General features: G+C 36.7%; 1 protein-coding gene across 8 annotated transcripts; it reads left to right on the plus strand.

Annotated features, from left to right (window-relative positions):
• Positions 1–18,314: 18,314 nt before the first annotated feature.
• On the plus strand, positions 18,315–98,023 carry TBC1D32 (TBC1 domain family member 32). Of its 8 annotated transcripts, none has more exons than XM_032683090.1 (35): positions 18,343–18,434; positions 19,366–19,448; positions 20,607–20,762; positions 23,640–23,801; positions 24,987–25,164; positions 25,759–25,830; positions 26,981–27,106; positions 27,986–28,064; positions 28,190–28,290; positions 28,377–28,438; positions 28,928–29,072; positions 29,774–29,833; positions 31,615–31,714; positions 31,984–32,121; positions 33,485–33,577; positions 33,824–33,966; positions 37,955–38,079; positions 39,203–39,404; positions 42,722–42,804; positions 44,878–45,016; positions 45,723–45,810; positions 47,300–47,418; positions 48,051–48,167; positions 51,501–51,589; positions 61,673–61,795; positions 63,089–63,197; positions 64,035–64,128; positions 74,157–74,282; positions 80,749–80,832; positions 89,511–89,580; positions 90,369–90,484; positions 91,427–91,581; positions 92,961–93,101; positions 94,880–95,068; positions 97,334–98,023. In XM_032683090.1, the coding sequence occupies exons 3-35, from the start codon at positions 20,608–20,610 to the stop codon at positions 97,451–97,453; spliced, it is 3,903 nt and encodes a 1,300-aa protein (XP_032538981.1). In that variant the 5' UTR covers positions 18,343–18,434; positions 19,366–19,448; position 20,607; the 3' UTR covers positions 97,454–98,023. The 8 variants fall into 8 exon arrangements, with proteins under 8 accessions (XP_032538979.1, XP_032538985.1, XP_032538987.1 ...); XM_032683089.1 differs by lacking the exon at positions 18,343–18,434 and adding an exon at positions 18,457–19,008; XM_032683092.1 differs by lacking the exon at positions 18,343–18,434 and adding an exon at positions 18,457–18,782.
• The last annotated feature ends 46,156 nt before the right edge of the window (positions 98,024–144,179 follow it).

Raw genomic sequence — 144,179 nt, forward strand, 5'->3', positions numbered from 1 at the left:
GGACACAAGTTACATGAGGGCAGGTTTCATCTTGATATAAGGAAAAAATTTTTCACAGTGAGAACAATTAGTCACTGGAACAATCTCCCCAGGCATGTGGTGGAGTCTCCATCACTGGAGAGGGTGCTGATATCATCAGGGCTCCCTTTCACATGAAAGTTTGGATCAGATTAACTTCCTGTGTCTCTTCCAACTTAGGCTGTTCAATTATTCTGTGATGCAATCTACACAAAGGTTTTTGTTAAAACTTAGCCATGAGTTTGTGCTGGTTTTGTTTTTTTTTGTTGGTGTTTGGTTGGTTGGTTGATTTTTGTTTGGGATTTTTTTTGGCAGGTGGTTGGTGTTTGGGTGGGGTTGTTTTGTTTTGTTGGGGTTTTTGTTGGTTTTTGTTTTTAATGCAGGAATTCCATCCAGCCTGAAACTGAGAAGCACATGGGACAATTTACCATTTGCTTGCCTGAACAAGAGAACATCAGAGATCTCTCCAAAATGTTTTATTATCTCCTTTATCTCATCCTCTTTACAATTCTCTTGGACTCTAAATCAGAGTTGATAAACTATTTGAGGATTTGGTTCTGACATGAATGATTGTTTTCTGTCTTGGCTACAACTCATAGTCAGTGCTGAAAAAGAGGCTTTTGTGCCACACATTGCCATTCTTTGTGTGACTTCTGGCTGTCTAAAATAGCAAAATTATCAATGTTCCAGTGACCTCTTTTTTCCTTGATGAAGGATCATGCTGATTTTCTAAACTAAATTACTTTGAACATTTAAGTTGGCAGGGATAAAGCAGGGGAAAAATTCCACAGTTGAGAAATCACAGTAAAATGAGAGGAAAGGATTATAAAATATCAACCAACAAAATGTAATTTGTGTATTAAAGTTGGATAGATTGTTTACTATCTTCATTTGACGTAACTTTAAAGCACATTTCCAGCACATGACCCACAAGGATTTAAAACCATATGAAATTCTAGTTATCAGAAAAAAATAGATGACCCCAGAGGATATTCTGATTTAGTTTTAAAGGCTGGAAAAATTGCATCTTGAGGTCAGAAGTAGCTGGAAATACCCCCAATATTTACAGAGAAAAGATCTCGTGAAAATTTAGCCCAAACCTCATGAAAACCTGGGTGTACATAGTCAGGCGATACAAACTAAGAAGAAAATTAGGAGTTCCAAGCTTTGCAAATTAATGTCTTCAATAGCTCATTAAAAATAATGATGCATGATGCCCACCTTGTTACACAAATTTACCAGTCAAATATTGAAATCTGAATAGGACATTTTGGCTAATAGGCTAAGAATTTTTAAATTACTTTTAATAAGCAGAAAACATTACTAAATGAAGAAGAAGTTCAATGAAGAGTAACAGAAATGTTCAGAAGGTTGGGACAAATTATAAGCTAAAATTAAAAGTGCTGAATACATAAAACTTAGCAAAGGTTTACTGAGGGGCAATGTAACCAGTCACAGATATTTTTTAAAAAACATTAACCTCAATATGATATGGATAAAGTAATGCTGGAAACATCAGTGTAAAAGTGCAGATGAATTATATGAATCAGTTGGCCTCTGACTTAAAAAAAAAAAAAAAGATTTTTTTGTGAAAAGGGAGGGAAAATTAATAATACTACCATCACTGGGAAGGTAATTACATTTCAAATAGCTAAAGAAACAAGTCAAGAAAGAGTTTCTCACTGTTGCTGTAGTTACCACTGACTATAACAGTGAGCAAGTGTTTCAGGGAATGAGGGTGAGCCATGGTGTTCCCTTGACTTGCTGGATAAGATTGCTACAGAAAGATATTCTGACCAAAACAACCGTGGTCTCACAGCCATTATCCAAACCTCTCTAAATTTATTGGAGTCTTTCCACTGACTTAAATAGACTCTGACATTCTCTCATAGTGAAATGAACTTATGGCTAGCACCCAAAGTTCAAGAAAGCCCAGGGGACAAAGTCTTGACCTCTCTCTGTCTAACAAGGAAAAAAAAAAAAAAAAAGGAAAAAAAAAGAAAAAAAAAAAAAAGAACAGTAGGGGAAGAGGGCAGGGCAGGTAGAACTTATAAAGGAGAATAGCAACTTCGGGGCTATCTCCACCATGGAGAAAATTATAAGGAAGGGAAGGGTGATCATAGGAACCTGGGTCAAGGAAGAGCGAGGAAGAATAGCCTGGTACAGAGAGGGAATAATACAGTTGGCAGCCCTGTCATGGAGCTCTAATAAGAGCTGCAGGGATTTAAGGTCCTTCAAGTACCTCTCCCACTTTCCTATTCCCATTGCAAATTCAAATAAAACTGAAAGCAAAAAAGCAAAGGATACAAAGATGAAAGGTTTTGCATTGATGGCAAGAGAAAATAAATAGGCCAATTATGAGGAAAAAAAAGTAATGCAAATCACAGACATATAAAATGCAGTGTCCTGTATTCATAAGTTAATGCTGAAGAGAATGTTTTTGCTGAGAAAAACACTTTCTGGTTAAAGTGAAGAATAGATAATCAGAAAAGATGATTAGCTTATGGGAATGGTATAAATGGTCCTATATTACTCAAGGGATTCCACCAGCTTGGATGAAGCAGAATGGATGTCCTTAGAAAGAGATTATGAGAAGAGATGGGAAGAAACAGAACACCCACATCAGAAAACTGGTGAAATCCATATTAACAATAAGCTTTCATTAACAATATTTTAGCCTAAAACTGCACTAAGAGTGCCTTAAAATTTGTCTTCCTTGGAGATGGCAAGCAGATCAGCTCTAACCATTTCTGAGGGCACAGTCCCTCACTCAGGCAAGTGTCATGGTCCAGATGGAAGGTGCTAGTCAGGGCTTTCACCAGCAGTGATTTCAGTGGAAGAGTTTTGCCTCCATCCCCATGCCAGCAAGTCCAAGCACTAATATTTATTCAAATAGGATAAACAGCAGAAACAATTTTTGAAGAAATAGAAATTCAGTTTATTAGGACTGTGGAAACTCAGTGCCAGATATTTGAAAGTATAATCAAACCACTTAAGTCCAGCCATAACATTTAGATTTTGTTTAATCCTAATGTATTTTTGTAACTGATTTTTGATGAATCAGCCTTTTAAAAATCTTTACATAAACTGTTCTTTGAATTTATATGCAAATATTATCCTTTATAAACCTAAATACTGGCATATATTCCTACAACAGTTTACAAGTATGATTGGTAACTACCTTTCAGATTATTGCTAGATTTTTTGATGGTAAATACCATCCAAAGAGAGGAAAATGCTACCTTTTGGGATATCACTAGAATAAACAGCCTTGAAGATCACAAAATTCCCTCTGCTAACATGTTGGCAAGAAGCTAATCTGAACATGGTGGGTTAGCTCGATTTTGTTCAGATTGTTTGTTTAGCATATGCAATGAGAACAGTTTGGGAAATAACCTACATTATAAATGAGGTACTTCAAAGACTGCTAGAGTGTCACATTTTCATGTTCCTTGTTGGCCAAAATGGCCACTCTTACCTGAAACTGAAGTGAGTTACTGGATTAGCACCAAATTCAAAACAAGCAACAATGCAATTTCTTAAAGACTTACTGAGCTTTCATACCAGGTCAAGTACATTTAGGATGAGATGAGACCAGGAAAGTGACTGTGGACATCCTTCTGCTTATGAAACAAGGATTTCCTACTCTTTTCTGTTCTGTGGAGAAGATTATTCTGGGAAGTATTGGAAAACATCTGAAAGACAACACAGTCATCAGTCACAGCCAGCACAGCTTCACGAGGGGAAAGTCCTCCTTATCCAACCTGATTTCCTTTTATGACAAGGTAACCCACCAGGTTGATCAAGGGAAGCCAGTTGATGTAATCTTTTTGGACTCTAGTAAAGCTTTTAATATAGCCTATCATAGTATCCTTCTGGACAAAATGTCCAGCCCACAGCTGGATAAACGTATCATGTGATGGGTGAGCAATTGGCTCACGGGTCGAGCACAGAGGGTAATAGTGAATGGGGTGACATCAGACTGGTGACCTGTCACTAGTGGGGTTCCACAGGCCTCCATCTTAGGCCCTGTTCTCTTCAGCATCTTCATAAATGACTTGAATACAGGACTGGAAGGGATACTATGCAAGTTTGCAGATGACACAAAACTGGGAGGAGCTGCTGACTCCCTCAAAGGCAGGGAGGCCCTGCAGAAAGACCTCGACAAATTCAAGGACTGGGCAATCACCAACCATAGGAAGTTCAACAAGAGAAAGTGCTGGATTCTGCACCTGGGATGAGGCAACCCTGGATGTACATACACACTGGGGAATGAGATGCTGGAAAGCAGTGTCGTGGAAAGGGACCTGAGGGTCTTGGTCGATGGCAAGTTGAATATGAGTCAGCAGTGCCCTGGCAGCCAGGAGGGCCAACTGTGTCCTGGGGGGCATCAGGCAAAGCATCGCCAGCTGGTCGAGGGAGGGGATTGTCCCGCGCTGCTCTGCACTGGTGTGGCCTCACCTTGAATATTGTGTGCATTTTTGGGCACCTCAATATAAGAAAGATATTAAGCTCTTAGAGAGCATCTACAGGAGGGCAATGAAGATGGGGAAGGGCCTTAAGGGGAAGTCATATGAGGAGCAGCTGAGGTCACTTGGTCTGTTCAGCCTGGAGAAGAGGAGACTGAGGGGAAACCTCATCATAGTCTACAACTTCCTTGTGAGGGGAAGAGGAGGGGCAGGCACTGATCTCTTCTCTGTGATGACCAGTAACAGAGCCCGAAGGAATGGCCTGAAGTTGTGTCAGGGGAGGTTTAGTTTGGATATTAGAAAAGGTTCTTCCCCAAAAGGCTGTGCAGGGCTGATTTGGACTTGATGGTCCTTATGGGTCCCTTCCAACTCAGCATAATCTGTGATTGCTAGAAAAAGGAAAGAACCTTTCATCTTCTTATGTGCCATGTGTTGCTCTTACTGCAACGTATGCTTTTTAAACTTCCTAAGAAATTGCTTCTACCTACTCATATGGAAGCTTCCATACTTACATAATTTCTCTTGTGCTGCGGGTGTCTTCATCCCTGTCCAGTAGTCTGGAACAGTCAAAAAAGTCAGACAGACTACAGTGCAAAAGTCACAGTCTGAATTAACAGGATGAGCAAACAGACAAAGATTTGGCATAGCTAGCTTTACACATGGTAAAGGGCCCAAAGATGTCTTGTTAGACCAAAAAGTCTCTAATATCACCTTTTAAGAGGAGCAGAGATTGAAACTTCATCTTGTGTCACCTCAGATTTCCAACAGGTCTTCCCAACTAGTTAAAGCTATCATTTTACTGAAACATCTATAATATTCATGCTGTATTTTGTTGCAGTCTATAATTACCTGGTCATACAGAAGCTGTCAGGTCTACTCAACTTTGTTTATATATTTTTCATAGTAAAGAATCACAAAACACTCCCTCTGAGTAAAACATCCTGCTTAACATACAGAAACATATAAAACCCCTCCAACAACATATTGCTACATTATATACAATACTGCAGCTCTAACATCATCTCACACCATTTTCAGTTAGTACATCCTATATAAACACCCTCAAACATCGCATTTGAAATGCAAACATATAGGATAAGACATAATGAAATAATTTACTATGTATCTATCCAGCACAATGCAACATAAAGACAAAGCAATATTAAGTGTTGCTTAAACAGGCATTATAAATAGTTGGGATTTAAGGAGTCAGACATTTTAAAGAGTTCAGACGATACTAAAAATTAGACAGCAAATGTAACAAGGTTTACCTGGGGAGACTTTTAGTTCTTTCTACATATGTTCTTTAAATGTACTTTGTCCCTTGGTGGTGCAGAAGCAAATTAGCAACATGTGAAAACTACTAAGGAAACAGAAGGTATACATTAATTTCATACCTAATTATTAATTAATTTGCTCAGGTTCTACCAGAATAATCAGTACTTGAACAGGTTCACTTGTTCCCAATGATCTGCTGCAGTGTCTCTGCTTAAAATTCCAGGGGGGCACAGTTGTAGCAGGCTGAAGAGTAACGATTGCAGGGAGCTGGAGCCTGGCCTGGGCCCTCCTTTAATGGGACCTGCACCACATGCTCTTATAGTACCAGGAATGACTAGGTCACTAATGCTAGGGTAGACAGATGTGATTTCTTTCTGATAGTTCCATTACACTAGCATAAAACTGAAGTGGAGAATGATGCAGGTGAAATAGCTCCACTGATCTTGTATTGCTGTAAGACTGTAACAGTGTTAAGACAGTCTGTGTTATTCATACTGGAAAAATTATTCAGGACAAATTAATCTGCATAATGTATTATGAACCAAAACTTTGGTGCCCTGATACAAACAATATGTAGTGTTGGGAGATGACAGGTTCAACTAACTTATTAAATAAAACACAAATTACCTTTGACAGACAAATGATATGAAAGGCTGACAGAAATTTTTCTTCATGCTGCCTCTCTTTCAGATAAAAATTCTAAAACACAACATATATAAGCACTTCCTTGTACATTTGATCCAGATTGCCTTTCACTCCCTTCTGTACTCCATGCAGGTTTTAATTTGCTGTAATATTTGTCTGACAAAAAGTCTTAAAATTATATAAAATAAGAGACAATTTGAATACTTACATGAAGATACAAACATTTTCTACTTCCTAACCCTATTACGTTATCCTAGGCGTCAGAAATTGATGTAAGAACCATCATTGACCTAGAGAAAGAGGCACATGTGAAAAATGGAAAACTCTTCGGATGAGATTCAGCAGGAACTCTGGTATAAACAGAACTTTGTAAACTTTATACCCCAAAGCGAAAATTAGGGTGCAGCCTCCTGTTTGACTTTGAAGATCCCAAATGCCTGCACACTTCTTCACACTTCAGTCTCACAGTGCTCACTGACACTATCTAGCTCAGCCCTAGAAACTGGGAACTCAAACCCTCTCCTAGGAGAATTTTATAATTGGTGAGAAGTAGGCTAGGCTGAGCAGGACTTTCCTCTTCTTCTGAGGATTTGTGAAGGAGGACAGGATTTGCCAAAGAGGGAGAAAAAGCCCACAAGGGGGAGCTTGGCTCTGCAGAAACACTAGGGCACTTGGATAGGAGTGAGTTGTGGGACTGTATCTACTGTCAGAAATTATCATGCATTTTATACTAAACAGTTACTGGACTTAATAAAAAGAAAAGTACCAACACTCCCACATCAGTACATAACCACAATGCTCCAGTAAAGCTTCATCCCTGTATAAGATTTTCAGCTACAGGAATTTGCAATTCTTTTGGGAAAGGAATGCATTCCTTCCCTTCCCTGTGGAGCCCACAATATGGATTGCTGAAAAAGGAAGGTTTGGGGTCCCTCAGGCTGGAGGATGTCTAATATGCAGATCTACTATTGCTAATCTCTCCTAAGGCAGACACAGGGCAGACTCTGAAAAGACACCAGGAGCTTTGCCTAGCTTATTCAAGCAGTCTTGATGGGCACTTACCCTCAGGAGAGAATATGGACTCTGGATACCAAAAGTAGAGAGAGGCATGTACCCACACCCCTGAATAAGGCACCTAAGATCCAGAGAATGATTTGAAGGACAATCCTTCATTTTGTATCTTCTATCTGAATCCTCCTTGTTCAGTATATCAAGGAAGGCAAAAAATGACCAGATTGGTCAAAGACCCATCCAATGTGGCCTTGAACACTTCCAGGGATGGGGCATCACCACCTTCCCACTGAATAATTTCTATCTAATTTAAATTTACCTAATGTAAATGCAAATTTATTTAGTCTCTAAATTTCCCCTTTTATATAATTATTTCAGTCCATGATGGATAGGAATTGGAATGTCCTGATTAAAATGGAAAAAAAAAAAAAAAACTGCAGAGGGATGAATAAGAGAAAGAATAAATGGTTCAGTTCCGCAAAGTGAAATTCTTGACATCCATTGCATTCAGAAACAACTGAGAATGTGCAATAACCCTCAGGAGTGATCTTCAAATAACCTCTGTAGCAAAGCACTACAAACATAAGCTAATTTTAAAAAAACAAGTGTAAAAGCCATAAAGTTCTAGCAGAGCTTATTTACTGCTTTATACCAAGATCTATGCTTGTATAAAATTTCATGAAATTGCACCTAATTTACCATGGATTATTTCTTGAATAAAAAGTAGGAAGAAAGTGACTAATAATTTCCCTATATTTTTATATTATTTTCATCACCATAGGTAACCCACCTATAATAAAAAATGCAGCAGATCTGTTTTGTAATGCTATGTTTATTGTATTGAGTTATATGCAATACAATACATATCAATACTGTATGGTGCATAAGCAATAAAATAAAGAGTATAAAGCACAATGGCATTACAATTATTTAGTGTTATAAACACTATAAAGCATCAGAGTAGCTAGTAAAATTATGCTGAAAACTAAGCAGGAATGTATTTTTAAAGTTTTTAGAGAACTTTGCCAAGTACTACTAAGCTGTGAATATATCCTCCTTAAAACTTAAAACCACCTCCACTGGTGTAATTTGAGATAGATCCATTAGCATAAATCAAGTTAATCAACATACACCATCCTAGAGTCTACATCCACAAGGATTCTTCCCTTCAGCTACTTCATTATTCTCCAGTGCAAGCCCAAGAACCTGAGTTAAGCAAAAAAGAGTGCACCAAAGGAAGAATGACTTTAAAATAGTAATTATCACATTATTAGCACACTTTGCATGCTACAGGAGTGCTCCAAGGATTCAGAACAGAGTAATGTCTCCAATCAAGCCATTACAAATTCACAAAACCCATTTGACAGATGAGAAAGGGATGAGGATTACACTCAGCCATATCAAAACAGGATATACTCCCATTTTCTTTGACTGTAAATCCAAGTTATGAGGTTCCAACACCCATCATCAAGAACTGACTTCTCCCACTTCAGAATCACAGCTCTTTCCCCTTCAGCAGCACTGACTTGCACACTGCAGGTCTGGTGTAGTAAATAAGACTATTTACAAGTCTGGAAAAAAGATACCTTCTGAATCAAGGGACCTAAGTCCTACCTTGTGGATTTAAATAAGCTTCTGACTCAGGAGAACAGGGACTCACTGTGTGTTTTTTCTGGCAGTTGCCCCAAACAGGTGCAATTTATAAGTGCAATTACTTGGATGGAGAAGGTGGTTCTCTGGAAAAAAAGAATGGAAGAGATGAGTTTTCTGAACAGAATAAGAGAACAGGGATCTGGAGAGGCTGGATTGATGGGCCAAGGCCAGTAGTATGAGGTTCAACAAGGTCAACTGCTGACTCCTACACTTGGGTCAGAACAACCCCATGCAGTGGTACAGGCTGAGGTAAGACTGGCTGGAAAGGTGCCTGGCAGAAAAGGCCTTGGGAGTGCTGGTCAACAGCTGCTGAATATGAGCCAGCAGTGTGCCCAGGTGGCCAAGAAGGCCAGTAACATCCTGGTTGGTATAAAAAATAGTATGACCAGCAGGATTAGGGCAGTGATTGTCCCTCCGTATTCGGCACTGGTGAGGCCACATCTCAAGTACTGTGTCCAGTTCTGGGCCCCCTTAATTCAGGAAGGACATTGAAGTGCTGGAGCTGGTCCAGAGAAGGGCAATGAAGCTGGTGAAGGGTGTGGAGCACACGTCCTATGAGGAGCAGCTGAGAGAGCTGGGGTTGTTTAGCCTGGAGAAAAGAAGGCTCAGAGGAGACCTTATCACTCTCTACAATTATGTGAAAGGAGATTGTAGCCAGGTGGGTGTCAGCCTCTTCTCCTAGGCAACTAGCAACAGGACAAGAGGACATAGTCTCAAGCTGTGCCAGGGGAGGTTCAGGCTGGACATCAGAAGGAATTTCTTCACAGTAAGGGATGTTAAAGATTGGAATGAGTTGCCCAGGGAGGCGGTGGAGTCACCGTCCATGGAGTGTTCAAGAAATGACTTAGTGCCATGGTCTAGTTGCCAAGGTGGTGATGGGTCAAAGGCTGAACTTGATGGTCTTAGAGGTCTTTTCCAACATAAATGATTCTGTGATTCATGTCAGATAAATGTATTTGCAGATTTCCAGAATCACATTCATCCTTATCACTAAAATTCACTGAATTATGCTGAGATGAAGGTGACATATTGACTGTAATAACGCAAAACTGTAACATATATTTTTTTACTACTCCAAAGAAATTAGATTCATTATCTTAAGAAATGTCTGTTTGTTACCAATAGGATTCCATGGTGTGACAGATTCTGTTACACAACAATCTTAAATTCAGTTTTCATTTAAAGACCGTTCTTTGTGGATGAACACATTCAGGACTGTTTTTCTTCACCTATTTTTCTTTATGTCAGAAATCATATTTGTTCAGAGAAGCTCCAAAAACTTTTCTTGGATGTAAAATTCTCTTAGGATCACAGACATTATCTAAGCAAAATAAAAGAAAAAGTAAAAACAAGTGTTTTCTGGAGTTTAAATAAACAGTGTTGTTACCAAGCAATGCTTTTACTATTTCTTTAAAACATCACTTTGATGTTTGAGGAGGTCACAGTTTGCTAGGACACAAAATATTTGAAAAACAAAGCACACAGTTCATGTTGCTGAAAGTACACAGAGGAATAAAGCACTGCAAAGGATGGGCCAAATTCTGTCTTACAAAGAGTACAGCTTTAAATAAGCAGCAAAGAGCATGATTTGCTTACTTTTCAAGCGTTTTACAACATACCAAAAATGAACACAACAAAGTTTTCTGTGCGTCACATCTGGCTAGATTAATCAGTACTTCTAGAAGAAACTCTTACAAGCAGACTATAACTTATATTAACAAGAGAATATAAAGCAACAGCTTACATAGCAAATGTCTCAAGTATTTGACTCCCTGCAAATATTAAGATTACAGACAGCGCTTGGTTGATGATGCAGGAAGGAAACTGTATTGTGTTTGATGCTGGGATTCAGAACTATAGCAGGATAAGCCATTGTGTAAGGAAAACTGTAGTATATCTGGATGGATACAATTTTCAGAAGACAGATGGGAAACAGAGGTTAGAGAAGGTATGGCGGCTTAACACAAAACCACTTACGCAGGCTTTGCGGTATATATGGTATAATAAAGGAAGCGATAGCAATGACATATTTTAGGGAAATCCAAGAGGGACAAAAATGCAAAAAAGGAATAGCAGTCAGTATTTGCAACAGAATAGCACATCACCAGCTCAGAGGAGCTGATGAATGAATTCTGAAATGTCAACGTGGCAGGTGCAGGAATTAACGCTAATCCTGGGAGGAAATCTGAAGGAAGTGTCCTCAGCGATACTGTACAAAAGATGAACATAAAATTGAGCAATTATAAAGATATTCAACCTCAGGATATCAAAGTACTGGTTTTCAATGTGTGGTGGTTTCAGAGCCCCAAAAATCCAATTTCTAATCTCCAAGTCCCAAACCCCCCCTTCCCCCCACAATTTGTTTCAGTGTGAGAGAGTTTTCCAGACATAACACAACTCAGTATGGGGGGAAGGGAATTATATTCCAATTTATTACTACACAACAAATACTATAATACATTATATACAACAATTCTAATTATCTCTCCTATGGTAAAAACAATATATATGTACAGATCAAATCCCTCCTTTCCCTCCAAATATAAGTTCAGAAGAAAAGAAGAGAATCACTTTCAAGACAGCACAATCTTTTCTCTTCCAAGCAGCAGGTTCACTCCATCGTAGTTGGAAAATATCTCTCTCTCTCTTCATTACCACACAGGAGTTTCCTCTCACCCCTTGGCCCTTCGGCTCCAGCCAAAGGTCTCTCTCTCATGGACTGAAATAGCAGGGACAGGCTTGCCTCACCACGTCATATCACAAAGTGCAGGGCATCTTCATGACAGTCCCTTCCTCAGGAGATTCAAGTTCCTCCTGAGTCAAAACGTTCAGGGCTGTTCAGTTCAGTTTTTGCCCCAAGCGTTCTAACAGAGCTCCTTTGCTCCGTCTCAAACTGCCAGCATGGCAGAGGGGGAAAGGAAAGCCTCTTCCCCCCCGCATTCCTCCTGGCCGGCCCAGTCCAGCTCCAGGACATCCCTGCATTTCAGGACTCCCTTCAAGTGGAAGTCCACCTCCTCCTCTTCCGAAAAAGAGGTCTCCAAAGGTTTGGGGAAAGTAAAGTCAGGTCTCACCCCAAACAGTCTCTGTTGAGCTTAGTCCTCTCTCTCTCTGTCGGATAGCTCTGTGTCTCTCGGCTTGGTTCCATGCCATCTCTGCTGCTTGTTATCTTTTTTGGCTTTCAGCCACAACTCTCTGTTCAGTGCTGCTCTGCTGAACACTGTTCCGAGTTCCTGCAGCCCCTAGCCGGGGATAGGGGCCTTGGCCCCCAGTGGGGCTCCTGGCCCCTCTCTCCTCGTGACCTAAAACATGGTTGCTTCTCTTCCAACTACCTCATCTCCTTTCTTTTCCAGCCTGTTGCAATATGTTGATTTTCATAGGAGCGAAAACACAGCTCTGATTGGCTCCACACCAAGAACACCACCCCCCTGGAGTTGACCACTTCCCAACTCCAGGGGAAAACTCTTTTTACTCACGACACAAGGTAGCACAGAATGTCCTTACCAATGGGTAAGCACAAGAAGAAAGACTTACAATCCTAAGGCACAGGAATATTGATGTACAACTACTAAAAAGGCCACCAGGTTTGCTGAGCAAACTCCCTAGGAAGCACGGTGCAATAAATTCTGTCAGCATAATGTAAAATTATAGCTTTTGTATTCCATTCATATTTGGGAGGGGAGATTACTTTTTTAAAAAACTGCAGTTCCTTCCTTACTTTTCTCTAAGGATGAGACATTCAGGTCTGAAAGTATGAGAGGATTTGGGAAGTCCATTTGAACCAGTGAAGACTCACAGGGAAGCCTCTGCCTAAATTTTGCACCTCCTTTGGCAGCACGGCCATTGGCAGCAATGCAATTCACAGAATTGCAGAATGGGTAAGGTTAGAAGTGACCACTGAAAGTCATCTGGTCCAACCTCCCTGCTCAAGTAGGGACCCCTAGAGCACATTTCACAGGATTGCATCCAGACAGTTCTTGAATATCTCCAGTGAGGGAGACTCCACGACTTGGCAACCTGTTCCAGTGCTTGGTCACCTGCACAGTAAAGACCTTCTTCTTCTTCATATGCAGGTGAAAATTCTGTGTTTCCATTTTTTCTCATTGCCTGTTATCCTACTGGTTGGCAGCACTGAGAAGAGCATGGTTGCCTCCTCTTGACACTCTCCCTTCAGATATTTTTATATATTGATGAGTTTCTCTCTCAGGTATCTCTTCTTTACGACGAACAGGCCCAACTTCATCAGCCTTTCTTCATAAGTGAGGTGCTCCCATCCTCTAATCACCTTCATAGCCCTCTGCTGGACCTGCTACAGGAGCTCCATGTCTCTCTTGTACTGAGAAGCCCTTTCTCAGAGTGGTGTTTCTGGGGCAGCAGTACCAATACTTGGGCCCTTGTCCTCGATGCACTGTGGGAGCAGACCTGGAGCTGACAGAAGGCTTGCAGGCATGAGAGTCTGGAGTGCAAGACAAAGGGAAGGAGAGCCCTGCTGCAGAGATGTCTTTGCATGCTTACATGATCCTCCATTCAGATTGCATGTGGGATCTGCAAATCCCTGTGCAGACAACTGCTAGCAAAATGAAAGGAGAAGAGAGTTCTCTAAATTGTTCCTATTTCTAATGTTGTTGTAACTGCCTTACCTCAGCAGCAAAAAACATTTCACAATAGTGCAGTGTACTACATCTAAGGCAAAACGAGAGGTGTTATAGATTCTCTTTCAATTAAAACCCTGCAATGCTAGTTAGAGATAGTTGTCCTGAGTGACTCCAGCAGTGATTTTAAATGATTAAGATCAAATGGAGGAATGGAACTGAAAGGAACCCTACAGATAGACTATAATCTTCCTTCACTGATCACACATACTATTTGCAGTGTTTAGAAGTGCTAATGTAATGCCCACAAAGATCTAACAGTTCACTTCAGAAAATGTGTATGGTACAGACTTCACTAAAACTAATGAAGTGGATAATTTTAACTGCAAGCAATGGTAAATTATCAGTTAAAAACATTTAATACTTTGGGAATATTCTTTTAGCTTCCAATTTTTTATTGGGCAAAAGAATAAGCAATTCTATCACCCCAGGTCAACATAATTTCTTTCATATTCTGTGGTGATATTGTACATTATATGTCTACAACCACAATATCTATGTCATCAAAGCTTGATTTTAGTATAATGGTCATAAATACAAATACATTTACATTGAAATAAATGCTGTATTACAGGTCAATAGGTTCAAAAGTCAGACATCCACACAACTTCTGAATATTGCTGCCACCTTCAGGAAACACGTGATAAAAAAAGGCCAAAATATTATGTAGAAAAGAAATGGCAAATAAATTGGAGATTTATGATGCCACTTGGTTATTGTATTGTACTTCTGTAAAGTTAATTTTCATAATAGTATATAAAGATAATTGTACTATTCTCAATTACCAATAAAGACATAAGTGCAGTGTTAAGAGATTTACCTAAGAACAGTCAGAGCCAGTGACACATATGTCCTTATCTCCTTGAAGTTTCACCAAGAGAGAGCTGTGGATAAGAAAATTATATTACTGGCATTTGGATATATTGTCAATGAAGCTTATTTTGTCTCTGATTCTTTGAGGGAGTTACTTAGCATTGCAGTAAAGATTTTATTACTTGCACTGAACCTCAATTCCAGTGGTTACTTTTCCAACCACAAGCAGAGCATCTATTGAAAACTGCATCATAAAATACAGATGGAAAAAATCAGTGTCTATATATTCACTAAGTTAAATCTTTAATCAATAACATTCCTGATTGTTAGTGGACAGGCTGTTATCAAGTGGGTGCTTTACAATGTTATGTGAGAGTCCTATCGATTTCCTGCCAGTTTCTCACTTCTCAGAAAAAAGAGAGCAGGAATAGCAATGTAAGCTCTTCAGTCTTTTTGGAATGTCAGCATAACTGAAGTTTAATTACCAAATAAGCAAACTGACCAAATTTTATTTTTTGATTCCTGTTAGAGCTTACATGCATCTCATATCAGTTGAGCTCTTAATAGGAACATACAAAGTCATCTGATGTAACTTTAGACTAAAGTCATGACACTTTTTTCCATGTTACGGAACTGATATAAATTCTCTATGGATGTGTTTTAACACAAGTCTTCCAAGTGCAGCTGATAGTATGAAGTGATCCAGCCTGCAAACCTCATGACGATTTACTCACCAATTCCTTAGTGTTTGTTTAAACAGAAACATCTAGCAATGGGCTAGTATTTCCCCAGAGTGCACAGGGAGGAAAGGACAGATGGTCTCCAAAACAGAAAATTTCCTTTGGAGATTATTTAAAAAGATTTTCCCATCAGCAGTAATATTTTAAGCAGTTTCCTCTTGGATATTTATGATTAGATTATGATCTAGTAAAGTCTCAAAACATGTTCATTGTTCCTCCAGATTTGAGAAACTCCCATGATGCGAGAGGGCAACAAATGCCACAGTGGTCATAAAAGGGTTGATGAATTGTCTTCATCTTTTACTTGGAGGCTTAAGAACTGCTTAAGGGATGTCAGAGGATGCAGAAAGGTGGTATAGACTTCTTGTGCTACCTCCAGAACCAGAATTCACACTTACTTCTCCTTTCTGAACATCAATCTCAGTCCTAGTCTGTGAAACTAAAGTGAGGTTACCTTGGCTCCTTCTGGTCTTAGTTTAGCTCTGAAATGGGAGTACAAAAAGTTGCTTTGGTTTTGTTTTGGGTTTTTTTTTGGTCAAGTGTAGTTTGCCCTCCTCTTTAGTTCTTTGATATACACTCCTTTGAAAACTGTATCAGCCAAGGCAAGGCTTCAAGTGGGATTTCAATACATACTGCTTATGCTAAATTATTCTATTAGATACTAGAACCCAATTCCTTTAGTAGGTCCTACATACGGAGTTGCTGAAAGTCTTAGATAAACATTCTTGGAGAAACCAATGGCTGTCCACTAACTACATAAAATCAAAATCTCTCCAGACCTTTTAGTGTAATCCAAAAAAGGGTGGGTTTGTAGGCAGTTACAATGAAGAAAAAGAGAAGAGTCAGAACAGAGCAGATGGAGAGGAAAGAAATTACATCCCTAGTGTAATGACATGAGCACCAAGATCAGCTGTTTCCACTTCTACCATTAGCTGTAAAGAAGATTCCTTAATTTTCCACAGTTTTCTCCTCTCTGATCTGCCACACTGCAGGAACATTTTAAATTTACAGAAATTTGTAATAAACTGGTAATTCAAATACTGGGACATGTTCAAGGTATGGGGAGAGAATCTTTTAAATTAAATTACACTTCTCTATAACACTTTAATTACATTCCTATAATGTTTCACAGTTTGGAACTCTGCTTATATCATATGCTACACATTCTAAGAACTTGTGCATTTCTTGTTTCCTCTAAGTTTCTAAAATTATGGAAATCAGCACTAAGACTTTCTAGCAATGTTGAAATCTTAAGAAGACTTATTTTTATCTCATGCCTTCCTGAGCTGAGGTTAGGAGCCAGGTTTTCCTGTTTGGACAACTGGGAGTGAACATTTGGAATATTTTTACCAATGAGAAGGATGTCTTAGTGTAAGATAGAGTGGAATTTCACCAATGTGAAATCCACATGAGCAATTTTACAGTGACTGAAACCTCTCTCATATGACTGACCTCCATCTGTGTAAACATAATGCATTTCAGAATAGTGTTGTTCACTCTGCAGTATCACCCTCACAGAGTATCTGCCTGGCTGCATTGTAATGGTCATTGCAAATGGCATCTGAGCCAGCTTTGCTCGTGAGAAAGGGCCCCAGCTTACAACTGCTGAAAACATGTGGCTAACGAATCTGGGTGAAATACAGAAGGTGAAAGAGGGTAGAAAGGAATGGAAGGATTTCAGAAACACCACAGGTACCATGAGGACATCTTGCTGTTATGCCACTACAAGTGCAATTTTTCTTATAGGGTGTTTTATAAGATAGGAAGGGCATGTTAAACTACAGGCTCTTTGACTAAAGACTGAACACCATGTACATTGCATTTCTTTATTCCATATCAGCTACGAAACTGAGATGTTATTGCTTGAATCAGCACTTGTGAAGTGATAGAGAAATTAGAAGTGTTGTACCACAGCACCTGTAAGTAGGTATGAGGACAGAAAAGAAGCAAATGACACTGTTTCTTGGGAAAGAAGTGCCTGGCATGGATGAGGAATAAGATGCTGTCACTTGTAGCCCATTCCAAACAGTGACTTTATAGAAGATGGAGAGACTGCATGGGCAAGCTGACAGGACTCTGGTGAGTGTACTGAAGATCTTGCAAGCAGCAGTCAGCAGACAATTTTTCCAGTTTTGTTTCGTGGGTACCTGAGGGCCCTGGCCACTTCAAAGCACTGAAGAGATCAGTGTTAAAGGTACCACAACAATTCTGTTGTAAGTGATCAAAATCCTGTTGCTGAGGAACAAGCAGTAAGACAGGTTTATGTTGCAATTCCTGAATCATCACTTTTTGGCGGAAATACTGCCATTTACATGCTTGGCCCCAGCATGCCAGCAGTTCTACTGTGCAAGTGGATCCCCACACTGAGGTAGAGCTCTGTTAACTGAAAGGGCTACAGATCCATTTAGAGGAACATATCACCATGGAGGATTAGCATTACGTGGAAGATTAACATTAAAGGAATATGTCATTGTGGAAGCTTAGCATTACTGACGTTATCAGAATCATTAGAAAAATGTAGGAGCCAAGGATAATAATGTGCAATGTATCACCTTACATGAAAGCACTGACAAACTCATTATGAGTTTTTATTTTAACTAAATTCTGGATTTTTGTATCTGAACTAATAGGAAATGATTCCAAATCAAACTGCTGTTGCTGTTTTGTGTTATGCACTTATTTGTTGAACAGAAAAAAATACTATTTGCTCTTTTTTTGGTAATATTTCCTTTGTCACAGGAGGATATGAAGAGTTATAGAGCACCGAAAAACACCTCGCCATTCACTATTTTATTTATTGTTACAATCTGCTTCCCTGCTGATAAAAACTGGGAATAACAGCATGACTGTATTCCTTCGATTTCAGCGGAAAACCTGGGGGCCACCACGGGCTGGACAGACAGGAGCCCTGACACACCAACCTGAAGACAGGGAGGTCCATGTTATCAGCAACTGAATGTGTGGGGAGCACCTTATGGATAAACGCATCCCAGAACCACAACTTTACCGGGCCCCTCAAAGCCACACGCCGCAGCAGCAGCGCCCTCCCACCCCCGGCGGCGGGAGCGGGCGGGCTGCGGCCTCTCGCGATGTTACCAGGGGTCCTGCGAGACTCGGAAGCGGCCGCCGCCGTTGCCAAGGGCTGCCACCGCCGCGAGGTGATTCCCGCCGGGAAGGGGGCAGGGAGCCGGGCAGGGAGCCGGGCAGGGCCAGGGAGCCGGGCAGGGGCGCGCAAGGCGACACCCCGGAGTCTGGGCGGAACCAGGAGTGCGGGGCTCCCGGGGCCGGGGGAGCGCGGCGCGGACGGCGGACAGCCGAGGCGCCCGGACAGAGCCCGACCGCGCCGTCAGCGACGGCGTGACAGGAGCACCTGGCCAGGTTTAGCTTGTGCCGACGCTTTTGAAAGAGACCAGCTGCTCTGCTCGTACGTGGGTGGCCCTAAGAATGCTGGTTGCTGCCCAGAACTGGTGCGCAGCTGAGTGGCGGGCGATAAAGCTCGAGAGGGGGTAGGAATTCTCTCGCACTGCTCGTATTCTGGGAAGTGCTGTCCTTGGTTTGTTGCTAAAATTGCCACTTCTTTTTTTTCGTTGTCCTACTCAAGCAAAGGCTTGTGTAAGGATAAACGGGTCGCTTCTGGATCGTCCCGTGGGCTGGAGGGCGGGATTTGCAGTTGTGCGGCAGTGCCGGCAAAATGAGTTTGACCTTGAAAAGTCTACCTAAACTGGGTTTTGGGTAAGGTTTTTTTTTAGGGAGAAAACCATAATTTAAACGTTGCCAGGAAACTGAATGGGGGAATATGCCCACTGGGAAAAAAAAAAAAAAAAAACAAACAAAAAAACCCAAAAAAACCAAAGCAAAGCAAACACCAGAAAACCAAACACAACAAACCACAAACCTTTACAAATGTAAGATAAGTATCTCTGTTAGTGATTACATAAGTCAGGAGTTTTTAAAGAAGATATTCTCTTGATTTGTCTCCATGAACAATTTCAGTGGGGCTTTGCACCGACTGCCTTCTACTACCTGGATAATTTGACCTTTTAAAAATGCCTATTTATACCAGAATACTAAGTGATTTTTTTACCCCAGGGGATTAGGATATTATCCAATATTAAGGTTTATATAGACTATATCCTGAGATTCTAATTTATAAGAGGACAGCAAATCAGGAGTAAGTATATTACAAGGGATTTACAGTGTTTTGTTTGTTTGTTCTGAATTTAGTTTAATGCTGTTTTTGGTAAGATGATTGAGTTAATATTGAATTATGTTTGATCAAAATAAAATGTTCAGCAACTGCTCTGTTTATTACAGAGAACTGCTAACTTGGTGAACTGTTACTTTTCATAAGAGGTAACTCCACCAGCTGGTGCTATATGGCTTTGGGTTGTTTTTTGGGTTTTTTTAGGGGGTTGTGTGTTAATACTGTTTAAGTTTGAAGCTGTGATTGACTGTATTGTCTCTTCCAAGTGTGTGTATTGTTTATTCACAGGTGCTTAGAAAGTCTTTGATTTTTTAATTAAAAAAAGTCAAAGGTCTCTACTAGAAACATATAAGTTAGGACTCCCACTGAGGGTTGAAAGTATTCATTGGCATATAAAGATGTTTAAGCCCTTAATTTTGGTTAATTAATTACTCAAGATCAAAATCAAGCTTTTGTCTTTTTTTTTTTGCAACCCTTGAGAATTTAACTGATTGTCTTCTGGACTTGACAGATGTTTCCATTTTCTCACTGCTTCTGCTCCTCCCAGTTTTTCCCAGTAGATGAAGTTTAATTTGACAGAACTCTGTCAGGTCACTGCAGATGATTACCACAGGGAAGTTAAACAGATCTGATAATTCCACCTGCCCTTTCAGAAGCTGACAGCACTTTCTGTCATGGACACAGCAACAGCTCTGAATAGAGGGATCCAAAAATCAGAACTGGATGAGAAGTAGCTGAGAGACTTGTAGAGTTTTCTTATTAATATACAGTTATTATGCCTGTAAAACTCTGCCTCCTTTTTATTTTTTTAGCATACAGTGTAGTCTTGTGACTATTTGATGGACAAGTCCTCAAGCAACTACAAATTCGAGTATTCAGACTTCTCTTAATGTGATATTTCTTTTAAGAATATTGTGCTACAATTTCAGGATTTTCATTAAAACTGATTTGATTATTTTGTTTTGTGTGAAGTTTTCCTCTGTGATCGTGTCTTTTGGTAGAAAATCTCGTTGTTGATAACAGGAAAAAATTGATAATTTAAGGGAATTTTGCTTTTCTTAGCATCTTGAGGGGAGGAAAGCCCCTGAACTATGAGCTCTTGTTCTTCTTTTGTTTGTTTTCTACAGATGTCTCACTTTACAAGTGAAGATGAAGCTCTATTACAGTCTATGCTTAGACAGTTGCTGCAGAGCGTAAAGGAAAAAATCACTGGAGCCCCATCAGTAGAATGTGCAGAAGAGATTCTCCTGCATTTGGAGGAAACGGATGAGAATTTTCACAAGTAAAATATTTTTACTGTTTTTAGTTTTTTGAAGAAGGTGATATGTGCTAAACTGTATTATTCGTGGGAAACGTCTGCAATTCATATTGCTTTACAAATATGTATGTATTTATATATACAGATATTCCTGTCAATAATCAACTCTCAGATGATGCTAATTTAGAGAATAAAATTAATTTTGCCATTTTTCTGGTTTGCATTTTTTCCTCCACTCTTGGTAGTATATCTTAACTGTAACAGTAATTTATGAGCTGTTTATGAGAGAGGAATTTACAAAACTACCTAGCAGTCAATTGATGCATGTAGACATATAATCTACTAAATGTGCACATGAAGAGGAGCAAGAAGAAATCCTCACTGAAGGCTATCAGTGTTTTTGACACTTGCTAGGCAGTATAATCTTGTTTTTCAAAATAAAGTAAATTTTCAGAAGGTTGTTTGGCTTTCATATTTGATTGTTCTGTCTGGCGTATATTACTGAACATGTTTATTTTATCATGTATATCATGAACATGTTTGTCTTATCTTGAACTAATCATGAACTGAACATGTTTATCTTATCTTGTTATTCTTTTAATTTATTTTTAAATAAAGCAGAAATGTATCCCCATCATACTTCTGTTAAATCAGACTTGACAGTATGACCTCACTTACATGGGATCTAGATTTCTGGAGCGCACACTCCTCTTTACTTTCTGTGATGTTCTGACTTGTTTATTTTTTTACTACATCAGGGATTTTCAATATGCATTTTATGACAAGCCAAGAGACTATCGAGCTGAAATGATGTTGAAGACATTTTAATAAGGCCCAGAACTCTGCGATGTGACGGCTTCTGAAAAAGCTCGTTCCCTGACAGTTTTTTTCAGAAGTGGCACTACCTTCATCCTCTTAAATTTATGTAGTCTTTAACATTGCTTTGTCAGTGGTAGAAGTTAGGTAAAAGTAAATAAATTAAATAGAGCTAGGGATTATCTAAAATTTCACTATAATTTTAAACCTTTGAAACTTGTGTGCATTCTGAAGATTCTTTAAAATGTATTTTAGCTCAATTTTAATTTGTATTACAAATTGTATTGGGTGATGCTTTTGTTGGCACTCTTGTGAATTTTGAGCACCAGGTTCCTGGGTGACAAGCATGGAGTAAAAGGACTTGGTTATAAACACATCAAAGATGATGCTAATTGAAAGTTACGTGTAATTTTGAAAGAAAAACATTTTTCTTTAAAAGAAGATATGTAAAATAAAAAAGCTCAAGCAACAAAAAACCTATGAAATTACTTCTGTCAATATTTCTTCTGAGAACGTAATAGGAGAATAGCTGGGTTGAAGGAGTAAATTCTACAGCTGGTGGAAACAATGCCTACATAGCTTTTTACTTTAGAACAGTGAAACCATGACATCTATTACTTTTTTCTTATATGTTTATATTCTTATATGGAGGTCCTAAAGATATTTGCTTTTTATGAGGAAGGTTTTATGTTACATTTAATGGAAAATCAGATGATGCTTTAAATGCAGACCATGAGCATTACTCTCTGATGCTGGAATATTTCTGGGGGTATTCGTGTCTCGTTCATCCCCCACAGCAGTGCAGATTGATTTTCACGGAAGGTCAGAGAAGTTCTATGGCGCTTTCTTAGTGAGGCCATTAAGAAACTTTCTCCTTGACCCTTAACCCATCCACCAAGTCTGCAAGCTCCTTATTAGTACTGTGTGCTTTTGGTCTGTCCAATACTCTAGTTCAGCTTAGCATTTTGATCAGCACTGTTTCTGCCTCATGCTTATTTTGACTCAGTAATTTTACCAGATTTTGAGGCCTTACTTTATCCTTTGTTCCCACTTTGATGTAGAAAAGACAGAAATTGAAGATCCTCAGAAAACTAATAAAAAGGAAAATTGAATTGAGGATTTTAAACTATATAAATAGCATATTTTCTGTTAGAGGTTTTTTAACACCAACCCTCATCGTGCTTCCTTTGTAAGCCCCACTAGATAAGTCTGACTTGATTCTGCATGTGAAGAAGTAGATCTGTCATTGCTGTAATACTGAATTGTTACAAAATATTTTTAAGGAGGAAGAATGATATAGAAGATCTAGACTAGGACATCAAGAAGACATAAACTTAGTGGCATGAATAATTATGTGATTGCTCTGTATTTCAGAGTGAAGCAGTCACTGCAAAAACATATACCCTGTTGCAATACCTATAGCTAATACCGAGATGGAGGACTCAGGGAGAGTCTTTAGTTGGAAATCCCATTCTGATTATTCATTCTTGTTTTCACAAGTTTCTGTGAGCATCTGATCATAAGAGTCCATAAGAGTGCTAATTTCCTTACGTAATCACAGATGGCAGTTTTGTCAGTTTGACTGAGATCTTTTGCATACTGTTATGACGTAGAATTTCATAAGCCTTAGATGTGCTTATCTGCTCTAATTTATAAACTGAGTTTTCTGTGTTTCTTTTAATCTTGTGTGCATAACACGTAAATAATAATACCAGAGAGTTATACTGTAGGACAGTGATACGTTCAGGATGTTCCAAATAATGTTTCCTTTGGAATTTTAAGTTTGAAATTTCTTGATATTCTGTGATTTTTGTCTACAAAACCTTACTCTTTTTTCTGAGTGGACTTTTACTATTTGGTATTGTTTCTTCCTGCAATATGCTGGTAATTACCATATTGAAGAAAATCAGACTTTAATGTGTTTTTATTCACTGTTGAAGTGTACTTCTATGTAAGTCATAACCTTTGCCTTGAAGTAACAGGTCTGCTAAGAGAGGAGATAGTGAATGCTGATATCATGTTGAAAATGTTTCATGGTGAAGTCAAGGGTACCTGTTACATTATAATTTTGTGTATTTCTTGCAGCTATGAGTTTGTGAAATACCTTAGACAATATATAAAAAATACCGTGGGACCTGTGATTGAAGAAGAAACAGAAAAATATACTACTTCTCAAAATCAGAGTGAAATATCTGGCTATGACACACTTGTCCAACATCTTACTAAGAAGACCCGTGAATCAAAAGAGTGAGTATATACATGTAATTCACAACTCTCTTTCTTCTTGGTCCTAGTCATCCTTTCTCTTTTCCATAACTCATTTTGAAAAAATAAAATCTGAACCAGTAATAATTCTGAAATGGTAACAAAAGTCAGTGCTAAGCAGTTCAGATATTCCCAGCTTACATTGCAATTTGTCACACTTAGTCTCACGCTGGAATTAAGGTTATGAACTATTTCATAAAAACACTGATAGCAAATATGTGAAGTTTTTGTGGCATTTAAGATTTTAACATCGGTGGTCATTTTTATGTGTTGCAGAGGAAGAAAACAAAAAACCAAGGCTTTTACTTTCACCTGGAAAATAGATCTTGGGGTGACTGTTTTTCAAATTACGCTGTTTGTATCATATTGTTTCAAGGATCAGGACCTTAGAGTTCTTGTGCTCATTAAAATTGGTAGAAGAAACTCCAGTGAACTAAATATGTCTGTATCTCATATTTTTAATTTTACAGGAGGATATTAAAGCACAATATGATAATTCATATTTTTGATGACTGGAATAAGTAAAAGTAGCCTTAAAGTAAACAAATAATTTGAAATAAAATATCAACATTTTACAATAGGGTGTTTTCCTGAAGCATTTTTTATTTTGAATTGTGTCCCTGTGGATATTATTCAATTTATGTAAGTTAGAAAACCCCTGGTTTTGTTGAAAGAAAATTATTTTGTGTGCATGTCCTCTACTCAAGATCTTGAATCAGGATGATGAGTTCTCTTCTACTGAGTCTGCTTGGGGCTTATAGCAGAAGAAAAATTGGATTTTGAAACTAGAAGAAACATAAACAGTAACAAAAATGAAAACTGTCCTGTTTTCTCAGGGACAGATCCTCCCTTTTGGTGGATTTACATTGTTCTTTCTTAACATCCCAGAACAGAATTATACTAGTGGTATTTCATTGAATGGTTTTAGAAGGACAAAAAAAAGGAATTTTATTATAATTTTAAGATACAGTTATCTGAAACATTTAAAGTACATACATATTTTGTTGCGCATTTTGGATTTGCAGTTGGTATTCATTAATTTCTGTAAATTCAGTGAGTTTAGGTCCAATTAGCTTTATGTCATACTCAGTTATTTATGATTTAGCAATTTTTTTTTACATAGTGATTTTTATGTCCTTTAATATTAAAATCATCTTTGCTTTGAAGATACCGAGAAATGATGCATGCTTTGAAGAATGTCATGATGGTTGTGGTAGAATCTTTGATTAACAAATTTGAAGAAGATCGGATGCATAATAAAGAGCTGGATAGTAAAACAAAGAAAGAACGTCAGAGTGGCTATTTTACAGACAACTGTTCTGACAGTGACTCCTCGTTCAACCAAGTACAGTGTGTTTTCTCTCTTTGTTATGAAATAAGCATGGTACTGCTAAATTGAGTGGAGATTGAGAACAGCCCTAGAAAAAGATTCATTCTTCCTATCTTCCAAGTTACCTTTCTTTCACTTGCCAACTAACCTTTAGGCAGCATGTGCTAGATGGGGTTAATATGATGGCCATCTGCTTTGAAGTACCTGTCCAAGTATTGATAGCAAAAGATAAAATAACGGTAAATGCACTATGTTATCTAACTTTTTGTTCTTTTAGTTTAGGAACCAAGTTACATGCAGTTCATTTCCAGATTACTGCACTATGCTATATTGCTTATTGAATAAATTATTGTAAAGGATTTTATGAAGATACAGGAAACTTCGAGTAAAGCAAAGCAAAATGTGTAATGCTGATTTCACTGTGGTAAATTTAAGTTTGGGCAAACAGCAGAAAACATTTTGAATGTTGACTTTATTGTTAATTTACTAAAAATGTTGAAGTTCTAATTATTAAAAGTAAATTAGATATCAGGAAGACTGATGATTTTAATCTTCTGCTGTTCAGTTTAATAAAATATACTGATGATCATTTTATAATGTGTGTTGCAGAGTTATGCGTTCATGAGTCAAGAACAATTGCAGCTACTCGCAGAGAGGCTTGACCCTATTCAGCCTAAGGAAGTGAGTTTAAAAGCAGAAATGAAATGTTAATACAAATGAATGTTTATGGCATGTTGGAGAACGGGCTCTATGTACATAAAAGTTACTGTGTTAATAAGTGGAAACTTTGTTGTTTCATGTATCTTGGCTTCAGTGCAGCAATTACTCTGCAGTGCAGTACTTCATTGTTTGTACCTGTGTGGTTCAAAAAGTAGTGTTGCAGCAGGTATCTATTTTTTTTAGAAGTTTATGTACTATAGACTTGCATTTTTAATTTGGAAAAAGTTGTTCTGTGAGAAATAAAGTTTGTCCTGTATATGTGTCCCTTGCCGTTCTTGGTAACTTCCATACTACCCTTTGAGTTACCCCTATCACAAGAGAGAGATGCCTGCTGATTTGCCAACGAGCTACTGCCAGATGGAATGCATAAAGTCCAAGTTAGGTTTGCTTTCCTGTCAGTGGCAGTATTAATTTGTGTCTCTAACCAGCAATCAGCAACAGCTGCTGCTACTTTAGAAGCTTGGAGAGATACCAGTTTGAGCGTGCTGTCTCAGTACGTTTTGTTTGGGATTGTCTGGCAGTTGAAAAAAGCATAGTAGGTAGGAACTGGTATAAACATTGTGATTGAGTTTTGTTAGAAAGCCAGGTGAAAAGTCCGATGCTATTAAATATTGTTAAAATTTCCTGTAGTTTGTTTTAGTAAGATGAAATAAATTACTAGAGATTACAGTTGTCTGTGAATAGAACCGTGAAAAGTTACTTAAAAATATTTAGAATACAATACTGATGAAAATTCAGCGGTAAAAAGTAATGTCTAATAAGGGGAAGTGTCCACTTCCCTTAACTGACAGATTTAGAGAGCTATATTCCCTGATAACAAAATATTTGATTACAAGAAGAAAGTAGAACATAAACCTTGCATCCAGTATTGAAAACCTATTTAAACTGGTTTTGTTGCTTCTCCAAGTACATGCTTTTTCCCCTCAGTGATGTAGTGTTTTGTCTAAAAGACCATAAAAAATATAGCAGAAGATAAATATTCTAGAATTCCTTATCTATTCTACAACCAGGTTCTGTTCCTTCTTTCGTTCCTATAAATTATATTGTGAATTATGTATTTGAGAGGTTGCTCTGAATGGATTTGTCGTGTTTGTCTTTTTGACCACTTCAGGTTCGACAAGAAGCATTGCAGATGCTGTGCTTTGCCCCCCCCTCTGATATACTGAGCTCTGAGAATTGGCCAAATCTGCGTAAGCATCTGACGATTTCTCTGTCGGATCCTGATGCAACGTTCAGTGTAAGCAAATGTTTTCTATATGGTTATGAGATATGTACCCATAGTAAAGAGTAATGAAGAGGTGTAAGAAGCTACATATGTATTACAAGTAGTCCAGCAGGGTTCCAAGGCATTTTATTATTTGTGTATGGGTCACATAAACTATTTTTTAAGTGAAAGAACTACATGATTCCAGTAAGCCTTGGTTTAAAGGATTGCAACAGGTTTTTGATAGAATATTTAGGCACTCATTTCCATATCTTTTAATGGGAATGAAGAGGTTTGATTTTCTTATAGCAAAATGACATGTAAAAAATTGACAAAACTATTCTGTAATAGTTCATGTTAATATTTTCTGTTTAAGTCAGGCTTATGCTCTGTGATGATGAGAAAATGATACATAGTAATATTACACAGGCACTGCTAACGAAAAAAATGGCAGCTGCTTAAGCTGCTTTTAGATTATTTATTATGTCAATTAAAATTAGTTTCTTCTCTTTGAATTTTAAAATAATTACAAAATAGATAGGAAAGTTGCCCCAGCTGCTGTCATATGTTTCTCTTTCAGCTTAGTTCTACAGTTTCTTTTAAAACAGTGCTAATTACAAGTTTCTGAGGCGTAATGAAAGAGTAGAATAGTGTCCCTTAAGCTACTTCTTTGTATCTCAGCGAGGCTTTGCATTGGTGCTGTCAGTTAAAGTATTTGAGTAAAATTTCCTTTGGACTGCGGATATTTCTGTGATCCCCAATTGTATATTTTTATAAAACATATTTAGCATCTCTACAGATGTCTGAGTCATATGTAATATTAAGAATAATGCCAATACATATTAATTATTTTGCAATTGTAGTACACAGTTACATGAGTATTTAATACATTGCTTGCTTTTCCACCCTTAGGAGAAAATTCTTAGGTTCTATGCAAAAACCTTTTCTTCTTCACCATTTAATATGACAAGAGAAGTCTATACAAGTTTAGGTATGTGCATTTAATTATATTTCAGACTTCATGACTCATGTAATTCCTGAAAATCAGTATAATACAGTCTGCTTTGTCACTGTTGTCATGGAGGTAAAGTGTTTTTTTCTTTATTTCTTTTTTAGCAAGACACTTGGAGTTGTACTTTCTTTCTGGAGAATACTCTCTTCGTATTTCAGCTGGTCTGGATGTATCTAACACAGATATAAATAGTTTACTTAAAAAGGTATAAATGAACTTTCTGTACCTTTTTTATCATTACTGAAACATCATGCAATACTTATTTTTTAATTTTAATAATTATGTTTTCAGGTTCGCCTTTTAAATGAGTACCAAAAGGAAGCACCGTCTTCCTGGATTCGGCATCCAGAAAAGTATGTTACCTTCAAAACCATGTAACTGTTTCTTAATTTAATAATTTTTGACGTATAATTAGATGCATGTAATTTTAGCAAAGTGTTGATTACAGGATGCACGATGGCTGGTCAGTGACAATAGGGGAAATAAAAATAGAGAGTGGGAAAATTAGAATAGGGAAGTTGCATAGTAGTCATATTAAGCTGCTTACTTAGCTTTTGAAGTGTTCTATGTACTTCTGAGCAAAAAAATAATGTGGATGTTTTAAAAGTAACAAGAGTAATATTTAGCACTTACAAAAGATGTAATAATTTAGGAGATTATACATGCATGATAGTTTTATTTATGGTACTACAAAGAATTAATATCCCTACAAGATAAAGTTAATATTGTTGATATTTATGATTTATCTGAACAAGGATTTACAAGAAGTTTGTCCTGAATATTACTGGTGGAAAGACTTAAATTTTTGGTTTCTGTCCATTTTTTCCTATTTGTGTCATAAGGTACATGGAAGATGTAGTGGAGAGTACCTTGTCACTTTTGTCAGTAAAACACGAGCCTAATCATCCTGCCTGTCCAGATTTTTTGGGTCCCGTGTACTTCTTGGCTCTGCTAGATATCAAAGCAGTATGGTTTAAAAAGTGGACGGTAAGCAAAAAATCCCCAACTCAACAACTTGTTCATGTCTAAGATGTATTTTGACAAGTCTGAGTTATGACATCACAGACCTGTTGTGTCCTATAACAACTTATACCAAGAACTGTAATTAAGAAAGTCTGAGGTTTTTTTAGACATTTATTTCCACTGCTTTTTAATATTACTCTGTCCCTCAATTTCTGTTCAGTTACTAGTTTTCACAGAATTTCTGAGTATTTCTTGTGCTTTCAGTCCCTTTGGTATAATTGACTGACAGCCATCAAAGGATACAAGTAGTTTTCTGGAAGAAGTGATGAGCAGGAAAGTACAGTTATATATGACACACTGCACACAACTTGCTAACTTCCAGTGGACACTGGAGCTTTTTGCAGCCTACCATGTGTAAACTTAGGATTTACATGGGAATGTCAAAACACGTAGTTTAGCATTTCAGTAGTTATTGGTTTTCTGTTTTACTGAATGTTCTACTACACTTTTTTCTAATGTAATTTTTTTTGTCATCTGAAACGAACTGCAAACAAAAGTCTCAGTTGAGTATAATACTGATTTGCATGAGCTGGAGTTCAATACATTGAGTATGTATTGTGCACAGGATCCCTAATAGAAAAGAATCAGAGATCAAAATGTCTACTTTTTTGTTTAAAAAGCAAAGCACGTTTGCAGTTGACATTACATCTTCTTTGTCATTTAAGCATGCATATTACAGCAGAAGAGTGGTACTTAGGCTTTTGGAAAAGAAATATAAATCCTTGGTAAGTACTTCTCTTAATTGATTATATATTCTCTTTATTGATTATATATTCTATATATATTTTATAAATAAAATAAAATTTATTGATAGAACAAGGAGTAATGGCTTCAAACTGTAAGAGGGTAGATTTAAATTAGTTATTAGGAAGAACTGCTTTGCTGTGACGGTGAGGAGGTACTGGAACAGGTTACCCAGAGAAACTGTAAATGTCCCATCCCTAGCAGTGTTCAAGGGCAGGTTGGATGGGGCTTTGAGCAACCTGGTCTAGTGAACAGTGTCCCTGTCCCTGCTCATGTGACGGTTTGGAACTAGATGATTCCTTCTGTCCCAGACCATTCTATGATTATATGATTTAGCAAGGCAAATTTACTTGCAACTTACTCTTCTTTTACGCAGTGTGGTTGGAACAAATGTTTTTCCTTTTATTCTGTCCCATATTTGTCTTTCCTTAAATGAATGATTGCAAATGCAGAGAAGGGTATGTGACCAGCATATTTATATCAGGTGTTTAAGTAGGATTATTATTTGTTTGTTTGTTATGTTGTATTCATATTTAGAATTATTAGAATTAGAGTTATTTCAAAAAATGCATAAAAATGGGAAATGGTGCATGAAAAAATATCATAAATACTCTGCTCTATTCGGATTTTTGATGGAAAGAGACTAAGAAAGCCACAATTGTGTTCTTTGAGTTGTGATATGAAGCACTAAGGATTCAAAATGTCAGCAAGATAAATCAAAATGGGAAAATATATTCAGTAATATAGATGTTAATCCTGTGAAATATTTTGTATGGGCAGATCTCTACACTGGGATGGAAATGACTTTTTTTTTCAATAAGACGAATATGGATACGAGATCCGTTCATATAGACAGGACTTTACCTATGTTTTGTAAAATCTTTTAATACAAATGAAATATAATGTAAAACATATGGGACTGATAAAACCTTAAGATGGGAGAAAAGGATACAGACAACTATAAAAGATCTTTATTTTGTTTATCTGTATGCATAGAACAGAGCATAGAATAAAGTATGTTCCATGCAACAAAGAGTTTATAATAGAAAGTCTATGAGCAGAGTAGTCTGATCTAATATATAAGCACAGGGTAAACATCTGATTAAGTCTGGGGTTTTTTCTTATTGTGCTTGTCTGTATATTTTACTTACAGTTGTGAATAAATCTTGGCAGCTGGAAACTGTAATAAATTTAAGTGTTCTTCTCAGATCATAAGAAAACAGAAAAAATGAACTTAATGCCAACTGGAACTAGAATAATATGCTTTGTGTTTCCTTGCTAAAACCATGCTTATAATTTTTAAACTTTTATATACCTTGGTAAGATTATAATGGTATGATAATGATACACCTCTTCTGCGAAGATAAGTGATATCACTGTCAACACCCAGCAACCAAACTTACAGTTCAGCGAGTGTATTCAAGACAGAGTTTTTCTCTGTGGAAAATGAAAATCTTCCATAGTAATGACAATATGGAAATCACAGATTGCCGTTGGCTTCTCAAACCACTTGCATATTCTCTGTACTCTTTTTCATAGATTGTCTTAATGCTTGTCATGTGATGATAATAATAATGTTAGTGTATTTTTAATACCCTTTAAAATTTTGCCTCCTGGTGGCTAATCCATCCAAAGCACCGAAATATGAGGTCATTAAAGTGGATATTTAAGTTCTTGTGTTAAAGGACAGTACTTGCGTAAAGAGAGAATGAGTTTATTGTAAAATATCAAGTAGTTTATTATTTTGTGCTTTATTCCACAGATTAATGCAGCTGTCCAGCAATGTCTTGATTATTTTGAATTTTGCAAGGCAGAAGTTAATAAAAGTTCCAGAGTCAGTGGCTTCTTCCAGCAGCACTGCAGTGAGTATCTTTGTATGTCTCACACAATATGCATATATATCCACATTCTTTAGGTCTTTGAGCGTGCTCCCTCGAGAGGAAGACATTGCGTCCATTGTTTTTCTTCCCAAAATCTTATATGACTGTCTTTTGAGAGGACACTAGTAGCAGTGGTTAGTTACTTAAGCTGTCTTTATATACGAAATGATCCACTTGTGTTGCAGGTAGTAACTAGGTACTGTGAAGGAAACTAAGAGTAAATTTCTAATTTTTTTGCTTTATTGTTAAAGGTGATAAGCAGAATATTTCTTACACTGGACAAGAATTGCAGTACATCTATTTTGTTCATTCACTGTGCCTCTTAGGAAGATTGTTGATCTATAAGGAAGGCCAGAATCTCTTTCCAGTACAGCTGAAAAATAGAAAAGGTAAGGGGAAGGTTGAGGAAAATGGAACCTGTTGAGAAACACTTCATCCATAGTTGATATATGTTTTCATTCCAATGTTGTGGACACTGTAGAACAACATTCTGTTCAATTTTGTGCCTGGAAACTTTCATAAAGATGGTATAGGTAATTTTGAGCACCTGCGTAGTTTTTTAATCTTTGATGGATGTGGCTGAGTAGATCGTTTATGTATTTAGTTTTAATTTATTTATATTAATATATTTAATATATTAATTTCATGTTGAAGGGCAGTTGAATCAGTGTGTAAGTGTGCGTAATATTTCTGTCAAACCAGTTGATGTAATTGGTTGGAAGAGAGACATGTCCAGGGACCAAAACTGTTTTTCAGGTGTCAAACAAAATCAGGATTTCAAGCTAATTGCAAATTGAAAACAAGTGCTCTGAGTTTAACCTATTAATTAAGATAAAATAATGGTAGAAGAATAGTTTGGTACCCATGGAGCAGAAGTGTTAATAAGGACAGAAGATATGAGATGGAAGAGCCCTCAGACATCCAAAAAGTCTACAGAGAGTGATACGTTGTGCAAGTGTGTGAGGGCACCTGTAGTATTCCATTACTTTAGTATCTCTATTACTTCAGTGTAGAATTGAAAACTTTACTGGACACTAATTCTGAGCCTTCCCTTTTGTCCCTCTGGTTTGAGGATCAGGACTTGATACATCCAGTGTAGAGCACTTATAAGAAACATCTACTCATATAGTGTTTTTGTCGTTTATGGATTATCTGTATAATACCGTTCAAGCAGGGATCCGTGGATGGTGGTTGCTGCTTTTCCTCCCCTACAAACATAACAATCTTGCTGTTTTCTTAATAGTGTCCTTCTCAACTTCATAGATAGCAACTATTTATTCACAAGTTGTCTGATTTATTAGCATTATTAGATTAAACCTGGAGCAATAGTTCCCAACTTGCATTTAGCTACATTTGTTGGGTTTGTTTCAGATCTGAGAAGGAGTTGTCTGTCAGCCTGTCTTTTTTCCAGTTGTTTCAGCTAATCTAAAAGTAAGATAATGCTTTTTTTCTATGGCCACCTATATTGACCATTCTCAAATATTGGCTGACATTTGTTTCAGTGAAAGACATTGTAAAATTTCACTTGGCAAAACTGAGAGCCAAGATCAAGGCTTGTAAGTTGATCATGAAATACAATAGAGTCCCAGGGACATGCGTGTCCTTTGCTTTATTACTCGCACATAGCTGATTTCCTCAATACAGCAAAGCATTCTTTGCATATATTCACAAAATATATTTTATTTGGAAAATTAAAGTTATACTTCAATTTGCAGATTAATTTCCTGTGATTTGTTTTTTTTTTTTTAATAGATAGTGTATCCATAACCGATATGTTGGTATTATTTACTCAGCTTATTTATTACTCTCCAAGTTACCCAAAGACAGCTTTGACAGCACATACAGGTAAATACTTTTTTTTTCATTATATGCTAATACGTATAATTATAATGAACCATGGGATAACTTATTTTGCAATTTTTAATTTGTGTCTGTTATTTGTACAGATTTTTCTTTTCCTTTCCTTTCTTACCCTTCCTTCCTCCGTGTTAAATCAGTGTTTAACGAAATTGTAGTTCAGAAGCAACTACATAAATCATATAGATATTTGTGTAAGTTAAAATATAAATAAATATTTCTTGTGTTCACCAGACAGTTATTCTCCAGAAGGTCTTGTTATGGAGATTCTTCAGGTTTTTTGTGATCAAACAGGATGTGTGGCTGAATGTTTATATACAGATGCAGTGATAGATGCCCTACTTCACCCTGTTCAAAGTTTGCTGAGTGGCACAGAGGTTTGTAGTAATTTTCCAAGAAATTTTTACATCTATAGAATATTACCATTTTTCTGTGTTAGATTTATTTACTCACGTGGTATGGTAGCTTCTGTGGTATTTTTTGCATTAGCTATTGTGGTATCCATTAACTAGCTTAAGCTGTCATTATGATTGATCTGACAAACTTGGTTTTCTTCAAGTCTTGTGAATGGTAGCAAAATTTATACTGTAGTGAGACTGTACAAAAATATTGCTTAATTTTTTTTATTGGTTTTGGTTTTTCTTCTGTCATTTGCAATATTTCTTGGATAAATATTTGCTTTACCTGCTATTTGAAAGGCAACCTATTTTTATTTTTAGATTCAGTTGGCAATTTGAAGTTAAGTGTTCTCAATAAGTATTATATGTAAAATATTTAATTCTTTATGGGAAACTACTATTTTCTGAATTGATAGAAGGAAGAGGGTTTTTTTTTTTTGTTCTTTTTTTTAAACTCTTCTGTAAGAATTATGAAAATATTGGGAAACATTGTCTGTCTGTAGGTGGTTCAAAATCTAGTTATAGTCTCAGTCTGTCCTGTTGCTTTTGTTTTGACTGAGATGATTTAATTGATCTAGGTGACTGTAAGTCTCAAGACAGGCTGTGGGTCTGAAATGCCCATGGAGGAGCCTGAGGTGTCTTACATGAAAAGGCTTTGGCAGAAATTATTGGCTAAGAATTTTCGAATTTACGTCCTAAAACTCAGTTTAGGTCCTGAACTTAAATATCTAATCTACGTTCTTAAAGCTGAATTTTGTCAGTATCCTTCTGCTGACTTTTTCAGTGCAGTTTATTTTCCAGAACAGATTATTCATATTAAATCCTGAAAATATTTTTACCCATACAGAAATATTCCAGTGCTCTTTCAAAGTGTAAACAACCAGTTACAAGTATATATTTTAAAGTATGTATTTCTCTAAATCTTAAAACCATAGTCCTGTAAAAACTTGATCATGCCAATAACTTAACTCTTCTGTGGGCTCTTCTGTACTGAATACAGTAGCATTACTTATACATTTTATATAAGGCTAACTATGGATGCTTTTGCAAGACTAACACTTAATGTTGTGTAGTTTTTACTGTACATAGCAAAAACATAGTGGAAATTTTTTTAAGGACAAAAAATGACCAAGTCTGTATGTGCTTTGAACATTGATGGCTAAATCTGAAAACAGTACTAAGGCAATACTTCATTGATTTGCTGTCATGGAGGCCTGTGTAATACCCCTGGCAATCTTTGTGGTCACATGATATTCTAAAGTGTATACAACTCTCTGTCTTCTTTATTATACATTAGTAGTTAAAAATAAATTATCTCAACAAATAACATCTTCCCTTTTTTTTTTGTTATTTCTGCTTTGCTCAGCTATCTCTCTTAAGTAGCTGAACTCTTAACAAATTGTAAACCCTCCTATGACTTTGTAACTGGTCTAATAAAAAACCAGCTCATGTCCAGGAATATTTATTGCAATGTAGCTGCAGGAGGCTTGTGTATGTGTTGTGAATCTGGAATGTATCATATTCGTTCTAGTGAAAGTGCAAATTGTTTGTATTACATCTGGCAAACCAATAGCTAAAAAAGATAGAAAAAGAGAGAATTACCCTCTTTCTCTTTTACAAGAATTTGAACTGGTTTTGTTTCCCAGCAAAGCCATTGCCACTTCTTAGACACCCAGTAATCCTAGTTATGGACCATGCATGTCTCAAAGGGAAGGCTAAGGCCATGCACGCTTCTTTCTTCAGCTGGAGTTGGGGAGTGGGTAGCTCTGGACTTGCATGTGGGGCTCCTTGGTTTTATGGTGGGCCTAATGAGCAACCACAATGCTGTTATTTTACATTTGGGTTCTGAGTTCACTTGGATAAGTGCAAGCCTTACTTGCCTTTCAAGCAAAGTTGTATTGTATATCTGTAGGAGAGAGGGGAGGAGAAACTCAGTGAGCAGGAGTTGTCAGAAGGATCAGTTTGTGGACAGCAATATTGACCTTTTGGACTCTGCAACCTCTGAGTTGCTGCTGAAGCATACCTGGTGCAGAAGATTGCATTCACATTTTAAATAAACAAAGTATGATAGTTTTGGTGGTTTGTTTTTTTTTTTATTTACAGATTTTTTTGGTGTTTCATGGAGAAAGTAAAATAATAACAGACTTGAAGGAATAGTGACAGCCCAAAATGTTCTTTTCTTAGGATCCTGAAGAATTATACCCACTGACCTGAAAATAAAAGGTCAGGGAGATTTTTAACTGTCTGTCATTGAAAATTTGAACTGAAAAGAACAAGTCAAAATTGTATCTTTCTCTTGGGTTGCCTTGACCCACCAGGATTAATAGTACATTCCTTAGATTTTAAAGTAGGAAGGCTATTTATTTTTCTTCTATGCACTATATAAAATATAAAGCTACCTATAAGAGAAGAAGTAGGAGCTGGATTGAATGGTATTTTAAAATAATTTCTCTTGTGAGACCAGCTGTCATTCATGATTAACAAAACAGTGGAAAAGATTTAAGCAGTTGAACTTTAACTTCAGCAGAGTTGTGCTTTATTGCCTATTCTGACATACTAAATATTTAACAAGTGTTACTGGAAACAGTAGTCTCACCTAGCTCTCTATTGCCTAAAATTCATCTCACTGTTGACTTGATGTTATTGTCCTGGGTGTCGATAGGGGAAAGCTACCACACAGAACTTCTCACTTTGCAAACTGTCCTCCTCCTTTTTTAGCATGTTTATGCATAAATGCTAGGAATTTGTAGTGTTTCTCAGTCCCTGGGTGAGAAGGGATGCTCTGGGTATCTTGATTGTATTACTGAGGCATATGGACAGGAACAGTTTTGCCCAGCACCTTTAGGACACTGCATTAAGTCATACAGAACTACAGCTGCTGTCAGGCCCTTGGCACATCTCTACCCTGTTCTCTTTCCCTGCCTGTACTATTTTGTGGCAGCAGTGAAGCCCACTGTCCCATTGGTCTGAACCTTGACCTTCAGACATGGTTTGCTTCACCTCAGTCCTACTTTTTCACTGTAAATCCAGTTGCATGGTGATCATTGGCTGTGTTTGATACTGGTCACTGTGTCTGGAGTTGACTCCAACTCACCAGCTTGTTTTCCTGGCTTAACCTTGGATCTCCCTCATCACTGTACAGGGAATCTGAACTGGTAGGTGCACCAGGTTACTATCACTGGACCTTACTGGGGTATGGTGGGACTGCCTGCTCATCTGATGGTGAGCAAGGCCTTTGCCTGCCTTCTTACCATGTTCAGCTCCTGGCTTCTTGTCCCTTGCAGAGCTTCCTGACAGGTTCTTCATGGAGCACCCAGTTCTGCTTGTGTACCTATGGAGTATTGACATCACTTACTAATAAGCAATGGCAAATTTAACATTAATTTGGGCAGTATATTCATTAGTCATGATAACCATACCAATTAGTCTGAATACCGGTGTTAAATGTTCAAGTCTGCTTGATTACAGCGTGTTTGTCATACAGTGCTGTGAAGTGAATAAGAAATTGATAGAGGACTATTTCTTTACCCCAGTGAGGAGGCTTTCCTCAAGCAAGGTGGGCATAGAAGATCTTTTTGGGAACTGGAATTCCATTTCTAGCCAAAGAGTTGCCAGTACATCAAGGAGGGAGTTAGCATGTTTCTCACCTTGATTCCACTATTGTTCTTACACCTTTAAATGGCATACCAAGAGCCTTTCCACATTCATGGTGGGAAGGGCAAAAAAGTTTAGAAATGTCTGTTCTTTGTATCTGTGCAGTCATTGAACTTCTGCTAAAATAATTAAAAGTGGCATTTGGGATGCAGATTTCTGTGATGGCATTTGAACATAGGCTGTTTACTTACTATGTTTAAGCCATTAAGAAATCATCAGAAAGGTGACCTTCAGATACCTAAGACAGACTTGAAAAAACGGCTTTCACAAAAACATTAAAATTAAAACTTCCTTTTTTCTCTCTTCCAAATAGGTGTGTATAAATTGTCTCGAAGCCACTTTGTTTGATGTAGCTGACATTTTGGCAAGGATTACTGCTTCAGAAGATGTTCTTTCTCTTCTTCTGTATGGGGAAAATGAAAAAAATTCCAAAGATAGGTAAGAGTGCATTAATGAATGGCATTAGTGAGCACTTCTATGAATTACATTATTCTTATAGACTCATTTTCTCTTTTTTCATTTATCTATAATGTGATAAATTTTATTTATGTTAGGAGTAATGTATCTGATTCTAAAGTAAAGTACTAAGTGTTTTGGAGAATGTATTATGAGGGTATTTATGTGTAGAACTGGATGAAATGACAATGTAAAGAAATACTTATAATAAGGGAGATTTCCATGTTTTACTTATTTTTCTAATTCATGTGAGAACTTTGCTTTCTCTGAATGTAATTCCAGAAAATTCATGGTGCTACTGTTCAGACCAATGGCCTCTCTTCTCCATTTTTCTTTGATTTTAGAATAAATATTAAAATAAATCAAATTTATTGAAAGAATAGATTTAATGTAGCATTCACTTCTCAGTATAGCTAGTAGAGACAGATCCTTTATAAGAAGCTCACATGTGTAATGTTGTGCCTCATTTAGGATCAGTGTGATCCTATGGGTTGTATATTGTTGGCTGATGCTAAAACTTGAAACAGCAATAAAATTGAGATGAGCCTTTGAAAATAGCTAAGCTGCAGGTCCTGAAGATGTTTGGAGTGTATGTCTTCTAAGTGGAGAAGTCTCAGAATTATGTTTTTAAGGGGGTGGTAGTAAGATAGCATTTTGGAGAAAGAGTTATCCTTGGCGTTACAAATGTAGAATACTTGAGAAGGACATCTTGGATAGGAAAAAGTAAGAAAAAGGACAAATTTTATCTTGTAGTGATATATGTAACACTGATTAAGCAGAAGGAAAAATGATTGTCTGGTTACTCTTCAGAATTGGACTCCTCTAAAACACAGAGTCTGTGTAGTTCATGGTCATGTGGGCTGGATGGAAGACAATGGATGTATTTTTGCATTGTGTAGACCTATTAGCCAAAGTAAAATCACTTGCTGTACATTTCTTCTGACTGGTGTAGCAAGTTATAGTTTTTCTCTCCATAGTGGGTCATAGTCTCTTTCTGTATTTTCTTTTGCCGTAGAAAAATTTAAAGTAGTTTAGTCAGAGGGTTTGCTTCAAGGCTTATTGATTACTGCAAAACAACATTTTAAATGTGTTATTTTATTTCTAGTCCTACAGCTGCTCATGTAATTGTTCAGTTCACAAAGAAACTTCTTCATGATGACCTTTCTCTTTTATCTGGATCTGAGCTTTTGCCAGTTGTTAAAGGAGCTTTCATTTTTATATGTCGTCAAATGTACAGAACTTGTGAAGGCCTGCAGATGTTAATTCCTTATGGCTTACATGAATCTATTGCAGAGGCCTGGAGAAAGGTAAATCTTGCTTTTGGATTGGGAAAACTAGAAGAAATCTTACAGTAAGAGGTTCGACTTGTGTAATAGTTGTTCTTTGCTTCAGGTTGAGTATATTTAAGTAGTGAGATAGTACTTGAAAATGTAAAAATTAAGTTCTCCTTTTCAAATTTTCCTTCTGTATGTAAACCTAACAGAAGCTTGATTTGAGAATTCTATGTCTTCAGATTAAAAGAGGAATTCTAAAAATGCATCAGTAGACCTGTCATTCACTGTGCTTGGTGCTTGTGGTCACTTGATGTCATGATAACCACTGTCCACCAGAGATCTTGTTGTCACTCTTGGTTTGGGATATTTTGAAAGGAAAGACTACTGAGATTGTGCTCTTACTAATTTTTGGTAAACTAGTTGGTTACAGTGACAATTATGGAGAAGAAAATGTAGATTCCAAATATTTGATTTAAACAGTTATGTGCCATAGAATTATCCTCAAAAGAGACCATAATGCAAAGTGCCAGGCAGGAGTTCTTGTCTTACCTGTGTACAGATATCTTATGAAGTGTAGACTCTGTCTTTCATCTTCAGTTTGATTGCTAGTCCAGTGCTTTTTCTGCAGGCAAGAAAGAACTTGAATGGAACAGTTCTGTGTATTCTGCTTTCTGTTATCACAGAATCACAGAATGGGTAATAGTGGAAGGGACCACAGGGGCTTATCTTGTCCACCCTTCCTGCTCAAGCAGGGTCATCCTAAAGCATATGGCACAGGATTCTGCCCAGGCAGTTCTTGAATAGTGGCGGAAATTCCACAACCACTCTCTGTTCCAGTGCGTGGTCACCTGCACAGTAAAGAAGTTCATCCTCATATTCAGGTGGAACTACTGTACATCAGTTTCTGCCCGTTGCCTCTTGACCTATTGCTTGGCACCACTGAGAAGAGCCTGGTTCCATCCTCTTGGCACCCTCCCTTCAGATACTTATGTACAGCCTCTTCTTGAGACTGAACAGGCCCAACTCCCTCAGCCTTTCCTCATAAGAGAGATGCTTCAGTCCCCATATCATCTTCAGTTCAGTTATGAATTTACTGAACAAGGTGTATGGATCTCTGCCTTATTCATTGTACTTTTCTATTTTCATTGTTCCAATAGTCATATGCAGTGTGAAAATTCTTATGTATTATAAAAGTTTACTTCAGATGAAGAAATGACAGCAGTTCCTTCAAATGCAGTTTTCAAAAAGTTCACAGAGAAGCAAATTTAATAAAAATGTTTGAATCTAAAATAACACTGGCACCATTTAGGTAAAAGTAGCAAACAAATCCTCAGCTTTGGCTTCCAGCTAAACTGAAAGCATATTTAAACTATAGGTATTAGGACTCTTAGTGGAAGACCACTGCATTGTTCATACTGAAAAATGGAACCATGGTTTTTTTTCCTCTGGTGACTGTAAAGTATTTTCTTAGAGAAGGATCAGACCAAACTGGGACAAAAAATTGGCTAAAAGACTAAGTTGTTCTTTTTTTTCTGGAGGCAAGGAAGCAGGAGGGAAAATGAATGCAAGGTAAAGAGAATGGAACAGCTGTTTTTCCTGTCAAATGTTGTATGCTTTTATTATGATTAGACATTTTAAAAATACAATCACAGTGTAAACTGAAGCAGAAAATATCAGAAAAATAGAACATAAATGGAAGAGACTTAAATCACCAGCTTGTGGATATTTCTCACTGCTTCAAATATGAATATTGTCACATAGGCATACATTTTTATTGTAAATAAATATATTATTAATTAGAATCGTAATTATATTGCAGTAGACTATGTTTTTCATCAAAGAACGTTGGTTTTGAAACTTATATTCTTCCTTACATTGAAAACTGGAGGTTTTTCTCTTGAATTAAGGAATTTAGTTCATTCGAATCATGCTGTAATTTACCTAACTCATCAATCTGTTCATCTTTTTATGCTTTCCTATTGTGTAACTAGTCAGTCTTGAACTAAACCGTTGCTCTATTTAATGTTTATCGCAGGCAGACTGTTAAAAGCTTTTGATGGGCATTTCCAGTTATTTGCTCTAAAACGCATTTACACATATACAAAAGACTTCTTTGGACATTAAAATCCTTTATTATGATACAGAACATTATTTAGAGGAATTGTCTTGACACATACAAGATATGTAGACTGAATGTGTTGAATTAAAAAAAAAACAAAAAACATTTAACTGACAAAATGCCATTTCTATCCATCACTTTGGTGGTCAAATTGAGACTGAAGTATCAACATAGTCAGAACTTCAGGAATCAACAAGATAGTTCAGGAAAGTTCCATTTTCAACTCCATCATGCTAAAGTTATTTTCTGTCATTGTTCAATTTTAAAACACCTGCAGTTTATAAAATATTCTACCATTTATAGGATAGCAAAAATGGTGGACTTTGATAGACTCTTTCCAAGCAGTAGTGTCAATTTTTAAATGGCTACACTGATAATTTGTTTTCTTTTCATTTACGTGTCTCTTGAAGTTTTAAGACTGACAGAGAAACAATTTTTTTCTTGGCAGATTCTGATGAAATTCTGGGACAGAATTTATACAGCTGATAATAAAAGGGGAGCAACAGATCTAGTACGACTAGTTTAATAGAGGAATCTTTTGTGGATTTATTATGTCATGTTTATAAGACAGTAAATTAAGGACTGCTAACTTTCATTTGAATTGTGAAATTTGTTTTTTATCCCTAGAAACATAAAACAACTTAAATAATTAATTTAAAATATACAATGTCTTTCACACCAGGTATTTTCAAGTATTATTTAAACTATAAGCTCCATCAAATATAGAAATATGTATATATATTTATGTCTGTAGCTCTATCTCCATACCAATATAGATAAATTTATATAATTTATAAATAAATAAAAAGTGGCAGAAGTAGTCAATAAATTTGATGTTGCATTGTTGACTCCAGAGACTGTTATTTCCATTACCTGTGACAGAAATAGGGTAAGGAGTTGTGTTTGATTTTTTCTTTTTTTCTTTTAAATACCAGTTTTTGCTTTGGGAATCTCCAGATGGGAAGTAAAGAGATTTTATTTAAGAATTGTAATAAACATTTTAAAAATGTACTAGCTTTAAAATTGTTTATACCCAAGGAAGAAGGAGAAAATAAGCTTGTCTGGAATAAAAAATATAGTGGAATAGTGTGTTCTGTGCCAAAGACTAAACTAAAACCTGATCACTGTTATTTTTTTCTTTAATATATAACAAGAGAATTAGCAAGATCTGGAGTTTAAAAATGGTGTAAATAAACAGTAAGGAGGTACTTATTTATTTTTTATTTTACAGACAAATTTGCTTTCAGAAAGAGTATCTACTCCTGTAGCTGGTGCGGACTCAACTTCATCAATAAGTCTGGAGTCAAAAAACATGTAAGTTTATGCTTAATTTATGCCCAGGTACAAGTGTGAGCAGACACTGCTTCTTTAACCACAATTGAGACATCTTGTAACCCGAAGTCTTTGTTTTAGTTTGATCCCAGATGGCAACTAAATACCACACAGCTGCTCACATCCCAGCGGGATGGGGAGGAGAATTGGGGGAAAAAAAAGGAAATGAAAGTTCATGGATTGAGTGATATGAACAGTCTAATATTGAAACAAAGTAAAATTTGGTAATACTAATAATAGTAATACTACTAATGATAATAATAACAATAATAGTAATGAAAAGGAGAAATAACATACAAGAGAAACGAGTGACGCATAACACAATTGCTCACCACTCTCCGACTGATACTCAGCTCATCACCAAACAGTGATTGTCCCCTCCTGGCCAAATCCCCCCAGTTTATATACTGAACATGATGTCCTGTGGTATGGAAAGGGATCTTTGGCCAATTCAGCTCAACTGTTCTGTACTCTCTCATGGCTTCTTGTGCACCTGCTCTCCTGCAGAGCATGGAAAACTAGAAACTCCGTGACTTGGATAAGACTACTTGGCAACAACTAAAAACATCAGTTTTAGCAACATCATTCTCATCCTAAATCCAAAACACAGCACTGTACCAGCTACTAAGAAGGAAATGCACTCTTTTCCAGCCAAAACCAGGACAGTCTTTTTGTGAAAATAATAGTGGTAGGTAGAGGGATTGAAATCATCCTAGCGTAGGTCTCAGTAGAGTTACAAAATTGTTCCTGACCTTTGAGGAATTTCTTAGCTTAGAGAGTGGTATAAAATTGTCTTATAGTTGATTCTCTTTGACTACAGAATTTGTTTTGAGGAAAATGTGAATTGGAAAGCATAGAACAGAACAGCTGTCAGTTTATCTTAGGGCTTTGATGTGCTGCTAATTTAAAATGCTGTTCTGCTGAATCATATTTACACCTTTGAAGTATTATGTAGTAAGATTGGCCAATGTTGGTGTTAGTGCAGAAACTAGTTAGTTAAGTAGATTCTTACATATACTTCACCATAGATTTAATGTATAATTTATAAAGACACCTCAACAGTTATTAGTGATACAACAGTGATAGCATGTGGACTGGTTATAGCAATTCAAATCTAGTAGCAAAAAGAGATCTATGGATACAGAGCTCTGACTCTACCATTAACATAAGCAACAATGTCTTCCTAGCTAAGTTTTTCATTTAACTATGGAACAAGACATGTTGATAATTTTCTGGGAGTAATCTTTGCTTCTGAACATGACACACAGGAATTCTGCAGAAGTAGTGATTAAATTTTGAGGTGATGGGTCACTGCTATTGGAGAAACTGCATACTGCTTGCTGATGTGTATCTCAAAAATGGGAAATGAGAATCCAGTAAGCAAATGCTTTTAAAAAAGCAGGATCACAACAGTCTAGTGATACCTGCAGGAGTGGTACCTAGTCATAGGTGATATAATTGCTTCACTTTTCTTTGTAGAGCAGAAGGTATTACCATAGTTTATCCTTGCAGTTGCTATTCTTCCTACCATGTGTGTAGAAAATATTTTCCATATACTGCTCTTAATACGTGAGGCTATTATGTAAATATTAAACGCCTTTCTTCATAATTCTGTACTAATCTCTAGCAGGAACCTTTAGCTCCTCAAATGTGAGTTTCTCATGGTGTTTTTACATTGCTGAGAAATTCTGTGCCTGCTTTGCCAACTTGTAACTCCACATTAATACCTGAAGACTGTATAGAGTCAGATAGTAAGTCATACATATGTTTAAGGATGGCATAGGTCTTTTGGGTTCCCCATTACATCATCTTTCTATTCTGTGTTCCTACCTAATAGTTTCGCCAAGATGAGTGTGAGTGTTTGCACAAAATACAGTCTCATATATATTATCTTTTTTACAAATGCTTTTTTAAAACTAACATAAATTTATAAAATAACCATAGAGTTCAGTGAGTGAAGTACTGTTGTTTTTCAAAATTAGAAATTGTATGTTTTCTTTTTTTCCCATGCTTTTATACATATAATTTTTAATTACTATTTTGTTACTCTTGCAGTTTGTTATGGGAAGAGACTTTGTTAGATGCCTTGCTAAATTTTTCTTTGACACCCAAAGGATTATTTCTGCTTCATAGTACAGGTGCCATGAATGACTGTGTGAACTTTATGTTCAGCAGTTTATTAAAAAAACTCCAGGTAAGCATTACCGAGTGTGCATGATTTTTCTTTATTTTTTAAATACTACGATAAAAGAAAGAAGAAAGAAAATAAATCTGGAAACCATGTTGTTACTTACTTTTTGCAAAAATGAATGTGAAATGTAGCTTATAATCTTTGATATTGGTGTCACACTGAATCTAAGTTTGTTGGATGTTGCTCGTCTTTACAATTCCAGACATATATTTAGTTTCTCAGACTTTTTATTGTAAAGTTTGAAATGCTAGGAAAGATATTTTTTCTTTTTTTTTTTTCTTCTAAGTGCAGATTTTTCTAGACCAAGCAGGCAGGTGATGCTGAAATCTAGATATGCTAGACAGTACTTAAAATATAACAAAAAAATCAGATAATATGCATTTTTAGGGCAAAAAGGTAATGTCACAGACATCCTACTGAATGTGTGCAAAAACCATTATAATACTAATGGTTTTATTTGCTGGTGTTACATGTCTCAACCAGAGTCTTTGCATTTAAATTTTTAAAAGATACTTGATAAAGATGTTTGGTTTGGAGTCTGACGCTAGTAGGTGTGCAGAGGGTAATATCTATGAGCTGTTCAAGTTTAATCATGGAATGGATTAAATTCTGTAAACAAGTGTAGGAAAAATCAATATTTAAGAGATCATTTCAGAGTTTCATGTCTTCTGAGTAACTAACACTGTGCTTTTATATTTGTTATCAACAGACAAATGAATATGAAGAGCTTGGTAATCAGGTGATTGTTACACAAATGGCAACAACACCAATGGGTGCAGTAGCTCTACAGAGTTCAGGTAGATTGAAGAATGATGTTATTATGAATAGTTACATGCTGTAGTCTTGTATATTAGAAAAGTGAGAAAGATGTTAAAAAAGATAAACTGAGTGGAATAATTACACAGTATTAACAAAGACTGCTTAAATGTCTGTTAATTTCTTCTTAATTGAAATTTATTCTCTCCAACTTTCAAGTCATTCATTAATCTTGATGCCACATTTGGGGGTTTGTTTTATTTTTTCTTCTGAAATGATGCAAGATCTTTACTTCATTGGTTTGGATTTCCAGAAATTTCCTGTATGTGTGTGAAGACATTTATACTGCTTAAAAATAAGTTAGGAATAATTTGCAAGTGCTTCTTATTGATCTGCAGATCAGAATTAATAACTGTTGATGTCTTTAATTTGTGTGTACATTTCCATGGTTATTGACTGCTCAGAGAGTGAGGAACTTCAAAGGCCTGAATGTCATTGGTGCACTTACACAGTAGTGAGATGTAAATGAAAATGTCTGAATTGGCAATTGTTATATGTCAACCCATAGCACAAAGTCCCTTCAGGTTCAATCTCAGATTACTCAACTGTTACCATATCAGCAGTCCAAGTAGTCATTATATTAAAAGTAGAATCTCATCAATAAAATAAAGGTACTGTCGTAAGTTGCTAAGGAAATTCATGAGGTACAAAAGTTGAAAATCTTCTCTCCGAGTATGTAGAAGTGACTGGTGTGTAACTAAGATGACTTGACTGAAAGACTGTCAGAAAGGCAGGCAAATTCTGCTAGTCAAGGAAACTGATTGTTAGTTGCGTATTATTTATGCCTCTGGGATTTTTCAGAAAGCAGGGAGCAGATCTACTTGAGGAGTTACCCATCTACCCTGTTTAAGGTTCTCAGCCAAATTGCTTCTTACGGGCCTTGGCGTCAAAGACAAATGATAGACCAAACAGCATTGATTTTCAGCCCTGAGAGGTTGTGTGATGTATGTAAAGTTTCTGTTAAGCCTGTAACTTACCTTTGAAGATTTCAGAGTTAGATGGCTATCTTTCCTCTTCTCTTTAAATATTTAATATTTTAAATTCAACTAGTAGTGCTTCTCCTAAATTATTTTTTTTTGTCCTTTTCTTTGTGGTATGTTTTAATTTATTAATGAATTATAGTAAATCAGTATTTTTAGAACTATAGAGACAGTACTAGCTAGGCCTTGATCTGTTGCAGTTAACTTGTTAAAGAAGGTCAGCAGCTCATTTATATGGACAATAAATATCGTCCTAATCTAATGTAGTAGTCTTTGGAAACTGTTGCTGTAGATTTTAGATTGAATATAAGCAGACCACTGTAGAAAAGTAGTTTTAACTAAAGGATTGAGAATAGCAGGGAGAGTAACCCTCAGGCAGTCTGCCTTATGAAATTTTAGTCTGCAGTGTGGAGAATTTTGAGAATCTGAGAAGTGTAGTGTAAAATGTTTTTAATATTAAATTGATAATTAGAACAAAAATTTTCTTTAGGCTTTATAAAGGCACTTGTAACTGAATTGTGGTCTCTTTTGGAGTGTGGAAAAGATGATTTAAGGATTACCCAACCCAAATCTGCTCCAGTTGACCCTATTGACCAAAGCTGTCAGAAGGTGAGAAATTACTTAATCTTATTATTTGGTCTTATTTAATCATAGAAAAAAAAAACAGTGCTGTGTTTCAGATAGGATGATACATATCTTTCTGTAAATTTTTGTTGCATCTAATCCTACTTCTTGGCACATGTGTCAAAGCCGGTGTAATACACTGATCAAATGATGATTGAAAGGATACTTGTGTTGCTTGACAGGTCACAATGCCAGGCATTCACTGTAAATTAATGAATGACAATCATGACATCACTAAAAGTCTTAAAGACTGACCATCAGTTCATGTATCTGATTACTGTAGTACAATCAGGAAGAGTGATGTGTTTTAGAGTATTCTGTGTGATTTTAGAATTACGTGATGAAATACTATAATTTTCAAAATTGCTATACAACGTCATAAATAATACATATATGTAGCATATAATAATACATATTTCACCGACACTACTGCCCTTTTAGATTATACAGATGCCTGCCAGGGTACACAGTCTTATTTTGAGCAACTCTGTTTATGTCAAGTTCAACCTGTAAAGGATAAAAACAGACAATCTAAATGGGAAATAATTGCTAATATATACTTAATTATACTTAACTGTTTAATATTCTCTTTTGTCCCTCCTTTTTTCTTTCTCTAGTCTTTTTTGTCTCTGATAAACTTGCTCACTTACCCTGCAGTTTTTGAGCTCCTGAGTAAACGAAATATGCCAAATAAACCAGTGTATTCATTCCGTGAAGTACCCTCAGAGGTTATTGTAAGTATTTTGAAAGAAAAATAAATACTTCTGTGAAGACATATTTCCTAAAAAAAGTTATTTTTTTGTAATAGAATAAGTTATTTTCTCTTCTTATTGAGAGATTTTGAATTTTTCTGCATTTTGTATTATATACAGCATGAGGGCAGTATATGCACATATCACTTCATGTTAACTTAAATTTTCATTTTGAAATCCTAAAGGTAATATAAAATTTGATGCCTAATTTAAAGGTCATCTTTTCTGGCTTGTGCTAGAATTGTGTTTTTCCATGGGAAAAAAAGTGGCATACATAAACCCCTCTGTATGTGCATGCAGTTACATGCTGGAAAATGTGTATACTTGTATTTCATACAATATTGCTCTATCACACTATCCATGAATTCAAACAGAATTTAAAAAACCTACAAAACCAAAGTACAAAACCCCCATACCTTCAGCTTTTTTTAATAACACATGATTCACACACACACACACAAAATCAGTAATTGGAAAGCTAGTGATAAAGGCATATTTCAGAAAAAAGGTTTCACAGTTTCTGTATTTAGCATCATTTTGTATTTGATCATCCAACCACAGTCCATTAGGGGTTTTTTTCTCATATACAAAGCGCAGACAGGTTTAATTTGTGACCTTGAGTAGCAATTAAAATCAGATTTTTTTTCTAATGAGCTAGCACTTCAAATTGCTGGTATGCTGAAGTGTCTGTTTAGCACAAACTCTGGATTGGTGGTAGCTTAAATTGTTTAGACAGAGTATATCACAATAGAGTATGTTATGTTTGGAAGGGATTTTTGAGTTCTTCTTTGTAATGTTGTTTTGATGATTTCAGGAGGAAATGGGATGATAAATTTCATTTTTCCAATCTACTCAATGTTGGTATGTCCACCAATGGATAGTTCTGTGCAGTCATGAAGTTTTTTGAGCTACTGGGATCAAGGGAGATAGATGTATGTTGAAGGTGATAAATATTTGAAAGCTTTCAAATTGTGGTAGATCTTAAGTAATGATTTTTGTGACTTTTGAAAGCCAGTGTTGTTTTCATTTCTGAGGCACTTCAGTATTTTTATGGAAATCTCTAGTTTCCAGACATACCAATACCAATACAATTGCTCAAAGTTCCCTGAGCAGTTACAGATGTTTTTGATGGGTTTGTCTCACTTAACTACTGTGGAGCAGTGGGTTTTGTAAGTCTAAGATAGACATCCAAGATTATGTAGTTAACAAAAAATAAATCATCAGATTGTCTAATGTTACTTGAACATATAATGGCTAAGTAGACTAAGTACTCAGAAAACTTCTGCAGTTAAGCAGAAATAGAGGTTTGCTATAGAACCATGTTTTTGGGCAGTGATTGCAGAAAGTGAAAGATAAAAGATTTTGACCTGATGTAACTACGATCAGAAAGCAAAGTAAAAGCAATTTCTATGCCACTGGAAGATTTGATTGGAAGACCTAATTATTCTGTGGGCTTCATTTTTTCCTCTGTTTCTGAATCATGTCACATTGCCACAGAATCTGACTTGTTTATGCTGAACTGTATGTGATAATGCACAGAACATAATCATCTTTGTATGCCCTTTATTTCTTAAATGCACAGGATTTAAACATTTGTTCCTCCTTTATGTTTTTATCTGACTAGTTGCATCATTAACTGAACAGATTATTAGTTGAGCTTTTACTATTTTCAACTGTTGACTAAAACCAGGTTTTTATTTTGTGCCCTTTAGAAAATTTTTCCTAATACATTCAAGATCTCTCTTTACTGTATTTGGCATGTAAAGATATTTTAGAAAATACAGTACATAAATCAGAGTCCTGCCTGCCTTCAGTCTTGCTTTGAGGGTATCTGCTGTACATGTGTTCAAGGGAATCTAGCTTGGAAGGTACCCTTCAGATCTGTAGCTTTGAAAGACATTAAAACAGGTGATCTTTTTTTCACTGATTATGGAGAATCTTGTATTTAGAATAGTTTATCTTAGATGTTCAAAGTAGATGACATCTGACCTGTAATATTTAATAACTCATCTGTAGCTAAGCAGTACAGATCTATCTGCACATTTTTCTGGTGGGACAGTGTGTTAGATCTCATTCATAATATTCCTTCCTAAAATCTCAAAACAGAGTTTGGTCTCCTTTCTTAGTAGTCCTCTCACTGTGTTTGCTCTTTCCATTTTTTTGCAGGCTCCAAGCTTTGATGTATACATGAGAGAAGGAGGTTGTTGCTAGAGAAATATCCCCTAGCATTTAAGTCTTTGTATGTGCAAATATCTAAAAAAGTCTTAAACCCCAAACAAATCAATTGCTTACATTAACAATTTTATGAACAGCCTTGGGGGCCAAGTTGAACTATTTTAGTGTGAATGATATATGTGGAAAAATCTGTCTCCCTCACCGCCCCCCCCAAAAATATGCTTTCACCATATTTTAAATGAGAATGCATTTTATGAAGCCAGTTTACTTGGACAAGTTCTAGACCTGTTTTTCTACTATTTTCAGTTTTACTTGTGATTTTTACTTTTCTCTGTTGAAAAGCAGGGCTTTGGTTGACTTCATGAAAGTATGGATGTTAACTTTTCTCTCATATTATATTGAAATAACTCATTGATCTAACTAGTTAAATAATAACTCTCTCTGCTGTCTCTGAAACTGTACTTAAATATGGAGGAAATAAATGTTTTGATTTAATCCAGATTAAATAAAGCTCATAAGGGGCTTGTTGTTTGTGTCTTCTGAGCATAGCACAACAATCTGTTTCTGAGGGAACATCAGTGAATGTTTTTGTGCATTTCTTAGTCATTTAATGAAATTATTTCTTAGAAGCAGTTTGGATATGCAGTGAACCAGAGGGGAAGATAATTAGATTGGATTTGTGGAAGAAGTGGGAAGCAGCCACAGGTCACTGTCTGTTACATGAGATACTCTAGGATAAGGGGTGTAAGCCTCAACATCTGAGCCAAGCCTTGCTACATTGAGAATAAATGGCTGTGTCATGCAGCATATAGTACTAACCAGCGTTAGAAAGGGTATTATATTAAAGAATTTGCTGTTCAACATTTTTGTTGTGGTTTAATACTAAAGAACTAGGATAGTTGATATGCAACGATCTTTTTGTATGCTTAGTGAATTATATTTTTTAACAGATTTCTTTTTTTCCTAACCTTATGCATAGTTTCTTTTGGCCATTGACTTTTGAGTGGAAAACACCTCTTCTTACAGAAATAATTTCAATAGGTATTTCAATAATGGTTTTCATTTAACAGTAAACATCCCTATGAAACTATTATATGCATAAAATATACTTGTTTTTTCTCCTTTCTCTTCCTTTGGCAGGATATCATTGACAGGCTTATAATTTTAAATTCAGAAGCTAAAATTCATTCCTTATTCAGTTATGAACAATCCCATATATTTGGTCTGAGGTAAGTTGCTTGGCTTTTTTTATTCTCTGATCACATTAACTAAATAGGATATAACATGCTTGGATGTGTTACTTCTGACAAGATAATATTGTTTGGGTTTTATTATGTATGAAGGTGAAATTCCCCTCTTTTTTTAGCATAAGATTAAATGAAAAATGACCTGCAGAATGAGAACAGTGATGAATTCAGTCTTATTACCTGTAAATGGTTATATTGTAATATGAGAAGCAGTGGTAGAAATTGCATGTTATTTTGCCTACTTGATTATAAAAAGCGTGTTGTACATCCACTGTAGTGTATAAAAGAAAAATCATACCAAAATGCTAAAATAAACAAATTACTGTGTTTATATCAGAGTTTGATTTATGTAGTCTCCCTGTACTTAAAATTATTTTTTTAAGTCTTTGTTTAATTATCACCAATTTCATCAAAACTTATTTTGAGGAGAGTACCATTTGATCCCAAATATTTCTAGAACCTGAAGGTACACTTAAAATATGCTCACACTGTCATGCTCATGTTTTGTAATATTAAGTGCTTTATAATATTTTAACATTGTGTTGCCTTAAGAGACCACAGAAAACAGGACTCCGAGCCAACTTAGTGTATAAGATAAGATAAAATGAGTAGGTCCTTTAATTTCAGGCCTGAGGCCCACAGGAATACACGTGACACGTCTCCCGTGTCCACGGGATTCCACAATTTAAGGTGTTGTCCCATCCAATCCCAGATTTATCCGCCCCCCAGCACCTCCCCCTGGCACACCCCTCTGGAAATTGAGGCAGGGGGCTCTGGGACCCCCTCTTCCTCATCCTCCTCTTCATCAAAGCACGTTCAGTTCTTAGAGCTTCTCCAAAGTTCTGGGTTTGAAGGTCACTTTGCCTGTGTGATATCTTATTGTCCAGGTCAGGGTGCAGATGTTGTTAAACAGAATAAAGGCCTACCTTGAAGGAAGTCTAAACAAGCTAACAGAATTTTGAGGAGTGATATGGAATGGGGTAACAGTGTTGGGTAAATGTGTAAACTACTGTGCTAAGGGTAATAATACAGCTACTTCTAAAATCTACAAAAAGCTAAAAGTCCAAAAATCCATAGGCATCAATTGAAAGTAGTTTCTGCATTTTTATTCTGTTTTCCAAAGATGAATATATAAATCCTTGCATTCACTTTTTTTTTAGGAACATATTTTTTGCAACTGAAATAAAAGATCATATTGGAGTGTACTTCATAGTATGGAAAACTTTGATAACCTTGCTTGAGCAGTTGATTAAGTCCTGCAACATTAGCTTTCTGCAGCTGTATTTATACTTTGATATCACAGTAAAATTATTTCATACTATGTATGAATAACCGTAAGATACAGTATAATTTGCTGATAAGGATGAACATGGAGGAGACGAACAATGGCAGAGTTTGGAGTTGGGAGATAAATGATTTTGCCATATGAATCAGAATTTATAAGTGCTGCTTTGGAGGAAATCATTAGTTTATAGAGGAATGAGAAGTCCTAAGATGAAATTTGAAAAATAAAATACTGGTTTTCATTTAGAATTAGACTGACTCCATAAAAAGATTGACAGAACTTCCATTGATTTAATCAGGATTAAGAGAAAGTGAGATGGTTTTCAGTTTAAAATAACAGGTGGTTGAGCAGCACCAAACCTGACAGAGTTCAAGAGGCGTTTGGACATTGCTCTCAGGTACATGGTGTGATTATTGGGGTTATCCTGTGCAGGACCAGGAGTTGGACTCAGTGATTCTTGTGAGTCCCTTCCAACTCAGGATTTACAGTATTAAGACTTGCAAGAAACCCTAGCCTGTATTATCTGAACATGAGAGATACAACGTTCATTTTACAGTTCCGTGATCTTTTGTGTGGATGCTACTGACTGCAGACATCTGTAAAACAAACCTTCCCTTGTGTAGTTGGTTTGCTCCTTGACCGAATTCCATCAAGAATACCAAGTTCAGCAGCAGTTAGATCCAATAATTTTAGATGCTAATGCTCTGAAAATTTAGATATTAGAAAGAACAAAAGATCTACATTTCTCTTTGCTGCTATGTAGAAATAAAATATATAGGTGTTTTTGGTAACTGCAGCATTGAAAAACAGAATGATTTTGTGAAATATTTGTCTAGAAACATTTCTTCTAGACTTATTACCAATAGTACAACCAAAGCCACGTTCCTTTAATTGTTCACAGATTTACACAGCCATATACTTTCTCTTTGTACATGTTCCTCACCCAGAGCTGAGTGCTGAACTTCATATCTCTTTAACTTACAGGTTATATTCCAAAGGTCCTGCTTTTCTTGTTCAAAACAATTACAGATTTACCTTTGTGAATGTCAAACCTGCAATTCAAAATGACATTTTTCTTCATGTGCATGCTGAGCTTTAGTGACTTAAAATTATTTTATTAGTTCTTTAATTACATATAAAACTTAAAATATATAGATATTTCCGCAGTCTGTTTCATCCAGAATGCACAGGTGTATCTATTTATGTTTGTAGTGTTAATGCTGCATTTTCAAAGGCAAATGTAGGGAAGCTAGATATGATTTGCAAAGCCAGTATCTCTCAGTGCATTCATACAGACTAGGGCCTGTGTGATCAAGGTAAAATACTCAGTTCCACAGTAATTTGTGTATAGAAAGATTTTCAAACTGTCAGTTCAACTTTCAACTGCAAAGAAGATTTATGGTATTTAGAATAGAGAAGTCTCACAGTCGACTTGTATTGGTTGATAAAAGAACACTGAAAGCTGTCTCAACCACTGTTTTGTACAGGCTGAAAATCTGGATGCACAGGAACTAATGCAAAAATTCTCAGTGCTTTTTCTGGTTTAGAAGATCATGAACTTAAATTGCCATCAGAGCACAAATCCTAGAGAAAGGAAAATGACAGCAGTAATGAAAGTAAATTTTTAACATACTAAACACAGAGAATTTTCTTAATTTAATGATCTGCTTTATTTCTTTGCTACAAGTGTTCCCATTGATCTGATCTTAGAAGGTATTGCATGTGAGAAATAACAATTTTCTTAAAATCTGACACTAGAAGTCTTAACCACTTCCCTTTCAAGACCAAGTTCTTTGAATTTCTGTAACTTATATTAACAAAGGAATTAAGAAAACAGCAGTAACATACTTTTTCTTTCAGATTTATGATTTTATATGTCATCAAGGCAGCTTAGCTAGTATTGCAGTACAGTGAATACATCCACGAGTTTTGAGTTTTTACAGCCTACCAAGAAACTATATGCATAATATATATATTTTCAAAGCTTCTGCCTAAAGCCTGATTCAGGCATTTGCATACTGCTGTTCTTTCTATTCAGAAAATGAGTTTTCTGTGATTGTTAGTGACACCGTGTTGTTGGCAGGATTGAAGTGTGCAGAGTAACAGATTTGTACCTTTGATAATCAACCTTCTGTCTCTAAAAAATATCAATACTCCAAAATAAATTCAAAGATAATCTTTCAATGCTGGCTTGAATAAAAAGCAGAAGGAGAAACAGTGTTACTGGAAATATGCATAGACTGTGGGCAGTGGGAGGGGATCAGAGTAGGCAGCTTTGCAAAAATTTTCTTTATTTAACAGAGTGCTTTCTTAACATACACTGTTCCTGGAAATTATTTTTTCCTTTTTTTCTTTTTTTTTCATGCATATGAGATAATATGACAGTAATAGGCATCAGAATACTTTGAAGAGGAAGACTAGACCCTTTCTTTCTTTGCCTATCTTATATACATACATATGCCACTGTCGAATTTGTGTTTTTCTTTTTTTTTTCTCCCAGTGGCTTACTTTGGCCATAAATCAATAAAACTCCTAAATATTGTGAGATCAAAAGGTCTTTTTTATGTACATTCTGAAATGGAAGAATCTTTGTTAACCACACCCTTGTTCAGTGAGACACCACCTGCTAGTGGCTGTCAAGCAGCAAGGACAGCACTCTGTTCAAGAATTTGGCTTTCTGCAGGGAGATACTTGGAAGACTCTGAGGGTAAATCCTGTTCTTTCAGATATGCAAATTGTGACTGTTTTCTTTGTCATACAAAATACCACGGTGAATATATTTTTTATTTATAATGCTAGTTTTCTTGCTTACTGAATGGGTGCAGAAGATAATAAAAATGCATTTTGTCTGTTTCTGTTGCTCTACAAAACTACTAGAGAAAGATTTAGGAAAGAAAGTTTAAGTAGCTTATATTAAACTGACATAAAAATCAATCGGTCTCTTGAAATTTGCCTCAAAGCAGTATGTCTTAGTAAAAATTTCATCTAGTGCACTCCAATGAAATCCAGATGAATGAATTAAATCCTGCAGGAGCTGGGAAATGAAAAAGAGTGTGAAAGGCCAAAGATAACTTTGTGGGTTTAGGAAATACAGATAACAAACACCCTTGTGTTCTTTTCCTTTCTTTTTTTCAACTGCATTTTAAACACCACACCTTATATATAATTGAATTGTAATAATTAGATATATTCCGTGTATGAAATAGTTTGTTCCCTTAACTGTACTTATATGTATTGTTAATTAAGAGAAGGTGCGATTTTAATGATTATAATACAATGGGAGAGCATTAATTGTCTTGTTTTCTAAAGGTAGAAGACATGAATCCTGATCATTCTTTTTCTTCAGTTCAACATGCTGTTTAAATTTAATCTCTCTTTCCCTTTCTCTTTATTAAAAAGCATTCTGAGTAGCAGAATCTAAAGGTAAAAGAGGACAGGGTCTGTATTGCTAGTGATTATTGGTGATGGCGTTTTGCAACAGGAGTATGTGGGCAGCTTCCACATCATCTGTGATCATGTAGTTATACAGTTAATTCATTTTTTTGTGAGTTTATATGTTAATAGTAGTTTGTTAGGGTTATTTATTTAAAACAATTTATTATTAATAAAATAGAAACATCAGATTCTGTGATCGGATTATGTCACTTACTTTTCTTAACTTCACTGAGGGAAATCCAAAACACTTTTCTTTGGAGTCCTCTAGGCTGTAAGTGATGCTCATGGAAAGCATTTTTGTTTAGCTAGGGCAACACTTACAGTTGGCAGTCACATTACATGTGATTTCTAGGTACATGGGGTAACTAAAGTGGTGTGGTGCTCTCTTGAAAATCTTTTCATGTGGAAAACATCTTAAGGAATACATCAGTCCCTGAGTTTTCTTACTGGGAGAAATGTGACTGCCCTGAGGTAGTAACTTCCAGTGCCCCAGACGTTGGAGGTGTAGCTTCTATATCCAGAAGATCTCGTATTTTTTTCAAAACTGTGCTTTGCCTTCAATGGAACAATTACAAGTCTTGATCCTTTAGCAAGACCAAGTGTAGAGACATCTCCTCTCTGCTCGTTACTGATACCTTTTGTTCAGTCTGCAAAGGCAGCTTGCAAAGGCCGTTTGCATTCCAATGCTGACTAGGTAGCTTTTACCTTCCTTGGGGTTTTTTTGGTAGTCCTTTGCCTTTCTCTGCATGTTTGGCACTTGATAGTAATTGCCACTTGCTATTTGGATCCATGTTCTTCTTGAAGCTCAGGTTGTTACTCAAAGCAGTATAATAGAGAATAAATCAGTTGGTAATGTAGGTTCTGATGTTAAACATTTTGAGGCTGTCTCCCATGATGACAATACTGGAATTGTTTAATGAAAGTTTTGCTTTGGCTTTCACTGTTGGTATATATACTTATTTAGGAAGAAGGAGATCCTGCTGCTGCAAAGAAGTTCCAGTCCTTGTTTTATTCCATTTAAGTTTTTAATCTTTATTCCTGCAAGAGAAAAGAAAAATCTTACCTTGTCCCACAGCTGGGGGAGAGCTCTCTAAAAATGTCATGCTGTATATTTTGCAGTGGCCTTAATCAGCCATGCCCGTATCTACAGAAGGCAGTAACTGCAAGCCAAAAGTAAACCTTTCACTAAGGACCAATTTAACATTTCAGGATCACATCACAGGAACACCTTGCAGGCAGCATAGACGTAAGAATTTCATGTTTAGTTAGCCATTGTGCGTTTTATGAACACATACATTACAGAGATTGTAGTATAGTTTATTTTGGATGTGCTAGTTTATTTTTTTCCGTATGGTGGATGGACTGCTGATTATAGCATGAAATTTTATCTTCTTTTGGTGAACTCTGTACTGGATGTGAATGAGTTAATTTTTTTAATAGCATTCTGCATAGGTGCTGTGTTTTGAATTTGTGACTAAAACAGTATTGATACTACACTGGTGTTTCCACTGACACTGTGCAAGGAACTGCTCAGGACTTACTTTTTTTTCCCACTCCCCAGCAAGTAGGCTAGGGATCTGCAAGAGGTTGGGAACAAACACGGCTGGGACAGCTGACCTGAGTTGACCAGATGGATGTTCTATGTCATATTATATCCCCCTCAGTAATAAAAACCGGGGGTTTATGGTTTGAAGGTAACCATTGCTCAGAGAGTGTCTAGACATTGGTGTGCTTGTGGAAGGTGAGGAGTGAATGAGCAGCTGGGTGGGTGCTTAGTTGCTGACTGGTGTCAACCCACTGCAGACTTATTCAAGAGCAGTATCTTGCGTCTTTCACCTCCAGCTGAGCATTTGCTGATATCCTTAAAGTGAGAACAGAGCATCAGGTTGACTTTGGAAAGAACTTATATTATGAAAGTAAGGAAGATTGATGTATTGGAGTCTAGTGGGAACTGCAGAAAAATAAAATTGGGTTTACCATAATAAAGGTGGTGTTTGAGAGAGACATGATTTGATATTAGGGGAAAAAAAAGACAACTTGAGAAAATGGGAATTCTTTAAAAGGAACTCAGAGAAAAAATACTGAGAAGTTTGATAATAAGCTGTCCTCATAATATGTGTTTGTAGCAACTCGGAGAAAATCATGGGCAGTTTAATTATATTATTTTAAGGTGAAAAATTTTAAAAGAGGCAACATAAAAAGTGGCAAGGTGTATATACTGTCTGGTTTATATTCCATGAAGGACTTCTGTTCTGTTGTAATTAAGGGGGTCATTATGATTCCACCTACCAAAACCAAGGAGATAGTTGGTTTGTGGAGGTACACAAGTACTAGCCAGAATGCTTTTTTTTTAGATTAGGTGTTTCTACAGTGATGTATAAATTGTGAAATTGTAGTTGATAGAGTAGAATGCAGGGAGCACCTTCCAAGAAAGACAGGGATAGGGCAGGAAATGCAGAATTCAGAACAAAATTACTTTTTGCTACCATATATGATATGTATTTTAATATTTTTTAATTTATTTAAAATTACAGTTCTATAAAAGACTGCTTCCAGATAATCTTTTGTTTTATCTACATTACACTTTGTTCCTGGCAATATGGTATATCTTATTAGTAGTGTTCCCAGAAGTATATAATCAGATTTGCAAGGGAGAGGAAAGATTGTGTAGTACAACTGCTGTACAATGTGTAGTGCAAGTGCTCTGCTCAGAGTGACTTCAACTAGAGAGCATGACTCAGTGCTCTGTCCAGTCTGGTTTAGAATACTGCCAAGGCTGGTGATCCTGCAGCATCTCTGGGCAATTTGTTCCAGTGTTTTGCCATTGTCACAGTATGTTAAAATGGAATTTCCTGTCTTTCAGTTCATACCCCTTGCATCTAGTCCTTTCACTGGCTATCACTGAGAAGTCTGACTCCATTTACAAGCTTTCCTGTCAGATACTTATACACACTGACAGGATCTCCCCTGAGGATCCTCTTCTCCAGGCTGAGCAGTCACAGCTCTCTCAGCCCCTATGTCAAATGGCTCAAACCCTTTATCATCTTCTTGGCCTTTTGCTGGACCTTCTCCATTGCATTGATGCTTTTACTGGGGAGCCCAGAACTGGACCCAGCGCTCCAAGCTGTAACCTTACCTGTACCAGCAGAGGTGCAGGGTCACCTCCCTCACATGACCTTTTGGCAGCACTCTTTGTTACACAGCACAGGATGCCACTGACCTTCAAGGGCATGTTGCTGGCTCGTGTTCAACCTGTTGTCCACCAGGAGCCCCCAGGTTCTTGTCTTCAAAGATGCTTTCTAACTGATCAGTCCCAGCCTGTACTGTTGCTTGCGGTCCTTCCGAGGTCCAAGACCTTTTATCAAAGCTTGTCTTCCAATTTTTAGCAGTATTCAAGTTGAGAATTCTATCTTCTGCATCCAAACAAAATTTTAAAATATATCTCAAAAAGATATGCTTTGATTTTATTGTATTATATGTGTAAAGGTTTTATACATTTTCATAAGCATGCACTCTGTATAGGTGGAATATTGAGATGAGGAGTCTGATCCAATTCTCAAGTTTCAAATGTAATGAAAAAGAACCAAAAAAGAAAAAAGTCCACAGCCATATTCAAGTATTTTTACAAATATACACACAATATGACATTTTTTTTAGTTGCAAACTTTAGTCTATACATTTATGACTTTAGAAGGCACAATAATGGAATATTACCTTTAACTAAGTATATGTACTTCAGTGATAACATTTTTAAATGGATTTTTCTGCGTAGGTGAAAATTTCATTTGAATTCCTAAGCAGCAGCTGCTCATGTTAGATCTTGTGTATTTTACCATTTATCCTACCACTATCCCATCTATCTAGTTTTATTTGTTTATGTTTGGTTGGGTTGGGTTTTTTTGCTCTGCCTTGTCTACCAGAGGAGATGTTATAAGGCATTCTCAGCCACCAGTCTTCTTCCAGGTGGTTTTTAACTGCTGGAAACACATCTTTGCCATTTATTATACTTAAGAGAAGAAATTATCCATCTTCATAATGGTTTCAGTGCTATTTTCTGGATTTTTTCCTCTATATAATAATAATAATAATAATTATAGTTGAGCTGTCATTTCTTCTTCTGTGATTTAGAAAAGTACTGGAAATAAATCAATGTCACAAAATAGTTAATGTATAATAAATAAAACCTGAAAAAGACTGAAACTGAGCAGGTCAAGTTGTATTAAAAAACAACAGGAAAAAAAAAGACATATTTTCATCTTGACTTTATCCTTGACCACAATTGTCTGAATTTGTAGGTGTTAAATTATTGAGAGAATGGCTTGTGAATTTTTGCTGTTGTTAGGAGAAGCATATTGGAATTGCAGGGAAGAAAATAAGCATTGACTAACAGACTACAAATTTAAAATAGTATGTATTTTCCAGTTCATATCAAGTCTTATGTGAATGCAAAATATAACGCTGATCAGAATTAATTTGTTGTGTGTTATAACTGTCATAAAACAGGAAATAAAACAGTAAAAAGAATGTTTAGTCATAGTATTTTTCTTGAACAGGAAGCCCTCAATGAAATTATTCTGTTGTGGTCTTAGAGAGAATAGATTAGTTAAAAAAAATTACATGATTTGGATTGCTCTGTGTCAGATTTATATGAAAGTACGTTGGAGTACTTTTACCATTAAGTTGTCCTGAAGTAAAAGAAAATTGTATATAATATACTGTCATACTGTGCTCTTGTGATTATTAATTTAATTCACCATTGTTTTACTTTCTCTGGAAAAAAACAAACACAGAAGATTTGTTGGTTTTGTTACACATTAAATCTTTTATTGCTTTTGAACTGTGTTAAATTGGATTATACAGAGGGGCTTAAAAACCTATTTTCTCAAGGAAAGATTTTTTTTTCTTTCTACCTTCCTTCCCCTTCAGACAACCTGATTCTAAGTTGCCTTACCAGCCTATTATTATATAATTTCCTTACATTTCACATGGAATGTCTTACTAAGTCTGCATCACTTTTGTTACTCTGTGATATAAAATCAAAAGCAGACCAAACTGACCAGTGGATATTTTCTCTGGTTGTTCAATGCACACAAAAAATCTGTTGGAAACCATTCCCTGCTTGCTTAAGGTCGTGCCACTTGAGTGGCTAAAAAGGATATAAAAGTGTGTTCCTGACCTAGTTCTGTCTGGGTATTTTTCAGATACTTCAGGTTGGGTTTTTTTGTTGATTTTTTTTTTCCCCTTCCTTTCTATTGTGAGATCTCATAAACACGTTCACCTCTGTCTTATTGTGCATTACTGGATTCCTGACTGATGTGCTGTTGTTTCAATGTGTCCTTCTGCAGGTTGTTAAATGTGCTGTGCTGTGAGCTCAATACCCTTTTACTCTTGGAGACTCAGTATAAAGTGTCACAAGTTTTACTAACTGCTCAGGAGGAAAATGTCACAGAAGCTTCAGAAGGACCAGGGTAAGAACTGACTGATGTAAATGTTATTTTAACTGTCAAACTCTTCTCCTGAGAACAAATACATGAATGCCTTAGTGGCTTCAAACATAAAAATGCTTTCACTTAAAATGGCTACTAATGTGCGCAGGTTTCCTTGTGCAGGTTTGTCAGCAGTCTTAAATTATGAAAAGATACAATGGTCTTCTCTTTCTCCCATGTCCACACCAGAAGTATAAGAAATAAAAAAGCAAATATTTTTCTACTTTTGATTTGTATTAATCTTAGTTGTTTCTTAAACAAAAAATGTGCATAACTTGCATATGTAAATATGCCTTCTAATTCTGTATTGTTTTTTAATGTTATGTATTTATTATAAAATTAGAATATTGCTTTAATGTTTATTAATTAAAGGCATCATCTGTACTTTGGGGTTTTTTTGAGAGGGTGTTTTTTTTGTTGTTGTTGTTGTTGTGGTTTGGTTTTGGCTTTTTTATTTATTTATAACTTAGTTGACTCTCCAACTTCTGTGACTTTCCATTGCTGTCTTCTAAGTAAAATTACACAGCACATCCTTTCAAAAGGAAAAGTATATTTTTGGGTCAGAAGTGGACAGTCATTTAGTTACAGACATTTTTTCCTTTCTCACAGCATGCCAAGTGTTAAGAATTTTCCTCTTGCTGTTTGTTGTATGTGACCATTACAGAATGTAAATCAATCGGTATAGGTGAAGTCTCCACAGATACAGATCATAGTTATTTACCATTTGAGGGTGAAACCTACTATTTCCGTACTGAGGCAAAAGTTTTATTAAGAACCCTGGTGTATAAAAACTGGATGTTATATCTTTTAAAAAATTTTGTGTCTTGGCCTGCACAATGACTTCAGACAGCAAGTTGGCTGTCTTTTAAGTTGTGAATAACTCTACATATTTGTGACAGCAGAAGTATACTGGTAGGCCAAATAAGGAACAAATTTTGATGGTCCATTAACTGTCTTTACCCTAATTACTGAACACGTGGACATAACAAAGCTTGTAAATTTTCTACTCTTATGTGTCCAGTAATTGCTCAGATGTTTCTAATCAGTAATACGTGGTGAATACAAAGTTAGAATAATGCTCAGAGACAAAATACTTCATGTTTCCCTTTATTTCCTTATGTCTATGTGTATTCCTGTTTGCCTTTTAAGTCCAGTGTCTTTCTCAAAGTATTCTTTCATATAAAAGTTTTTTGAATTAAATAGTCAGTAAATCAAATTCTAATTTTTGGAGTTTTTTATGTTTCTCTTAGTTTTGTTTGGGTTTTTTTTCCACAGAGTTTTTATAATTGATGGTCTGTCAGTGGAGAGAAACCACATTCTTGTAAGGATAAATCTGATTGGAGGACCACAGGAAAGGATTTTGCCTTTGAGAGCACTAGATAAGGTTAGAACCTAAAGTTTAGCAATTTCTCTTTGCTTAACTCCTGACTTCATTAATTGAACATTTTTGCTGATAATTCAGCGTGTGAAAAATTACTTAACATTAAGAAATACCAGACCACCTTTAGCTTTATAAAGTGTTAACATTTAAAGAAGTGATATACTGAAAAAATTGTTCCCACTATCTGGGGATTGGCATGTACCTAGGCCATACTGCATTCAGATGACAAGTGTATTTTGCTCCATTCTGATGTTACTTTTAAGCAAATACAGTTTGTATTTTTTTTTGCTTTTATATTTCTGTGGATTTTTTTATTAGCTTTCTGTTTGTCTTCCTTTTATTTTATATTTTTTTGATGCTTGGATTTTTATATGCAGTATCTAATACCTGGAGCTTTCATCAATGCTCTAACTTAGAGTGTTTGTTAAGCAACACCTTTAAGTGTTCTAGTTCTCACTGGCTGTCAGTCTCATAAAGATGAAATGAAAATTACTATCAGCACAACCAAGACACCTAGATCAGTGTATGAAATTGGAAATACAGTTTTGTGGTTTGTGGGGTTTTTTAAATTTTTATAAAAATTACAGTTTCCTCTGTAGTTGAAATAAAAGCTGTAAAATTTAAACTGTCAGTGGTATATATCATAAAAAACTCTGGCTCAAATACTTTTTGGATTTTGTATTTTTTTTTTAAGTTATGGCACATCTCTTTGCAAATTGTAATATCAAATGTAATTTTGATGCATAGGTAGTAATTCTGGGAACTGCACCTTTGTGTGTTAATTGCGCAAAAGCTATCAATTCTTCTCCTAAAGTAATTTATTTTTGGTCCTGTTTCTAGGGCAGTGATCCGTATCCTTGGCCAATGTTTTCATCGTTGCCTTTGCCAAAGTGCTATCTTGCAGGAATTCCTAGGAAAGCTGAATTCAGACAAGGTACACACAAAGCATGTAAGCAGTGTAGATGTCACACAAGCATCTTGGTCAATTTTAAAATTTCCTTTTCCTTCCTCCTTACCCCTCCACTCCCCCCCTCACATCCCACGGATTATAATCTATTTAAGTACTTAAGTATATTTTATTGTTGGCTGCATTTCGAGCTAAATAAATTGGTTTGGTTTTGCTTGTCTGGTTTTGTGCAAGTGTCAATCTGCAAAGCTCTGTTTAGTAATCTAATTCTTATGCAAACGTCAAGATTAACCTTTTGGCTAGTGTCAGGTGGGTGACTCATAAGGTACATTTGTATCATCCCTCTAGTAACTGAAGCAAGACAGTATGGTTAAGCTACAGATTTTTTTTTACACTATTTTCGTGATTCACTTCCCCATGTTTACAAAGCTTGGTGGTGTGTGAAATAGACAGCTTTTAGGATAGTTGGTTTCCACATTGAACATCAATTTGGAATGTGAGCAGACTGAAGAATCCTTTGAAGAAGTGACTAGTCACAGCAGTTTAATTCACACAGAGAAACCTGTTTAAGGTTTTAGTTTGCATAGACAATGCAAAGGGATCTGATGAATAGTTTAGTAAATAAATAATTCATTATATTTGTTCATGTTTACTGTATCCTTGAGATGTACTTATTGGAAATTATTTGCTAATTTCCTTAGCAGAGACAGATTTTCAGAAGTGGTAGAAATTCTGTATTAACTGTAGAAGACAAAACAGTCTGTTTGTAAATCTCTAGGAAAAAATAACTTGAAAAGGTGACTCCCTGCTCCCACAAGGGGAAAGGCTACGTAATTATAAAAGAAGGGAGTTTTCTATATCTTTTCTAGGCTTCCCAAGGCAATATTCATAAGACAACAATCAGATAAAAAGTGGGTGCCCAGTTGTTTTAAATATGTCTTCAGGGAGGCAGTAGTATCTCTCTTGGGTTGGAAAAGCATATCATGTTGTATCCCTCAGAACTTCTCTGTTCTCTTGTTCAGAGCAATTCTCTTGCTCATCATTACATAGTGGCATAGTGGAATAACGATTACAGTTGTCCCTTTTGCAGATGACAACCAGCTAGGAAAACTTGGGTAAAACTTTGATTAACAGTAAGTTTGCTGAAATAAAGTTTCAAGGGTTTGCAAATGAATTTGATGAATAATTGAAATAATGGTATCAAAGAAGTATTTCAATTTGAAGTGGCATTTTTGGTATTAAAAGTATCTTAAGTAAAAGATTATATAACTGCAAAATGAACAGAACATTTGGTTTCAGAGTCAAAATATTTTGTGTTTGTTATTTGAAAAAAGGAAAACAAATATTGAAAGTGTTCTGTTTCAGTACTCCAAAATCACGAAACTGTGAACATATGATTTGCCAGACTGAAGCTTTCGGTATGCGTACGTTATTTTGAAAGAAAGTGTTGGAATAAATAGACCAAAAATGAAAAGAATAAAATTCATAAATCACTATTCCACTGCTTGGGAAAACAGACATCAAGAGCAAGAGTAGAAAATGGAGAATGTCTGAACTGTATTCTTCAGCACTACAATATGGCAGTGATAGAAGTGCTCTTTCACAAGAGAGGTTAAAAATATGATTATGATAAAGATCTGTATGTTACATTTATACAAGATAGAAGAGTGTATTTACACAACTTCTTTGGGGTTTTCAATATTCAGAATTCATATTGTGTGTTACTTGCACAGCTTGCTCAGAGGTTTAAAAACAGGTTAGAAAAACACTTGTTAAATTTTAATTCTGCCTCAGTGCAAGGAGATGGACAGGGTTCACACGGACTTACGCAAGAATTCTGCAGCCATGAAAAAACACTTGTACATCGTATGAGGAGGAATGCATGACTGCTTCATCGTGTCTGTCATCAAGGATGGAAAGCCAGCACAATGTTTCTGTGGTTCCCTGAACCTGTCTGTGTTCAGATTTAACGCTGCAGTGTTCCGTTATGTAACCTGTGCGGTATCATTCCTGTCCTCTTTTTTGGGCTTTTCTAGGACACGAATAATTAAGTCTACTAGTTTCTTATCACTATTAAAGAATATAAAGGTTTTTTTGGCTGAAGAAGCTGTAACTGTAGGTTTTATTCTGTCTGTCCTGACCTCTTACTTGCCTCCTCTCTTATTGCCCATGTGACATGGACACCTAAAGAGAAGCTTACCTTTTCCTTCTGCTTTGAAAATATGTCCTGTATCCATCATGCAGTTGTGATATCAGGTGTAAAAACATAACCTGAGTTGATATTTTTTTAATGTATCTATAGAATAGATATTGGAAATGACCAGGGGAGAGTTAAAAAAATAATAATAAAGTTTACAGATGTAATATAACACCGCTGATGCTGCTGGTTTTGACCCTCTTTAGATAGAGTTGAAGGACAGCTACAATAACAGAACCTTTGTTTCCCAGAAGAGTGTCTCAGCTAATGGAAGGTGTCTTTCTGAGTGCAAGCTGAAATTGCTTACTGAATATTTTGGAACTAGTGAGCTGAATTGAAGTCAGGGAACAGGAAGCTTCATTTCCGCAGCTCTAGACCTCATGTAGCCTATGACTGTGTCTAGTATAACACAAGCCATGGAAGCCACTTTCACTGTCATGCTGAAAGTAATGTAAAAGGGGTTGATACTAAAAAGGACGTATTCACACTGAGTTTTCAGTAAAGAAAACCTAAGAAACGGGTGGATTCTTTTATTCTCTCTCTAAATTCTTTTGAAGGGGCATCAGAATGGGCTGCCCAAGGTGGTGGTAGAGTCACCATCCCTGGAGGTATTTAAGAATAGACTGGATGTCCCAGTAAGTGTCCCAGACCACTTACTGCCATGGTCTGGTTGACAGGGGGATGCTAGGTCAAAGGTTAGACTCAATCTAAGAGGCTTTTTCCAGCCTAGTTGATTCTGTGACAGTGGTAAACATGTAACAGTGGCACCTTTTTGGGTGTTCAGTTTGGGGTGGAAAGGGAGGAGAACTAATGAGCTGTAAGAAAAAGCAGAGCAGTGCTAACTCAGATTGTTCTGATAGAACATGTGTTTCCCAGCACCAAGGCCTGAAGGCTGCAACTGAGAGAACACTTCTTTAACATTCTTGCTATTATTGTGTGCAATTGTAGTGCTCAGAGACACTAGCAAGTGGATATTTGGACTCATTGCATCAAAAATTAATTTATTGTAATTTATACTGGTAAAATTAGTAACTGAATTGGAGTATTGGAGTAATTCCTGCATTTCATGATGACACTTTGAGTAAGTAGACTCACTCCAAAAGTATATTTGTACTTGGGGAAAATCTGTAGTGCTTCACTGTTTACAACCATCTGCACTGGTTTTGCAGATGTTAGGTATTTGTCTATGTGGTATATGTGTCTGTCGGAAAGGATTTATAGAAAAATAAACTTACTTGGCTGTGTATTAATATGCACGAATTCTTTCAGCCAGTACTCAGAGTTTGAAAACTATTGGTTAGCAGTATATTAATGATGCACTTCTGTCTAAGATAATTAATAGCGAAGCTTCAAATGATTTATGTGAATCATTATTTACATGTGGAAATTAATTATGCCATTTCCACTTGTTTACACTGCAGTAAGACACCTGTTGCTTTTCTTTTGTTTTAATTGTTCAATTATTATTTCATTAAGATAATTTGAGGAAGTGGTTTTCAAAGAATGATAGTTCTTTATCATTCAGGAAACAACTATGAAAAAGTTATTTTTTTACTTGTAATATTAACTATAGTGTAGATTTTTAAAAGTTAAACTCTTTAGAACTCTTTAGAACTCTATTAAGCTGTAATAGTCACTGTTCTGTTTGCCCAGATGATGTTTTCCTTTTCTACTTCTAGTGCTGCAGTTATGACAGTTGGTAATGAGTGTGGCTGAAGAAGTGTCCATAAATGTTCTGCAATGATGCATTCACTTCTTGGCATTTCCCTAAACTTAGGTATCCCACCATTCATTAATCTTACTTTCTTCTGGACTCGTACAGTCCTGAATTGCTGCCAAAAATCTTTGGTAATGTTCTTAAAGTATTTTGATAATTTATCTCAGCCACTGTTCTCTGAGTTCTTTGCTTTGTACTTCTAACTTAAATGGGAACATGCTGCCATGTTTCTGTTTTGGTTTTGCTGGGGGGCTTTTTTGGGTTTTTTTGTTTGTTTTGGTTTGTCTGTTTTTGTTTTGGGTTTTGTTTTGGGTTTTATTTTTAAATCTGATCTCAGCACTGTTTTTTTAATACCTCTTTGAAACTAGCAGTTGCTTCTTAATTTTTATTCTAAACTTTCTCTGTCAAAGAATCAGCTATATTAGCTTTCCTGTTATCCCTTGTAATTTCACAGAAACGTCTTTATCACCTGCACTTCTTTGACTTGTCCTCCTTTTTATATTTCTCTCAATATTCATGTATGAGACTCTTGTCTTTTGCTTTTAAGTCCACTAAGTTAATGAAAGATGAAAGAGCAGTAAGTAAACAGGTCTATGAGAACTGTACATGGGGCTTCCTAAATTATATATCCTTATATGGATTTGTTTTCATGTAGTAGTCAAATACAATATCATCAGGTTATTCATTATCTCTCAATTTAGATTTTGAATAAGAGACACAGGGATTTACAGATCTTAGTTTCTTTGTCACAGAAGAGCACTTTTATCACAACGCATAATCAGATGAGAAAGGGTTTGTTGCATTTCTTATGTTTTCTAAAACATTGATGAATTTTCCTAGGTCTTACTTGCTTTAGACACAAAAGCTAGCTGAAGAATTATTTGAAGAATTATAAAGCAGTATCTTTCAGGGAAGGAGGTCAATTTAAACTTGCAGTTATGGTGTGGTGGGTCAGATTTCATACATGTAGGTAACTGTAGCTTATTTATAGTGCAGTTTCATAGCTTCATAAACTAGTAAATGTGATGGGTTTTTTTTTCACATGACTTCACAGAGCAACCAATGCTAGCACAAAGCAAGGGATGGGATGGCAAAATATAATCACATATGAGGAAGAAAGCAGGAGTACAGCAGATTAATTAAATTTACATTAGTTTCTTTTCACTCATGATATATTTAAAAGCTCAGTAGCATCAGTAGAGGAAGGTCTTACTCCTTTTCTTCCTCACTTTTTCTTTCTATTGACTTTTTTCCCCTTCCTTCTGCTGTTCCCTCACCTTCTGTCCTTTACCCCATTCAGCAGTTCTGGTATTTCTTCAAGAAAAAAAGAAAGTAAAGTCATTAATTTAGGATAACTAGTGAACTCATTTAATGACATACCATAAAAGAGAATAAAGAAAAGCAGAACTTTTTTGTTTTGGCATTGCTGTATGTTTAGAACACCTCTAGTGGTAGTGTGAAAGCTCACGCTCAGTAACAAGTAATGCAGGTAGCCGAGGGCTGTGTGGTTGTTTGAGTTCCAGCTCTGTGATAATACTGTTGGGCAAGTTATAGTTGCATTCTAAATTGTGAAAGTGAGCTGGTGTTTATTTGCTATCATGAGGTTTTTGGAAGCAATTTTCATTCAAAAAACCTCCCAAGATTCTCTCTTTTTTTTTCTTCTTTTTCTTTCTTTCCTTTGTACTACGATGACCTGCTGACAGAGGTGGTAGTCCACATTTAATGACAAGTTAGGGAAGCAAGTGGTTTACCTGGAAGAAAATGAGAAGCAGCAAGTTTCCACAATATAACGCCAGTTACAGAATGTAATGGATGTATTAAATACATGACCACTACAGAATCTTGGTTGCATGGATCTTAAGCTTGTTTCTCTGTCATTTGAGTTTGAACATTCTTGTGTTCTCTCTGAGGATCCTAAGTCTTGCATCCTCTTTGACTGAGAGAGAGGAAGTCCACTGGTTATATAAAAATGATTTCCTATTTTCAGTAGGTTGCTTGCCACTCACTGTTCTGATGACATGCAGAACACATACCTATCTGCGTTGGTTATCTTCCAAGTTGCTTAAGATCCTTTTGTATTAAATATTACCTTCCCAGAGGAACCTTAAAGCAAGTACAGTGGTCCATGGTATTTAGCAAAAGTTCAGAAAATACTGTTAATCCTGCAACGTTTGTTTCCTTATCCTGTTGTTGGAGCATAAATAAACATTGTAGAAGGTTACATGTTTAAACAGTACAATTTTGGATTCATTGACCCTGCTGGATAGTAGCGTGTGCACATTTCAGCAATCACAAAGATTTAAGCTTGTAAAACCTATAGGAGAGGAAGAATATTAGACACAAACTGCAAAGAAAAATCTAGGGATCATACCAAGAAGCCAGGAGGGGGCAGCAGAGATGCCATGAGCTTGAAATCCTGCTTTCTTGAGAGGATACTTTTTAGTAGTTTTATTTCCTTCAGAGGATTCAAAGTTTCACCCTTGTCTCTGGTGAGTTGACTGATTAAATCTTAGCTTGTAGTTTCTGGTCCTTGTCTGCCAAACTGATTTAATGCAATCCATTAGGAAGTAAAATAACTATTTAACTTGTACAGAGGAGTGTTGCTTTGCAGTTGTAAGATTTTCTTCAATATTCACCTGTTACAGAAGTAACAGAAAAGGGCAGAAAAAGAACTAGAAATCCTGCTGACAATACTGTAAGAGTTAAATTCTTTTTCACATTAAATTTTGATAAATAGGCTGTTCTAAGCGTCAGTGCATGTTATTTGGAAAGAGACTGAGGACTAGTTATTTGAGGATAACAGAGACGTTTCAGGTTAATTAATTTGGAATCGTTATTAATTATAATAATTACTATAATAAACTTATTTTGAAATGTTATGTATTGTATAATAATTTCCAATAACAGGGATACAATTTACTAATTATAAATCATTAGGGTCTTAGATGAGCTTAAAATAAATTGTATGCAAAATTGGAATTCTATTGAAAATATTCCAGTAATTTTTAAAGAATAAGATAGTTTGAAAATAGTATTTTGAAACTGAAATGCTACAAAGAAGAAAGTAACAGCAAATATTTTAAATAGCCGTAGACTGGCTCAAACAATTGTTACGTTTCATGACAGAATTCATTTCTGTAGTAGAATGTAGAAATGTAGAAACAAAGAACAAAGAAGAGCTTGCAAGGTGTGAAGAACCTTCATTCCTTAGTTAGTAGTAGTGTTGGCTACAATCCTTTCATAATGATGGGAACTGCGTGGTCCCACAGCAGAGGGAGTGTGTACAGCTGGAGCAAGTGCATGTGGATTTACCTCCTGGTAAAGATGGTACAGATACCATCTTTTTATATTTCCCCTCAAGTTGACCAGAAAGTATTTCATAGCAGCATCAAGTACTCTGGGAACCAAGCTGCCCAACGAGAGGCAGTCTAATTGACTGTTTCCATTTTGTAGGATTTTGATCAGTTTTATCTTGCATATGTTGCTTATGGTAAGAAATTATGTCCTCTTTGATTTCCCAAAGCATATGTATACTTTATTTTAATTGCTATCTTGCATATAATTTTCAGTGCTCAGCATCATCATGCTTAATGGTAGCTTGCTAGTGTTCATTGTTCAGTGTGAATTCCAAGATAGACATTTTGTTTGCATAAGATTTTTTATTTAAAGAAAGAATTCTTAAGGCTTTAAGTACAGACATCATACTGTTGAAAGACAACTTAATGTTGTCTTGTATGATTACACATGGTAGTTCTGCATTTGTCACTATGGTTCTGTTTTCAAACTTCTGTGAGTGTCAGCTGTTTGTGAAATTGAGTCCCAGAGACTGTGAGATTTTATTCTAGAAAACTGGTAAAGTATGTGTAATTTCCTCCAACTCAGTGGAACATAGAAGTGAAAAAAATTGCTTCTAGCCAAGAGAGAAGAGAACATACTTTCCTTTTTGTCATGGCATCAATGACAATTTTAACTTTGAAGGCATGTCTCCCTATTGTAAAGAGATAATGTGTCTTTAGTAGCAAGGTAAGAGTAACATTAAGGAGCAATCTTTGAAATTATTTCTTTTCATTAAAAATAAATATTTCATTAAAATCTTTTTCATAAACTGTCCCACAAAGTTCTTTAATAATCAAGCTGAACATGTAATGAAAAACATTATATTTGTGCCTCATATATAACAATTATATCAAAGACTGTGTTTTAATAATGCTCAGGTAAAAAGTCAACCATTCAGAAGTTAAAAAGAATGCTTAAATTATATTGTTTCAGCCTCTGACAAGACCAGCAAAAAACCTGTGGCTCTGGGCTGGAGCATGTTGGGTACACCTAGATTCTTCAGAAAACAATTAAAATTTCTGAGTGTCTCTAAAAGTTAACACAAAACTTACAAGGGGACATTTCAGCAACAGCAGAAGTATACTTTTAGTCTAATGTTTTGTCCCAAATTTAAGTCCTTATACTAATGTTGAGAAACACTGGAGATTATCTGCAAAGCCATTGCAAGAATTCTCATAACACAAGGAGCCCAGTATATTTTTGGCAAATTTACTTGACAGGTGTCCTAGCAGCCTGAAGGCATACACATCCAAAGCAGCAGCATCTGAGGGAAACCTTCTTACAGAAAGAAGCAGAAATTTTCTGTGGAACACTGTTATGTTGCTGTCTTATCGTGCTTCATTTCATGTTCTACAATACTGTGCTGCCATCTCACTAGGGAATGCGGGGCTGGAGAGTAGTGCCGCAGAAAAGGACCTGAGGGTCCTGGTCAACAGCAAGTTGAGTCAGCAGTGCCCTGGCAGCCAGGAGGGCCAACCCTGGGGGCATCAGCCAGTTGAGGGAGGGGATTGTCCCTCTGCTCTGCACTGGGGTGACCTCACCTTGAATATTGTGTGCAGTTTGGGCATCACAATATAAGAAAGATACTAAGCTATTAGTGTCCAAAGGAGGGCAATGAAGATGGTGAAGGGCCTTGAGGAGCAGCTGAGGTCACTTGGTCTGTTCAGCCTGGAGAAGATGAGACTGAGACTTCCTTGTGAGGGGAAGAGGGGGGTCAGGCACTGCTCTCTTCTCTGTGGTGACCAGCAACAGGACCTAAGGGAATGACCTGAAGTTGTGTCAGGGGAGGTTTAGGTTGGATATTAGAAAAAGGTTGTTCACCCAGAGGGTGGTTGGGCACTAGAACAGGCTCCCCAGGGAAGTGGTCACAGCAACAGGCCTGCCAGAGTTCAGGAAGTGTTTGGACACTCCACTCAGACATATGGTGTAACTCTTGGGGTGTCCTGTGCAGGGCCAGGAGTTGGACTCAATGATCCTTGTCGGTCCAATTCAGTATATTCTATGATTTTGTAATAGGGAAAGCAAAAGCCACACACACAAGCAAAGCAAAACAAGAAATTAATTCCCTGATTCCCATGGGCAGGCACACCTTTAGCCATCTCCAGGAGAGCAGGGCCCCATGACACGTAACAGTTACTTGGGAAGACAAATGCAATTGCAGAATCAATTAGGTTGGAAAAGATCTCAGAGATCATTGAGTCCAACCTTTGACTTAATACCACCATATCAACTATAATCCTGTCAACATCACTCCTTTCCTTTTTCTTCCCACCACTTCATATACTGATGGTGTCATATCATGTGAAATATCCCTTTGTTCAGCTGTCCCAGCTGTGTCTCCTCCCAGTTTCCAATGCACCCTCAGCCTCCTTGCCAGCATGGCAGTATGAAAGCAGAAGAGTCATTGACTCTGTCTAAGCACTGCTCAGCAGTAACAAAAATGTCTCTATATTATCATTGCTGTGTTCAGCACAAATCCAAGACATACTCCCATCCTAGCCACTGTGAAGAAAATTAACTCTACCCCAGCCAAAATAAGCACAAAAAACCATCAGTAGCTAGAATGAATATTTCTGTTTTGTATAAAGCAGAATGTCATCAGCTTTAGGACTGCTTCTCCAGTTTAAAAATTCTCTTAGGATAAGGCATATTTATGTCATTTCTTTTTCCAAAGGTAAGAGTTCTGCCAAAACTACCCATGGCAATGGGGTTGGAGCTAGATGACCTTTAAGGTCCCATTAAACCCAAACCATTCTATCGTTGTATGATCATTGCAGAATAACACTAATTTTTAATTTCTTCTAGATAACGATCTTGACAAGCTCTTGACACTCTTGAAAAGTCCAGAGAAACCAACTGGGTGGACAGAAAATTATAGAAAACAGTTCTGCAAAGTCATGAAAGCCAGATCGGATAGTATCAGTGGACCAGGTGAGTATGACTCAATAAGTTTAACAAAGGAAGCAAACAGAAGACCACTAGTAAGCAACTGTTCTTTAAAATTTCTTTGAGGATTGCATTATCAGTACAAGTAGCCAAAAATTTTGTATTGATTTTAGAAACTATTTCAGTGGGATTTTCCCAAGAAAATAGGGTTTGTGCTTTATGTCCTATTTTTTTCTCTTTATGTCTTTATGACCGTAATCCCTCTGTGTTTTAAGTGAAATTTGTCACAGAAAGAGGACTCAAATGTGAGTTTTTGTTTTAGATCTCTAAAGGGTCCATTATTGACATGCTGAGAAAATGAAAAAGAGGGCCTGAAAGAAAACACGTGTTTCTCAGAGATCAGTGAATGACTTAAAATGGGTTGGGAAATTATATTAAAAACCAATTTCACTAAAAAATTTCATAATTAAGCCATACTAAACATCAAAGAACTCACTCATTCACATTTTTCTTAATTTTCACGTTATTTTCTAGTGACCAGTGTGGTCATGCAGGAGCATTGGTACAGATCAGTTAAAAAAACAAACCAGCCAAAGCAAAAACACTGATCATCCATATGACATAAATTGTCAGTGATCAGACATAATAATTCATTTGCAATACCATATAAACTTGTGCAGCAAAAAAGAAGCTAGGTGTTTTCAGAAATTGCTGGCTTCCATTTTCATGAGAGTTACAGGCTTCATCTATCTAGCAAGGGCAAAAGGACTCTAGCCGATAAGTTGTCAGGGCTGATTGGGAGGGCTTTAAACTAAGTTTGAAGGGGGAAGGGGTTGAAACCAGGCTCTCCAGAGATGAGGCTAAGGGTGGAAAGCCAGAGTTAGAAGTGATACCAGCAGCCCAGCTGAAGTGCATGTACACCAATGCACACAGTGTGGGTAACACACGAGGAGCTGGAAGCCATCGTGCAGCAGGAAAGCTGTGACACAGTCACCATCACAGAAACGTGGTGGGATGACTCGCATGACTGGAGTGCTGCCGTGGATGGCTACAAGCTCTTCAGAAGGGAAAGGCAAGGGAGGAGAAGTGGAGGGGCAGCTCTGTATGTTAGAGAGTCTCTTGACTCTGTAGAACTTGAAGTCAGTAACAATAAGGTTGAGTGCCTGTGGATCAAAATGAAGGGGAAGACCAAGAAGGCCAACATCCTGGTGGGAGTCTGTTATAGACCACCCAACCAGGATGATGAGGGTGATGATTTATTCTACAAGCAGTTGGCAGATGTCTCAAAATCACCAGCCCTTGTTCTTGTGGGCGACTTTAACCGGCTGGATGTCTGCTGGGAACTCAACACAGCAGAGAAGAGGCAGTCTAGGAGATTCCTAGAGTGTATGGAGGATAATTTCCTGCTTCAGCTGGTAAATGAGCCTATGAGGGATGGGGCCCCGCTAGACCTGCTGTTCACAAACAGAGATGGGCAGGTGGCAGATGTGGTGGTCAGAGGCCATCTGGGGCACAGTGACCACGAAATGATAAGAGTTTTCAATACTCAGGGATGCAAAGAGGACCATCAATAAAACTTCTGCCCTTGACTTCAGGAGGGCAAATTTCAGCAAATTCAGAAGACTAGTTCAGAGGATACCTTGGGAAACAGCCATTGAAAACAAAGAGGTCCAGGAGGGATGGACTTGCTTCAAGAAGGAAGTCTTGAATGCACAGGAGCAGGCTGTCCCAGTGTGCCGAAAAGCGAGCCAGGAATTTAAAGGAAGTTAGGGGAAAAAAAGAGAGTTTACATTCTATGGAAAAAAGGGCTGGCTACTCATGAAGAGTTTAGGAATATGGTTAGGTCATGTAGAAAGAAAAATTAGACAAAGGCACAATTTGAACTCAATCTAGCCACTTCTGTTAGGGATAACAAGAAGTACTTCTGCAAATATATCAGTAGCAAAAGGAGGGGCAAGGAGAACCTCCACTCTTTGTTGAACATGAGGGGAACATAGTCACCAAAGATGAGGAAAAGGCTGACATACTTAACGCCTTCTTTGCCTCAGTTTTCAACAGTAAGACAGGTTGTCCTCAGGGACTCTCGGCTTCCAGAACTGGTAGACAGAGACAGGAAGCCGAATAGCCCCCCCTGTAATCCAGGAGGAAACAGTTAGTGACCTGCTGAGCCACTTGGATCCTCACAAGTCTATGGGACCTGATGGGATCCATCATAGGGTGATGAAGGAGCTGGTGGAAGAGCTTGCCAGGCCACTCTCCATCACCTACCAACAGTCCTGGCTCACTGGGGAAGTCCCAGATGATTGGAAGTTGGCAAATGTCACACCAGTCCACAAAAAGGGCTGCAAGGAGGACCTGGGAAACTACAGGCCTGTCAGTCTGACCTCAGTGCCTGGCAAGGCTTATTGTGGCCTTTCAGTTCTTGAAAGGGGTCTTATTAAAAAGATTGGGACAAATGTTTTAGCAGCACCTGTTGCAATAGGAGAAGGGGTAATGGTTTTAAACTAAAAGGGGGTAGAGGTCCACTAGGCAGAAGGAAGACATTTTTTGTAATGAGGGTAGTGAACCACTGGATCGGGTTGTCCCAAATGATGGTAGATGTCCCATCCCTGGAAATGTTCAAGGTCAGGTTGGATTGGTCTGTGAGCATCCTGATCTAGTTGAGTATGTCCCTGCTCATTGCAGAGGCATTGGGCTAGATGACCTTTAAAAGTCCCTTCCAATCCAAACCATTCTATGATGCTGTTCCTTTTTTTAAGAAAAGTATTTAATTTCTGTCTTTATTATGTCTAGCTAAAGAAGATTTGACTAACTTTGTTCTTGCATTCTAGTCTTCCATAGTCTTACCTTGTTAAGTATGAGAGAGAATTCTCTATGTTGTGATTTCAAAAAAAAACCACATCAGGGTAACTGTGTTAGATTTCAGTTCTGAATTGATCCTCAGAGGAGCCTATTCTTCTCTGTAAGAAGAACACAGATTCTCTGAGCTCAATTAGGTGCTTTTTAATGTGGTCCAAATCTTCCACCTTGAAGATCACTCAGATCTTGACTCTACCTGTGGTCTGTTCTTGCTTTTCAGTATGACTGCTTTAAAAATACTGTATTTGCAAAAGAATTTTTTAGAATAATACAAAAGAGTTGTTTACCTTTTTATGTCCTTGATTTTTCAAGGAAGCTTGTGTCAGAATTAGGGTGGAACAGTGGGTCTTTCATGTTACAGAGGAAGAACAATTGCAGATCAAAACTTCTTTCTTCTGTCCCCCAAACCAGTTTGGAACCATTTCCAAATTAATATCCTGTACACCATGTTGAGTGCATGTGAATGTGCATGCAGATGTGTAAAGATTATGGCATTTGGGTAGGATTTCAAAGGTTGTTTTTTCCATTAATAAAGGAGATTTGCAACCTTTATCTCTAATGGAATCACTGACAACATTCTTATTATCTTGTTTTCTTCTTTTCAAAGAAAATGCAGGTTGTTCCTTTGTCATTTTAATGTACAGTAATTGAAAGTCCTCCTTGTTTTTGCCATTAAGAGTGGAATTGCTAACTGTGTTTTTCATACATTCATTATACTGAAGCATGGTTGATGGAGTTGAAAATTTCTGACACTACTCATAAAAGTCATCGGTCCAAGATTTTCACTCTTGAATTTTTAACCTCTAACACAAGTCAAGCAGAACTACTGGTAACTCTTAAGAGAGGGTTTTTTGCATTTTCACTTAAACACCTTTGAAGCATCTGGACATACATAGAATATGATCCAGTATAGATCATGGAATATGATCACAGAGTATGATCCAGTAACACTAGTTACATTAGAGGATTCAAAAAAATCTGATACTTTTTGCAGTTTTTTATCTTTTTGACTTAAAACTTTCAGACTAGGGATCAGATAACCTGTGGGGTGAAGTCACAGCCCCACAACTGAAGCTTGAGGGGTTTGGAATATTACAAAGTGTTGGGCCGTTTTCCATGAGAGCAGTGGAGCTAATTAGATAGTTCCCATGGACACAGCCTTGAGTTATAAAGAGTACAAGGATAAAGCTGTTTGGCTGAGTGCAGGTGCTGCATTCCTGGGTGTTTTTGTAAGAATATGTTTATGTTATGTGTGTGGGAAAATAGAAGTTAGAGAACTCAATAAAAAAGCTGCCTGCTGCGCTGAGCAGGCAGACATCTCTGTCTCATCCTAGTGTGTCTCATCATCCTAGTGTGTGTGTCAGTGTCTTTCTTCCCCCACAGACCAAGGCCTCCGACAGGTACCCTATGACAATAACCTCTCATGGTCGTTACCCATTAAAACAGTTTTAATCGCATCAATTTTTTCAGTCAGTGTTCTGATGCAGTTTTAAAGCCATTTCAATTACCTTCCTTTCGTACTAAAGAAAAAAAAATCCTTTAGGAATTTGGATATTTTATGAGCATAGTGCAATGATTTAAAACTCTTTCATTTATTTTGTATATGATTATACATTCCTACATTAAAATTCTCTTTATTTTGTGTGTGAATTAAGTTTGCATTAGGTGATTGCCAGTCTCCTAAAAAGTTCAACACTAATACAGCCAAGCTACCATAATTTAAGAAAATCAACATTTTCACCAAGTTGGTAGGCCACATAAACTCTGCATGAGAATTTGGGCTTTTACGGCAATACTGACTGTACTGTACAATGAACCTGCTGAAATTTCTTTTGTCTACTTTTCCAGTTATATGAAGAATCAGTGAAACAGTTTCCGTGATAGTGTCCAAATGGTAGCTAAATGATTTAGTATTAGAAGACAAAAATTAAAATAGCTACTTGTCATTTCACATGGACATTCCTTTGGGAGAGACAGTGTCTTGTGAAAATGCTCTATTTATGAGCGTATGAACCACGTGTGTTTTGATAAATTCTTATTTGTGTCTTCCTCTCTCAAACTTGATTAAAAGCTTTTCAAAGATCCTGACAGGCACTTAGATAAATACTTTCAAATGTTGGAAATGATGATTTAATGTCAGTATGTTAGTTAAAAATGGTTGGAAGAAGAGTTAATTATCTTTATGTTATATTTTTTTCATTGTTTTTCTGGCATAACAAGCATCAGACTGTGGGTAGAGGTTCTGTCTTTCTCCTCCTCCTCATTCCTGAAAGAACTTGCTCTGCAGTCTCCTGTGATAGTTTTCCTGTCAGTGAGGCAGATTCAAGAGTTTTCTAGTTTTCTCCATTCCACCTCCACCACAGATTGTTATACCTTACTTGTGCTGCTACAGCTGCTCATACAGTTATTTGCTTAAATGGTGTAGTGGAACTAGATGATCTTTAAAGTCCCTTCCAACCCAGGCCATTCTATGATTCTGCGAATTATTTAAGACCAGCAAAACCACCTGTGGGTGCATGGAGTTATGTGCAGGAACAGGGGAATAGGAGCTGAAGCTTCATTGCTATTAAATTGAGGTGCTGCCAAGGAAATGGTAACATGCAGCCTGTAAACAGGAAATCCCATAAGTAGCAGCACTTGTTGCACTCTAAATACACTCCCTTGCTTTGCATTATTGTGAAAAGAAGGTTTTATCACTATGCTTTAAATCCTGTTTGTCAAGATAACAACTGTTCATTGTTCTTATCTTAAATTCTTAGTAAAGCTTACCTTCTATAGGCCCCCTCCATGCAGTATGAGTAAAGGCTACTTGTATCCTTTGTTTAAACTTGTATGATGTCATGTGCTCAGTTGCCGTAGCCTCAGACTTGCAGAATTGAGGTATCGGGAACAGTTTTGGTAATGATTTGTCATTGAGAGTTCTTGTTAACTTCCTGGCTCACTTCCTCTCAAAGTGGGAGATAAGATTTCCTCCCATAGTGAACAGATGTCAGCATCTCACTCATCTGTGCAGTATCTGCAGACTCAAAAGTTCCATAGCAAGAACTGAATAAGAACCTTAATGGTCATCGCTAAATACAGAATTCCCCAAAGGAAGTGTTCCTGTTGCATAATTTTAAGTGAATAATTTTTATCTGGTGATGGTTTATCTTGAGGGGGGTTTATATTGTTTTTTTGTGTAAACATCGCTTAAAACTTGGTGTACTTTTGTTAGCATAATTTTGTGGTGGTGTCAGTTTTTTGTTGTTTGTGAGTTGGTTTTATTTGGGGTTTTGTTTATTTCCTGTCTACATACAGAGACAAATATGGTAAAATATTATAGTTTAATTATAGTTAATTTACATTTCATATTGAAACCATGTGACAAATTCTGAAGAAATCCTTGGAGGATATAAAGATAATATGGAATTCTCTTTCTGCTTACACTGAATATATTTTGAGTGAAGCCATTAAAATTTAATTTAAGTTGGGAATGGTGTTAGGAATGCAAAAGCACAATGCGTGCTTTGAGTTGTTGCCCCATAAAAACATGAATAAATACGCAGGAATTGAAATAGCTTTACTTTCTCACGTATTGTCATTTTTTTAAGTAATGTAGTTCCACATTTTGTTCATTGCCTCTAATGTTTTAATGGGTTTTTACATTTTGCAGTTTTGGCAGAATTAATTGAAAAGTTCGTGTCACATCTTTCTGAAAGCCGAACAGACTGTTATTTCAGCACAGGAAACTATAAAGGTCAGTTTCCTAATAATTTATTGCCATGCAGCCTCTTCATATTTAAATTACTTTCCTTCTAAATGTAACTGTAGCATTTTGGGAGTTGTGTAAAATGTTCTTTCACAGTTCAGAAATTCATTACTTAACTGGTGGGAAATATCTCACTTTGGACCAAAAGGTAATGTGCTTTAGTAAAGAGTACAGGTAATTATTAGTGATAGGCTTTCACATTTCTATATGTGTAAGGGAAAAATGGAGATGCAGAACAGGTGAGATTATGATTCAAAGTATTTGTTGACAGCTATTATAGCATGATTTGCAAAGCTGGTGGCATAAATATTTAAGATGGTGTAAGCAATCTGGCACACCTTTTGAAAGCCCCACAATATATAATCAACTAATAGGTATGCAATTTATATAGCATTAAAGGATATGTGTTAAAGAACTGTTATTGTTGTCAGAGTAATCTGAGTGTTAGTTTTTTACGGATGTCACGCTTACAGCCAAGAACAAAGGATGAATGATAAAGTTGATTTATTCTGAGTGTAAAGTAATGCATTTTAATTCTTTGAAGCACTGACAAAACTAGAAGATATAAAAGCAATGTTAATATCTGCTGGAAAATGCACTTTTCATTCTTCACTGTTTGTCCAGGACTCTTCTTAGGTTGTAGTTCAGCCATTTAGAGTACCTACTGTGCAACTAACTGTGGAGAATTAAGACTGCTTTGGGGAGAGTCTGTTATTTATACTATTTTATTTTCCTATCCATAGGATGCAGATATAGTATCCTTGGAGACTTCAGGTTTGCCTTTGAAGTTTCAAAGCATAAACCCCCTTTAGTAATTTAGAGGCTCTCTTTCTATGTAGTGGCCTTTAGCGTCTGAAAGGCCACTACAAATTCTGCAAACAGAATACCCTCAATTTTATTTGAGAATCTGTCTCTTTGCTTAATGAAGAGAGTTACTGAAGTGACACGTTTTATCACAATTTTATTTTTTCTTAGAAGATCCTGGAAGTGTTTCTTGTTGTCCTGCATTAGATTGTCATTTACTTTTCAATTTCTTTTGAGTCAGAATGATCAGTAAAATAATTTCATGGACTCATAAGGCTTACTAATTACATATTTCTGACACATCCTAATTCAAGCAATTATTTTGATTTTTCCTTTAAAAGCTCACAAAATGTCTTTAAATGTTGTAAATTATTTATTTGACATGTAGACTGCCCCTCTTGTTCCTTGACATGCATCTCTTTCTTTAGTTCCAAGTACCACACATTCTCCAGTCAAATTGAAGGCCCAGGCGGGATTTTCTTTTCTGCCTTGGGGAATGTGTATCTCTCATTTCTTTGGAGAAAAGTATAGCCTGCAGACCTAACTTTGCAAGATTATCTTAGTGTTTCCTGTTGAAAAAATAGGAAAACCCATGTGGTTTGAATAAGGGAAAAACCTTCTAGAGGAAGAACAAACATCTATGGAGCCTCCAAATGGATGCCTTGCCCAGCAAATACAGCAATTCTGCTCTTTCTTAATCATGATAGCTAAGTGCTTCCATACAATGTGAAGAAACTCTAAGGAAAAGAAGCAGTAGGCCTTACTCTGTTCACTTAGATGTTGAATACCTTAGTTTTAATCCACTCTTCTTAACATTTTGGTCAAAGCTAGGATTTAAAACACGTTCAGGAAGGTTGAACCTAGATCTTCTATTTAACTGATTTCACCATAAACCACTGATTAGGTGCATTATTTATCTAAAATTTAATGCCAGCTTTGAAGAAAGACCACATTTGAAAATCCCGTGACAGTTACATACATTGAATTAATATTTTAGGACGAAATATCCCAAAAAATAGATACAGAGATAACATAGTGAAAGCCTCAGTTCTTGCTTTTCTTGAGCTTGACAGATTTTCTTTTCATGATAAACAACTCAGTCTGTCTGATACTGCTTTTTGTGTTTTCTGAATGGGCATTATTCAGGCACCATTGGACACTAATTCTGGATAAGTTTGCCTATTCAAATATCAAATAAAGACTGCAACATTTAAAGGGTTGTCTGATGAGCAGTTTTCATGTGCAAATGCTTTTCATATTATATGTGCTTTAATGAAGACAAACTTGGAGATAGGAGAGTGAGAAGTCCTCTCAAGGATAGTCAGTAATCTGATGGTAAGAAACTGATGTGAAATGTGGGCAAAGGGCTCATGGTATCTTATTGTGTTCTTTCCCTGTCAGCAACACCATCAGCACAGACTTTTTTGTGTAGAGTTCTCCAGTCCAGCAGGGAATGTTACTCAGTCAAACAGCACTTGTTTCATCAAGGGTTTCTTTTAAGTTTTATAGGAAAATATTTATTAAGATTTCATAGCACCTTTTTCAGAGAGGTGTAGCAATAAGGGTTGACCAGGGAAGCTAGTTTAGGGCAATAAATTAATGCTGATTGACATGAAACAAAAGTCTAGCTCTAAAATTGAATCTATGATCGTACTCCACTCTGAAATAGTAAAAGGACTTGATTGTAAAATTGGTTGTATGGCTAAATTCACACTCATTTCAGGTTCTCCTTTACATCTTAAAATATACAAGGTGGCATTCCTATGAGGGTAGGGTAATGCACCTTGAGTACCCGAGTCTGCATTATGCTTCCTGTATTTGTACTGGAGAGACAAACAAAACACACTCAAATTTTTATCAGACCTTATTTGTTTAAAATTAGGTTTATCACTGATTGAATAACAAGTGATCAAATTTCTGTGCATTTCCCACAGTTTTCTGCTAATCTTCATGAAGCGTTGCAATTTCTTCATAGAGAATTATTGAATGACATATTATTTCACAGTATCTTTTTTGTATGCTCATGTGTAAGAGCTGTCTAAGCTAAATCCTAAAACTGCTGTTACAATAGAGACATTTTTCTGTATTAGGTAAAGTTAATAAGGAAGAAGGTAACATCTTCCTAGCTCCACATCCTAGCTCCAAGTAAGCCAGACATGCACTTGGCAATTGCACGTGTCCACCATTCTCTGAAATAAATTTGGGTCTGAGGAACTGAAAACAGTTTCTGATAGTTGTTTAATGAAGACAAGTCACATTTTTCATGAAAGTGAATTCAGTACAGCACAAAGATATTCAGTGTTTTATCATATTTCTTGGCATGAGAAATTGATTATCTTAAAAAATGACAGCTTTGTAAACATGTAGCTAGTTGTAATTAGAATAACACAGTCATCCATCTGCTGTGGAACCCCTCAGGATTTCAGTCTATTATAAAATTGCAAATATGGAAAAATCAAATTAGTTTGGGTTGTTATCATTTTCAAGATGAGAGAAGGAAAAATCTGATAAACCACTATGCAGTTGCAATTTTTAATTATAAACCAACAAAAATCTTACATGAAGTTTACTTGCTACTAGCAGCAATGACACTGCTGTGATGTGGATTGATGACTGAATTTGTGTGTTATATGTTAATGATCTCTGTCTATTCCCTTTCCTAGAATTAATACTTTCTAGTTTGCTTTCATTTTTCGTTCTTCTTAATAAAACCCAAAATACTGAAAACCAAATCATTGATGCATAGCTGTAATAGGCAATAGAATGGCAAGAAACTGAAATTTGCTATAGTATAAAATACTATACATTATGCCTTAGGGATATGAAGTTCCTAAAACAACCTCCTGCTCTTTCTGTTAGCAAATTCCAGTTCAATGCAAAAGAAATCTTTTGTGGAAATGTCTGTTTTCTCAAGGTTTCAACAAACCCATTTATCAGAGAAATTACATGTGCAGAGTCATTTGATATGTTGGTGTCTGTGCTTTTTAATTGATCTCCACCATATGTTGCAGACTGCCCAAACTTGGGAATGCTGCAACCTTTTCTGATTGGCAGGTTTTTTTGGTAACTCTGCTTTTGCAGATGCCCTTGCAGTTGAGTCTTCTTTTTCCACTGGACTTTGTGAAGCAGCTCCTCCAGGTACTGCCAAAGGGACAGAACCTCAGGGACTTCAGGCCTTGGCCATAACACTCAAATGTCACGGTGTGTTCCTTCTTCTAGATTAGGCTTAGTTCTCCAACTGAACAAAATCTCATATGAATTTCCTACCATTTAATGAGCTCTAATCTTTGAGGGATCAGGTGGGTTGAGTAACGAACTAAGAAATTTTAAAAACACCAGTGGGAAGGTATCAGTATAGAGCTGTTCAGAAGGAGTAGCAAATGAGAAATACAGGTTTTCAACCCCAAATTGGTCTTAAAGGGAAGGAAAAGGAAGGACATTCTTACATTCTTCCTGCGTCATTTGATTAATCAGCTTCTTTAAAGACTGTTCTCCACTTTAAAATGCTGTCAGCAGGAAGCATTTTTCCCATTGCCCGTTTAGGTAATGGATTGAAAGCGTGGGTCATTCTTAATGAGGCTGTTGCCAAAAATAACTTGAGTGTTTGTTATGACCAATACATAAAGAAGCTCTAATATGAATATTTTGATTTTGTACTGTTATGACAAGCGTACTGATGACATAACATATACGTTCAATACTCAGGGTGGAATAGCACATGAGATTACCTATCTCTGAGAAGCCAACAACATTCTCCAGCAAGTACTCTTGGATGTTGTTTGTATTGTCTCCATTGGCAGTTCAAATCCAATATAGTAATACTTTTCTTTGAAATAAGATTTTTTTTATAGACAATTATATATTCTAAGAAGGAATATGAGATTCAGACTGTCAGAAGTACTCTAGATGAATAGCCTGGTGGAGGAGGTGACACCATCAAAAAATTGTAGCAAATGACAGAGCAGAACATAGAGAAACTCATGACTTTTGGTGTGCCCCAAGTGTTTTAAAATAGAAAACTTTCATAAGAACATCAGAGAGAGGATGGATACTGACAGAACATAAAGATTTATATTGACTGCTTGGGCACCTGTCCATGGGTAATGTTTAGGTACCTGTTGAAGAATAAGAAAAAACCTGCTCTTTTTTAACAAAAAAAAAATAAATTATGAGTTCCACAATTTCAGTTTATATGGACCAAGCCAAGGACTAGAGATCTGATAGCAAACGTACCTACTACATACTTGTAAGATTTTTGAAGCATCTACAGGAATAATGCAGGTGGCCCTGGTTATCCTGGGATTTTCAGAATCCAGAATGCTTGCAGAATAGTTACTTGCATAGTTCCTTTGAATCAAAAGTCTTTTCCATCCATACAAAGAAAACTAATCTTTCTGAACATCACTGAAGTTAAAATTCAGCATGCATTAACATTTTCCAAAGATCATTTATGTAGACATAAACACATTTGGCCAGGGCATCAGGGAGTGAAAAAGTTAAATCAATAATGTGAGAACTTTAATAATCTTCTTCACTGAACACAAAAGGAAGCCAGTGGTTTCTTTGGGATAATAGCACTTTAAACAGGGAAATAAATATTATCTAAAGACCATACAAGTTCTCTGAAATATGCTGTAAGCTGTTTCAGCTTGGCATCCTGTCATTTCAGTATGAATGCAGTGTGGCCCGTTTTCTGATTTAAACACATAAAAGATTCATCATGGTAAGAGGGAAAATGAATAAGAAAGCAGTCTTCCATATAAGTTGTAAAGTTGATTGAAGTCTAGTCTGATCAGAGAGAATACTACAGGACTGTGCATGCCTGTAGAAATGTTTATAGCTAGAGATCGAGTTCAATAATTATACGTAGTTGCCTTTGGAAATCGTGCCTTATGGTGGTCTGGTTTTGTGCTCCTGAATGCTACAAAACATTCTGAAAAGTACTGCCCATAGAGGTGCTTTCTATTATAACAATTTTTTAAAATTGTACATCAGCTCCCAGAGTTCTGGTATCCTTCAAGTCACTCATTTAATTTTGACTCAATTTCTAGTTTACAGTGTTTTACATTTTTAAAGAAAGAAGTGTAAAATATCTGTTCAACATAGATTTTTTTGTTTTATTAGATAAACAAAAAGGTAGCTGCCAAAGCATGTTTTTCATTCCATTTAATAATAACCAGAGTGCTGTATCATGTTGTTATTAATTCACAGTTCAGAGAGGTGTTCTGGCCTTTGAGGATAAATGGCAATCTTATTTAGAAAACTGATATGTCTGTGCCTTTTATTATGAAGCCTATTGTGTTTCAAGGCAGTTATATCTGGTGTATTAACAAATATCCGTCAAATAAGTTTTGTAGAAAATTAACTGAGTGTATTGATTCAGAGGTATGGACATCATTACAATAGTACAGTCACAGCATATTCCTCCAAGCTTACTAGTCAGGTTTTTAATCATGGATTGCAATATGCAGTATTTAAATATTCCACTTGGTTTTAATAACATTTTTCTAAGTTTAATGGAGCATTTAAGGTTTCTAGGTCCAGTTTTTAATCAGTGGGAAGTTGTCCTTTGTGTATTCTAAATGACTTTATAGTGTTCCAAAGCGTAGTCTTCCCACTCTTTTAAGTGGTAAACAAAATGGAAAATAAAAGCTTTTTACCCAGGACAAAGAACCATAGTTTGCATGTTCCCATCGTGAGGTGTGGATTAGCAGAGTACAGAGCTATGATTATGTCAAATACAGTGGTGTCTAAAAGCAAGAGTTTTTGCCTTGATAAGATACCGTGTGATAGAAAATTATTATTCAGTCCAAACTCTATGTTAATTTTATCTTCTTTCACAATACAGGGGAAAATATCAAAAGGAAAACTGATAGGGAGAAAACCCTTTTCAGCAACTAACAAATTATTACAGCAGAGAAGAAAAGGCAATGAGAATCAGTGAAGTTAGTTGTGTTTTTTTAATGTTAATGTTAATGGGAAATAAGCATTCAGTACTTGTAAACTGTTACAAAATGGAAAGTGGGCTCAGACTGTGGATTACACCCTTGCTGGACTGGAATCCGAGCTCCTGCATTGCCACCTGCAAGAGGATCCATCTCAAAATGGAGGTAGAGCTGTACTGTGGCTTAGAGGTTGTTGTACCCTTTGCATCTGTCCTGCCATTAAATAAATGGTGGTGTTAGGACTGAATTAGCCATTATCTACCACCAACTCATTCAAATTCCCCGTTTTCTAAGATGTAAGTATGCCTCTTGCCTTCACGGTTGCACGCAGGAACTCGAAAATGAATTGACTTAGTGTGGTAATTCCAGGCTGAGTAAACAGGTAACTTGGAACAGGAGCTATAAAAAGTTAAGAACTGTTTCAGTTATCTCTGGGTTTTTAACTGAAAGGCCCTGTAATTTTATAAGTATTCTTCCAAATATTGCATTGCTGGTATGCTACACAAAAGGTATTGGAGCTTCTGTTCTTTGGGTAAAAAAAACCCTCTCTGATGTGGGTTTGTATTTCAATCCCATCAGATTATTGAATAAATTCATTTTACTCAAAGATCAGTTGATTTTTCTTATGCATAAATGTATTTGTCAAAAGTACAAGGTAATTTCTCATTACTCTTAACACTTTAAATTATTGTCTTCTGTGAAAGTTGTAAAACAGAGTGAGGTTTTTTTCCTTGCCATACTTCCTCTGCTGAATTTTACTGCTTCATTGTTGAGTGTAATTTGTAATTTTGTTGTATTATTTTCTTCATAAAAATTTCAACATACCTCAACTCGATTGAGCAGAGTGCCTTTTTTGGGGGGGGGTTGGTGGGGCTTTCCTTCCTGAACCTATTTCATTTTTAATCCCTTAGTCCCTGTTTGCTTACCAGGAACATAGAGTGTTTACCTGAATGAGAAGGAAGGGAATCCTTCAATTTGATTTCTCTATCTGTCTGAGGATATAGAAAAAATATATTAAGTTACTGTGTGATCTGCTTAATCAGATTTTTGCATTTATCATTTACATGAATATATTTTAACTTCTGCCATATCTATTACATTTTTAACACATGTTGTCAGTTATTAGGGTTTTTTAGTTGTTTCATTTGTTGCTGTTTTTTAAGTAGCGCTTTCAAAAAATTATATTAAAGGTTTAAGCCCTCAGTTTTGTAACTCGTAATATTATTAGACTGTAATGTTTGTCTGAAGTATAGTTATATTAGGCGATACATGTTCATGATAGAAAAAATGCCCATTTTTAATTGAATTTAGAATTTAAAATTTAAGAAAATACTACAGCAGAGGTTTCTTTATTTTTTCTAACTTGGATTTTTAATGTAAACAAATACAGAAAATGGAGTATGTGTTAGTGTGTGAAAAAATGCATAGAAGTACAGGATTTTTAAAATCCATCAGTTATAGAGTTTTCTGTGATTCATATAAAAATAGAACTTTCTTTAATAAAGTTGGAATTACAGCTAAGAGACTTTAAGGCCACTGGAGTGGAAGAAAGTAGATCAGAATATGTTGCCTTGCCTGATTTCTAGGCAAAAAATGATAAAGTGCTACTAAGAAATGGAACTGAAAAAGGTGTTACTCACTTACATCATGCTGTAAAGCTAATGATAACCATACTAACTGTGAGGATTTCCTTATAAAGTAAGTGATTTTCATAAAATCATAAAACTTATATTCGTAAAACAATATATGAAGAATTCAGTTTCTCGATGTATCCTTTCCAAACTCTGCTAAACTAATTTTGAATAAGAAACAGTTCTGGAGAATTGGTATGCATACATAAAAGAAGCTTTTCATTGGTATTCACTTAAAATCATATTTCCCATAATACTTTATTTAATTTATTTCCTTTTGTTTTAGCCATGGAATTGGATGTGAAGAAAGAAGACCTTTCATCTGTGCAGCAACTTGGTGTTGAAATGACAGTCAGGTACATGGTATTAAAATATTTCCTTAGAGTATTTCTAGGATTTGTTTGATTTTCATGGAATGACTTTAATGATGCTTAATCCATTGCTTTATATTATCTAAATCCAAGATAAACTTCAAGAAAATGAATTCTAACTGCAAATTAAAAAAAGTATTAGTACATAATTAAATTATCTTTACAGATTATATATGTTATTATCCTGCATTTTTGTAAAGACTAATTGTAACCTGCTAGTAAGATTTACCATAAAATTGCATTATGCTGAATTATGTGTCTTTTTTTCCCTTGCATTACTTCTCTAAATGGTTCTGTTTAGCTAAGCTTAGTTATATGCCATTTAAACATTTTATCAGGCTGGTAATTTTCAGAGCTGTGATGAAGAAAAAGCTAAGATGCCTGTACTTTCACAGGTTGCTATCTTTAGCATTAATATTTGAATTCTGATTGTAATAATTACATGTACAATATAGTTATATCGAATTCTAAATATTGTATGTGAAGAAACTGAGTCCTGTCTGAGTACTTGCTCCTCCCCATAATAGTCTCCAAAACTGAACTAAAAGGAGTTTAGGTGAGGAACTGTAACACTGAGTAGGAGATGTTTGGTGTGTATCCTTCCTAGGTGGAGCATAATAGGTTTTCTTTAATCATTTATATGTACATCTACAACACAGTAATGAACAATGCTATGACAGATTTACTGTTACAGGCTTATTAAATATGAGTGGTTGCTTTTAGATATTAAAAAAAGTATTTAAACAGTTTTGGTTTTGAACTTTTTGTGCTAGATATGGAAAATATTTAAACTTGCTAAAAGAAGATGCTGAAAATGGGCTGTGTTTCGTGTTAATGAATTGTGAGAAATTCCTGAAACAGCAGCAAAGAACTGTGGTATCTTCGCTTTGTATCCTTTGTTGATGGTATAAATTATATTGCCTAAAAATGCCTATGGAATTTGAAGTCTTGCTTTGGGCTTTTGATAGTGGCATAGATGTGTAATATTTACGGAAAACAATTTTTTAAAAAGCAGCAGTTTTACTTTGAAAATCTGATAAGTTAAAATGCACACCCAGTGCACCCAAGAAAATGTTCACCCTTTTGTTCCCATACTTTTTTAGAAGTGCAAGTCTCATTCATTTTTGTCATTAACTGTTTTGGAGTGGGATCACATCTTTGTATGTTATAAAGAGTCTGCAGCAATACAGCTTTGAACATTAATGAGTATTTGTGGTACTTCCACAATATCAGCACTGTTAATGTAATGCCTGTGTAATGATAAATTAATGTAATCTGATCAACAGGAATGTTTTGACTTCTGACTCTTTTAGATCTAATGTGGAACTTTTTTTTTTTTAAACAAAACAGATACACCTTTCCAACAAGCTTGACTTGCGTATCACTGTTAAATACACTTAAGATGTATTAATCATAATATGCTTAATCTCGTTTTTAAAGCTTTTCTTTTACTTGTTTTTTTTTTTTCCTATAATTTTAACAACTCATGTTCTCCACTGTTCTCCTTTCCTGTACTTTATAAGCACACTTATTTTGGTACAGGGTTTTTTGCATTTGCTTGGGTTTTGTTTACTTTTGTTGGTTTAGCTTGACTACTTATGGACTGAAAGAAAATTAGCGTATGAGGAAGACAAATTATTTCTCTTAATTCAGTTTGAGAGACAATTGTGCCTCAAGATGCTGCCTTCTGTGCAGCTCTATTCCCCTTGGCCCATCTCTAAAAAACCAGCTCTTGCCTCTGTGAGCACAGCCTGGGGAGGAGAAGGGCTGTAGTTCCTGCAGGGCAACAAGGAGGAGATCTCTACCTGAGTTCCTTAACCTTCTCATTCAGGCTGCTTGCAGGAGCGCTATGCTGGCTATGACTGGTTTGCATCTTCCATCTTCCTCATAATGTCAGGGGACAGGGAGAGGACGCTGACGTTTCTTCAGCAATTTTCATGTCTTCTTGTTTCAGCATTTCTCTGGCTACCAAGACTGCATTTATCTGTAAGAATTTAAAATCTGTGTCTTTCTGAAAGGCAGCTTTGAAAGTTTATAAAGGAGACTTGATTAATTTCCTTACTTTTGGTGTGGGTTTTTTTGTTTTTTTAATGCATTAAGTTTACATTAAAGCCCCCTAACTAGATATGTAACCCTGGAAAATTATCTCAGAAAAATATAGTTTTGACAGTTGCTCAAATTGTTGTTTAAAAGGAGTGAAATAGCAAGTGGACTGATAGTAAAGACAGTGTTATTGAATCTTAAAGCTGGCAGTAAAGCAGACTTTGTTAGTGCCATTAAATTCTGTGCGAAGGCTGCAATACTGTTGAATGACCTTTTTTTAATTATTATAGTGTGCAAGTCCATCCATCTGGTTTTTTTTTAGTAAAAGTATCAGTTTTGAAATTTACTTAATACATTGGAATATATTTAATAAATTTTAAACATTCTTACTGCAAAAATACTATGTGATTGACGATTTTCAATTATCAGTGTTTTGGATCAAGTTTGTAGTATAGAACACGTCATTTCTATCTTTCATTAGGGTGTTTCCATCTATTTAAAATAAAACCCTTTGTACATTGTCAAGTTACCTTGAATGTCTTGAACATAAACTCTAAACCAACTGTAGTCTCTACTAGAGAACTCTGGGGTATAAGATGCATGGAGTAGATTCCATACCTCTTCTGCATGTAGAATAATGTATGCATTAATATCAGTAGATCTGTCTTGTCACTAGAAGGGATGATAGTATTGGTCCATTCACAGCACTGAGTTTGGCCCTGAGGTTGTTCCAACCTAATGAAATTCGTGCTGAAATTTGCTCCATTGTGTGAATATAATTGTGCTGAAAACCATTGGTGCCAAGGACTCATTGCCTAGAAACTGGGCATTGATATCCAGAGCCTTCCATAGGGATAAAACCTCTGCTGCTTTTGCTGCACGTCCTACAAAGAAATGTGCTTACAGAAAAAAACTTCAAATACCATAGAAGTTCCATTCCACCAGTAAATGGGGGAAAAAATCCAGCAGAAATTGGTCTTTTTTTTCTTTCTGTTCCTTTGTTTAAAATATGGCAATGGTTTCTCCAACCTTTCGACAATTAAAGCCTATATACAATAAAGAACTAGACTCTAATTAAAAGGAATAATCACGATATGTTATCAACACTTTTCTTTAGTTTTACTTCAAGTTTTTATTGATGGTAGTATGACCTTTTTTGTTTATTCTGTTTCCTGTCTCTAAAATAATCAGAATTACTTATCTTACGTGTAAAAGTGTATATTTTTATATATTGTTCTCAGCAAAGTATTATAAAAACCAAATTTTTGTAGTCCGTGATCCTATTCCTCAATTTTTTTGTTGATGATGATGTTGTTAACCAGATTCACCTGCCTATTACAACAGTGGAATATGGCATCCATCCAGTCTATTTTTGCAGTGCTCACCACATTGAAATGTTGCTGAAAGCTGAGTTGCCACTTGTCTGTTCAGCCTTCCACATGTCTGGCTTCACTCCATCCCAGGTAACTGATCAAAGTGTATTTAAGTATCATCAACCTTTTGACTTAAATGCACAAAATCAAGAACGCTGAGGAACCACTGTGGGTTTTTTGTGCAGCACTTGTGTAGTGGTTATGAAACTGGGGGTAAGAGATAGTATTGACCACGTAATGACTTAGAGCATCTGAAAATAGAAAGCACCTGACTGGTAGAATAATGACAGTCTACTGAAGCTGATGACCTTCTATTACATATTCATGCGGAAAACTTGATAAAAATAATATATACTAAATGCTCAGATTTAGCATTAAAACTAAACCGAGTATCTGGAATAATTCTCTAAATTTTCTATAGGTGGGAAATGAGTAATTTGGAATAGTTACATAATAGGAAGCAGTTCCGGTGATGTTAGAGCAAAATTAATTTTATATGAGCTACCATATCTGTTACAGTCAGGTAACGCAATATTCTTTTATAGTAAAGAGATGTTACTAAAGAAGAATAGTTATAATGATAATAGCTATAATGATAGCTTTCATTTTATGTACTTACAACAATTCTTTGGTATGAAGCATTACTTATAAAGACTGCAATCATGATGAGGCATGAAGAGCTTCATGCAGTAATGAGTTAGAAGGCCAATGCAGAAGACATCACACCACAGAAAGAAAGCTGTGCCAAGGCAAGGAAAATGTTGTTCATCTTACGCCTTCAAAATTCCTTTTTGCTGCAAGATTTGCAGCTGAAGAGACTTCTTAGTGGGGGCAGATGCCAGTGTGGTTCAGACATTGCTTAAAAATAGCTTGGGGTTGGTCTTTGAGAAGATTGGCGGATGAGGAAATTTATCTCAGCATAGGAATGAGGTGCTTATAATAAGGTTCCTTCTTTTGGGGTCTGAAAACACATGGGGAGGGTCACTTCTTCACCTACTCTTGTGCAAATTACACTTTTTGTAATTGTGTGCACTCAGTAATAGACTAGTTACTGTTCTAAACTGCTGGCAAGGATTTTTTCATTTATTTATCGTGCTACTGAAATGCCGCTGGTGGGTGCCACTGTATCTTTTGTGTGATTTTGCAGTTCTATTGCAGCATTAAAAAGAAACAAACTCTGAACTGTGGAAACAGTTCTGATGTATTTAAGTGATTGTGTGCATCAATAAATACCTCAAAACAGATTTACTGCCAGAGTATGGCTGTTGTCATCTAATTAGAATCCTGGTATCTTGCTGCATATTTTTAAACACTTTAAGGACTGATTAGCAGAAGATTTGTGGTCTAGAACTAAATGAAATGTCCATTATACATCTTAATACATTGTAATTTAGAACAGGAAAAAGGAGTCACTAACTGTGTTCCATACCCACTTCATTAAATGAAAATGTGTCTTGAGGAAGGGCTTCATATTCGTTTATAAGGCAAAGAACTAATATAAAGGAAAAACTACATTGAACACACCTTCATCACTGTCATTGCCCTTTAGACCACATTTAAAACAAAGTCTTGAAAAAAATGGCCTTTGTTTTCCTTGGACTTTGATTTTTATGTCTCAACCTCAGGAGTTGCTGGAATATACTCAAATAAGTGAGATGCATGGATACAGGGTGTTAAGTTTAGCTGAACTCACTAGAAGTCTGTTCAGAAGCTGTGCTTTAAAAATGATGATTCTTGGCTTCTTTTGTACATCATCCCATTAATTGTTATAGGAAAAAGGTTCTGTCTTATAGAAAAGAGATAAAGCTGGTCAGTTATGACTGAATGTCTACAATGATTTAATTATATATAATTTCATTTTCATCTAGATTTGTCTGCAGTGGATAACTCAGTGTTTCTGGAATTACATGGACTGGAGTGAGATCTGTCACTACATTGCTATCTGTATTTTACTTGGTCCTGATTATCAAATATATATGTGTATTTCTGTGTTCAGACACCTACAGCAAGACATTCTGAAGCACACTGAAGCCCAAGATCTTCAGGTTTTTCTTAAAGTAATGGTTTCGTTTTTAATTTTTCAGTTGCTGAGGAGAAGCAAGGCTCTCAATACTGAAAACATACTTAATCTGGAACTCTTACTGAGTTTCACTTAGTTATTTTAAATGAGTGGGATAATACTTCGATTTGATTCATTCCCAGGCAGGAAACTGTTTCTAGAGAATTTCTAGAATTTCTAGAGAATTTCTAGAATTTCTAGAGAATAGCTTTCCTGTGTTTCCTAATCAGTTCCCTTCATAAGCAAAGTAAATAGCCACATTAAGTCATGTATGTGGACCCACTCTCATTAAAATAGATGCTCTCCAGAAAAGGTAGTTTACACAGTGGTCTCGTACTGAAGCTTGAAGAGGTGTCAACAAGCGTAGCAAGCTTTCATGTTGATGAGATGGCAGTTACTGTACAACCAGCCACACAATTTCATATTCTTTCGATATTATAAATTATGTTTGGGTTTTTTTGTTTTTTTTTTACAGGGTACTGCTTAGCTGTAGCTGCAGTCACAAATGGATACAATATTTTACTCTTCTTCACAGAGACATTTTTGCCATTTTCTCTGGTCTTTTTTCTCCTGCCAAAATTCTTCTGAGAACTGCATCTTAGTCTGTCCTAAGAATAGTAGTTTTCTGACTAGTTTGCATGCAACTTAGATATTCTTAAATGTCAGTTTCAGTCAGTTTCCTTGAAAATGTTTAGTACACAGTCTAATGAATGTATTGTTTAGTTTTCCCTGGTTTTGGACAATGTGGCTTAAAAGCTACATCTTTATGACATTACTGGATAGTATATGTAAATTATAGAAGAGAATTTGTATGTTGCCACTTACAGTATAAACAGGCCAAAGATTTGACACGATACTGTTAAATTAATGAGAAAAAATGTCTATTAATACATTAGTAGAATATCTACAATTAATTGAGTGAACCATTACAGTAAAAAAGTTCATAGCATAGTCTTACTTCTGATAGCTCTTAATTAATAGAAATTTTTAAAAAAGAAAAATAGAACCATAGAATGGTTTGAGTTGGAAGGGACCCTAAAGACCATCTTGTTTCAACCTCCTGCCGTAGGCAGGGATACCTTCAGCCAGCCCAGGTTGCTCAAAGCCCCATCCAGTCTGGCCTTTAGCACTTCCAGGGGGGTCATGCTCAGGCTCTGCTCTGAGCAACCTGTGCCAGTGCCTCACCATCCTCACAGTCAAGTTCTTCCTAATATCTAATCTAAACCTACTCTGAGTTTGAAGCCATTCCCCCACCCTGTCACTACATACCATTCAGTTTCAGCTATATATATGATATATATATTTTTTATTCCACTGTAGTTAACCTTCTCACAGTGCATGAAGAACAACTTGAAAGGTAAAATTACCTGTGTGTAGGGGAGGAGAAACACAAAGACCATTTTGAATTCCTGTTCAGATGCCAAAGTGCAGCCTTCCAAGCCTGAATATATGTTCTCAGGAGAATTCCACTTAGGAGAGATGCACAGTCAATACACTAGAGGTACAACATGTGTCCACAGGGACTGTCTGGCTTCAGAGAATTTTTTGCAGCAAATGGTGCCAGCAGTGGTAATACTGATTAGCAGATGAGGGGTACACAACAGCAATGAATTCACCCATTTTACGTAACTGTTCTTCAGGATCCTGCTTTGCATGGTGCATCCACCTTCTCCATCTAATATAGTAGCCATTACAAGGAACATGGTCTGTTTGTTTCTTTTTTCTCAGGGCAACTTCTTTTACTCTGTGCTTTGGAATTGCTAAGAATTACTCACTTGTGGTGATGCAGAAATACTTTGTCTGGATAAAGGTCTTCCTTTATCACTGAGTCTAAAAATATGGATCTACTATTAATCTCTTGGTTTTCTTGAGAATCTAGCCCGATATAGAAGCCACACTTATCATGCCCTGTGTTGGTGTAGAAATCTTTTTTTCAAAAGAATTTTTTAGTACCTGACTTTCCCTTCTTAAAGCTTACTTTGTTTTTCTTAAAAATCTTCAATGTTATGTTCTCCAAAAATGAGATAAACAATGTTCACATGAAATAAAACTGATACCAAGTCTGCAATTAGAAAAAACTGTCTGGAAGCAGATATTTCCAAATATGTATTTCTAAATAAAATGTAATAAAATCTATTTTAAACATGCAGTCTGTAACAAGCAGAACAAAATAGGCTATCTTTAGAAGCTTAGAATTCATTAAATTTGAGTTGTGCATCTTTTTTTCCTAGCTAATAAATGTTTTTTGTGTGTATTTGTTCAGGAAGAAGCACTCCATGGATTTCGAGTGAGTGATTATTTAGACTACATGGAAAAATTGGAGGCAATCTACAGACCTATGCTGCTGAAAGACATGAGGACCATAAGAGTGCAGAATACATAGATGAAGCAAACAAGCACTTTATTTTCCAGTTTTGGTTACATCCTTTAAAAGGATGCTGATTGATTGATTGATTGATTGATACATCAGTCTCACCTAAAATCAGCCAGGCTGTTTAAATGTACATACTGTAAAATAAATAGCAAGGGTTTTCAGAATATAGTTTTTCAAAATGAAGTACCTTAATTTTGATGACCAAATTTTCCCATACAGGCTATGTGCACAGTCTCATTTTCAGTTAGCAGAAGGCAGCTTCAGAACCCACGTGTAGGATGCTCGGTCTTATAAAGTCTTGAACCTCTTTCCAAGTCATTGTATCATTGTCATCTCCTTGTAACACAGTCCTAAAACCTTCATGTTTTGTTAGGGTCTGACAAAGGGAATTTTTTTTCTATTTAGGAACAACTATGTATTCATGTACATGAGAAGTCAACAAATGAAAAACAAATTCTCTGTTCTGACTTTGTGGATAATGTTGAGAAAATGGGATGTTCAAATATGTGCAATAAAAAAACACTTTATATTCCTGTCTTTTTAAAAATAAAATAAATAATTTTATGTTATAAAACATAATTAGTTTTTCTATCTTAACGAAATTATAATCTTTAAAAATTATTGTTGTTTTTCAGAGATATGAATAGCAGGTCACTCCAGAGTTTCTCGTTCACTTATGCAGAGAGCCTATGTCACATGGAAAGAAAATCTCAAATTAGAACAGTTATTAAAATTTCTTCTTAAATTTTGTTTATTAATGTATATATGTAGAACTTTCTGTTTCAGGGCTCTGTCTCATGAATTACTCGCATGTTCACTGCCTGAGTACTGGGAAGGTTGAAAGAGTTCAGACAGTGGGATTAGCTTGGTTTACAAGGCCAATAGGTATGAGGAAAAGGTTCTTCACCCAGAGCGTGGTTGAGCACTAGAACATGCTTCCCGAGGAAGTGATCACAGCACTAAGCTTGTCTGAGTTAAGAAGCATTTGGACAACACTCTCAGGTACATGGTGTGATTCTTGGGGTGTCCTGTGCAGGGCCAGGAGTTGGACTTGATCCCTGTGGGTTCCTCCCAGCTTAGCATATTCTGTAAGGTTCAAAAACTCTCTCGGAGCAAAACTTTTAGGAAAATTTCAGAACAGAGACATCCACGCATGAAGTGAGACACGCTTGTCTGCTTTTTTCTCCTGTAATAGACTACATACTGAACAGGCATTTGTTGCGTTCTGACCCACAGCCTTCCCCTCAGAGTAACTGTACTGATCTTTTGTAATATTCATTCATACAGATAGTTTTGACTGATGGTCTCTGACTTCAGTGTGAGGGTTGAGCTTGTCTTTTTGCTTGCCTAGCCTCAATCAAAACTTACACGCTCCTGGATTTACAAAGTCTTTCCATAAAACTGCCTAGTGATTCTTTAGTGACATCAACATCAAGTTCTTAAACAGCTTTTTGTAAACAAGATTATTTTTGGCTTGATCTTGAACAGTATACCTGTTCTTATCACAAGATAGTCATTTTCCCTGAGTAAATTTACAACAATTATTCTGAAGTTTCTTGACATTTATGCTTCCTCCTTCGACTACCCAGAGTTTCTAAAAAGACAAATACTGAATATATACTTTTATTATTAGATCTATGCATTCTTAGGATTTCAGTTTCATTTCAGCCCAAGTAATAGTTGCACCACTTTAAATTGAAGTGAAAGGCCCTGTTTCTGCAGTTACCTTTAAAGAGATTTTTGGTCTTGGTAGTTATTTAGCATAAAAAGTTGGTAAATTGACCCATACCTTGTAATATCAGACCCTTAGTACCTTGATGCTTCCAATTGCTTCTTTATCAAAGAAACAAGATTTAGCTTCTCTAGCAAAAAGTTACTTACTAGCTGTATTTTTAGATGAAGTCATCTTTATACTGTGAAGCATAAGTAATCAGCATAATTGATCATGTGTCTACTGTAGCTTGTTTAGAAACTAAGCAGTATAAATTCTTCAAATGCATCCTAGTTATGTAGGTAACATTACCAGATGGTGTTACATAGTGCAAGTTAGGCATTAAGTAATTCTTTATTTGATTAGAAAAGTAGGGAAAATGCTATGTTTTGTCACAACTGCAATACTATTTTCTTTACAAAATGTCTGGAATCCCAGAATATTTTTATTAGAATGCATGATAGAATAAATCTTTTCAAAGTCTAACAGAAGCCACAAATGTTGAATTTAGACTTATTCAATATTGTTACCACATTCCTGTGAGATAAACTAAACATTACTGTAGAGTTCCTGAAAAACAACTTTGTTAGACAAAAAGAATATTCATACAGAAATTGAGCAGATACACAAATTCAAATTATAGAGCACACGGAAACATTTCTGAAATTATATGCAACGTAAGAGTGAACACTGACTAAGGTTTTGCCACTAATATCTATTTTACTGACTGTGCATTTCATAAGTTCAGGAGTTTAGCTTTTTTCACTGTCTAGCAAAAATATGTCTTAAAAATCTTTAGGCTTTTGTGAACTGTGTTATCTCACCTACATTAATAAAAGAAGCTGGCAAGGATGAGGAATGAATTATGACAAGAACTGATGGAACCAAGTATTTGCCTGACACAGAGGCCAAAGAATGTTATGACTTCCATAATACCTGTTCTTTTAACCTTAATAGCAGTCTCTCTTTTTTTCAAGGTAACATTTTTTGGAATATATCTCAAAACAGCCAAATAACAAACATCTGGATGGTGACTAACACAGAACTCTAATATATATCTGTTTCTAGAAATGCCATGCACTTTTCTAAAGAGACCATGGTTGATTACCAATTACAAAGTCATCAGTTCCTTTAGCAGCAGCAGAAGTTTGTCAAGAAAATTGGCTCTTGTGCTAGGCTTATGAGTAACCCAGGGACTCCTGCCACCCAAGTAGCTACCATTTTGTATTCCTTGTCCCCCAGCAAAGAAGAGAGAGGCAGAGCTGACCCTTAATATTAACAACTTTCATCAATATTGCATCAAATTAATCCAAAGGGGTACACTACACAATAACAGGGAAGAGGAGTCAAATACAAATAAATCAAAAGCAAACAGCCTGACTACCAAGTGCTGGCATTGATAAAAGCACTTTTTGAATTGCCTCCAGCAATTCAATCGGCTGCAGTTTCCCCATCTGCAAAATAGCTGCATTTTCATACAGTTTATGTAGGTGCTGAGATGATTAATTAGAGAACATCGTAAAACATTTAGTGCATGAAAATTCTATGCAAATACTAAATCTTAATACCTGCTAATAATATAAAGTCCCATTGTGCCCCATGACAGAAACAGGACATTGACACATGTTACAAGTAGACTGAAATAGAGCTTGAAGTGATAGTAGTCAGGGAAACCAATCTCATCTTCTTTGGATCAATGACAGCCTAAAAACAAATGACCATTTTAACAACAGATACCTGAAGACATGTTCATTATGTTGTATTACCCCCAGTTTGAGGACTCCCTCATCCTGCTTTGTGCATTTATATATCAATTTCTCCATTCATCTCCCTATTTTCTTTCAGGGAACTATTTAACTGACATGTAGACAGTTTCTAAATCTATTTGTATTTTCCTGGTTGCCTCTTCCAGTTTCTTTTTCCCTGCTTTCCGTCTTGCTTGTATCTACCTCAGGCTTTTTCTCTCTCTTATTTTTAGCTGTCTCATTGTTCCCAATCCCCAATGACAGTCCAAGCACTAAAGGATAAGAAGTGTTTCCTTGCTTGTCCCTAAAATGTGTAATTAAACATGAGGTAAAATAAACAATCATGCAACACCCCCCCCCACCCCCCCAACACTAAATATGTCCCCAGCTTGGAAAAACTGAGAAGCCAGTTATAGGAAGGTGACACTCCCAAATAAGCTGTCAGCAGTCCTGACCCAGGCTCCTACTGGAGGCAGCTAAGCACTGCTGCCTCTGCCTGTCTGTCATATGGCCCTGACCATAAGCTGGGGTGCCATACTGAATAGAACATCTGTGTTATTTCCAAAAGACATGCATTTTCCAGACTACCTCCTTCAGCTAGCCTCTGCGGCATGACTCAGCCTTTTTGGATAAACAGCAGGAATAGAGAAAAATATTTTTCACCTGATGATGTCTGCCCTGTTGTCTTTTGACAAGTTATTTTACTTCTGGAAACTTTGAGCACCTGTCTGAAAAAAAAAAAAAACCAAACCCAATAATTCTTACTTGTTTTTGTAAAAATGACTTCTGCAGATGTGAATGATTTCCCCATTACTAAATATAGTGTTCATGCAAGAAGAGAAATACTGGCAGTGGAAGCAACTAAAGCAACTAAGCTTTAAAACAAAATATTATAGGTGGGGTAGGAAAAAGAATAGATCAGTGGTAAATATTTATACTCTAAACTCTGGGTTTAGCTGGTTGAAGATGTCCAACTCAATCATTAGGTCAATAGATAAACAGTCTCAGCTTCTCTAACCCATTTTGTGTTGTCTTAAAGTACTTTCTAGATAATCCATAGCAATAGTCCATAGATTTCTAGAGGAGCTATGTTTCAATAACATTAAAAGATCCCAGTAAATAGGCTGAATTTCAGTATAGCATGCTATCATTAATGACAAGAGATCACAATACAGAATAAAAGCAGAATGGCTGAGTTGACATTCAGAAAGAAGTTGGGAAATGCCAGACTAAAACAAAGCTGTGGTGTCATATAATGCACAGTACTGACACTGCTTTATGGCCAATCTGCATTTCATCACCTCCACCGTGAGAATCATCCTTTACTGCTTGTCCGGATAAGTAGTGGTGAACATGTACTCCTTTCAATTATTTACATTTTTGTTACAGGGATGATGCTTCAAGGATGGCAAGAAATTTGGCAAGCAGAATGGAGTTAGCATCATACAGTTTCAGGATACATGTTCTCTCTGTCCCTACTAAGAGCAATGCTCAGATTACTGCAGGTCCCTCACTCACTAGTGAGTTATAGCAGCAGCTTCCCAGGGAAGGAAATTATGAGCCTGTAAACATTTGGGAAAAAAGGTACATTATTAGCCACTGTTACTGAAAACCAACAACTGCAAGCAATTCCTTTCTTGAGAAAAGAGAGCTGGTTCATCAGGCTTTTCCACAACAGTGCAAGAACACATAACAGGAGTTGCAGTGCAACAGGATCAGAAACTACAACAAATCCAGTGAAGTGCGTGAAATTATAACACCCTCAGAACATTTCCAGATGACTGCAAAACTGATGGACACTAGGAAACTGTTACACAGTTCAGGTCCTATGAGATACATTGTAATTAAGTCCATTGGAGAGAAAATTGCTAGGTTAGACTATTAGAAGGGGATTTAGTGACTGCCTGATGTGGAGATTTCTGACAATATCTTTTTAATCTAGCCTGACATCTTCCCCCTCACCCCACCGACCAAACAAGAAAATCATATCACCAACAAGAATGTGGGAGATTAGGAACGAGGAGCTACAGTAATGAACTGGAAGAGGTTGTTGTTTTACGGTGAAGATAACTAACCAGTAGAACACAGTTTCTTCTTAAATAATAAATCAGCGGATCAATATATTCTGTCATGATCTGATTTTATGAGATAACATGCAATTCTAGAACATGTCATTCTAAAATATATAGTCTGTTCCAAGTTTCACAGCCCAAGTTATACAGTGAGTTTACTCTGCTATCTTATCTTTCGGTCCCTAAAATATATTTTAAAAAAATAATAATTCAGTTAGTATCAATGGGATATGATCTCTTGCAGCTCTCTTTGATATATTTTAGGCAAATCATAAAAAATAATTCCCCCCAAAACCAACACAAGGAAGTAGAGATGGAGCAATCTCATGAAGAACAGCGAAAAAAGGGTATTTGAAGAACTTAAGAATGGTAATGACAGCACACATTTTCCCATTTAAAGTATAGTATATACCTATATACCATATTGGACTAGCTATCTTGCACTGGCCTCTTTAGCCACCAGCGCACTTGTAGCAAATGTGGGTAGAGCCCTTCCCAAATCTTCGTTCGCGAAGCCCAGCCACGATGACATTGGACTAGAACTGAAGATACAATTTTGACTATTTTAAGCAGATAAAAATTTGAAACTTGTTTGAAATGTAACATTGTATCTGTGCCAGAAGAAGTTGCTGGTATTTATTTCCAGCAAAGAAATTGTTTGGAGAGCTGCAGTGTTTGCACTGTTTCTGCAAATCAGTGGGCTATATTCATGACACCTCTTCTGGCAGTTTGTTTATTAACTAATCACACATAAGTAGACAGAGGTACAGGTCTTCAAAACTAAATTACTCAACGTAGTTTCCAATAATTTAAAATGCCATTTTCATGTCACAGATCACGTCCTTTCAGATTTCACTTTTATTCAAAATCTGACCTAAAGGAGAACAATATTTTAAATTTCAGATCATGAATGAGGTACCAGTTTTATTACTTCACCTAACAGATTCAGAAAGTTTTGTATACTCAGCAAAGTATCAGGGAAAAAACATCTTCCCTGTGTCTCCAATACCAAACCACCACTAAATTAAAAAAGCCGCATAGCTCCAGAGCATAATGCTGTTTGATTTTGTTTCACCACAAAAAAACAAAAGGCCTTAAAGCATAATATACAGTGCAGTGGTGCATAGGAAGGTATCAATATGGTTTGAAAAATTAGTTTAGATGGGGTTAAATTGGGAACTGACACTTGACTAATATTTCATCAAGTCAGTTTCCTGCTCAACAATAGGAGGCAAGGAGAATACATGAAATTCGCTTGGAATGATGAATGGGGAAAGCAGGCTTTTTTTGGAGTAGGTTTTTAAGGAAACAAACACCACAGAAATAAAAACTCCAGGGGAAATTAACAATTTCAAAAGAAATTGGTGTTTACTCTCTCAAAAGATTTCATCTGCTCTTGGTATGTCCTGTGCTCCAACTCAAAGCCTATCCTGGTATCAGATTCATCCATGTTGTGGGAATTAGTTTAAAATGGACTCAGCCTTTAAAATGCTGCTTTAGTTTAATACAGACATTCATAAGCCAACACAACACTCCATTTGAACCTCCCTCTCCTCAAAATTCTTGATGATTTAGATAAGGTAAATTTTCTGGAGTTATCAAGGCTACCTCCTGCAGCACAATTTTCACTTAGAAGGCAAATTACAAGTATTTTTTTTTTCTTGATTTGTAAAACCCACTGTTGTGAACAATGCCATAATGTGTATACTATCACAATTTCTGTCATGGACCTTCTAGGTAAAGATTTCCAGTCCAAAAGAACTTATTCCCCATGTTGATTCACAATGGTGTTTAGTTATAACGTTATTTTTCCTCTAGCTCTAAATTAACAGAGAAAAGCCTCCTGCTAGAAAATAGAAAACCAAAGTTTGGAACAAATACAGTTTTGGCAAGGAATTCCTTCTGAGGGAAATTATAGACCCATGAAGCCAGTTAGACCATCTGTCTAAATCACTTTGGAGTCATTCAGATATTTGTAGGAAATTCATTTTGTACAGAACCTGGAAGTGAGGGGAAACCATGGTCTCTAGATACACCAACCCTTTCAGACTCCTGTGAAAATTAATGAATTTTCAGCAAATCACTTGGAGTCTTGCAGCTTTTTCCTTTAGAGAAACTAATTTTATATCCTGAGTAATTAACTTCACCATCAACATGCAGTAGATTTGAAGCTTCCAAAGCATCCAGAACTGCAGCAGTGGGAAAATCTCAGTGTCGTGTCTAACAACATTGTTCTGTTTTTATGCTGCGACACTGCTGCTGCCTACCACTATGGCTGTTCTTAGTGTCAGTTGTTCTTCCTCTGTCAGCATAGAGTTTCAAACAGCTATTAACATCATGCAATACTAACACACTATGCTAAGGAAAACAATAAGATCTTCCACCCTGAAGCTGCTAGCTCTTTCTCTGTGTTGAATAATAATGGGATTGTTTTCCTCAACAAAATTTTGACAACAAATTTCATCAAACGTTTTCCAAAAGTACAGTGATTCTTTTCAGAGTACCAAACCCTTTTAAATGTCTCCCAAAAAAATAGTCCCCCTCTCTATCTGCACTGCCCCGTAAAACAACAAGGAATTATTTAAAATATACTCATTGCAGAGAGGCATAATAAAGAACTCCAAGGACATGCTCTAATGTATAGCTAGAACAAGCTGTTATCTTCTATAATCCCTGCCCCTATGTTAAATACTCCCACTGCTTGCACCACTTTGATTCTTACCAGATCCTTCCGCTACCTGGTTTGTATCATTAAAGCAGTAGAGAGACATCATTTTATTTTGTGGAGGTTGTTTTCTAGATGCTCAGGTGAAGAGTGGGAGCCACATCAAGGTTGCAAGGTGAACCTGTAACATGAGCAAAAGTGTACACATGGAAAAATCACTCCTCCACTTGTGTTACGAGCAGTTAAACTGTCATTTGTTACAGTAGAGAAGATGAAACTGTCAAAACCCCAATGTGAGAATAGTTTATTTTCCCCCCACATGAACGTATCCCACTATAAATTTCAGCTACTGAAGAAGTTTGAAAGATTTAAAGAAATACATTAACATTCTTTATGGTATAGCGTGGTCTGGGTTGTAAGCAGACAGTCTGACTTGACTTTAAAGGTAAATGTCAGAACTGATCTTCCAACTATCTACCACAGTTGCAGTGTCTGTCTCTAAGGTTCTCATATACTCATATCACTTACACCTTTTTAAAAAACAACCTCAGAATTACACAATTACTGCAACAGTATAAGATTACAAATTTGTTTTAAAGGGTTTGTTATCTTCAAGTAGAAGGATGCACTCAAACCAGTAACTTTAAAGGGGTACTTGAACCATTATTTGCAAATTCCAGGTTGAAGATGATACAGTCACTAGAGCACTTCCATTTTCTAAGAAGGTGTTTGGAGCTTACATTTTCTCAATGAGATTGGAAATGGCCTCCTGACACTAGGCATAGGCTCCTTGCACAATGCTTTGCTCAGCCTGCTACTGTTTAGAAGTTGTCACAGCTCCTAATAGAAATGTGTCTGAAAGCTTGTCCCAAACAGAATATTCTAAATATAGTGTCTGAGTGTTACTTAAAAGTATGAAGAGTGTAGAAAACACATATATGTCTCCAAAGGTCTTTTGTCTGCAGAGTTGCACTTAATTCCTGACTTCACATCCCTGCTCATGGGCAATGGCATGCAAATCACAAGTTCTCCATGCTGCAGATCCACAACTGTACAACATGGAGAAGAATGTTTGTCCCCCTCCACCTTAGCTCCTGCAAGATCTGCAGGAAAGAGCCTTCTCCTTAGTATTTGTCCTAGCAGTTTCTATTGCAATTTCAAGACATGGGATAGAATGTATGAAGAATCCCTTGAAATACAGTAGTGGTCTCATGGTTTGTGTTTATGAAAAAGTCAGCCACAAAAAGAATGTGTTGCTCACAAAGACCAACAGACCTAGCTGCACTTTCTGCTCCTCCATATGGTAAAGGCCAATGTTGACATATTTTTGTTTTATTCAATCTGAATGATAATTTCACTAAGATTAGACTAAGCTATTTGAAAATTCAACTTCAAAAGTTTCATCTCATGGCTGAGCTTCGCAAACGAAGATTTGGGAAGGCTTTATCCACATTTGTTACAGGCACGTTGGTGACTTATGAGGCCAATACGTGACAGACATATCCGGTTGCAAAAGGCACAACAGAGAGACTCCTTAGATGGTGTATTCCGCAAGACACGGTTCTTCCTGCGTTGCCTTTTCTCCTCGAGAGTGATCCTGCGTGTGTTCTCAAAGGCTTCTGCAGCGTTATGGATGCTGTGTCTCCAGGCCTCCCGATTTGAGGCCAGAGTGGACCAATTAAGGTGATCAATAAGGCCAAGGCTGAGATGTTGTTTCAGGGAGTCCTTGAATCTTTTCTTCGGGGCTCCTCTCTTGCGGCAGCCAGTGGCAAGTTCACCATAGAGCAAGATCTTAGGGAGGCGGTGGTCCTTCATCCTGGAGACGTGCCCTGCCCATCGCAGCTGTGTTCTCATCAGCATGGCCTCTACACTTGTGACTGCTGCTTGCTCAAGAACAGATGTATTGGTCACAAAATCTGACCAGTGGATGTTTAAGATTGTACGGAGGCAGCGCTGATGGAAGCGTTCTAGGAGACGCAGGTGGTGGCGGTAGATGACCCATGATTCGGAACCATACAAGAGAGTAGACAACACTATGGCTTTGTAAACACTGATCTTTGTGCTTTTCTTCAAGTGTTTATTACGCCATACTCTTTTGTGGAGTTTTCCGAAAGCACTGTATGCCTTTGCCAACCTGTTGTCTATCTCTCCGTCGATCTTACCATCTGAGGAGATGAGGCTACCTAGGTAATTAAACTGTTGGACTGATTTGAGCTCTGATTTGCCAATGGTGATATGGGGATGATGGAAGACTTCCTGAGGTGCAGGTTGATGGAGAACTTCTGTCTTCTTTAGGCTGACTTCCAGCCCAAAGAGCTCAGCAGCATCTGCAAAGCAGGATGTTAAACGTTGCAGAGCTGCTTCTGTGTGGGCAACAAGGGCGGCGTCATCAGCATAGAGCAGCTCCCGGACAAGATGGTTTAGGGTCTTGGTGTGGGCCTTCAGACGCCTTAGATTGAACAGGCTTCCATCAGTACGATATCGAATGTAGATACCGTCCTGATCATCGAGGTCTGCTGTGGCCCTTTGGAGCATCATGCTAAAAAAAGATTGTGAATAAGGTAGGAGCGAGCACGCAGCCTTGTTTCACACCATTCTTAATTAAAAAGGGCTCAGAAAGTGTGTTGCCATACCTGACTTGGCCGTGCTGATCCTCATGAAGTGAGATGATCATTTTAAGGAACTTGGGGGGACAACCTAAACGTTCCAAAATCTGCCACAGACCTTTTCTGCTCACAGTATCAAAAGCCTTGGTGAGGTCAACAAAGGTTACATAAAGACCTTTGTTCTGTTCCCTACATTTCTCTTGCAGTTGTCTGAGAACAAATACCATGTCTGTGGTGCTTCTGTTGGCTCTGAAACCACACTGACTTTCAGGTAGGATCCCTTCTGCTATAGTGGGTATTAGTCTGTTCAAGAGTATTCTTGCCAGGATTTTGCCAGCAATGGAGAGCAGAGTAATACCACGGTAGTTTGAGCAGTCAGATTTAATACCTTTCTTCTTGTACAAAGTGATGATGACAGCATCACGAAGGTCTGATGGCAGTTCACCAAGCTCCCAGCAGCGCACCACAAACTCGTGAAATTTGGTGTGGAGGGCAAGGCCCCCATGTTTCCAGACTTCAGGTGGAATTCCATCAACCCCAGCTGCCTTGCCGATTTTTACCTGCTGTATGGCCTTGAGGGTTTCTCCTAAAGTGGGGGTTGTATCCAATTCATACTTTACTGGTTGTTGTGTGATGGACTGAATTGCTGAGTCTTGGACCACACGGTTGGTACTGAAAAGAGTTTGAAAGTGTTCAGACCATCGATTCAGAATGGAGGTTTTATCTGTTAGAAGCGTTTGGCCATCAGCACTGAGTAGAGGGCTTTGTACCTGGTATGCTAAGACTTGCTAGGTCTTTTCTACACAAAGGTACATTGAGGAATTGGCTAGATGTGATGGTTAAGTTATTATGTAACTTTAGAGTTATTTAATCTGGTTGAAGAAGTTAAAGCTTTGGGTGTTCTGCTTGCAAAGAAAATTCTAGCATTATAAGCTCAGTGAACAGCAAGGCAAGGCACTTAATTTAAAACTATAGCTTGGAAAAGTATATATTTTTCTCTGTTGGCCTCAAATTAACATTTTATTGAGATAAATCATTATTGTTAACAAAAACCAGGTTTGGTTTGCTGAGGTTTTTTTAGAAATATTTTGCTTTTATTAATTCCAGAGTAACTGGCCTAGTAAGTTCCCAATTTTATTTCTGATAAACTTTCTAGTTGGCTGTCAATATGAAGAATGAGAGCTCATAATATTCATTACAAATTTTAGCAAACATACTTTGATCATTTGAGGGGTGACCATGCAGTTTGATAGATTGCAATTATTATCAGTTAAATGTTTAATTCTTTCCACAAAGTAAACAGCCAACAAAGATTAACTCATTATGCAAATACAGGCAATGAACACTGTGTGCACAGTGGTATAGCAGAGATGCACTGGCAGAGAGCTACTTAAGGTACACAGAGAAATCAGAACTTAAAACAGTAAATGTAATAATAAAAAACAATTAGGAGTGTAAACATTAGGTCTGAGACTAAGAAATTAGAAAAGAAATAACTATCAAATTAGTATGCCAGCATGGAGTTGGAATGCAAGGCCCTTCATAAAATAGTCAGAGCACAACAGAGACCATCTGAATTTAAAACTGCAGTTTCAATGGATATGAAAGCATCCTCCACTTGCAACAACAATCAGCCCCTAGGGGTACATGAAATCAACACAGTTCTTACCCTACTGTAGAATGGTGTTTTCTGTGCAATGCTTTACTGTGTTTACACAGCCAACAATTTCTTGACAGGGCCCTTTTGTTAAAACTACCAGAGTATTGGCTTCAGGCAGCTCTTTTTAAATTTCTTACAGTGAGGAGTTTTCCATAAAGGCACAGCAGGTATTTTGAAAACCCTACTTGCATTACCTGAAACCAAGCTCTTCCTACTCTCACAGTCTGGCTGCTCTGAAAGTGGTGGCAACCTTATTAAGAGCAAAGAAGAAGACACTCGTCTGGTTACACCAGACAAGTTGCCCAGGCTGTAAGCTAACAAGGCACAGCCCAGTCCAGGTTGGGAAGCCTTTCAGAGATGTGAATGGACACGTGCCCATGTTATGTCCATACAACTTTCAGGCAAGGGTGATCAGCTTTGAATTAGCACATCATTGCACATCTCCATGTCAGCCCAGCCAGTTCCAATCTCATTGAGAAACTGCAAGGTCTGAACACCTTCTTATAAAACAGAAGTGCTCAAATAGTTCCAGATTTTTAAATCAGGAAAAAAAAAAATCTACTGGAAGTTCCAACTGTACGCATTTGTTTAGGTAAAGTTATTCCAACAGCAGTACAAGAGCTGGTAAATCCTGGAAACTAGCTTAAAGAAACATACTTGTTTCAAAGTTTGGGGCTCTTAACACCTGGCATCCAATTCTTTGTGTAGGCATTCTAATTGCCGTGTGTACTCACATCCTTCTGAAGGTGTTTTTTATACCTTTAGAAGGATCTAAGCCTTTAAAAATGGTGTTTGGATGTTTCACTGCCAGCTATGGGTGTGTGTCCTAAGAATTTGCTCAGTTTCTTTGCAATATTTTGGTCGTTCACTGTCAGCTGCAGATATACATCACTGATATATGACCATCCGATATCTAGCTGCTTTACAATATGATCTTCTTCAGGCTTTATCCACAAGCCACCAATAATCTATATCTCAACTGCTTGTGTTAATTCAGGAGACCGCTTTCTTTCTGACTCTCTTCAAATTGTGACTTACCCCCTCTCCTCACTCTGCAAGAGCCATTTACTTCTCTATGAATAAAGAACACTCTTAGAGAAAATCTGTTCTGAAATGCAGCCATGCAACATTCTACTTGGCCCAGAGATAAAAAGTACAAAAGCTCTTCAGCAGCAAAAGCATCAAAGAGGAGTTCAGACTGGGATAAAAATTAACCCCCTTCACTAACAAAAATGTAAGGACTAAGTCCATGCCCAGTTTGACAGGGAACATGATCCTTACTGTATGTTAGACTGAAAGTGAAACACCAGTCTTAGAACCTGATATAGATGAGATGTTTGCAAAAAAAAAGCAAATACAGAGGAATTAATTACAAAATATCTTGGTTTCTCAAATTTCCAAGTAAACACCAAAAGTTGATTGGAGAAGGAAGGAGTGAAAGAAAAGAACCCAAAAAAGTCCTCAAACAACTACAAATAAATAAAAATGGGGATAGACAGTGACCTTTTGCTCACTCTCTTCTGCTCCACACATCTGTCTAATGTCAATAGGAGAAAGGTATTTACACTTTATGATTGTGATAACATTATAATACAGGCCATTTCCCATAATACCAAAAGAATTAAGACCCAAATACCTATCAGTATTTTGGTTAATCTGCCTCTGATTTTTTACAAATTACTGCTGATCCCTGATCTAACTCTGTAGACATTTCAGCCTGTGAAACTTCAGATAGGGAGATCTCCAAGCTAAACCCAAACTCTAAAATTTACACGTGATTCTTCTGTAATTCCTAGATCTGTATCATATAATACCTAAGTCTTTGGTATAATCTCAGCCTGCCTCCCTGTGCACAAAAGAGGTCAGTAAAAGAAATTTATACCAACTACTACTGCTACATGTATAACATTTCTACAGAAACTCTAAGGATCTGTTATTTCACAACCTAAGGCCACTGTGCTTACTAGAAACAGTTTCTCAACTTTGCTTCTTTCTCTGTACTGCTTGTGCATATGACAGTGATCCTTATATATACTGCTCCAGTTTCCCCTGAGCCCTGTTTGCCCATAACACCAGGGCTGCAGCAAGCTCACAAATACCTGCAGTTTAAAGCAGTAGAGATTAATTAATTTCAGGCAAGAGTTCTCTGACATAAGCTTTGTAACTGATGGCCCACCCAAAATCATATTAGTACTTAGACAAACACTTATTTGAGTACCATTTCTCCCCATCCTCTTTCTGCTTTATCTCCAGGGACCAGGTGGGAGCATGCTAAGACAGAGGCTGGGTGAGGCCCAACTTGTAAGGGGCTCCATGATGGCATATGCCACTTCCAACGTGGATTCAAACCTGTTGAGTTTCTAGCAGATAATTTGAAACATATAAGTCCTTAGTTTTTTGATAAAATGTCTTTCTGAATCTTTGCCAAAACTGAGCTTGGTATTTTTCATTCAAAGCTAATATTTTGAAAATAAAAAAGCAGCAAGACAAGTGCTCCAGCAGCCTGCAGTGGGAACCACACCAAGAACAAAGCAGAGAGAATATTTTGGCCATCCCTTCCAGGTATCTGTATAAATGAATGCTATAATTTCTTTCTACCTGTTTTTTTCCTCCCCTCTTTCCATAGCATATGCTAAAAGTTATTTTTTGTTCCTTCCAATGTCCCTTTTCTGTGGGAGTGAGAGACCAGCAGTGCAGCTGTCTGGCAGCTGACCAAGGTCAACCTGATACAACCTGTTTTTTTCTAATATTGCCAACCACCTGTTTCCTGTACTTTAAGAGGAAATCAAATACTTCGTCTTTAATTATTACGGCTTCTTTGCTTTTCTTCCACTCACATTTTTGTAACACTGGAGTAAATAATGTAATTGTTTTGGTTTTTTTTTTTTTTTTTTTTTTTTAACAGATAACATTTACCTCATTCCCATGCTTTCAGATGGTTACTTTCCCAGTATACTGATGAATGGTGTGATGCAACTTTCACCCTTTTTGCGGCATCATCCATGGCTGCATTCAGCTTCAGGCAATTTAAGAATTCAACTGTGGAAAATCTCATTTATTCTAAGCCACTTGAAAGGATAAACCAAATTGTAATGCTTGACCAGCTGAACAGATAACTAGCAGGATTTTCCACAGTGGCTATATTAAGAGGACATTATTTCCAGACATAGAGAGAAAAATATATCTATGACAGTGAATACAGACTGACGTTTTGAAGCCCTTCCCAGAGTCCTGTTGCATTCAGGTTTAATACCCAGTTCTCAAAGGCATACAACCTAACTAATTGATCAAAACATAATCAACTAAACCTTAACCAAATACCCAGGTAGAGTTTTCTTCAGTGACAATACTTGTGCATATATTAGTACAGTAGAGGCTATCACACTGATCAATTCTGCGTGTTCATTCCTGAAGTATGGAAACAGTGAACTCAGTTATCTGTCTTGCAGACTTGCAGAAATCTAAAGATTCATGTATAATGAGTTATGGTAAATTTTCACAGGTGGATGCACAATTCTATTTATGATTAAGGTACCTGAACCCTGTATACAGTACTTGGCAAAAGATTTAACGGAAATTTACTGGTTTTTCTTATCCTTTTTCACAATACACAGTTTCTTCCAGCAGGTGGTCCCTGTTTTCAACACTATTTAGAATACACACCTCAGTTCCACTACTGCCTCTTCAGTCAGCACAGGTAAGCCAAGCAAAGTTTTTTATTATGCTCTAAACCCAGTTTGTCTTCAGGTTGCTTCCAGACTCATCAATAAGTATTCATCTGTGTTTGTAGTCCGAGGTCTTCTCATGGTCCTGCAGCTATACTTTCAAGGCTTGTGTTACCATTCCAGGATTGTCATTAGACATTGTTAATGATTCTAAATTATGTTTGCCCTGAGGTGGAATCTCAGAACACCTTATTACTTATTATAGGGCTGCTGAAAATTCATTCTGTATAGCTGTGATTCACTAAAAGAACCTATCACTACAAAGCAGGCATTTATTATCATTTATAATGACATGAAAAAATGTAGTTTCCCAAAAGTAAAAATTTCCCCAGCCCACGAGCAGTAACTTTGAGCAACGTTTGATGTCCCTGAGCAAAGAGTACCTGGAAAGCAGATGTTCCAATGGTATTTCTGTTTCACAAAACACCCAGCAAAACACCCCGTCCTTATCTTCACTAAAAAGCCTTTTGTAACATTTTTTCTCCCCTGTCCAGCTGAGGGGAGGCGTGATAAAGTGGTTTCTGTGGGCACTTGGAATCCAACTGGGGTCTACCCAACCACACTAGTCTAGAAAAAACCAGAAGTATCTAACGAATGTTGTCTCATTGGACACCAATTATTCTGTTTCAGAGGTATCTTACTCATGCAAACTTTTGCCTCAAGCAAAGCAATACTGAGAACGTCATGGAAGATCTTAATTCTGTCCACAAACAGAGCCTCAGGGGAGTCATTACCACCATCCCTTGCCATAGGCCCCTGATTACAGTTCAGGAGGATTCTTTCCCTGTTGATGCATCAAATGCCAGGTATTGAAATAAGACCGAGTAGCAGGAAATTGAGCTATATGCCAGCATGGGGGGAACATTAATGAGAACAGAAGCTCTTTTGTGTCAGCAATATTCCCAGCAAATTTTATCTTTTTCCATGGATATCAGAGCAGTGGAAAAAATTCCTCAGTTATATTCTTGAATAGAAACAGATAGACTCTTCTCTTAGACCCCATAAGGAGTCTACCATCACCCATTAAGCACTATGTACCTTCTTTCCTCACAGAAAAATCAGAAGGTTTCGATTCCTTCCTTTTTAATTCTTCTTTCCCTTCCCCACTGTCCCCACACAAATAGCAAATGGGTGGGATATACCTCTTCTGGAGTAGATCCTACCCAAGCTCATTACCCTATCTTGACTGTTACCTGAGCTGTGACTAAAAGTTACAGCAAGTGAATAGGCACTCGTGAGATGCTGAGGTTATTGGCCAGCCAGCTGTGCTTTCAGTACCTACTGTCATAACTGAACTTTCATACATATAGAGTTCATTCTAAGTTCACACTGGCCTCTGATAAAGTCAGGGTAATTTTCCCATTGACTTCAACAGCATCAATAATTCACTTTTTGTTCTTCCACTTTATTTGTATATAAAAGGTAAGATTTAGTGGCGTATCATTCACATGCTCAGCAGTACTTGCTGTAGGAAAAGCACTGAGAAAGATAACAAAAAGGAATAATCATCTTATTGTTATCACTTTGCTATTTTAGCAGCATGCTAAGAGTTACACATGTAAAAAGAGTACAGAAAGCATTGCAAAGGTCTAACATTTCATTTTGCTTCAGAATATTCAAGTAACCTTTATTAATTGCATTGATTGTTACAAAATGCAATCCCTAAATAAGCAATGAAGTATTACCAACAGCTTTTTCACCTTTCCAAGAAAAGCAAAGCACTTGTTCCAAAAGATTAATTAAAGGTGCATTAAGCCAGAAGTATGAGAAAGAAAGACTTAAATTATTAACATTCCAGTTCCACTTTAATGCTACTGGCTTTAACAGTATGTCAGTAGCAAACCCAAATTTTTCATTACAAAATAATAAAAAAATCCACCCAGTCAGAAATTCAATCCTTCCTTATTTAGCAGAAATTTCTTTTGCTTTATTTGTACGTTGCTGTTTGTTCTCACTGTCCTGCAATGCTGCCTGCAATGATTAGCTCTAATTCAATCCTAAGCTCTGAACCAGATAGACATTAACATGCCATACCCGCACCCAGGACAAGGTCAGCTCCGCCAAGGGTTGAATTTTTGAAGATCCCAGATTGTTAATTCATTCCAGGCTTTTTAATATTATCCTAGATAAGTTTACTGCACATCATGATGTGGAATAAAATGGTTTATTCTTCTGTGAGGGTACCTGCAGTAGCTGCAATGAGGAAGAAGGGAGATTTTATGAGCAATATATCAATGTTGTATGTGCAGTGTGTCAGGGAAAATTGACATTTGGTTCCTGTTGGTTCCAAGAATTGATCCCTCTTCAACTGATAGAGACTGACTTTGTGCTTTAGCCTCTTTAAGGTATTTAGGATCATTCTCCAGGCTTTCAGAAATATCTGAAACTTGATCCCTTTTAAGAAAGTAACAGCCACTGTCAAAAGCTCACACTTTGAGAAAAGGGGGAAATAGAATACAGCCATTTTGCCCAACACTGTGGTCCTGAACAATAGCTTTCTTTGCGCATGACTGACAGGCAATGAGGCTCTTCTTACAGAATCTCACCGCTGATAAATTGATTTGGTATTGCAAAACTAACACGGATAGCTAGAGGTAAACTAGGAAAACAAGGAACTGTTCCTATTACTTTCCTGTCTAAGAACTGATGCCATGCTTCATGGACCGTTCATTTACAAGTTGCACAACATTATTTGTTGTGCACACAGCTGACTCTCATTTAATCAACTATCCTTATCCTCACTCAGAATCAGATTGGTCTTTACTGAATATATAGAAAGACTACATTTCTGTAAATAGAAGTTATGATTCTGGACACCATCAGTGCATGCAGATCAGTCCATTACAGTACATGGCTAAAAGTATCAAAAATTTTAAAATTTCCCACCCTCTTTAATTCTAACAGAAGTTACAAGTGAAAATTTCTATACACTTTTAGCGTTTTAGGAAGAATGAGAAATCACAATTTTTTCCATTATTTTTAAGTAAGTTCTGATTTATTTTTGTAATAACAATGAAGCTTAATTATGGCTTCGTGTTTATCTCATTAGAAGAGCTGATACTGTGCAAAATATAAAGACTCCCAGGCACTTAAAAATTCTTATGAATCACCACTTAAGGATCCGGATTTTATAGCTGAGACATTTCCTGGCTTTCCCTTCGAGCAATGCTCCATCCACCTGACCTATGCAAAGGTGACACTCCACAGCAGTCCAGCATTATGAGGTGACTGTGGGTTTCAAACGAGACTGTTGTACTCATAGAAATTAGTCAGAGGTATAAGCGGACCTAATGAAAAAAGTGCCTTGCTATGCTTCTTCTTCCAAGAAACCAGGCAGATTTCTACATACCTCATTTTATTCTGCAACTGTCATGAGTCTTAACTGAACTACATAAAACTATTTCTCTTTCACATTTTGTTATTTATTTCTTCATGCATGATGACTGGCAGTGTCGATTCCCTCGTTATTCACTCAGCAGAGACCGGAAAGTAAGGCGTTTATAAGGCCCTCTCAAAGACCTTTTGCTGGGTAATATTTCCTTTAATTTTTTTCTTTTCTTTCTTTAGTTTCAGTCAAATCAAGAGCAACCCTCAAAATAGAGCCTATTGGGTATCCTGGAGTCCATTTAAAAGCCTTCCCTAAGGCTGTTTAAGTTGTTGTTTCCTGCTGTAGGCCATTACAGTATGTGGACACCTTCAACAATTCCTTTTAGAAAATATTATTGTACTAAAACTTCTCCTATTTACTCAAATAAGTATGAAAAAGTAAAAAAGAAAAAAGAAAGTTTTAGTTCACTCATCTCCAAGTATTACAGCTTTTTGTAATGCACAAAGCACAGATATGAAGTTCTATTTCAACAGAGCCTTTTGGGACAATGTAATTTCTATTCTTCAGCAGCAGACAAGGAATGATGCGTCTATGCTGTCTCCTGGCAGCAGTGATTATACTACATCTTTTAAACCTGTTATCAGCTCATGCTGAATACTGATGCCTTCCTGTTCAGGCTAGCACAATTTGATGCAGAAATCACCCTTTCCTGACTTTAATTCAGATCACTGGCATTTTCTAGTGCATTGAGCTTCCACTGTCCTCCCAGGGCGTCATTTGTGGGAAGAATACAGGTGGCAGATACGTCTAAGTGCAACTCCCCACAGTTTCCTTGCCCACTGCAGTACATGCAGGCTGGATATTTACCAGCTCTTATAGATGCCACCTTTGTGTGAGAAAGATCTTTCCTGAAAAAAGCAATACATGGTACTGCACTGCACTGAATTCCCGTTTCGTTTGCCTATTATGGCCAAATATCTCACCTCTTATACTTTTGTCTCCCCATCTCCTCCTCCCTCCAAAATCAATCCTACAATGATTTACAGTTACGGAGGATATTGTCTCTTTCCTATAACTCCATTTTTCCTTCAAGGAAAGATGAGAAAATTCCCAGCAAGATGGATGAAACATTAAATCTGAGCAGAGACAGTGCTCTGCTGACATAAAGTGGTCAGTACTTCATCAAAATATCTGGCAACTACAAAAATTAACCCATATGAGGATCTGCTCCTAGGACTGCAGTGAGGATTGAACTTGAACACTGGTTTTAGCAATAAACAATTTGAAGATACATAAACAAGTAAATGCTGTGGTATTCTAATAAAAAATGTGAAGCTTTAGGTAAAAAACCAAACCAAACCAAACAAAAAAAAACCCACAAAGCAAAACAGATATTCTATCTGCCTTGCCCTGAAACACAGATATATAATGTAGACAGTTTCTGCCTATCACAATGCAGTTAGTGTGGAGTAAAGGAAGAAGTGCTAGATAAAAGCTAAAATAAGCTACAACTTCAAAACCAACCAGAATTGTTTTTTTTAAAAGGCCATTAAGAAGAATAGGCTATTTAAAAAATCCTGAAGTTCTGTTCTGCACCTTTATAAAATTTCAGACTTCACATTTCAGTCCCAGAAATGAGTAGCAAAAAGAGCAAAGGACTTTTCTGTTCTTACTCTCACTACAAGCCTTATAAGTAAAAGCCTAGTCTCCATTCTAGAACTACAAATTGAATTCAGCTGAAAAGATGTAATGCATTTGGCCTCTAGTTCCCTTACGCTCAATAAATAGACACTTTAACCACTATGAAAATTGTTTCACTCCACATCTAGAAAGCACAGCCCACATCACAAATTATATTTCATTATAAAAGCAAGTGATTTCCTACTGTTTTTAGGGGAAACAATGTCACGGCTTCAGAGTTATGTGGCATTTCTAATTTAGCTAATGAGGCCACTATATGTTGCTAGCACTGTAAGGAAGTGAAGCTGACTTGCTCATTGCTTTTGGTTTCCTTTGGAACTGATATTCTGCTTCTGGATGTATAATGAATAGATCGGCCAGAAATTAATCTTACTAGGGTGAGGAAAGATGGCACAGACTGTTTTGTTCTTACCACTTCAAAAATCATTCTTCCCTGCTGAGTGTTTCTGTCAGAAACAAAGTGAGTAGTTTTCTTCTAATTGAAGTGTGGTTAACCAAGGTTTTCACCTTGGAATGAAATGAAAACTAGCAAAATCTCATCATTTGGAAGCTAAATGAAATGATAAAAGAGACCATGCCTTTCCACTGTCACTATATCTGTGACCCACACTGACTCCATTGATGGACAGACACACACCATCTGTGTAAAGAAATGTGACAATGTCCTTGCTAAGATGAAACCCTAGATACTGGGTATGAAACAAACCCACTTTCACAGAAAACTTTGTCTTCAGTCACTTTTTTTATTGTTGCAGTTGGATAAAAAATATACCAATAAAAGGACATAGTCTTGTCTTATTTAATCACTGACAGACATGTATCTGTATCATCTGCATGGACAAAATGTGGTATAAAAGGACAACATCTCCTCTGTCAGCATTGCTTGTCAGTCCGTATGCTCTGCATAGCGATTACATAGTCCCACCATCCATAACGTTCCCCTTCTATTCCATGTTGATAGCAAAGAGATGGACTATGATACATTTACTTCCACATCTCACCAACAAAATTTAACATGCATAATAAGAAAAGATCTGCTTACTGCTACCTAAGATCAAAGTAGTAGATGTAACATCAAATACTTCAACTGCAAACATCTGTTCAGGGAAAATGCTCTGATTCTGGACATTCAGGCAAGAGTTTACTTGTCTGTTTACTGCTCTGTGGGGGCCTTTCATCATCTCTTCCCCAAAACCCAAACCACTGTGTAGTCAAAGAGCCATGCAACTTGATCCCCAGCCCATCCAGTGATACACACCATATACTCCCACCTTCAAAAGTGCGAATGAGGTGGATGGATGATTTTGAGGGAATTAAAATGTAAGCATTCAAGTATTCCTAAAAGGACAACATAAATGCTCTGAAAAAACCTAGCTGTAGGTTAAATTGAGGATTAACGGACATTTGGCAGTATGGATTAAAACACCAATAAGAAAACAGCTTTTACAGAAAAGCCACAAATCTTTAGGCTAAACAAGTGATTTATGATCAAGTACTTGACCATAGCACAGACCACACACCTCACTCTATTTGATCTAAATCTAAATCTTAACATCAGGCTCAAGCATTACAGGGTCGTTGTGCTGAAAATATGGAAATATATTTGTTTGAATTCTGCCTTTCTTTAGTAGTTTGCATTTTTCTGATACTTTAATAAGCTACTCACTTTTAGAAATCCCAATTGCTAGGTACCTCTGCACTGTAATTGATTTACCTTTAATGTCTCTTTAAATGAAAAGAAACACTAAGTTGACTGGTTCTGTTACATCTCTAACGTGGGGTTTTTAGTTGTTTTTTCTTATTGCTGAGTTTTTCTTTTCCTATTTTTTTTCTTTTCTATTTCTCCAAGAGCTAAAATTTCCTAATTTCTTTATTAAACCATTTCCAAGTTTTCAGTGTGGTCCATTGTGGACATTTAAGTTCTAAATAGATTCCTGCTCTTGCACTCACAGACCATGCTTGTTCTAGCACAGGAGGGAGCCAATGGTTCACAGTGGACTGCTAACCTACTATAACTCGTTGTCATCTCAAGATGCATTTCACAGCTGCAACATGGAGGGTTTTTTAAATTTATTTCTAACATGAACTTACAAGAGGAGGGTTTTAACACAGATCTGTGAACTGTACTCACGTAAAATGGAAATCATTGCCCAAACTGCAGCCCTTTTTTTAACCCAAACGTGACCAGAAATTCTCCTTCAGAAGAACACTTGTTGTACACACATCTTATTCCTACTCATGCCTCAGAAAGCTTGGACTATGCTTCTAGGTTCCTTTTATTTGTTTGTTTGTTTTTTGTTTTGTGCTCTGCGTGGGCAGCAGGCCTTGCCTTCAGCTCTGCCCTGTGCCCTCAGCACAGGCCTGATGTGCAGGCCTTACCATGGACCTGCAGGTCTAGGCCCAGCCTTTCCCCATGTGCACACACACAGTGAGTTGGTTCCAACCATATCAACAATTCAGTGAGATTCGGATCCAGGATCTCACAGATGGAGCCCTGTGGAACCCCACTAGTGACAGGTCAACAGTCTGATGTCACCCCATTCACTATGACCCTCTGTGCTTGACCCGTGAGCCAACTGCTCACCCACCACATGATATGTTTATGACGTGTGTTGGATATTTTGTCCAGAAGGATACTGTGAGAGACAGTATTGAAAGCTTTACTGAAATCCAAAAAGATGACATCAACTGGCTTCCCTTGATCAGCTGGATGCGTAACCTTGTCATAGAGGGAAATCAGGTTTGATAAGCAGGACTTTCTTCTCACGAAATTCTGCATCCCTGCACATTTATTGGGCAAAGCCTGGAAGATCAGAAAAAGAAAAAAGAAAAGTCACAACCTAAATACAACCTTTCTTTTGTACTGAAATGAGTACCTCGTAGATTACAGGTGCTCTTTTTAAGGTTCATGACTTTCCAACCTACAAAACTGTATTAGATCAGAGATTCTTTGAAAGTATATCGAGGTTTCTGCAGGACCCATCAGACTATTTTTTTTTCCTCAGCTCCTGCAGGCAACATACTATGATTATATTAATTCACTCTGTCATGTTTTCTGAATAATACTTTCGCTAATTCCCATTCTTTCAACCCCAAGATCCCTTAAAAAAATTTTTTCCTAAAACTCAATATTCCTGAACTTCAGGACATATGAATCATTTATACAGCACCTGCCCTATTTTAAAGACACTATCATGTCATTTAGATGAATCCTTGTGTACTAAAAGAATTTTGGTATTTCCAACTCAAGAAAGCCCAGAACATTCCTATTCATCCAACTGGTGTGGGCACAAGAACAATCTTAAAGTTCTATACCATTTTCACTTGCTTACTTAAAGTATGTAGAGGAGGAAAGAGGAATAAAAACATCTTCAGAAAGAAAAAAAACACAACAAACAAACATTAAAGAGGTTATAAGTATTTCACCTGGAATACTAGTGACTTCTGAAAAGCAAGTATGTCATCCATATCTAACCTTAAAAACCTGAGAGATTTAACAAGATAGGTTTTTTTTCCCAGTGAGATCTGTTCTCAGTTGCTGCAGTGGAGCACTAGTGTGGTGCACAGGGGTGTGTCCTGATCTAGGGGAACCTCAGGGGAGCAAAGAGACCTGCCAGCAGTGCACAGATCATGCCGCAGTGGCTGATGAGACCTGGGTGAGGCCAGAAGCAATGTCAACCAAGCACCCCAACACCTATAAAAGAAGTCCCTGGAGAGCGCCAGTAGCCAGGGGAGTGGCTGCAGAATGTTTTATTTTAGCTGGGCCTGGATTTGGGGTTTCCTTAGAGAGGGGTTGCTGAACTTTAAGCCCTGCCCATGACCAGTTCAAAATGTTCCTGCACTGCCTTGGCCCAGCAGCCAGTGAGCTCTGTCTTCCTCATGGCCAAGCTCTACTCTCCTGTAGAAACCTCCCTTTTGCTTGAGCCAACTTTTGAGATAAGGTTTTGACCTTGAAACTCTGAGTATGAAGGAATGGCTTTGAAAATAGCCTGGACAATGATGAATCCCCAGCTTTCTCTTGACATTCTGTGAGAAGTCAATACACACACAAAAAAGCTGGTGTGATGTGCACTTTAAGGGCTAACACCTTAACAAACATAAAAACTATTACCTCAGTTGGTATTCTTGGTGGGAAGAGGTGGGGGCCATTACAGGAGAATCAAGACAGAAAACATCAAATGCTATTTTACAATATCTGCTACCAGATTCAATTACTATAATTGTTCTGAAATGTCCCATACCGGAAAAACTAAACACAGTGTCTCTTGTGTTAGAATGAGGTAGGGAAGAGAGATATGCTACTGTCAATGTGCCTGTTTTCTGCCCAGCCTTTTCATAAGTAATTTATCAAAATACCCTGTGTCCTAGGGTAAGGGCCAGTACTATGAATGTCAGGGTCTACTGACAAGGTAGATAATACAATACCTTTTATTGGGTCAACAAATAAAATATTATGCTTTAGCTTTCAGGCCAAAAAGGCTCTGTCTTTTCGATGTTGTCAGAATTTCCAGAGTATGGCATTTAAATGAGGCAGCTGATTCAAATTATTTCAGCTGTCTGACATGAATTACATTTAGGACCACAGCAAAAAGAAAAGCCTTCTAGGAGAAAATGACATGTTAGGTGCCCATAAGCCCTATTTCCTGTTTTACAGAACCTGTCCTGATGTGTCTAACTCTAAAATTATTCTATACTTTTCTTCAAAGGTATTGCACAGGCTGTGTAAAAATTGTCAAAATGAGAATTAGGTGTTGAGATACACAAGGGGAAATTATACTGCCTTATTAGTGTGCAAGTAACTCAGGAAACCTTAGAAAGAAGCAGAAATTTCTTAGAACATCTTCTGATGAAACTGATGAACATTGAGAGAAACAAAATAGAGACAGAAAGAAGCATTAGAGTTCCACTTAATTTAATGTAAACTAAACTAGCTAGAGGAAAACTAAAAAACTTCAGCAGAGAAAAAAAAATAAACCAACCCAAAAATTCCAGCAGACCCTGATCTAAGGAATCAGCTGTCTGAGTAACGTGACAAATTTTTTATGCAAGACTAATTTTTTAGATGAAGGCAGGTGAAAGACTAAATCATATTGTCAGTAAAGGTTCAAGGATGGGAAATGCAAGAGTAAAATTTTAAAATTTCTGAAATGGTTCTAAAGGCATCTTGCTTGCTGCCTTTGATTGAAACTTTGAAAACTATAATCACAAGTGTAGGTGAAGTTTTTACTTGTCTTATTCAAAAGGGTGATATAAAACATTAAACTACCTCCTGAAATGGTATATATGAACGGCAGAACCTGTGAATAGAGACTTCTTAGCTCTAGGCCTCTGTCAAGGAGTAGATATGGGGAAAGAAGCATAGACAAAATGCTGACAGGGGTCTCTCTGTAACCTTTCAGCAAAGAAGGGGTAGCTGACCAGGGAAACTAGTGTGAGGGCATACATTACTCCTTTGTCTGAAATGACTCATTTTGCGAAAAAACAGGTTTCCTTAGGAAAGGATTGCTCTTAGACCTTCAGCTAGTAAAATATCTCAGGCCTCTTTTCCAGCTATTTTCTTTCACTGATCTATCTTTGGGGAGTTAAGGCACCATTTCATCAACTCCTGATGCTACATGTGAAAATAATTATTCTTATCCTCCTTTACAGCAATCAGTAAGTCCCATATATGGCTGCCACTGCTGTTTGCTTTATGATCCATTTAGTGCTTTTACATCTCTTGCAGAAGTGTCCCCAAATCCGTCTCTTCTCATAAGATTTCACTGCAGACCCCAAGATGATGACAAATCTCTGTACTTTTTAGTCTTTTTTTCAATGGCACATTAGTACTCTCTATGCTAAAAGAAGCAGTAAGCATTCTTTAGTCTTTAGTTCCCAGAGTAGTGGAAGAACACAGCTAGCAATGGGCAGTCACTTTAAAACAATCATGTAAGAGCACTAACTCACCAGTACCTTGGCTTGAATGATTTATGAAACCCTCAAAATCATGAAACTGCTTAACCTATACTATACAAAGGGTTATTGAATGCATGAGAACATTCTGTTTCTTTATCATGAAAGCAGATGTAATTGTCTAACATCTCAGACTCAAAAAATCTGTCACTAAATTAGAACAAATTAAGAAATGTAATGCATATGAGGAATAGTCAGTATGTTATTTTTTGTAATTCGTAGATTAAACTTTTCTATTATTTGTAACAAGTTATAAAGTCCTTTCCAAGTAGTGAACTAGCAGTCATTTTCTCCTTTTTTCTTATAATAGTTCCTTTGGTATTACCTAAACATTTTCTAATATATTACTCATGTTGTCAAAGTGTTGATAATAATTACCTAAGTAATTTAGAATTTAGTATTTAGAAACACAGCTTTCTCTCTACATGTAGAATCAAATGCCATCTGTGAATTCATACAGAATTTTACATTTTCAGGACTCTTTGTACACTCTGAATAATTATTTCTCCAAGCAACATTATTAAAAACCCAATTGTGTCATATATTACTCTCATTACATATGGATGCAGTGACAGAGAGGTAAAATAGGACAACACAAAACAAAGTGGGCAGAGACACTGTTACTAAAGAGTATATACAATGCCCAGCTCAATACCGTTTGCTTTGTAGTTGCAAAGTTAGGAATTACATGATTTTACTTCTCACCCAGGGTTCATCTGGTTATTTGCAGAACTTTGGAGTCTACAGTACAAGCCTAGGAACTACAGTTAGGCAGAGAATAACTTTTTGAGGTCCAGATGTATATCCCTCACCCCATTCACACAGACCTCCTAGGTGGTAAATGTCTGTTGTTTATTTTTAAAATGGACTATTAAAAGCACAAGCAAATTTTGAGATCAGATCCTCTTCTTTATCACAACTACATCTGAGCTCAGCTTTACAAAACAACTGCTCTATCTCCTTTACCCATTAAGAGCTTAGCAACAATTTTTATTTTTGGTGAAAAAGGAAGTTTGATAGCAGCATATTTCATGTATTGATCTGGTCACATAATCACAAGACTCACTCCGGTCTTGTTTCAAAGACCACTCCACTCCTCTTGATGGAAACATCCAAGTATCTGGATTTTCAGGTTGGTGAGGCACATTTCCTTTTAAAGATTGCTTTTGAAACGTAAATGCCTTACCAGTGTTACCATAGTGGATTAACCCTCCTATGTCTGCCTGGTCCCTTTGGAAAGTCTTAAAGTGTGGTGACAGCAGAGGAGTATGGCACCACAAGGACTTCCAGGATGCAAAGTTCAGCTTGGAAAACAAACTGCAGCAGAACTACAAATGCTGTTTATTATGCTTACCCTGAGTACATGGGCCACAAGCAGGTAATGATTCTGTATGGGGGAGTAAACTAAGCCCTGTAAGAATCCTGCTCAAATCCTGCCTGCATCTAGTCCTTGATTATAAAACACTGATTATAAAACAAATGGAGGTATACAGATGTATATATACATTCACAGGTACTACAACAAAATGTAAACAGAAAACCATAAATTTTCAGTTTTAACAGAGGCCAAAACATTGCCTACTATTATATTTTACTTACTATATATTTCTGTATCAACAAAATTATATATGTCTATGGTATAAATACTAGTTCTGTAAATAAAACACCTTGTAGTGCTTCATATTTGATTGTTTATCACATAAAAGAATAGGCTTTAAAATTCTTGTGAAGGGTGATCTCACATCATCAATAGATTACAAAGAGATGATTTGTCAAATCTCTAAAATATTGAGTGCGATGGATGAAAAGACAGAATGGGAGAGATATGTTACCTGGAAAAGCATTAATGGAATCTGAATGGACTTTTTACTCACTGAATAATCCACTCAGCAGACTGGTAGTTTTTCCCCAGTTTACTGTTGTGTGTTTATGAATCCTTGTGCACCCCGGTTTACTGTCAAATTTTATGAATCCTGCTGTACCTCCATATTGTCCCTATTTCTCCCTCAGGCTTCCCCTTTGAAAGCTGTTTATCTTTTCTTCTCCCCTGTTTTCCCATGCCTCTGTTACTGATTGGCTGTAGCTATCACAGTGCAGAGAGAGCTACCATTAGCCAGCTCCCTTGGAGACCCGGGAGTTCCACCCATCTTTCCCCTGTCGCCCTACCACATCTTTCCCTGAGCTGTCAGTCTCTTGCACCTCCCTAGTTTGCCTCAAACCGCAGTTTTTTAAACCCTTGTTTCCCTTGAATAAACTGGCATTGCAGCACGAGACCTCCACTGCGTCCGAACCCTAATTGCAGTGCTCGGTCCAATTTCCCCTATCCCAGCGGACCGTGGCAATTGAGTGCTAGTAAGAATTTTCTGCCAGTAGCACATGTTAAGCTCATGCTGGAAAAAGTGGTAACACCAGTTGCACACTTTCAAATATCAATTCACTCTAGTAAAGCTCATTTCCTCCGTTGATTCATGTTATGGCTTAGTCCCCTCCTGTTTGACTTGCACAGCATCAATAAAAGCAAAAGACCTTTTCTGCTCAGAACTTCTAATGAAGTCTGGCTTCAAGAGACCTTTACTACATTTCTTTTCTTTACTGGTTGAGCACTTGTGCCTCCCTTTCAAATAGCGCTATGACATACAGATGCATCCAACCAAATTAAATCACTTGTCCCCTCTGCCACATGAGTGTTATCATGATGAAAAGTAAAGGACAGTAAGTCACTGTAGAAAATCAATTTGAACAAAAAGGTATTTTCTTATAAACAGTGTTGATTTGTTTGTTTTGTTGTTTATTTGTTTTCCCCGGAGGTTCTGAATCAGTTAACAGACATGATAGACAAAACCCATAATCGGATAAAAATGGAAGTCTCAAAAAAAAGAAAAAGAAGAAACATCTTCAGGTTATACACTCAGCCAGATTTTCAAATAGAACAGCTAGCTCTCTGGGAGATTAGATGATACCAATGATTTTGGTAAGGTTGCCTTTGATCTAACTGAAAATCTGCCCCACTTTTTTAGCACTGATTAAAACATTAGGACAGGTAACATTCTGTTATAACTAGAGGCAAAATATTTCTTAGTCTACACACAGAAAAAGTGAATCTACATTAAAATAAAAAGGATTTTTAATGTGATATCTTCTAAAGACCACATAAAAACATTTCTAAACTTCTTCAGAAAACAACATGATTATATACTTGCACATGATTTCAGTGCCAGAATTTAGGGTCAAGTTTTGATGCCCTGCAAAGATACAATACACCCATGCAGATTTAGCTCTGAAAATTTCCCTTCTCCATCCAAATATCCATCTCTCTTTTTTCTAGGGTTGACTTTGAGAAAGACCATCCTTTACTTCCTCAGTGCTTTAAGCATTCAGTGTTATTACAGTCTGAAAGAACATATCAAAGTATTCCAATTTAAAAGTAAGCATATTTTAAATTAGAAATGGATAGTATTTGAAACAAGCTAACCAAATAAGTGGCAAATGATGATCTTCACATCAATAATTAATGCCTTCTTGGTCGGACATGCCTATCAAATACTGATTATGGAGTTTAGTGAATTCCTGTCAGTCAGTGACCTGTGAAATGTGAATGAACAGACAGGATCCTGTCATCTGATGTTACGCACCATGAATCTCATTATTGCTTATGTTTCATATTCTATCTTTAGATGGCTACAAAAGTGTGTTTAAGGCTTACCAGCAGGGTTCACATTTGAATCTTTTTCTGTATACATAAAAATACGAACTGTATTCAGTTACCCTTTCTGAAAGTTTAACTTTCATTGTTAACAGTGAAGGACTGAAGTTTTGCCTTTTTAGAAAAAAGCAAGACTTAAAGCCAGTGTGAAAGTGCTCAAGGAACAATAGAGTTTTGCACCAAATTCAAGCACATTATTTTTGGAGAATAAAGATTTTCATATTCAGTGGTTTAAATTCAGATTATACCAGTCTGTAAAATTCAATAAATGTTGCTGTTTCCTATCAAACTATTTAATAATTTTTCAATCTACTCCAAATATTAAGATAAAGTGGCAAAAATTTGCATTTCTTAAAATAGATTTAATGAATACTCAGCTTCACTGAAAGCTTTATCTGTCATAATAGCAACACAGAATTTTCTACAAGATATTTGACACTTATTAAAATTACTGAAACTCCTCTTGGACACATAGGTATTTTTATACAACTGCTCAGTCCTTGACTAGTAAAACACTTGAGAAAGGAAAACAAAATAATAGATGTTCCAGTCTGCTGAAGGGCTTCAGATTTGGCTGATGATCTGATCTATTAGCACTGTCTTCTTCTGAACAGCTGTTCCCTGGTTATTAATGAAGTTGTATGCTTCCATGTTCTATGGTGAACTTGCCACTGGCTGCCGCATGAGAGGAGCCCTGAAGAAAAGATACAAGGACTCCCTGAAACAACATCTCAGCCTTGACCATATTGATCACCATAACTGGTCTACTCTGGCCTCAAATCGGGAGGCCTGGAGACACACCATCTATAACGCAGCTGTCTCCTTCAAGAACACACGCAGGATCACTCTCGAGGAAAAAAGGCAACGCAGAAAGAACCGTGTCTTGCAGAATACACCATCTAAGGAGTCTTTCTGCTGCGCCTTTTGCAATCGGATATGTCTGTCACGTATTGGCCTCATAAGCCACCAGCGTGCCTGTAGCAAATGTGGATAGTGCCTTCCCAAATCTTTGTTCGCGAAGCCTAGCCATGATGATGATGATGCTTCCATGTACAGATTCAGAAGGTCATGCCAAATTACTTTTGCCTGTACAGTACTCCAAATCCTCTATGCTTTACATCTGTCCCGTGTGCCTATCACTCACACTTCTGAACTTTACTTAACTTTAGCACCTGGTGAACATAACAGTCTGCTTGATGAAAGTAGGGACATAGCTCTTGGCCTTCATGTGTGACAGCAGCTTTCAAGACAAGGCAACATGGCTCACTTGACAGGCTTCATAGTTGTAGTACTAACATTAAAAAGTGATTTAGTTTCTACATCTTCAAAGAGCAAACATACACTTCCAGTCTGAACAAAATTAAGTTTACATTAAAAGAAACATTTGACAGGAGTGAAGATTCTAGTGGTTATCCAAACGCTCTTGAGACATTGCTGGGGATGCTGAAAAGAAAGGAGAGAGGGAAATACTCTGCCCTGTAGTGTGAGCTGTGTGACTTGCCTCTTCCTGAGACAAGAAACTCTCCAATTTTTTAGAGATATAGTTGTAAATAAAGCTATCTTTCTCATGTAACTAAGTATCCTACTTAAGAGAAGTCTGGAGATCACTCATTCATGCAACATTCATAAAAACAATGGGGGCGCCATGTGTTTCAAGACACCGTTTGTCAATACTGAGAACAGAATAAGAAAAAAACAAAATAGCTGGGGAAAATATTTATCTGCTTAGCTAATAAGCTGTATCTCCACAGAGATGATTTCTGGTTGTCTAAACCACTAGACTAGTGTAACCACATTTTATTTCTATAAAGACTGTAAGTAAGTGACATGCATACCAAATCCACTTCATCGTTTTAAATTATGGCTATTTTAAAGGGCAGATTATGTATGTGTTTCAGAAATGTTCCTCAAAACAGCACTGTAGTCACAAAGTCTCACCACACTAACTCTGCTTAGAATAGTACTCTTCTACAACATGTTGAGAATCATTAATATTAACAAATAGAATATAAAAGTGTCATATTTACTGATATTTATTCTGTATGTGTCAGTGTTAGGTACATCATATATATATACCTATCTGTTAAGTACATCTTGGCTGTTTAAGCCTGGCCAGTATTCCTTGGTCTTGCTTCAGCTCCTGCAGTCATTCTTTGGTCTACAGTGAACCCAGGCAGCAGAAGGCTGAGGAGCAACTTAATGCAAACTCTGAGTTCAGTAACAATTATAGACCTCCTAGCTTTATTTTTGGCTTCTGCATGAGACCCCCTCATTGTGTTACATTATAAGGACTGTGAATGTGATAAGGCCACATGAAAAGTTTGTCTTCACCTAGAGGTTAGACTGCATCTCAGAAATCTTTGCCAGTAATGAATACTGCAGTATAGTGCAGGAGGTTGACCGAAACTCCAGGTATGACGGTGAAGTCATGAACAAACCCCATGCTGGTAATAAGAGCTTGGCAGGTGCATAAGTAGTGATTGTCAGTTTTTGAATTAGAGTTTTTGATATATTAGGCCTGGTTCAAACATGTAAACCCAGTGATGGTTTCTTATCAGCTTTCTCATATGTTACAATGGTGGTCAGCTTTCTTATATGTTACAATGGCTTTTCAGTCAAGACATTCCTGTGGTTTTTCCTTCAGTCTATGTACAACTACATACAGTAATTAGGGAGAAGTTATTAAAAAGTTTAGTCAACTACAGTGTATTCTGTAAGATCATACTAAGGAGCACTGGAAACACCTTTCAGAAGTTCATTCTTCAAACACAGAAAGAATCTTTCTGTCGATATTTTTTGAGATAAAAAGCTTTACACATATTTGTTATTCTGTTAAGACTTTCTGGAATAGAGAAAAGTTGGCTGTAGGCATCAAATTTCTTCAAGGATGCAACTATTAATCAACTTGAACACAGGCCAAGAATGTACAGAGGCTTGTGAATTATTATACAGATTCTCAAAAGAATTATACATTTGAAGATGACAACAGTACTGTACAGAAATAAACCCACAAAATACTGCATATGTGTTTCAACTGTAAAATGGATTTTTTTTAATATTGGATGGGAAACTGAAATTTCTTTGAAACTACTATGTCAGATACCACAAGAGAAATTTTGGCTCTTAATTGAAGGAAATGTGTTCCCTTGATTACAACATGCAGCAATTTAGAATTGTTTAGATTGTTTGTGTTGTTTTCACACTACAGACAAAGAATATGCATTCCTGTATAGGACAAGTATTTTTGAAATGTGCTTAAAACAGACAAATAATATTAATTTAGACCTACGGATCCAGCAGTAAAACTTCTACTTAGAGAATCATGAACCAAGAAACATAAAAGCACAGATCCATTCTAGGCAAAGAGACCACTGCAAAGAATTGCCTTCTACCCTTTTCAAAGGGAGAAGCACTATTAAATCTTATTATGGCTGAGAAGCAAATTTTTCAATCAAAAAATAAAATATAGAGAGTTGATTCTGTAGCATGATGAATTATTGCCACACTTAATATGCAAACATCCTTTACATAAAAGTATTTTACATATATCAAGTGGTTGCAAAATATGTGAAAAAAATCATTTACTTGTTTTAAATTAAGAAAATCACAGTAAAATTTGAACTCACAGATTTATAAACATTACATAAGTGTTACATTAGCCAGTAGGGCACTTTTTTATTAGTTAATTGTTATGGCAGCTCACAGGTATTCGATTACCTCTAGGGAGATAAATTCTATTTTCCATTACTTCAATAGAAAAGGAATAAAAATTGCAAAGGAATACTAATAAAGATTCTGAATGTCAATGCTTACACATTTTAAAACCAGTACTTCCACTAGTTTATTCCCTTAACTAGATTTTTAGATATCCCAGAGATTTGTTATGAGAGACCTTGTACTCCTCACAAAGAGAAAGAGGAAATGAAGATTAAAAGGTTAGCTTTATAAACATAGGCTTTTCTGCATAATTTAGATTAATTAGGCTTATGTAAAAAGAAAAATTAAAAGGATCCATCCACCTGTTAATATTGTCTGGATAGTATTGTGGCTTTCCTTACACATGACCTGATGACAATTACCTCAAAGGTAAATATCAAAATTCACATTGCCTTCAAGGAAAGGCTGAAAAATAAGAAATCATTTTGTGATTTGTTTTAGAGTTACCATCAAGACATTGGATATATGCATGGAAATGAAAGAAGACTAAACACATGTTTGAGTTACAGGCCAGAGTAAGGTGGGAACAGCTGGTTCAAACCAAAAACCACAGGTATTAAGAAACAAGCAAAGGGCTTGAAACTCTTTATAAGAATGGTGTGGTATTTTCCCAGTCGTAGTATTTTTAACCTCACATTTCAAGACAGCAGTGAGAAAAAACATTAAATTACAATGCCTTAAATGTCTACAACTAAAGGAGAAAACCAGATGAAATTGAGACTTTAATCCATCTGGAAATTTAAATGCTGAAAAATTAAAATACAACAGGGATACATTTTGGGTTTTTTACATTGCTATTAGTTTCCAACATTGAAAGACACTCTTTAAAACATCGAAGTTAGAATGTTAATGAGCATAGGAGATTTTTATTTCAAAATAAACTCTTGAAACTGGTAAGTCAACCACTGGAGTGGTATCATAGTCACCAGCTGTGTCACAGTTCCTTCTTTCCCTCTCAAGCCTTCTGACAAGGGAAAACCCAAGCTATTAAAATTCACTACTGCATCAGGACACCATCACCACACCGAAAGGAAAACCAGTCATCGCTTAACTTCAAAATCCTTGCCTTCTAGCAAGTGCTGAAAGAAAATACAGTTCCTATTCTTTAAGCATAGACAGTCCTAAATCTCAAAATCACAGTCTATGTTTTTCTCTGAGGGTGGTATCCAAGTCAAAATCACTTCTTATCTATGTCTTCCTCCAGGGTCTGGAATCTCTTCTTCTCAAGCACTTCACCTTCAAGATCTAAATTTCAAATCTCAGTTGTATCTATCTGTGACTGGAGTTTGTCAAAAACTTAAGGTTTCATGTCCCGTCCATCCTGAAGTTTTAAAATCTCAACTTCCCATCCAAGGACTGTCATCAGAGATTGCACTAGCAAATGAGATTTGAGAGAATTTAAAACTTCATCATAATTTTAAATTACTTCCTTCTTCAACACTAACTAGAGCACATTTTAAATCCATGGGTAATATTGCTTTTCTTTGCTCAGTTTTGAAATACATATTAAAAAGCAGATTTCTTTCACATACTTGTGCAAGCAATGATGCCTGAATGTAAATGAATGTCTTTTGTTCATAACTGCTTTTATTTTCTGAGTCATAGTTGCTTTCTGCAAAGCAACAGAACACGCTCATTCCTTTTCAAAGAAAACTGTGATGAAGTGGCTTATACATCTGCCAGAGTAATAAAGGATGTTCTTTTGTTAAACAAAAACAGAAGCCCCCCCCCATCACAGCAATACCACTGTTAATTGCTGCACTGATTCTAGAAACAAAAACTCACAGTGCAGATAGCAACTGCTTATATAGCACTGTGTGTCTACAAAGTTTTTGGAAGCTAATTGCAAGAAGCTGAAGACAGTTATTCCAACACTTGTATTTCACAGTGCAGAGGCTTCAGGAAAATTAATTCTTTAACTTCTGGGTTTTGAATCTTTGCTTTTCTTATCAGTTTACTTCCCATGCAGTCATTGTTGATTTTAAGTAACTACTGCAGCACAAATCATTACTTGAAATAAAAGAGTCACTGATTCAGGCAGAAATATATTTCCTGGGGAAAAGAGTTGCAACAGCATCCACGCCACTGTGGCTTCACACCAGGTGTGCTGCCAGGCATCAGGCGAAGTAGCTTCTCTTCCATCCCTTGATTCATACCACAGCCCCTCTCACCTGTGATTTCTATAAGCAACTGGAATAAACTTCTGCTCATTTATGATTAAATCCATGAGGGGGGGTGGGGGAAAGGTAGGACTTGACAAAATAGAGGACAGGACACAGACACATGACCAAAGTAAAAACTTTGAAGTGATGCCCTTAAAGCTGCATTTCAAAACCATGTTCCATCTCATTTTTTTATAGAGCTTATCAAATTTAGTTTTTCTTTCCTGAAAAGTAAAACTCAAGTGATTATACTTTTGCTGTCCCCTCAATAGGCTTATTTCATTCACATTTCAAAATGGACAAATTTGTAAGGATATTAAAGTATTAATTTTTTCCCCCTTGTTAGAAATTTACTTCCAGGGAGAAGAAAGATACAATTTATTTCTTTAGTAATGGAAAATAAGAAAGAGCTTGGTCCAAATCTCTTTCAAGAGGCAGCAGCTACTATACAGGAAAAAAAAATCTATTATCCATTAAGCAGGTGCACAACTCCAGAAAAATGACACTCCTGCTGTGGTAGTTGCATGACAAAATATACAAATGTGGGCTGGTGTGCAAGGACTGGTGACAATAGGAAAGCAAGTTTCATTAGTTCTGCTACTAATGGAACAGTTTGTTTTAGCTTATAAACATTCTAGAAAAATTTAATGGCTACTGGAAACTTTGAAGATTACATTTGATCATTATAGCGTGAAATAGAGAAATTTATGTCTGTTTTAATTGAAAAGCTTAATGTAACCTTTATGGCAGTTACCTCCTGATGTATCCACAAATGTCTGCAGAAAAGTTTTTGCTGTGCCTATTTTACAAATGCCAGGAGATTCTGTGAGAATTAGATGGTGAATACAGAGACAAATTAATGGAGATTCAATTAAGATGTTAATAATTAACACTTGAGAGTGATCAATTTGTCCTTTTTACTTTTTCTAGTTGTATAAAACAAGGGAAAAAATAGTGCAATCCTAGAGAAATCATTTTAGTACTTCTCAGGGGAATACCTCTGCACATAATATATACTTAAAGAGTTAGATTCGATAGTGTGTAGGTCAGCACCTCAAAACTCCACCTTCAGCACTCTAAAAAGCTTAATTCTTCTATTTCAGTTAGTCGAGTTTGTACTTATGTAAGGTAAAACAAACATAATGAAGCTGCAAGGCATCAAGCAGCAGAAAGACAATCCTGCTCTCTAATGCGTCTGATGCTGTATAAACTATGTGCAAAAACCACTTTGTCCCCTGCAGACTGTCATTTATAGGGTCAACAGCTGAGGGTCCAAAGATGAAAGCAGATTTGATACAGAAAATTATCCTTAATACTATCAAGAATGTGGCTATATAATTCATAGTTCAGTTCTTACTGCATTTCCAGACAAAAAGCTATTGGAGACAACATAATGACGAAGAGTTCTGTGGAACTACTCTCTTTTGGCAACTCTGCCATAATTTAGACCAGAGAGTATGGTACAGAGAGTATGTTACAGTCCATCAAAAAACTGGAGCCACATCTACCAGAAGAAAATATGTGTGAGATGCTTAGAAGGAGTATCTACAACCACAGGAGCCTTTCATGCACCACAAAACATGTATTTCATCCTCTCCAGCAACACCAGAAAAGCTCAATATTTATGCATTATGTGTAAGACTATACTGAATTTAAACGTGAAAACTAAAAAGTAAAGTTTGAAAATCATGGAATGGTTGGGGATGGAAGGGACCTTCAAAGATCATCTGGTCCAACCCCCTTGCAATGAGCAGGGGCATCTTCAGCTAAATCAGGTTGCTCAGAGCACTGTCCAAATTGATCTTAAAATTTTCCACAGATGGTGCATCCACCACCTCTCTGGGCAATCTGTTCCAGTGTTTCATAGCCTTCATTTTAAAAAAAGTTTTAATTTCTGTTCAGTATAAACCTACCTTCTTTCAACTTAAAACTGTTGCCTCTTGTCCTGTCGCTACAGGTCTTGGCAAAAAGTCTCCCTCCACATTTTTTATAAGCTCCCTTTAAGTATTGAAAGACCACAATAAGGTCTCCCCAGAAACTTCTCTTAGCCAGGCTGAACAGCTCCAACTCTCTCAGCCTGTCTTCATAGGAGAAGTGCTTCAGCCCTCTGATCACCTTCGTGGCCCTCCTTTGGACCCACTCCAGCAGGTCCATATTCTTCTTATGTTGAGGATCCCAGAGCTTGACACAGTACTACAGGTGGGGTCTCATGAGAGCTGATTAGAAGGGGAGAATCTCCTCCCTCGACCTGCTGGCAACAATGCTTTTGTTGCAGCCCAGGATAGCATTGGCTTTCTGGGCTGCAAGCACACATTGCTGGCTTGTGTCCAGCTTTTCATCTGCCAGTAACCCTAAGTCCTTCTCCCCAGGGCTACTCTCAATCCCTTCATCCCTCAGCCTGTGTTTGTTCTTGGGATTGCCCCAACCCAGATGCATGACCTTGCAATGGTAACCTCTATATTTCTACATTGTCACAATTGTGTGCCTGAGCACCATCACACAGACTCTGTACAACTCACTGGGACATGATGTGGGTCAGACAATTCCCTCAACATTTGCATGGGAGAATTTATATTCCTTTCTCCTCAGACTAGAGGTACGGCCAGAAGTGGTTTATCAGGTTTCAATAAAAGCTCTTGCCTGGAGTTTAATGGCTCAAGTTGTTCACCTACTGGCTTTATTTAGATCAAAAGTACTTGAAAGAAATAACATAGGAAACAAACCTCTCTTCACTATGAAATATGTGTTTGCACCATCCAGTGGATAATTGGTAGCTACATTACTGAAATATGTGAGCTCTTTGCTCCACTGGGAACACTTTGAATACTCTGTCAGAACAGATGCGGTGCATTCAAGTTACTAGTTAAGGTCAAAACAAATAAAGCACAAAAAAAGCCCACTTCATTATCTGATAGCTTTTCTACAGCTTCAATAAACAAGTTGAGGGAGGTAATGGCTAAATGGGCCCTTAGGTTGGTGATTTGATAGATAAGTAGCTGTTGGCTGGTACATACTCAAAACTTCATTTAAACTGTACTTGAGACTAGGAAATACAATTTATATCCTTACTGTATAGTATGAAAAAATGTCATGGCAGCCAGTATAAAATGAGACGCAAGAAGAAAAGCAAATGCTGAACAAAGAGCTTGAATAATAAATATTAAAAACAAACCACGACTAAAAGAGTCCACATATGTGAGACAAAAACTCCATCTCACAGAAAATAACATTCCTATAATTTTCTACAGAGGATCCAGAACTCTAATATTTCCATATGATGTTCAGTTTTGTAAATACTAGATACTACTGGTGACCACTGATTTATGTGACAGTGAGGCAATAAGTTTTCTATCACGTTTAAGGGTTTCACTATGGAACCCTACTATAAGTCTATGTTTTTTTGTTTTTTAAGTCAGTTTTATGAAATTAAAATTAATAGCAAGACAAACTAGTTCTGTGATTTCCACCTTATTCACCTATAGTACGAAGCAAAGCAGTGTGACACCAATCAATGTGAAATTCTGTGCACTAGAAAGAGGGAGGCAGAGAGAGAAGAGCTGGAGGAAGAAGAAAAGTCTAAATGATGACCTAGAAGGAAAATTGCCTAGAAAAATAAGCAAGGTGCTCAGGGGAAAGAATCTGAAGAAAAAAAAACCCAAACACAATCTCAAATATATCACATTGGGGAATAGGTCTCAGAGATGGAAACAGATGAAGAAAGACAAAAAAATTAACAAGAACATTGGAAGCTGTATGCTTCTACAGTGTTAATATGAAACACAGAGATGTGTACACAGCACCCACATCTATGTTGATATATAAGAGATGTTCTTCCTCAAATACAGTGCACACTACTGTGATGTATAAGCTATTGTTATGCCTGAATTCAGACGACAACATTATATACCAGGGTTGGTTTTGAGCCTGCTATTTAGTGTGTCCAGTAAAGGTTACCAGAGTACCAGTAAACAGATCATGATCTACCAAGATGTTATGCTTTTTTAAAATCCATGGAGATGCTGGTTTGGTAACACTTTAGTACTGCATGGAGTACTTTCAGCAAAGTTATTTCTTATAGCCATCTCTTAACATGCAAAGTTCAGTACCTGGAGTTGGTGAAAGGGGTTAAAAGGAAATGAAAAAGCTAGATTGGTGCAGTCTGGTATATGTCCAAAATAACTCATCAGCAAGAATGTCATTATTGTAAGATAGGATCTCTTTGAGCCTGATTATTTTAGTAGCCAATATGAGTCCTACTAGCTATGTTCTTTTCCTGTTTGCTTTAAGTAGGTTATCCCTATTCTTCTTGGTATTTTCACACATAGGAAACACACATGTATATATTTTGTGAATCATGAAGGACAGGCTAACTTTTTCCAGCGATACATTCACATTATAATTGAACCACATGATGCTCCTGAGGTTCCTATAGATAGAAGACACTGAACTTACCTCTGGAACCAGTTATTTTCTCTTCTAAATCCTGGGTCTGAATGAGATAATCAGAATTCATATACTTGAAAAGAAAAAAAATATCTCTAGAAGTATCCTGAAAATTTAAAAGTCTTACCACCAACTAATTCTGGGTAAGTTATTGTAGTTTTAAATTTGTATTCAATATTTACTTATGTTCCACTTTTGTTCAGACTTTTTCACTACTTTAGTTATAAGAAATAATTCTAAAACAACTCCTATCTTATATCTGTTAAAATAAGACATTAAATGAACAACTGCTCAGGATAAAAATACGTATTATTTCACAGCCACTTCTTGTCTTCCTATCTGAAGGCATGGTGACCAGGACTGCAAAGAAAATTCTCTTTAATGACACAATATTTAGATTTGATCTTTATAATTTCAAACATCACTGCTCTTGAAGTAACTGTCTTTGACAAGCTTTCCTCACATCATAATATTTCTTCTTACCTCAGTGTCTGGGGATTCTCCTGCACATATTTCAAAACTTAAAATTTTTGTATGGAGTTAATTTATTCATCCACAAGATGAAAATGAAATAATATTATCAAGGCTCAAGATTATTATTAGAACTGGGAAATGCTTTGAATTGTTTTGATAGAAAATTAAATTTATGAAATTTAACTTGCAGTCAAATTTGCTGTGAAACCATTTACTATTTTATAATTACAATAAGACACTTAAAATGAAAAGTGAATTGAAAATTGAAAGCAGACACTTTTTCTCTTATAGCATTTTCAGACTTTGACTTATATACCAAAAACAACCTCCCTTCTCATGCACTAAAATTTTAAAAATAAAATTTGTTTCAGAAGTTTATTGGGATAAATTGGGGTAATTTCCCATCAGAAACATGTTGAAGACTTAATGTTATTTTAAATTATCATGCATTTTTTAATGCAAGCTTTCTGTGGCTTTTTGTGCATTTTTGGGTAGCTTTTCCAGTACGTTCACAATTTACATCAATTCAGATTTTTTGTTTTGAAGTCAGATATTCAACATAGAATAGCAGTGACTCACAGTATGTAAAATCCAGACAAACCCTTTTCCAGAGTTTTGATTCTGAGAATAGAATTGTGCATTTCCATTTAGTGATTTCTTTTCTGGTTTTAATAACCTTTAAGGTCTTATAAGCAATCAAGAAGCCCCTGCCAAGGTCAGTCTGTCTGCTATTCAAATACTTGGTGAAAGAATCTTTTCTCAAAGAGCCTGAAACCTAGGAAAATCTAGTTCTAGTTGGTTAGACTTAACTCTTCTTTCACTTTTCACTTCATTCTTGAATAATGTATGCCTCCAAGGTTTCTGCCAGGGCATCATATAGGAAGCCAAATTCAGAGTTAAATGTCTAACACAGAGAGATCTCATAGGAGTTAGAGATTTAAGCAAGGCAGATGATCAGGGTCTTTCATGTCAGTAAGATATAAGCTAGATAGCAGTTCAGATCATATGTGGGTCAAACTACCCTCTCAAGGTGCCTAATATTTCAGTCTTGAAGAGAGTGACCTTATGTAAATAATGATCATGAGTTATGAATCTTAATTAAATGTCCAAAAAGTTTGGGACAAGCATTCCAAAGTTCAATATGGTACATCCTCTGCTCATCTAAGCAACTGGAACAGCCCTCATGCTGTACATAAGCCGTTTGAGAGTCATGCACCAGGCATCCTGATCTGTGAGGGACGTCTAAGAGGCATACCATGGGAATAACTCCAGGAGCATATCCTGAGGAATAAGTCCAGTATTACCCCAGTATTGTTTGCATAAAAAACCATAGAGGCATGTGGAGAGGGAAGAGCTACCCTAGAAGCACAGGTATAAATGAAAAATATCTTATGCAAGTACCCTAACAAACACACTGGTCAGGCATCGAGCTGTTGCTCCTTCTTTCATTTCCAGTATCCTTCGTGTTTTTTGCATAGTAATCAAGTGCTGGTAATTACAATCTGTAACTTACCCAAATGCTCTGACAACCAGGTTGTAATACTTATGCTGAACTTTTTTATCAATCAAGTCCACATAATCACACAAAAGTTCCTCTTTGAATCTGGGCTAACTACATTATAGGACACCAGATGATCATATACAGCACTTTTTCCTTCCAAATCCAGAAGATATACAACACAGAAAAAGAAGTTACATTGTTTTAAATATGAGTATATAGATGGTAGTTTATAGGTCTATGCATCTGCTTTCAGGCTCAAGCCATTATTTATAAACCTAGCATTAGTTAAACCAATACCAATACTTAGGAGACAACAAAATAATGCATTCTTCCACATGAAATTATGTCTGAAGGCCAATTTTCCGCATGTTATTCTTTTCTCTCTGACCAAAAGCTACATTTGAGTCATTAAGATGAAGAATTTTCAAAGTTTCAATTCTGATTTCAGTTTGCAAATGGTGACAGTTTGTGAAATACAGGTTCCTGTACACTTGTCTGACTCAGACTTATCAGCAAGGTCAGACATGGCAGTGTGGGAAGCATTGTAATTAGAAAGGTGATTGTTCTGCCAGCTAGGTGTAAATTGTCCCAGCAGTGCACAGTGAAGCCTTTATTTTATGTGTAAATTAATTGCAGTAGCTATCAAACTACAGCTGGTAAGGCAGCCAGCTGAGCATAAATGGAAATTCCAGACTGCCAGTGTTCCAGCTGGAAAAACAATGTCTTTACAGCATGAACTTTCAGCTGTTTGAGGCGACAAGCTGGAAAGGGAAATGCTACCTCAAGAACCTGGCTGCTTACTTATGCAAAGTTGACAGAAGAGTAGTGAGGGAAGAATGATGCTCTACTGTTTAGCAGAAGGCTTAGGAAAATCTAAGACATCTTGACCACTGCAAAAATGGCTAAGTTTGGATGAGATTGATATTAGGAGATACAGTAATATATGGTTTTATTTCTTTCTTATGCTAAAGTTAAAACTTGTACTAGAACATCCTTCACAACATTCTGCAAAGACTGATCTGATTATATGAATGGTCATTTGCCATGTGTAACTGTGTGAAAGTGTGCTGTTCTCACTTTTTTTAAGAAATGAATGTGATCTGCAGAACTATGGCTAAAAGGCAACTTAAAAAGCAGTTAATGGAAAAGACATTTCAGAGTATATATTTGTTGGGGTGGTCTAGAATTCAAAACTTTACAAGTAAAAATAAATAAAATAATGCTACAGGAGGAAACCAGGCATAAATCTACCATCCCTCAGGAGTATACCTACCCTCGTGTGGGCTGCCCAGGACTTCAGCCCCTCAGAGACCTACAGCACAGAGTACCTCCTTCCAAGAGCATGTCTCACAGAATCACAGAACGTGCTGAGTTGGAAGGGACCAACAAGGATCATTGAGTCCAACTAAACTTTCGACACTCCAGCTATATTTCCTTTGGTTTGCTTCACTGTGTGTCACCTACTGTGGTGGCTACTGCCCTGTTTGAGGAAGGCACCGTGTTCCAGCATGCTCCACGGCCATCCTTTGGCAGACCTGTCGCTGCCCCAAACTCTTCCATCTCTGCCTGGTATTGGAGACCATCCTGGCCAATGGTGTCTAAAAAATACTGGACATGGTGGACTATAAGCTGTACAAAAAGAAATAGATGAGCCAGAGATGAAAAGAAATAGCAGAAATGACTGACGAGGAAACATAACTGCAGCACAGCTTTTGACAGTTGCTGCCTGAAGCTGAAGAGAGATGATATGTTGTGTCCAGGCAGGTTCAAAAGGGCTGCAAAATAAGCCGACACTATCCTGAAAAAGTTCGCTTTTATGGTCTGTGAAAATACTAGCAGTTTCCTCTCATAAAGCCCATAAAATGTAATTCTACTACAGTATCAAAAACATTTTTAAATCATATGGGCTTACTGAGTTTCAAAATTGAGTGTTTTTACTACAGTCATTGACTCAGTGTTCAGATAGAAAGCAAAAAAGCCAATTATAGTAATGATGAATAATGATAAAAAACCCTCTTCAGCTTCAGAAAAAAAATAAAATCTGATTTTCAGTATTCTAAGTTTGAATTTATTTCTACACAGTAACACAAACATTGGACCTACTTCTGTTTTGTATTTTAATAAGCTTCTCATTCCAGCAAAACTGACAGGGGGAGCTGTAAACCTCTAAATCTGTGCGTAGACTGCAGTTGCTTGTGGATTCAAAGCTCTCAAATACAGAGCAGAAACCTATGACTTCATCCACGTCCCACGAAGGTGTGCTTGTGAAGAAGGGGGTTCTTCCTGGTTAAATACACACTGATGAGAACATCTGTGTTGGACACTTACCTCCCTTTCCCTTTTCTTCTTTTAAAGCCTGAAAATTCATTCATATAGGCTCTGGTAGTAGAGCAAGCTTGTTTGGAAAAGCATTTTCTAGGCTACTCTGATCATCGAAAATATGAATAACACATTGAGAATAACCTTTCCTGGAGTAAAGCTTCCATCAGTGAAAACAAGGATGAAATACACCCACTCATTTACGAACAAGAGCATATAATCCATAATTTTTCCTTCTTTGCACCTGCTCTCTTGTCCATCTGTGATCAAACAGGGAGGAATGTGGTTGAGATCAGGAATTAAGACTATGGATCTCATAATGTTGAAAATTCTCAATGGGCTTACCCACTTCTAAATAATTGCATTAATTAAGAATATTAATGCTCAATATGTCTGACACAAGACTGTGCTTGTTTGTCCCAGCTATCCATATATCAAGCCCATTGATCACTAGTTTAAGTAAGTGTTCAGAATCATATTTAAACATGGTGACAAAGCCTGGCTGTAATCACACAAGCAATGACAACACAAACAGCCTCTAGAACTTCTACTAGGACCATATTTTCAGGATATAATCTCTATCCTCAGAAAACAATTGTGCCCTTTAAAAATACCAGACCAGGAAAATAAGTAATATGATCTCTTCAAATAATTTATGAAAGAAAAAAAAAGAAAAAAAAAAAAGTAGCCAACAGCAGGAGAGAGTGGTAAAGGATCAGAGGCCTTGGAGCCTGAGAAAGAAGACCTATAGATTCAAACCGCTGGTATTCACAAATGTAGCTATTTAAGGCTTTATGCCTTGTGTTATTTTAGACAGGTGACCAGAAGGAATTTTATATGCTTGAAATATATATGTTTTCAAAATATCTGCCCTTAACACTGAATTTGCATTTTGACCATAGAGAAAGAGCATATTCTTTAGGAAAGATTAATGAAAAACAAAAAAAATGCACAAACAAACAAAAAAACCCCCCTAAGTAAAATAAACATTCTTAACTATTCTTAAATAACTGCTCATGTTCTGATTCTCCCTATTTCAATGGTATTCAAAGAATAACTGACCAGTAATCAGACAAAACCAGCTCCTGATGTGCATTTTAATAAATATTAAAGTCATTGGAAGCTGCGGGACAGATTTCACTGCCAAAAAAACCCCATGGAAATTGGCATTGTCTCCAAAATTAAGAGTACCTAAGCTATGTTGAAGTGGTATAGACCTCCTTATTAACTATATTAGTTGGACAATTTACT

Source organism: Chiroxiphia lanceolata, chromosome 3 (assembly GCF_009829145.1).
Source record: "Chiroxiphia lanceolata isolate bChiLan1 chromosome 3, bChiLan1.pri, whole genome shotgun sequence".
In the NCBI taxonomy this organism is placed as follows: domain Eukaryota; kingdom Metazoa; phylum Chordata; class Aves; order Passeriformes; family Pipridae; genus Chiroxiphia; species Chiroxiphia lanceolata.

Excerpts from the sequence above, each read along its gene's own strand:
- TBC1D32 (XM_032683088.1), top strand. The coding sequence starts at position 18,366 with ATGTTACCAGGGGTCCTGCGAGACTCGGAAGCGGCCGCCGCCGTTGCC. Across the intron at positions 29,834-31,614 it reads AAAAGAAATATAAATCCTTG|ATTAATGCAGCTGTCCAGCA; the intron begins GTAAGTACTTCT and ends TTTATTCCACAG. Across the intron at positions 31,715-31,983 it reads CTTCTTCCAGCAGCACTGCA|GTGATAAGCAGAATATTTCT; the intron begins GTGAGTATCTTT and ends TTATTGTTAAAG.